The sequence below is a fragment of the Sarcophilus harrisii genome, chromosome X (genome assembly GCF_902635505.1).
Source record: "Sarcophilus harrisii chromosome X, mSarHar1.11, whole genome shotgun sequence".
Classification (NCBI taxonomy): domain Eukaryota; kingdom Metazoa; phylum Chordata; class Mammalia; order Dasyuromorphia; family Dasyuridae; genus Sarcophilus; species Sarcophilus harrisii.
The window spans coordinates 82,110,512-82,241,137 of record NC_045432.1 but is presented as its reverse complement, the minus strand read 5'-3'; the positions used below and the strand labels follow the sequence as shown (position 1 = coordinate 82,241,137).

Here is a 130,626-nt window from a genome sequence, read left to right as displayed (position 1 = left end):
TGAGGTGGCTGGGGGGGGGCTCCACTCCTTGTGCTTCCCCCCAACAGCCCGAGCCCTCGGTAGCTCCCCCAAGTTCTTCTGCCCTCAAGCTGCCCGCCACAGACCTGATCCTGTAGAGCCCTTGTCCCCAAAGCGTCCCCCCCCAAATCTCAACCCTCGGGTTCCAGGGGCCCCGGCAGCCTCGGGGCAGCCAGAGTAGCTCCGGCCATCTCCGGGAGGCGGGCAGGCAGGCCAACGAGCTCCTAGGTTGGGCCCCGGCTGGGGGCCCTTCCTCTCCCGGCCGTTTGCGGTAGGAGAGCGCTGCTGCTGCTCCTGGGGAGCAGCCGGATCCCTTTGGGAGCGCCCTCCCTACTCCCAAGCGCCAGACCTCCAGCCGTCTGGAAAAAACCCAACTGGCCTCTGTCTTCACCCTCATGGCCCGGCGCCCTCCCCCGGGCCCTCTCACTTCCCTGAGCCGCCCCCTCCTCACCACTCGCGGGGTTCCCCTCCTGGGGCTCAGGCCGGGGAGCAGCAGCGCAGGAAGGCTTTCGCCAGAGCCCAGGCCAAGCCCGTAACCTGCTCGTCGGCCGGCCGGGAGGGCGGGGGACAGAGGAAGAGGAGGAGGAGAAAGCCTCCACCTTTTAACCCTTTGCTGGGCGGCCCAGGTCCGAGGGGGTGGGGAAGGGGGAAAGGTAAGGCTGAGGGCGTGGCAGAAGGCAGGCCCACCCCGCCCCCTGCAGGGACCCCCGCCTTCACCCCAGGCAGCAAGCCCACCGCCCGGGGGGGGGGGGGGGCCGGCACGGGCCGGCTCCTTAACCTCCCGACCTCCCCCGCGTCAGGCTGTGGGTCTAGTACGTAAAGGGAGGGGGGGCGGGGGGAGGGGGGCCGGGCCCTGGATTCCAAGAATTCCTGGCCCCAGCCCTGATCGGGCCCCGGGGCCGAGGGGAGAAAAGGCGGGAGGGGGGGCGGGGGTCATCGGTCCTCCGCAACCTCACTTTCTCTTTCCCGGGGCCGAAGATTGAGAAGCTAGATATTGGGGAAACTGATGCTGCGGGGGAGGGGAGATGGGGGAACTCCCAGGGCTAGATTTGGGAAGGGCCTACCCCTGCCAGCTGGCGTCCCCGTCCCCCGGCACCGAGAAGGGGAGCCACCACCGTCCTGTCCTCCTTGACCTCCCCTCGTCAGGGAGAACCGGGGGAGACAGGTGGGGGGTCGGAGCCCCGGGCTCCACGCCCCGGACACCCTCCCCCTCCCCCAGGGGGGGAGGGGATTAGAAGGAGGGAGGGAGGGTCACCCCTCCCACCCCTCCTTCCCCCGCCACCCCTTTGGACCCTCCCTCAGAACGGGGGGGGCGGGCGGGGGAAGGCCCTGCCCCCGGGGGGCCGGCGGGAGGGGGCATCAGGCTGCTTCCTCCCTCTCCCCCCATTCCCAGTCTCCCCCCCTCCCCCCACCGCGCTGGGGGCCGGCCCGAGGGGAAGGAGAGGAGACCCCGGGACTGGAGCAAGGAAAAAGGCGGGCTGATCTGGGGGACCCACCGGAGGCGGGGGGGCAAGCTGGGGGGGGGCACCTTCGTGCCTCTCGGCGCCCCGGCCGCCCGCCCCCGCGGCCTGCTCCCAAATTCTTGGCCAGGGTGCCGGCCGCCCCGGCGCGTCCCGGAACGGGCGGGCAGCTGTTGGGCCTGGAGGGCGGGGACCGGGAAAGGGGCGCCTGCTCCGGCCCCGCCCTCTCCCCTCCCTTTCTTCGACTAGGGGGGTGGGCCTCCTGGCGGATCACATCCGGAACCCTCCCCACCCCCCACTCTGCCCTCCTAACCCCCAACCCCCTTAAGCCTCAAGGAAGCAAAACAAGTCCCAGCTCCCAGATCGTTTCACCTTGGGGGCCCGCAAAAAGGATGCGGGCCCAGTATGTCCCCCAAACAGCTGCGAGGCGGGCCCCCCACCCGACGCCTCCGGTTCCGTAAAGCCCGTCTCCACCTTGACCACCTACCACACGGGGCCGCTCCCAAGGCATTTTCTTGGCCACCTTCCACTCCCGCCACCCCAGCTCGGTCCCAAGCTCTTGGCCTTGGCCATTCCACCCATGTCTAGAAAGTTCCAGCGTCTCGCTTCCCCCCCCCAACCCCCCTGAGCTCAAGCACCTCTTGAACTTTCTGGAATCTCCAAGAGCCAGAGCTTCAGATGAGGTCCCCAACAGCCTCCCAAGCTCGAGCCAAACCAGGGAGGTTCATGGCCACACTTGGGCAAGCAGGTGAAGCTCCCCATGGCCTGGCTGTTAACAAGGGGGCCGTGGGACACTTTACGGGAAAGGCCCCGAGCCAGGGCTGCTAAGTGGGCTAACTGCATCAGTAGCTCAATGAGCACGTGGGGCACAACCCCAGGAGAGGATAAGCTACAACTGAACCTCCAGATATGGTAACCGAGAGCCCGGTACAGGGTGGCCCTGTCTGTGCAACATAATGTTAGACAACATTATGTTGCACAGATAATTCCAGACAACAAGATAATTCCTCGTAGTCAGTTCATTCCTCACTGGCCGTTTGGATACTGAGTTGCTGCTGGGGTGGTGATCTTCCACAGGAGTCCATTCACTCCATCACTCCCACCCCAGATAACCCCGAGGCCCTTTGGTCCATCACTGGTTACAATTTACTCCTTTCTGGTCACAAAGACACTCTTCAAGGCGACTGGGAGCTTCTTGGGGACGGTGAGTGCTGAACAATGTCACCAGACGTGGAGCTTATCTCAGGCCAAAAAGGCCCGGGGACTGATAGGAGGGCTCCAGTCACTTTTCAGTCACGTCCAAATCTTCCTGATCCCATCTGGGAGAGATACTGGTTTGCCATTTACTCCTCCTGCTCATTTTACAGATGAGAAAACTGAGACACGCAGGGGGAGGTTGCCAAGCCCCTGAAGATTGTTTTGGACCAAGAGAAACTAAAGAATTGATCCCTGAGGCCAGCAGGCAGAAGGTTCTGCTAGCCAGCGGTTCAGCTCCGTGTTCCCACAGTTTCAGGAGGCGGGCCAATTGGAAATCCAAGTTAGGTCAAATGCCCGACTCCCACCCCCCCCACCCCCAGTCTCCAGGAGTCTCACTTGGCCATCCTCTGTCAAGAATGCCAGCCACAGCCCCGAGGCTCAATTTCCCCTCCAAAACAGCTCACGGCCCATGATTTTGCCCTCCTTTGGGTCAGTCCCCCATGGGGCCTCTGGTGTCTTTTTCCTTCCTCCCCATGCCACATATTATCTCCCCTAACTCCACTGTGCTTCCCTACCCCACTTCTCCTTACAGCCAACTCTTTTAAGGTGCTTTTAGGGCCCCTTTCAGGATTTAGCCTGCCAGCTGAGGTCATGCCCCAACCCACGGGAGCTCCTTTCTCCTGGGTAATTGGGAGGTCCACTGAGGCACTTGCCTTTCCCATGCACTCCCATTCTGTTTCCTATTTATTGTTCCCGGTGTCTATTGTAGCCCTTCATTTTGTCTAAAACCTCATGCCCTAAATAAATCTGCCTTTTGCCAGAGAACGGCCATCGTGAACTCTTCTTTCGGTGTCGGCCATCGTTTGGTGAAAAATCCCACAGCAGAGATCATATCACTGTGACTTATCCAGAGTCACACAGCTAGGCCAGATTTGAACTCAGGAAGAAGTCTTTCTGATTCCACGGCCAGTGTTCCATCCACTGTGGCACCTCACTGCTCCTTGGAATTAGGTTTCAGATTAGGTTTTGGGGGAAGGAATGACCGTGTGTGTGTGTGTGTGTGTGTGTGTGTGTAAGGTTTGGGGAGGAAAGAATGAACCACTTCCTCTGACCACCCCAGTTTGGGATTAGCCAATCAATCCACTATTCCTTCCTTGCCCCAAAGTTCACATCACATTTCTACATTTCCATGTCCTCACGCCCTTACGGGGTCACATCACGATGGTTCATGGAAGCAGCCCCTTCCGTGAGGCAAAAATGTCCTCAGCAGCTCAGCTTTGGTCAGAGGACTCCAGAAGGTATGCACACAATGAAAAGCCCCTCTGATGATCCCAGTACGACCCCGGGGCCCATTTCTCTCTGGATGATTTAGAGTATATGTCACTTACAACACGGCTTCTGGTTCTGCCTCTTAGCCTTTTCCCCTCAGGTGCTCTCCTCCCATTTCTCCCAGAGTTCTGGGTTTTAATCAAATCTGTGCTTTCACCGAGGTCGGGGACTTTTTGCCAATGCTGATCAGCACCTTCTAAGGACGTTACCTGGGTCACACGGCTGGGCTGTGTTAGGCAGGACTTCTAGGGGGCAGAGCCAAGATGGCGGAGAGGAGAAATTGAGCCTTCTAGACTCCCAGGCTAGTTGACCCCCCCCGCCCCCCGTGCTGTCTTCCAGAATTGTCTTCTTAACCTACCACGAAGCCCATGGCCATCACACTCACTTAGAGTTGATTGTGAATGTAGGATCTACTCATCCCCAGCCTGATTCCACTCATCCCATTCTATCCCCCCAAATCTCAGTGACACCCATGAGATCAGCAGCTTTGCTCTAGGATCTCTAGTTCCCCTCCTTCATTCAAGCCCTACTGTGTGCATTTCTGCATTGACAACCAATACCATGCATTTCATTGCTCATTCATTCATTTGTCGGATTTTGTGTACTGGCTAGGAGGTTTGGGGGTATCCCACTCATTTTTTTTGATATCATGGCTACTCCCTATGGGGGATCTACAGAGGCAGTGTACTTCCTTCTCACTCCTTTTCACTTTAAAGCCTATTTCATTAGCTTTGCCAGTCTCCCTGCAAATCCATTTTAACCCCTGGGACGTGTATTCCACACCCAGCATTCTCTCATTCCTGTATTAGACAGCAGCTGCGATCCCAAAGCGCAGATCCCATTGGATCCTTACTCACTGTCTGTGTCGTCCGCTTCCCAGATCTCCTTTTCTCTCTTGCCTTCAGTGGCAGCATAAAAGGGTAGATGTGAATGGAAAATGCTAAGGACCAAGCAGGGGAAAACAAGTGGTTCGAATATGAGGAAGCGATTCCATCTGTTCCTTCTGAACCCCGTTATCATCAGAGAGGACGAAGGGAATTTAATTAGAGAACCTCTAAGTGGTTTGGGTCTGTTTTGATAATCTTAAAAGACCAGAAAAGGAAACTAATCCCTTACAGGGGAAAAGGTAGAGGAAGGGAAGCAAATATTCTCACCTGATCTGCAGTTCTCCAAAGAAGGAGGATAGAGAAGGAGCAGGGGCCACTTGAACATCTTTCTCATCGGAATTGGTCAAAGGAGGAAGGAAAGCACATACTCACGCGGACACAGAGGTGAGTATTCACTGAACAAGAAATAGGAGATAAAGGGACAAGGTGGTGGGGAGGAATAAGAGAGAGGGATCATCAGCAGAGAAATCTGTCTTTCGGTCACATCTGACACTTCGTCAGCCCATCTGGGGTTTTCTTGGCCAAGATACCCCGAACGGTTTGCCATTTTCTTCTCCAGTGCATTTCACAGGTGAGGAAACTGAGGTAAACGGGGGGAGGGGGGGAAGTGACTTACCCACAAAGGTAGCGTCTGAGGTTGGAATTGAACTCAAGTCCTCCTGACTCCCGGCTTGGCACTCTATCCACTGCACCGCCTAGCACAGTTAGTCCTAGGCAAAACTAAGTAGTTAAAGAGGGCAGGATCACAAAGACGAGTTCAAAAGAAAAGGAAAAAAAGAATATGAATCCGTGATTGGGCTCAGGGTGAGCAAAAGCAGAATGGATTAGAAAGCAAACTGGAACGATATGATGTACACAAAAAACAAACAACAAACCCCACACATTTGAAACAGAAAGATGCACAGAGAGCTCAAATAAGGATCGGGTGCAAGATCTGACAAACTGATAAATTCAGCAACCATAATTTGAGAATGATGATGATGAAGTGCTCCTCACCTCCTAACAGAGGGGTGATGAATTCTGGGTGGGGAACGGCTGACATGAGAATACATTTTGACTACACATATGTGTTATAAGTTTTGTTTTTCTTTTCTTTCCATCGGGGGAAGGAATGGAAAATCAATGTTTTCCAATGATAAAAGAGGAAAATAAAAGTGATATTACAAAGTTTAAAACAAGTTAATACTAGAAGAGAATAGGTCCCTGTGGGACCATATATTCTCTACATCTTTCCGTTAATCATGAAATCATAAACATGTAGTTCATGGGCAAAGATCACTTGTGGAAACATTGTGAGAAATGTTTCTCTTGACTCCCGTGTTCGGACGTCAAAATTTCTACTCAGTTCTGGTCCATTCATCAGGATTTCTTGGAAGTCTTTATTTTCCCTTAAAGTATTAGACTCTGTTAAGCTGGGTAAATGATTTGTGGTCCTGAGTCTGTATCTATTGCCTTCTGGAATTTCATTTCCAGGCTTCCACTGGTTTATAATTATAGTGGTGAGGAACTCATGTGTGCTACAAACGATGGCCTAGCACACAGATTCTCCCTGCCTACTTGCAAGTGCTTTTTTCTTTGACCTAAAGGTTTGAGGTTTGGCTATAACTGGTGGAAGTTTTTATTTTGGGCTATCTAGCAGGAAGTAAATAATGGATTGTTTTCTATTTCTCCTTTGACTTCGGACTCTAAAACATCTGGGCAGTTTTCTTTTAAGATTTCTTGAAATATGATATCTGGGTTCTTTTTTTGGGGGGGGGGAGGGAGAGCAGGTGTGCACAAAGTGTTCAGGAAGTTCGATGATTTTTATATGATCTTGCAATGTATGATGCAGAAGGCTGGACTGATCATAAATTTATCCTCTCCAAGCCAAGTATCCGCATTCAACAAAAGGGATGGCCTCAAGGCATTGGGGGCCAGAATTCATGTCAACAGATTAGAGTGCTTCTTTGAGCAAGCACAATCTGTTGCTGTCTTAGAGGGAAAGTTGACGTGAGTGGAGCACAAAAGGAGTTGACAAGTTTCAGAGATCTGGTGCACAGCACTGCATTTGCTCATCTGGATCGGATGAAATTCAGGATTATGCTGATAGAAGAAAGACAAAGGGTTTTTATGAAGCCCTGAAGGTCACCTATGGGCCAAAGGACCTATGCTGGGTCTCAATTACTCGGTGCTGAGGACCCACATTGATTAGCGCTAAGGACATGATCCTAGAGAGAGGGCAGAACACTTCTATAATGTTCTCAACAGACTATCATTAGGTTCCTTTCATGTGGTAAAGCACCTGGTGCTAATTCTATTCCGGCTGAGATTTACAAGGTGGGGGGGGGGGGGTCCATTGCTCATACAAAAGCTGACTGAAAATTCATATGGCAAGAAGAGGTTATCCTCCAGGAGTTCAAGGACACCGCCAACGTTCAGCTCTATAAAAGTAAAGAATAGATTGCCTGGTGATCATCACAGAGTAGAGGGGTCTCTTTTTTAGTCACTGCTGGCAAGATTCTTGCCAGAGTCCTACTTAATAGGCTGATCCTTTACCTGTCATCTACCTGAGAGCCAGTGTGGCTTCAGAAGGGACGGGGAATGGTTGAAAAGGTGTTTGCTGCTCAAGTCCAGGAGAAGTGCCAGGAGCAGAGAACGTAAGGCTGTATACAACGTTTGTAGATCTGACCAACATCTTTGATACTGTCAGTCATGAGGGCTTGTGGGAAATTATGTCAAGATCTGGCTGCCTAGAAAAATGCATCCGTGTCATACATCAGTTCCACGCTGGCACCTTTGCTTGGGTTATAGCCAACGGATTTTGCGAGGCTCTCGCACTTCCCCAGTCACCAGTGGAGTAAAACAAGACCACATGCTGGCTCCCATGGTTTTTATCCATGATGTTTTCAGCCAGGTTGGCAAACGCCTTCAATGAGGACGAATGTGGCATCCAAGTCGGGGCCGAACCAACGGTAAATTTTTCAATTTGAAGTCTACAAGGCAAAACTAAAGTGGAAGGGGTGTTGGTCCGTGATTTTTTTGTCTGCAGCCTCTGAAATTGAGATGCAACAAAGTATGGATCAGTTCTCTGCTGTTTGTGTTCATTTTGGCCTAAGAATTACCACTGAGAAGGCACAGGTGCTCCATCAGCCAGCACCTTAGCATCCATACCCGGAACCATAAGCTACAGCAAATGCTGTGGATCAGTTCACTTACCTAGGCAGTATACGCTCCAGGGACGTACAGATCGAAAATGAAGTTGACACGCAAATTGCCGGAGTCAGCTCAGTGTCTGGGAGACTCCGAAGTGTGGGAGAGAGAAGTATTAGTCTGCCTCCCAAAGTGAAGATCTTCAGAGCCATACGCTGTTGTATGCTTGTGAAACCTGGACAGCGTACCCGCGCCGTGCCAGAAAACTGAACCGCTTCCATCTGAATTGTCTTAGGAAGGTTCAGAAGATCACCTGGAAAGATAAGATACCAGACACTAGTTCTGGAACTAAACTGCCCAGTATCCCAACTCTTACAGAGAGCCCGACTCCAGTGGGCTGACCACATTGTTTGAATGCCAAACGTATATTTGCTAAAACAACTGTTTTATGGAGGACGCACACAGGGCGTGCGCTCACACGGTGGCTAGGAAAAAAGGGTACAAAGAAACTCTCAAGGTCTCTCCGAAGAACTTTGGGAGATGCTGGCTCGGGACCGCTCAGCATGGTGTGCCCTTATCGGGGAAGGGGTCTTAGCAAAGCAGGATCGAGGAAGCTCAAAAGAAACTTGAGATACACAAAATTAGAAAATCTAACCAAAATGTTCATTGGAATTCTTGTCTCTGACTTGTGGGAGAACATTTTAGTCGGAGCAGCCATAGTCGGATACATTGTAAGTTGACTCGACAAAACTGAAGTCACGTTGGCCCTCTCTGAGAATAAACGATGACAAACTAAGTAACGAGGTCATCTTGCTTTGACCCATTTTCAATTTTGCTGGGAGATACTAAATATTGTTTCCAGTTTTATTACTTTGTTTTAATATCTCTCGTTTTTGTTTTATTCCCTTATCTGGTACACAGAGGAACACAGCAGGGAGGATTCAAAATAAAGCAATACATTTTCATTTCAAGAAAACCTATATGATAAGTCCTAAACATTGTTTTCAAAATTCCCCAGCTTTTCTCCTCCTCCTGTTAGATTTGCTTTTATTCTCGGCTATGCACTTTTAAAGATTTTTTCCCCTTCTTCTCGCTCCTCATCCCCAGCCCTAGAGAAGGCTGCGATTAAACAAAGGTATATACACATACACAGATGTCCAAGACGTTTAAATATAGACACATATACAATCAAGAAAACAAAACAGCACCTTAGGGGCACTTTTAGAAAGCGTCATTCGTTCAGATAGATCAAGACCATTCTCTCCTCTTGAGGATATGGAACCATTGGTTCCATCGGTCAATGGACATGGACATGGAGGTATCACACACAAAGATGTCCATTTGCTGAAGGAATTCTGCATCGTGATGGAAGCAATCCAGTGCCTAGTTCAAACCTAAGGACGGGGAGGTCCTCCAGGTTCTCCTCTCTGTGGACGGCATTGTGCTAACCGCATCGAGCCCCTGGACGCGACTCAGACTCCTAGGAGCACCCTAGGAGTGTGTCCATTTGAGAAAGACCAAGTAAATGAAGAATGTTATCATCCAGATTTCAACATACATCCGCATAGGTATGGCACAGAGCTTGTCTCTTGGTACGAGGGTAACGAAGGACCAATCGGGCCCCGATATTTAGGACGTGCTCGGATTTGTCCTTGGATTATAGAATGCAGGCACAGATATTTCCTGCCTTGCCATAATCCATCATGTGAAACTTAATATTTTAACATTCATTTTTACAATGTTGAGTTCCAGATGACTTCCCTCCCTCCAGTCCCTCCCCTATCAATAGGATACTCATTATGCATGTGAAGTCTTGTAAAAATATTTCCATATTAGCAACCTGTGAAACTTTAAAAACCAGTTTTCAGCCATGGATGACTAAGGGGCTGGTATTATGTGATGATGAAAGGGTTTTTAAGTGGCTGAGGAATGGGAAGAACCAATGACTCAGGAGGTATTGAGCCAGACCTGAATATATGCACAATAGACTTCTTGTTCTATCAGTTTCTCTTCTTTCCTTAGTTGTGAGTCAAGACTGCTGGGAGCTTCTGGGTGGAGGACTGGTAGCAAGCAGTATTGCATCATCCAGCTGCCATGTATCTGGGAGCACACACCAGCTCTTTCTTTTATATTTATTCTTTCCTCATCTGAGGTAAATGAATCTTCTAAGGTATCCAGGTGAGTGTGATATCACATCTCCAACTGGAGTTCGGGGCAATGGCCACCACAGTAGTAGCGGTTGTTCACAGGGGCAGCCCTGCGGTCAAATGGGGAAAGATAATCATTCAACGATGGTGGCGGCTTCAGGGATCGTGGCCTCTGGTGATGGAGAGAAAAGGAATGTATCGAATCTAGAAAGCTATTGATTCTCAGAGCCCCAGAGGGGCTCACTGGGAGTTGAACTTACTCCCCGAGGGGAAAAAAGGACTTCCCAGGCCAGGACTCGGGAGATAGCCTCCGGTCATGTATGTTCTCTTACGCCATTAGACTCTGAAGCTGAACCCACTCTCCTTGGGACCTTGCGTGTGCGCAGGGGAGTGTGTGACCTGGTTTGGAGGACAAGCTTTGTGACAACTCTTCTTGCTGTGCCTTATCTTATCCGTACCTTAGATTCCCTTGTAAAAGGGACACAGGATTGAAAAAAAGAAAAGACTTCAGTGGCTTAAATGGGAGCTCACTACTTGGGGCATGTAAGTGGCAGTATTAAAAGCTACAACTCCTCAGCTACCCATCAGACCCTGAAAGGAGGGGTATTTGCCCTCTGGGACCCAAGTTGCTATTAAGAGTAAGAGTCAGAGCAAGCTCATACGATGTTCTGATGGATGTGGTCTTCTCAGCAATGAGACAATTCAGGCCAGTTCCAATAATCTGGTGGTGGAGAGAGCCATCGGCTCCCAGAGAGGACTGTGGGGACTGAGTGTGAATCACAACTTAGTGTTTTCACTTCTTTTGTTCTTTGCTTGAATTTTATTTTCTGCCATACCCAAGTCCCAAGAAATTAGTTTACAGATCTAGAAAAATAATAACAAGGTTCATCTGGAAGAGCAAAAACATTCAAGGGAATTAATGAAAAAAATGCCAATGAAGGTGGCCTAGCTGTGCCAGATCTAAAACTATATTACAAAGCAGGGGTCACCAAAACCATTTGGTACTGGCTAAGAAATAGAGCAGTCCATCAGTGGAATAGGTCAGATTCACAGGACCAAATAGTCAATGACTATAGCAATCTAGTGTTTGACAAACCCAAAGCCCCCAGCTTTTGGGGTAAGAAATCACCATCTGACAAAAACTGCTGGGAAAAGTGCAAACTGGTATGGCAGAAACTAGGCATTGGCCCACACTTAACACAATACACCAAGATAAGGTTGAAATAGGTCCATGATTTAGACATAAAGAGTGATATGATATATGAAAAGGTGCTCTAAATCACTATATATATATATATATATATATATATTATAGCTTTTTATTTACAAGATATATGCAGGGGTAATTTTACAGCATTGACAATTGCAAGACCTTTTGTTCCAACTTTTCCCCTCCTTCCCCCCACCCCTCCCCCAGATGGCAGGTTGACCCATACATCTTAAATATGTTGAAGTATAAGTTAAATCCAATATAAGTAGACATGTCCAAACAGTTATTTTGCTGTGCACAAAGAATCGGACTCTGAGATATTGTACAATTAGCCTGTGAAGGAAATCAAAAGTGTAGGCGGACATAAATTGAGGGATTGGGAATTCTAGGTAGTGGTTCTTAGTCATCTCCCAGAGTTCTTTTTCTGGGCGTCGCTGGTTCAGTTCATTCCTGCTCCATTGGAGCTGATTTGGTTGATCTCATTGCTGAGGATGGCCTGGTCCATCAGAATTGATCATCATAGAGTATGGTTGTTGAAGTGCATAATGATCTCCTGGTTCTGCTCACTTCCCTCAGCATCAGTTCCTGTCAGTCTCTCTAGGCCTCTCTGAAACCCTCCTGCTGGTCATTTCTTAGAGAACAATAATATTCCATCACATTCATATATCAGGACCCATTCAGCCATTCTCCAATGGATGGGCGTCCACTCAGTTTCCAGTTTCTGGCCACTACAAAGAGACCTGCCACAAACATCCAAATCACTATTGATCAGAGAAATGCAAATTAAGACAACTCTGAGATGCCACTACACACCTGTCACATTGGCTAGAATGCCAGGGAAAGATAATGATGAATGTTGGAGGGGATGTGGAAATACTGGGACACTGCTGCATTATTGGTGGAGTTGTGAATGGAGCCAACCATTCTGGAGAACAATTTGGAATTATGCCCCAAAAGTTATCAAACTGTGCATCCCCTTTGATCCAGCAGTGTTACTACTGGGCTTATACCCCAAAGAGAGCTTAAAGGAGGGAAAGGGACCTGTATGTGCCAGAATGTTTGTGCAGCCCTGTTTGTAGTGGCTAGAAACTGGAAACTGAGTGGACGCCCATCAATTGGAGAATGGCTGAGTAAATCGTGGTATATGAATGTTATGGAATATTATTGCTCTGTAAGAAGTGACCAGCAGGAGGATTTCAGAGAGGCCTGGAGAGACTTACACGAACTGATGCTGAGTGAAACGAGCAGGACCAAGAGATCATCATATAATCCAACAACAACAATACTGTATGATGATCAATTCTGATGGACGTGGCTCTCTTCAACAATGAGATGATTCAAACCAATTCCACTTGTTCAGTGATGTAGAGAGCCATCCACTCCCACAGAGAGGACTATGGGAAATGAGTGCGGACCACAACATAGCATTTACACTCTTTCTATTACTGTTTGCTCGCATTTTTGTTTTCCTTCTCAGGTTTTTTTTTCTTTCTAAATCTGATTTTTCTTGTGCAGCAAGAGAACTGTATTAATATGTACACATAGATTGGATTTAACATTTATTTAAAAATATTTAACATGTATTGGACTACCTGCCATCTAAGGGAGGGGGTGCAGGGAAAGTGGGAAAATTTGGAACAGAAGGTTTTGCAAGGGTCAGTGTTGAAAAATTAGCCATGCAGATGTTTTGTCAATAAAAAGCTATAATAAAATAAATTTAAAAAAAATTTTAAGAGTGATATGATAAGCAAATGAGAAGAACGAAGGATAGTCTACCTCTCAGATCTGTGGAGAAGGAAGGAATTTGTGACCAAAGAGGAACTGGAACTCATTATTGAACACCAGATAGATAATTTTGATTATATTAAGTTAAAAAGCTTCTATAAAAATAAAACTAACATAGACAAGATTAGAAGGGTACCAATAACTTGGGAAAACATTTTTACATTTTTTAAATTATCATAACTTTTTATTGACAGAAGCCATGCCAGGGTAATTTTTTTTTTACAACATTATCCCTTGCACTCACTTCTGTTCCGGTTTTTCCGCTCCCTCCCTCCACCCCCTCCCCCAGATGGCAAGCAGTCCTAGACATGTTAAATATGTCACAGTATAGCCTAGATACAATATAGGTGCGCGAACCGAACAGTTCTCTTGTTGCTCAGGAAGAGTTGGATTCAGAAGGTAAAAATAACCCGGGAAGAAAAACCAAAATACAGACAGTTTACATTCATTTCCCAGTGTTCCTTTTCCGGGTGTAGCTGATTCTGTCCATCCTTGATCAATTGGAACTGAGTTAGATCTTCTCTTTGTCAAAGAAATCCACTTCCATCAGAATCCATCCCCATACAGTATCGTTGTTGAGATTTATAATGATCTCCTGGTCCTGCTCATTTCCCTCAGCATCAGATCATGTAGGTCTCTCCAGGCCTCTCTGAAATCCTCCTGTTGGTCATTTCTTACAGAACAATAATATTCCATAACATTCATATACCACGATTTACCCAAGCATTCTCCAATGGATGGGCATCCACTCAGTTTCCAGCTTCTGGCCACTACAAACAGGGCTGCCACAAACATTTTGGCACATACAGATTCCTTTCGCTTCTTTAGTATCTCTTTGGAGTATAAGCCCAGTAGTAACACAGCTGGATCAAAGGGGATGCACAGTTTGATAACTTTTTGGGCATAATTCCAGATTGCTCTCCAGAATGGTTGGATTCGTTCACAGCTCCACCAACAATGCATCAGTGTCCCAGTTTTCCCACATCCCCTCCAACATTCATCATTATTTTTTCCTGTCATCTTAGCCAATCTGACAGGTGTGTAGTGGTATCTCAGAGTTGTCTTAATTTGCATTTCTCTGATTAATAATGACTTGGAGCACTCTTTCATATGAGTGGAAATAATTTCAATTTCATCATCTGAAAATTGTCTGTTTGTATCCTTTGACCATTTATCAATTGGAGAATGGCTTGATTTCTTATAAATTAGAGTCAATTCTCTCTATATTTTAGAAATGAGGCCTTTATCAGAACCCTTAATTGTAACTCCCAGTTTGTTGCTTCCCTTCTAATCTTGTTTTCATTAATTTTGTTTGTACAGAAGCTTTTTAATTTGATATAATCAAAATTTTCTATTTTGTGATCAATAATGGTCTCTAGTTCTTCTTTGGTCACAAATTCTTTCCTCCTCCATGAGTCTGAGAGGTAAACGATCCTATGTTCCTCTAATTCATTTATAATCTTGTTCTTTATGCCTAAATCATGGGCCCATTTTGATCTTATCTTGGTATGTGGTGTTAAGTGTGGGTCCATGCAACATTTTTACATTTAAGGCTTCTGATAAAGGCCTCATTTCCAAAATATATAAAGAACTGATCATTTATAGGAAACCAAGCCATTCTCCAATTGAAAAATGGTCAAAGAATATGAATAGACAATTTTCAGATGATGAAATTGAAATCATTACCACTCATAGGAAAGAGTGTTCCAAATCATTATTAATCAGAGAAATGCAAATTAAGACAACTCTGAGATACCACTACATATCCCTCAGATGAACTGAGATAACAGGAAAAGATAATGATGAATGTTGGAGGGGAAGTGGGAAAACTGGGACACTGATGCATTGTTGGTGGAGTTATAAACTGACACAATCATTCTAGAGAGCAATTTGGATCTATCCCCAAAGACTGTCAAACTGTGCATCCCCTTTGATCCAGCAGGGTGTCTACCTTTTTATAGTGGCCAGAAACTGGAACCTGAGTGGCTGCCCATCAGTTGGAGATTGGATGAGTAAGTTATGGGATATGAATGTGATGGAATATTACTGTTCTGTAAGAAATGACCAACAGGATGATTTCAGAAAGGCCCGGAGAGACTTACACGAACTGAGGCTGAGGGAAATGACCAGGACCAGGAGATCATTCTATACTTCAACAACAATACTAGATGATGACCAGTTCTGATGGATCAGGCCATCCTCAGCCACGAGATCAACCAAATCAGTTCCAACAGAGCAGGAATGAACTGAACCAGCTATGCCCAGGGAAAGAACTCTGGGAGATGACTAAGAACCATTACATTGAATTCCCAATCCCTATATTTATGCCCACCTGCATTTTGGATTTCCTTCACAGGCTGATTGTACAATATTTCAGAGTCTGATTCTTTGTGTACAGCAAAATAACGGTTTGGACACATATACTTATTTTGTGTTTATACTTTAACATGTTCAACATGTATTGGTCAACCTGCCATCTGGGGGAGGGGGTGGGGGGAAGGAGGGGAAAAAGTGGAACAAAAGGTTTAGCAATTGTGAATGCTGTAAAATTACCCCTGCATATATCTTGTAAATAAAAAGATATTAAAATTTTAAAAAATAAATAAAATAAATAAAGGGAAAGGGACCTGTGTGTGCAAGAATGTTTGTGGCAGGTGTCTTTGTAGTGGCCAGAAACTGGAAAGTGAGTGGACGCCCATCAATTGGAGAATGGCTGAATAAGTTATGGTATATAATGTGATGGAATATTATTGTTTGGTAAGAAATGACCAGCAGGAGGATTTCAGAGAAGCCTGGAGAGACTGACACGAACGGATGCTGAGGGAAGTGAGCAGGACCAGGAGATCACTGTACACGGTAACAAGATTTTATGGTGATCGGTTCTGTGGTCTCTTCAACAATGAGATGATCCAGACCCCTTGCAATTGTCTTGTGATGGAGAGAGCCGTCTGCACCCAGAGAGAGCCCTGTGGGGACTGAGTGTGGACCGTAACAGAGCGTTCTGGCTTTCTGTTGCTGTTTGCTTGCATTTTATTTTCTTTCTCATTTTTGTTCTGGTTTGATTTTTCTCATGCAGTAAGAGAATTGTAGAAATCTGTGTGCATATATTGGGTTTAACATAGATTTCTACCATGTATAACATGTATGGGACTGCCTGCCATCTGGGGGGGGGGGAGGAGGGGAAATTGGAACACAAGGTTTTGCCAGGGTCAAGGGTGAAAGATTAGCCTTGTGTATGTTTTGAAAATAAAAAGCTTCAATGAGAAATTTTTGGTTTTTTATTTTTTTATTTAATAGCCTTTTATTTACAGGATATATGCATGGATAACTTTGCAGCGTTAACAATTGCCAAACCTCTTGTTCCAATTTTTCACCTCTTACCCCCCACCCCCTCCCCTAGATGGCAGGCTGACCAGTAGATGTTAAATATATTAAAATATAAATTAGATACACAATAAGTGTACATGACCAAAACGTTATTTTGCTGTACAAAAAGAATCAGACTCTGAAATATTGTACAATTAGCTTGTGAAGGAAATCAAAAATGCAGGTGGGCAAAAATATAGGGACTGGGAATTCAATGTAATGGTTTTTAGTCATCTCCCAGAGTTCTTTTTCTGGGCGTCGCTGGTTCAGTTCATTCCTGCTCCATTGGAAATGATTTGGTTGATCTCATTGCCGAGGATGGCCTGATCCGTCAGAACTGGTCATCATCTAGTATTGTTGTTGAAGTCTATAATGATCTCCTGGTCCTGCTCATTTCACTCAGCATCAGTTCGTGTCAGTATCTCCAGGCCTTTCTGAAATCATCCTGTTGGTCATTTCTTACAGAACAGTAATATTCCATAATTTTCATATACCACAATTTATTCAGCCATTCTCCAACTGATGGACATCCATTCAGTTTCCAGTTTCTAGCCACTACAAAAAGGGCTGCCACAAACATTCGTGCACATACAGGTCCCTTTCCCTTCTTTATAATCTCTTTGGGATATAATCCCAGTAGTAACACTGCTGGATCAAAGGGTATGCACAGTTTGATAACTTTTTGAGCCTAGTTCCAAACTACTCTCCAGAATGGTTGGATTCGTTCACAACTCCACCAACAATGCATCAATGTCCCAGTTTTCCCGCATCCCCTCCAACAATCATCATTATGTTTTCCTGTCATCTTAGCCAATCTGACAGGTGTGTAGTGGTATCTCAGAGTTGTCTTAATTTGCATTTCTCTGATTAATAACGACTTGGAGCATCTTTTCATATGACTAGAAATAGTTTCAATTTCTTCATCTGGGAATTGTCCGTTTATATCCTTTGACCATTTATCAATTGGAAAATGGCTTGATTTTTTATAAATTAGAGTCAATTCTCTCTATATTTTGGAAATGAGGCCTTTATCAGAACCTTTGACTATAAAAATATTTTCCCAGTTTATTGCTTCCCTTCTAATCTTGTCTGCATTAGTTTTGTTTGTACAAAAACTTTTCAGTTTGGTATAATCGAAATTTTCTATTTTGTGATCAGTGATGATCTCTAGTTCTGCTTTGGTCATAAAGACCTTCCCCTTCCACAGGTCTGAGATGTAAACTATCCTATGTTCCTCTAATTTATTAATGATTTCATTCTTTATGCCTAGGTCATGAACCCATTTTGACCTTATCTTGGTGTACGGCGTTAAGTGCGGATCAATGCCTAGTTTCTGCCATATCAGTTTCCAATTTTCCCAGCAATTTTTATCAAACAGTAAGTTCAATGAGGAATTTTTGGAAAGAATTTCATTTTCTTTCTCCTTTTTCCCTTTTTGATCCGGTTTTTCTGGTGCAGCGTGGTACCTGTATGGATGTGGACACACATATGGGATTTACATCTATTTTTGCCATGTTTAACATATATCGGATCACTTGCCACGTAGGGGCAGGAGGGGAAGGAGGGGAAGTTGGAACACAAGGTTTTGCAAGGGTCAGTGTTGAAAAATGATCCTTTCCTATGCTTCCTATGCTTGAAAATCAAAAGCTTGACTAAAAAAAAAGAGTGGGAGTGGGCAGGCTGGCTCCAGAAGGGGTCCGGCACTTCCAGCCGTATCTGTCCCGGATATCCGCCCCCCCTCCCCCAATCAGTGGTGGGGTTTTGGGGGCCAGGGACTCCCCCGCCTCTTTGTGTATCCCCGGGGCTTAGCACATATTTCTTGACTGATAGACTGTTTGGGACAGCCCCGAGCCACAGTGGGTCAGCTCCAGCACTGAAAAGGGATGTTGCCTGGGTTGTTTTGGCTGTGGAGAAACTCCCAGGCCCTTCTACTGAGCTCCCTGGAAAGCCCAGGCCTGTCTTCTCCACCCTGATATTGAGGATGTACAGCGGGAAGCCCTTGAACGCCACTGCTAAGCGGCAGGAGCTGTGCTCAGTTCTGGGTTAGAAAAAGGAACCCGAGGATGGTCCAGCGGAGCGTCAGGAGCAATGCTGGGCGGCCAGGGTGTGGGCAAGCCGAGCCATATGTACCCACGACGATTAACATTGGCTACAACTTCAAGGTTTGCAAAGCACTCTCCACATCCGACGTGATTCGAGGCTCACAGGTACCCATTTTTCAGATGAGGAAAGTGAGGCCCAAAGAAGCGCACTACCAAAGCTGATTCCTGAGTACTTGGGGCAGGAAGTTTCAAGTGGAGGGAGCAAACGGGCAAGAGACGTTCTCTTGCCCGTTTGCTCCCTCCACTTGAAGGGAGACCTGAGGCCGAGACTTGGGGCGCGGGCCCTCGTTGGAACGAAGCCGCGACCTACCAGGAAGCCAGACGCCCGAAAAACGGGGCACTAGCGGGAAAGACGGCAGGCCACGCAGAGCCCAGGGCTCTGAGTGGAGACAACGGACTGAGAAGCCCGGGGGGTCACGTGGGGGGCGGAGTCGCGAGGTCTTCTCGCGCTATCCCGCGGGAGCTTAGTGTTGGCTAGGGATTTCAGGCTTCCCAGCGAGGGCGGTGCTTGCCCAAAGTCCCGTAAAGCCTACCCCCCCCCCGCCCCCCCCCCAGTGGGAGGTGCTGGTGTGTAGCGCCCCGGGTGACTAGAGGGGAAGAGGGGAGGAGCGGGGCAGGGGCGGGCCCTAAGCGTCTCTCCTGCGCCGGACGGCTCCTTTGGCTCGGGCACGGAGCCCCGCCTCCGAGCCGGGGATGGCGATTGGGGGGCGGGGGGAGAGAGGGTGCTGTGGAGTAGTTCCGCCCCAAATTCTGCATGGGGAGGGGGGAGGCGGTGCCTTTAGGGAGCCCCGCCTTAGGCTTGCGGCCGCATCGAGGGGCGGGGCTGGGGGAGCCTTAGATCTAGGAGAGGAAGGGCGAGGAGGCGGGACCCGGCTCGCCTAGACCCGCCTCCGAGCGCTTGTTGAGGCCAGGGGGCGGGGCGGGCTCGGGTTCCGGAGGCGGAGCTCTCGTTTCGTTAGCGTGCGGTGATTGGCTTCGGAGTCGGCCCGCTCGGGGTTTTTGGTCACTTCCGGAGATGTTTCCCCTCTCCCCCCCCCTCCCGATGCAAAGGGGCGGGACTGGCGGGGAGGGGAGGGGCATCCTGGCGATGAGTCAGGGCCCAGCCCGTGTGGCTGACGCCGGCGCCCGGAGGAGGCCTGAGACCGCCTCCTCCTCTTTCCCCTGGCCGCGTCCGGCTCGGCTCCGCTCGGCTCGGCTGCTGGCCGGCGGGCTGGTGCCGATGGCGGCCGGCGGGTCGTGAGGGAGCGAACGATCCCGCGGCCTCCGGCGCCCGTGTCAACGTCCTCGTCCATGTCGGTGTCCATGTCGGTATCTGGGGCGGAGCCGGGCCGGGACTCAGCGGAGCCCGGGAGCGCCGGGCCTGGAGCGCGGGGGACCGCCGGCGCCCCCGCCGTCTTCGTGCTGCTGGAAGAGCGGCGGCCCGGAGGGCCCTCCGGAAGCGGTGGCGGCGGCGGCGGCAACGGCGGCGGCAGCTCGGGTTCGCTGCTCAGGTCGGAGGGGACCCGGGGCTGAGGTTCCAGCGCCCCGTGTGTCTTCGGGAGGGCGGGGCTGGGCGGGCGTCCCCCCTCCCGTGCGAATGGTCACTTAGCCCACTTGTGATCGGGACCCCCTCGGAGATTGGGATCCCTGGAGGAGGATCATCCAGGCTTTGGGAGAAAGGAGGCGGGGACCAGGAGTCCGGGAGGCCCCTGGCCCCGGGAAGGCAGAAGGGTCTCCCTTTGTATAAAAGGGAACCGGTGGCTCGGGAAAAGGCAAGGACCGATCGAAGGAGGCCCTGGATTAGTCACCCCCTTCCCGTGCTCAGTCGGAACTCCGGGCTTAATCTCTTGGTTGTCAAGGATCGGAACTGCACTCTGCCCTGAGCCCTCTGGTGCCCCCCTCCCCCCCCTCCATTCTCCCCTCTCTCCAGAGTTTGAGTGTTCCCCCTCCGAGGAAACTCCTCCTCCAGGAAATGGACCTGTGGGAGGGAGGGAACCGGCAGCGGAGGGAAGGAAAGAAGGGAGGGCTCGAGTTGGCTCCCTTTGCTTGTTTTTGCTTGTGTTTTTTTGGCTTCGTTCCCCTCTCCCCCCCCCCCCCATCCTGATTGTAAGAGAATTAGGAGGCTTTTTGTGTGTTCTAACCCTCCCACTTCCGATGCTGCCTTTCAATGCTCCTGTGTCTCTTCGTGTCATCTTTATTTGGCTCAATGTCCCCATCCCCATCACCTCATTTTTCCCTTCTCGGGCTCCATCCTGGACAAGAGCAGCTTGACTCCAGTCCCCGACCATTTCTTTTAGCTCTCAGAACCTCTCTTCGGTTTCTTTAAGGACTCACTGAGACCTTTATTGCCCCTTGGCCAGTCCTTCTGGGATGCGCTGAGAAGTTAAGGTGCTCTGACGGTCTCGCCGCTACTTAGAGACGTACAGTTCCTTCTTGCCTCGGGTCCTAAGAGTGTCCTCCTGGCCCTGGCCCCCCTCTCCCCCCCTCCCCCGTGGGAAATCTCTGCTTTACTCTCATTACAATCCCCTCTTCTGTTTCCTCATTGGGCTCCCGGGCCCTCTTTCAAGCCCCAGAGTCTTTGGCTGACATTTTGGCTCAGGTACTTCCTTCCTTATGCCCGGCACTGACCAAGCGGGTCGCGACTCGGGCCTCCCTTTCCTCCTTGAAACACTGAGCGAGTTGGACCTGCTCAGTCCGAAGGTCCCCCTGCCCACGAGTCCCACGATTTCTCAGGCATATTCTGGCGCCCCGAACTTTTGCTCCCTTTGGCTTTTCCACGGTCAGAAATCCTTCTCAGTTCCCAGAAGTCTGACTTTCTTCCGGGCCTCTTTCTTAGGTCAGTCAGTAAACATTAAGTGTCTACTGTGTACTAGGCACCGGGCTGAGCGCTGCAGGCGCCAAAAGAGGTGAAAGTCAGTCCCTGCCCTCAAGGAGCTTCTGTCTTTTAGGGACTCAATCGACATCTTACTGACTCTTGGCCAAGCCCTTGGCCCCGCTTCTTCCCCGATCTCTTCCTACAGGCAGTCACAGAGTAGGGAGAACACTTCAGCTCAGCTCCTCCTCTTTTCGCACCCAGGATTCCAAGGCCTGGAGAGCCTCAGGGATTTCTCCAGAAGGCTGGAAGTCAGCCCCATGACCGAGGGCCTATCCCTGTGTGTCTATGAGAGATCGAGGCTAAGTGGGGAGGGGAGGGCTAGATGAGGATCAAATGACCCCCCTCCCCAAATCCACCTGTTCTCCTTGTAGCCTGAACTCCCTGCTCCCTGAGTCTGGGATCGTGGCCGACATTGAGCTGGAGAACGCCTTATCCCTGACCCCAGATAGCTTCTATGAGCTGAAGAGTCAGCCCCTTCATTCCAGGTACCGAGGGGCCCGCTTCTTAGGCTATGGGACCTCTGGCCCGTTCCTCCCTATCCCCCCTTCCCTGACCCCGAGCTGCCAGGGTCCAGGCTCCCCTTCTTCTGTCTGTCCCTTCCTGGGCACTGAAAAAGAATGTGCTGAGTCATCTGTGTTCTGGGTATGATTGGGAAATCTCTGTCCCTCTTGTCCCTGTGTCTTTCTCGTTGCTCAATTGCACGGCTCCCACGGGGAGTCCCGGATCTTCATGTCTGCCCGCCACTGTGGCCTGTCAGCCTTCTGTCTTTCTCGTTTTCCTTTCTAGCCTCCCTTCCCAGGCAGCTCCAGCAGCATCCTCACAGGCTCCAGCTTCGTCATCTTTAATCATGTCTTCCCGGATCCTCCTTCGCCAGCAGCTGATGAGAGCCCAAGCACAAGAGCAAGAGCAGCGGGAGCGTCGGGAGCGGGCGGCTTCCGGCGCGTTCTCTGGCGGCCCGGCCCCTCCGGCGTCCCCGGCCATCTCGGTGGTAGTTGGGGCTAGCCCTGGTGGCCCTTCTGGTGGGGTGGGGCTTACCCGACCCGCCTCTGCTCAGGTGCCGGTGGAGGTGCTGAAGGTGAGGAGCTCGACATTGTGTCTGCAGGTCCACAGAAGGGAGGTCAGCTCACTGTTCACCCCTGGGCTGCCTCCGTTTCCTCCAGCCGTCCCGCGCGGAGAGGGGTTAGAGCAGGCGTCCTTCCAGAGATCACTTGCAGGGGGGAAGCCGTGAGCTTAGATGAGCAGAGTCCCCTAGACGGTCGCCCATTTTTAACCGAGATCGAGCACGCCCTTCCCTAATTCGGAGAAAGGGGCCGTTTTCCAGAGAAGGTTGAGAATGCCGGGCCTAGACGGCGTCTTCAGGGCCCTTTCACCCGTGACAGGCTGTGCTGGTAGAAAGCTATTTTCTGACAGTTCTGAGCCTGCTCTGGTGGAAAGAACACTGAGATCGTGTCCCGGGGGACTACGAGCCAGCCCCGGCCGTGGCGTTTGCCGGCTTTCTAACTCTGACCCTCGGTTCTCACCTCGAAAGCGAAGGGATGAGAGAAGAGAGCGGAGGTGATGGCTCAAGTCCCTTCCGGGTCTCAGTAGCCGATTCTAGGAAGGCATCAACCTTCTAGGGCCTGGCCTAGGCTCCCGCGGGGGATTCTAGCATCCTGATTGTTTCCTGCCCACTCCATCCCAGGTCCAGACACACCTAGAGAACCCTACCCGCTACCACCTGCAGCAGGCCCGGCGCCAGCAGGTCAAACAATACCTGTCAACTACACTTGGCCCCAAGCTTGCTTCTCAGGCCCTGACACCACCACCTGCTGAGGGTACTTCAGCTGAGAGGTCCCAGCCAGCTGCAGGAAGCGCCCCTAATAGCCCCATGGCCCTTCTCAACATTGGCTCCAGTTCAGAGAAGGAGGTAAGCCCCCAGTGTGACCCTGGGCAGAGTACCAAGCTGAAGTTAAATCTTCTCCTGCCACCTGGTCTCTTCTCTGGTTCTCAGATTGATGATGTGATTGATGAGATCATCAGCTTGGAGTCCAGTTATAATGATGAGATGCTTGGCTACCTGCCTGGAGGCCCTGGGGGACTGCAGCTCCCAAGCACAGTGAGCCTGAGATGTGCCCAGGATATGGGGAGGAGGGCTATGGGGATATTTGCTTTAAGAGCAAAAGCCCCCGCTTTCTTAGGATAAAACGGAGTCAGACGACAGGGGGAATGGAAGCGTGCCCTTCTGAAAACATTCCCCTCTCCCACGGGTGGAGATTGGGACCGAGTAGTTTGGTTTATGAGTGCCCTCCCCTCCCCCTGCCCCTCCCCCCCGGGATGGAGCCCGGGACCCCTGTAATTTGGATTCCGAGATTCCCTTTAAGGGTTCCTTCTGGACGTGGAAAGATTAGGGCATCGAAGAGTTTAGCCAGAGATTTGTGGGGGTAGATAGAGGGTGAACTCGGTGGGGGGGAGACCTGGTAAGTCTCATCCCTACCCCCCCCCCCGAAAAAAAGCTGCCCGTTTCTGGGAACCTGCTGGATGTGTACAGTGGCCCCAGTGCCGTGACCCCAGCTGTCCCTGTCAGCAACTCCTGTCCTGCTGAGCTGACCAGTATCAAGCAGGAGATCTCCGGTGAGCTGTTCTCCTCCCCCAGTCCTCCCTCCCCTCACAGTGGTAGAAAGTCCAGCACTCCAGGATCCATGACCCAAGAAGTGGGAACTCAAGGGCTGGGGTGTAGGGGAGCTCTGGAAACATCTGATGGAGCCTAGAACCGGGTGGCTTTGGGGAAGGGAACTCGAGGACAATGCGGGTGGGTATCGAGGCTGGCAGCTGGGGAGGTAGTGGGGGGATGGGGGGGGGTCAGCTCCCTTCTTGACTTGGCTCCCCTCTGTCCATTCCCTGCAGAGAATGAGGCAAAGGCCCTTCTGAAGGAGCGCCAGAAGAAGGACAATCATAATCTTAGTGAGCCTTGGGGAAGACGGGGGCTAGGGATTTCTGGGGTCTGGGATTCCGGGGCTGGCTCCGTCACAGCCAGGCCACAAGGCTCTGCTTCTAACCCTTTTCCCAGTTGAACGGCGGAGACGCTTTAACATCAATGACCGGATCAAGGAGCTGGGCACCCTGATCCCCAAGTCCAGTGACCCGTGAGTCCTTCTGGGGACAGAAATGGCTCCGCAAGCCTGACTCCTTAGGGTTGGGGAAAGATTTTCTCCTCTTAATCCGGGCCGTGTGTCCCAAGGCAAGGCCCTAAGCCTCCTCGGGCCGGTAATTTTTCTGCATCCATGAAATGAGTGTGGGGACCTGACAATATCTCCTCATTTCAGAGGAGAAAACTAGGGTGCTGAAGGAGAGCAGGAGATTTGGAGGCAAGATCTGGGTTTGAATCCTCACTGCTGCCTGTGACCTTCAGCATGCTCTTCCCTTTCTCTGGGCCTGGGCCTTCTGTAAAAAGAGGGTTTCCTTAGTCAATGTTTGCTGTGTCGGCTCTCCCCAGTCTCCCACTAGCCGGGCCAGGCTTCTCATTGGGCCTCCCAGAGCCTGGGAGCTGGGGGAGGAAAATGGCAGATACTCAGGCGGGCGCCGGTTCTTAGCCTCTTTGTTCCACGGCCCAGGGAAATCCGATTGAATAAGGGAACCATACTCAAGGCCTCAGTGGACTATATCCGAAAACTCCAGAAGGAGCAGCAGAGGGCCAAAGATCTGGAGAGCCGACAACGGGTGCTGGAACAAGCCAACCGAAGCCTGCAGCTCAGGGTCCAGGTGGGCCGCCTGCTTCCCTTCCTTCCCCAGGGGCTTCTGAAGATGGGGGCAAGAAAAGCTTCCAGTCACTGGGGGTGGGGGTGGGGTAGTTTTGACTGGGGAACGCCAGGGTCTGAAAGATGGGAATAGACAGTGGATGGCATAAGGGCTGGCAGCCGGAAAGATCCTCATTTTGTGATCAAGGCCGTGTGGCCCAACCCACTCTCCCCCTCGATTTCCTTATCTGTAAGTTGGGGAGAATTGGGAACAAAGACGCCTCTGTAAAGCAAAGCTCCTTAAACGGGCCGGTCCTAAAATGATGCTTGATGATTTGTACGCCTATTTTACGGATCTTTAAACCCTGGTCGGGGAAAAATTTCTTTGTGGGGAAGGGAGATGGAAAAGTGGGGAAGTTTAAGAAGCCCTGGTGTAAAGCCTTATGCAGACACTTTCCGGGAGGGAGAGGGGCCCAGCTCCTCAGTTTCTTCTACCCCTTCGCAGGAGCTGGAACTCCAAGCACAGATCCATGGCCTGCCCTTGTCCCCCGCCTCCAAGGGAGATCCACTGGAATGCAGTGCCCCGCAGCCCCTGCCCCCTCCTCCTGAAGCTCTCCTGGATCTACACTTTCCCGGGGATCCCCTGGGGGAACTGGGCGAAGATCCCTTCCAGCTCGGCCTAGAGGACATTCTGATGGAGGAGGACGAGGCGGCCACGGCGGCGGGACTCCTAGGCTCAGGGACAGGGCTGTCCCCTCTGCGGGCCGCCACTGACCCCTTGCTTTCCTCTGTCTCCCCGGCCCAGTCCAAGGGGAGCAGCAGCCGGCGGAGCAGTTTCAGCATGGAGGAGGAGTCCTGATGAAGCCCCGCCTCCCGGCAGCCCCTTGGCGCAGACGCATATGTTCCTACCCCTCCCCTTCCCACTTCCCCCTCCCTTTGGCGGAGAGAAGGGGCGGGGCCTAGGCGGGAAAAGGGCTGCCTCCTCCTTCCTTCCCCCCCCCCCCCCCTTCGGCCCCGGACTTATAACCGTGGAAGCCCCGTGTAGATCCTGGAAACTGACAGGCTGCGGGTTGGACTTGGGGGGAGGGGGGAGGGGGGAGGGGGTTGCGGCCCGCGGGCTCCGCTTCTCTTGCAGACACAATAAAACATGGCTCAACTTTGTTAAAGAGCTTTGAAGTCGGTCCGCTCCTTTTCGGAATGGGGGGAGAGGAACTTGCTGGGGAGCGCGGCGAACCGTAGCCGGCCCGGCACCCCGAGTCCGGGCCGGGAAGCACTGGCAGATGCGCCCGCAGGGAGACCTTCCCCCTTCCGGTCTTTTTCCCTCAAGGCATGAAACCAGGGCGGGCATAGAGGGCGGAGCGGGGGGAGGGCTCAACGGGACTTCCGGCGTAAGGAGACGCCTGCCTTCCCAGCACCCTCTCTTCCCGCCGGGCACCACCAAAAGCCGAGTACCCAGGGGGAGAGAGAGAGAGAAACATCGAGTCGGTCTTCTTGGTCCGGGCCGTCCCACCTGGAGACGTCTTTCCCTTTCTCACCCCGTGCCATTGGCAGCGTCCCACTTTCCCGGAGTCGTATCCCTGCTGAGACGGTTGCGCCTGCGCGGACGGCACCGGAGGCGGTTGGGGGGGGGGGCAAGAACATGGCGCAGGCTCTTTCCGAAGAGGAGTTCCAACGGATGCAGGTGGCTGGAAGCGAGGCGCGGGGCCGGGGGAAGGCTGGGCGGGGTTCTGAGGGTATGGACTGAAAGGAGAGCGGGGGTCTTCCTAGTAATTGTGTGGGAGGAGCCCCTAAGGGGCTGGGGGGGAGGGGAAGGGGATCGAATCCTTCTAGAGGAACGTTCTGTGGGCGGGGTTAGCAGGGCCCAGCGAGCGAGGGCCCAATCGGGGTCCGAGGAGGGCGGGCACTGCCGGACTCGGAACGGAAGGACGACCAATAGGAAGCACTGAGAAGGCGGGACGCTCGGTCGGGGTCTGAGGAAGGCAGGGTCCAGGAGAGCACTGAGGAAGGGAAGAACCAATAGATATCCAAGGAGGGCAGTGGAGGGAGGCGGGACTCATGGGACCGGAAGGGACTAAAGAGCAGAGCAAAAAAAAAAAAAAAAAAAGAGGGGGGCCTGTCCCGTTCCGAAGGGAGACTTCCCTGAGGGGAGCTCCCAGTGGTAGAAGAATCCTTCTCTCGGTTCCTGTGACCCTCAGCGAGTCGCCTGCTGTACCATGAGTTGGGGGAGGGGAGCTGATGTACTGATTTCTAAGAGATGGGGGGGGGGTACTGAGGAAAGGAGGGGACTCCTGCCCCACTAGGCCCAGCTCCTGGAGCTTCGGACCCAGAACTACCAGCTGTCAGACGAGCTGAGGAAGAATGGTGTTGGTAAGGCTGCAGGGGAAAGGGGGGGCGGGGGGCTAAATGGAGGCCTGCCCTGGGGATCACTGGTGCCTTCCCTGAGATGGGCTGCTGTGGGGGTGGGGGTGGGGGTGGAAGCTCTTGATCCCTCAGCTGTCAAATGGATGGAGGATCAACAGCAGCCCATCAGCCATAGGAACTGCCGCCCCTGTTTTTCTGTCCTCAGAGCTCACCTCCCTCCGGCAGAGAATCACCTTCCTGGACAAGGAGTTTGCCCGAGCCCAGAAGGTGTCCTGGCTGATCCCCGACTCTCGTCGTCTAGCCACTACTCAGGGGTCTCCCTGCCCCTCTGTCTCTCTCAAGTCGTTCCTTCAGCTGCTCTTCCTCGCCTTTTTGTGGGCTCTCTTGCATTTCCCCCCAGTGCCCCTCAAAGCCGCTCTTCCAAGTTGTTCTCCCTATTGCAGCAGTTTTTCCCTGAGCCTCACTCCCCTCTTCTAACCCCCAGTGGCTCTTCCCTAGTCCCTGCCCTCACTACTTTCTCTATCCATCTCCCCCCTCCCCCCAACTTTTTGCCTCATCTCCCATTCCCTTCGGCTGTCTCCTTCCCCCATTCTTATTAGTGATGTCTCTTGTAACCAATTCTTCTCTTCCTCTGTCTCATCTCACAGGCTCTGAGCAAGAGCAAGAAAGCCCAGGTGAGGAGGACTGGAAGGGGCAGGAATTGGGCACCCCTGGGGACCCCTTAGACAAAGGTGACTTCAGAACGTGTTCGTTATCAGTTCTTGTCTAGAAGAGAAACCTGGGTTCTTGGATTCAATGTGTTAACATTGGTCCAGGCTGCAGCCTCCCTATGGCTTCACTTTCCCTTATTGGTCAATAAAATAGAAGAGGGGAGGGGGTTTGGACAAGGTCCGTTTCTAAACACCCTTCTGGGTTGGAGGCGCCGGAATCTCCTGGGCTCTCCCTCTCTCCTGGATGGAAGGTTTTACACACACACACACACACACACAGAAACACACACACACTCTCTCTCTCTCTCTCTTTCTCTCTCACCCTTGAAAGTCCCTTTAACATTCAAAGGAAACAGGTACTTTTTGAAGAGCTGATGGGAAAAACTAAAGGTTGTCGTAGATGTCAATGGCAGTGGCTCACAGAAAGGACTTTAGTGACTCCGTCCCTTAGGTCTCAGAGAGGGATCAGAGGGATAGCCCTATGGCCGGCTGGCAGTCTTCCCCTCATCCCATGTCTCTTTCCCTCTCCCTCCTCCCTCTTCTTGCCCTTCCTCCACATTTTCTCTTCGCCCCCTGGTGGTGCCTGGCCTTTCCTGGGTTTCACATCTGTGTGTGTCCCGTGTGCTCCTTCCTACGTGTACACACGCCTGTGGATCCCAGGAAGTTGAAGTTCTGCTCAATGAGAACCAGATGCTGCAGGGCAAACTCCACAGTCAGGAAGATGACTTTCGGCTGCAAAACAGCACGCTCCTTCAAGAGCTCAGTAAGGTCTGGAATCCCCAGCGCGAAGGGGGAGCACAGAGGGGCCGCTGATGCTCCAGCCTGGCTTCCGGGATGGGGCCAGAGCTGCCGCTTGTGGGTAAGGAGGAGGGTTCTGACGGGGCCCCTCTCTCCTTCAGCTTTGTGCACAGATCGAGCAGCTGGAGCAAGAGAATCGGCAGCTAAAGGAAGGCTCCTTGGGTCCGGGGCCTCCTAGCACGGGCAGCGGCCCTGTGGATGGGGAGCTTCTGCGCCTGCAGGCGGAGAACACAGCCCTCCAGAGGAATGTCACAGGTAGTAGTCCAGGGTTCCAATAGGTGGTGGTAGGAGGGGGCCTGGGCTCTCTCGAGGAGGTGACAGGACCTCAGCCTCCTGCTTATTCCCAGCCCTGCAGGAACGCTATGAGAAAGAGCAGACGGGTTCTCCAGCCCCGCCAGAGGCTGCTGGAAAGGAGGATGCGGGTGGGTGTGGGGACCATGCGGGAGACCTGGTCGTGCCTCCTCCCTTGGCAGAGGCTGAGCTGAAGTGGGAAGTAGAGAAGGAAGAGAAGAGGCTACTCCAGGAGCGTTTGCAGGGGCTCGAGGTAGGCCATAGGGGTCGGGGGTGGGCGCGGATTTCCTTAGTGCCAGTGCTGACCTCAGGGAGGTCAGGTCACCAGTTATACCCCATACATTTGGTGGGGTCTGCCTACAGAGCTCGAAGCAGGCAGAGACGGCCAAGCTGCAGGAGGAGGTAGCCAAGGTGGGACTTTGCCCGGCACCTTGATGACAAGAGGCTGCAGCTGCTGTCCAACAACACCTCTTCCCCCCCCCCCCCCCCCCCCCCCCCCCCCCCCCCCCCCCCCCCCCCCCGCCTCAGTTTCTCCCGCACTTCACCTCCTCCTTTCTCACCCACTGCCCTTTCCCTTTTCTAGCACCCAACCACTCAGGCTCTGTTGCATTGTCTCTGCCTGGCTCCTTTGGGCTTTAGTGAATCTCGGTCCCCCTCTCCCTGAATCTCCTGCCCCCTCCCCCCCCGCCCACTCTGTTGTAGCTCTCGTCGCTCTCTTGCTGGTCGAGAGGCCGGCGCATGGCAGGTGTCTGTGGCAGCCCCTCCCTGGCCTAGTCCTGACCCAGGTCGCCACCCCTCTTATCTTCCCGTCGCCCTCCTCCGTTCCCTTGTTGTGTCCCCAGGCCAGAGGCCCGGTGCCCTGGGTTCCCATGGCCTTTCTATCCCACAGCTGTCGGAAAAGCTGAAGAAGAAACAGGAGAGGTACATGGGGATCTCTTGCGAGCCAGGGCTTCGGTGGGGGGGATTCAGGGGGAGGGTCCTGCATCTGCCCAGCCCATGTTCCTTCTTCCCTTGCTTAGCTTCTTCCGCCTGCAGACAGAGAAGGAGGCTTTGTACAACGACAGCAGGTACGGGACCGGGGCGGGGGGGGGGGGGGGGGGGGGGGGGGCTGAGACCCGAGGGAGCCGGGACCCCGGATCGCCGGCACACCCGATCCTACCCCCTGGCAGGAACAAGATAGAAGAGCTTCGCCAGCATCAGGAGGCAGATCTCAAAGCTCAGGTAGTCCGGACTCAGAAGCTGCAGCAGGAGCTTCAGGCGGCAAACCAGGTTGGGCACAGATGGAGTGGGGGTGGGGGGTGGCGAGGCAGAGCGCCGAGGACCCTGACTTTGCTCCACCCGCCCCGCACAGAGCCTAGCTGAGCTGAGGGAACAATGCCAGGCCGAGCGCCAGGACCACGCCAGCGCCCTCCGCACCCTCCAGGACCAGGTATGGCTCAAGGCTGCTCTCTCTGTCGGCAAAAAGCAGGTCTTGGGCTGGGCACACGGGCCGTGTGCATTTGCGTGTCTCTTTTTCTCTTTCCCCTCTTTCTGCCCTTTGTGTCCCTTTGCGTCTTTCCCTGGGCTTTGCACTTCGGGCTCCCCAGGCGGCGCGCCAAAGCGCAGACTTACAGGAGCGGGTGCAGGCACTGTTGGCGGAGAGCGATGCTTTGCGGACCAACCTTGCTGCCCTCGAGCAGGTATTGGGACTGGGGAGTGTCCTGTGCATCTGCCCGGCTCTGGCTCCCTCCTTTCCCCTCTCGCTCTTCCTCCCCGGGGCCGTGGGATGTCCCTCTCAGGCCCCTCTGCCTCCTGGGGCCCCCAGATCCAGACAGCCAAGACCCAGGAGTTGTGTGCCTTGCGGGAGCAGACTGCGGGCCTGGCCACTGAGCTGCAGCAGCGCCAGGCTGAGTACGAAGCCCTAGCGGGCCACAGAGATGACCTCAGCTCCCAGCTGCAGGTGAGCACCTGCCTGCCTCCCTCTTCCCCATCACCCCAGGCTCGAGCTGGGGGCCCTCGCTATGGGGGTCCAGCTGGGTGACACCCTGCCCCCCTCAGGAATCGCTTCGGGCGAATGGACGGCTTCTGGAACAGCTTCAGGTCCTGGGGCAAGAGAAGGAAAATCTCAGTAGGGAGCTGGAGGAGGCCCGCAAGGTGCGTGGCTGCTCAGGCTGGGTGGGGGCTCGAGGGGGCAGCCCTTGGAGCTGGAAGCTGCCTTCGAGTCTCTTGGGGGTTTGGGGGCCCCACGGAGATCCTGAGGGTCTGGCTGGGCCTCGACGAAGGCTTGCCAGTTCCCGTGAGACCCTCTGGTCTTAGTCGGAGGAACTCGGGGGGCCATTTGCACGGCCCTAGGGAGGTTGGGCCAGAGGGAACATCTGACTCTCCTGGGAAGCTTTGCCAACCATTCCCTTCCCGCTCTGCTGACCTTTTCTTTACAAGAGGGTGCACAGGGAACAGCTGGACCCCACCAGTTAGTGGGGCAGACACACTGGGCTTCCTTTGTCGGAGGCAGAGTTTGGTCTGTGTGAAGGGCTGAGAGGAGAGGGCAGTTGGCCGTGTTTGGGGGTCCTAGCAAGCTGGGGAGGGGGGTGGGTGTTGGGGTCTCAGGGCCTCGGGAGTCCAGCTCAGCTTTGCCCTACAGAGCGCCGAAAAGAGGAAGGCTCTTCTGGACGAGGTGGCGGCCGAGGCGCTGCAGGAAAAGTCGAGGCACAAGGAGGAGCTGGGCTCGGCCCGACTGCAGGCCGAGAAGGACGTGCTAGCGGTGAGGGCTCGCTACGAGCGGGAGCTCCGGCAGCTCCATGATGGTCGGCGGCGACAGGAGGAAGAGCTCCGGGCCCAGATCCGGGAAGAGAAGGTGGGGGTTGAGGAGGGAAGTTTCCCTTCTAGCTTTCCTCCCGTGAGGGAAACCCCGGGCAAAGGCCCAGCACATGCTGAGACAGAAGTAGCCGGGACTCAGTCGTGACGGCCTCAGGGTGCCAGACTGAAGTTCCATATCCGATACTGGGGAGCCACTGGAGTTCAGTGAGGACTGGAGCGACACGGTCAAACCCGCATGTCAGGAAAAGTCCCTCTGATGGCACGACGGGCCAGGAGGCCCGTTGGGCCCCTAGCAGTAGACCCATCTAGCGAGAGGGGCCTTCCCATCTGGGAGTAGGGTCTTGGTGTTGCCTTCGGTCTGTACTGGGGGAAGGGGGGAGATGCCAGCGGGCCTCCTCTCCCTGCAGGCACGGACCCGGGATCTGGAGAGCCTGCAGCAGATGGTGGAAGAGCTGCGTGCCCAGCTGCAGTCGATGGAGGGAGCCAAGGGCTGGTTCGAGCGGCGACTGAAAGAGGCGGAGGTGCGGCCCCCTGCACGCCCCGGCTTGGTGCGCGGGTCCCAGCAGCCCCGTTGCCTCTAGTCAGCCCCACGCTCTTCCCATGCAGGAGGCCCTAGAGGAGCAGCATCAGGAGCACGAAGAGAGCCTGCACGTGCAGGAGGAGCGCCACAAAGCCGAGCTGCAGGTGGGCCGAGCGCCCCCTTAGGAGGTGGGGGGTGTCCGGGGGTGGCCTGACCCGTCGGGTTCATGATTCCGGTCGTCTCTAGCGGAAAGAAGAGGAGGTCCGGGCCGCGGAGGGCCGGCTGCAGGAGGCCGAGGCGCTGTGTGGCGGCCACCTTGACACCATCGCTCGACTGCAGCAGGAGGTGAAGGACGTGGCGGACGGGCAGCGCATCCTCGAGAAGAAAGGGAGCGCCACGGTGAGCACGCGGCCCGGGACGTCCAGCCCCAGAGCCCTGTGGCCGGCCCCAGCCCCTGCCCTCTGAGCACCCCTTTTTGTCCTTCTTGTGTACCTTCCTAAAGCTGAAGGACCTGAAGCGGCAGCTGCAGTTGGAACGGAAGCGGGCCGACAAGCTGCAGGAGCGGCTCCAGGAGTTCCTGACCAATAGCAAGAGCCGCTCTGGTGAGCGGAAGCCCCTGAACGTGGAAATGGGAACAGGGATGGGAATGGGGAGCGGGCAAGAGGCTGCCCGGTTGCAGGGACGGGAACAGGGAGCGGGCCGGGGAGCCCCCGAGACAGGCTGGGGAGGAGTGTCTGTCTGAGGCCTCTCCCCCTGTGTCCCCCAGGCTTTGAGGAGCTCGTCCTGTCAGAGATGAGCTCCCCCAGCCGGGCCCAAACGGGCGACAGCAGCAGCGTCTCCTCCTTCAGCTACCGGGAGATCCTCCGGGAGAAGGAGGGCTCAGCTGGCCCTGCTCGGGTACAGCGAGTTAGCCGCCACGTCTCCACCCCTCAGCCCTGGGTAGAAGGGAGGGCAGTGGGAGGGCGGGCAGCCCGGTGGGTCTCTCTTGGCCCACTCACACAGGCTGGAGCTTGATCTGGGCTTCACGGAGAAGACCACGGGTGTCCAAAGCTTGCTCGGCAGAGGGAGCGGGTCTGGATGAATCTCAGACGGATGTGGCTGGGTCTGGGATCTGATGGGGAGAGACTGGGGAGGGGAGGGGGGGGCGGACTTGGTAGCCCAAGGTCTTATGGCCCTTTCTAGTCATCCTCAGGGAGCCCCCCAGGCCCGGCTCGACCAGCGGAGCTGTCGGATGAGGAGGTAGCTGAGCTCTTTGAGAGGCTGGCAGAGACGCAGCAAGAGAAGTGGATTAGGAGAAGGGGTGCCCAGACTGGCCTCGAGGGGAGGCGGGGGGGGGGTTTGGCACCGTGACCAGTTTGGACGGGGCCCACAGGCGCACCTGAGGTGAGAGCCCCATGGGGGGGACCGCCGCAAGAGCCATCATTGACTTATGCCCGGGACAGCCGAAGGTAGTTTTCAATCCTGACCAACCCCTTCCTGCCCCTTGTGGGTTGGATCGTGGGAGGGGGAGGGCGGAAATGCCGGGCCGTCTCAGGCCCTCCTTCCCCCTCAGAGGGGGGCCCTCGGGTCACACAGGAGCGGCCTGGGGGTTCCCGGGGACCCGAAGCCAGGGAAGCCTGGGAGAAAAAGAAGCCCGAACATGTGAAGAGGTATAAAAAATACCTACAAGGTGGGGGGAAGTGGGCAGAGCCTTGGGGTGGGGGGAGTTTGGGGGGTGACCCTTTTGCCCCTTTGACATGGGTTTTCCCAAAAGTGGCCAGAAGGAGTGTTGGGGGAAGAGCATCCCCGGCCGGATCCGAGAGGGTTGGGAGGGCGGGGCCCCCCCCCCCCAGTGCCCCCGCCCACCGGGCTGAATGCCCCCTGATGATGTGTGTGACCCGTTTTTTTATGGTTGGCCCAAGGCTGTTGCCCTTTGGGGTAGGGAGGGTTCAGTCCAGAGGGTTTGATGAGGTAGTCCTGGAAAGGGCCAAGGTTGTGGCCCTGACTTGTGTGTCCCTTTTGAAAAAAAATGTCCCATTTTCCTGTGAAAAAGGTGCTTTTTTTGGAATGGGAGGGAGGGGGGGGGGGGTTTTGGGTTTCCCGTTTCTTGGTTTAAAGGGTTTAACCTGCCAAGGAAGAAGCCCATTTAAAAGAGTAGGGAGAAAGTTTAAAGATTTCCGTTTTGGGAACATGCCCGCCCCTGTAGGATGGTCCCTCCCCATGCCCCCTAGTTGTTGAAGGAGACCAGGTTACCCCCTTCCTCCCCCTTAAAGGTTTGTGGTCCCTCCCCTTTCGATCCAGCCTTCCAGTGAGTGTGGAGCCGGACCCCAGAGACCCAGGGAGGGAGGAGGGAGGGAGGAGCCAGAAGAGGGGGAGGGGACTGGGTTGATGAGGGGGGCTTGCCCCCCCGGCCCGGGAGAGGGTTTTTCCCTGAAAGAATGGGTTGGGGTAGGTGAGGGTAAGGGAGGTTTCCCCTTGCTGTAGTGAGGAGGAGTGGGGGCAGTGGGGAGTTGGGGTTTGCCCCGGGAGGGGGGGGGAGGAAGGGAGGAAGGGAGTTTTTCCCCGGTGGGGGGATTTGGTCCCGTTTGGGTGAGGTTTCCCTCCGAGTTCCTTGGAGAGCCCAGGGACAGACTTTGCCCTTGTCCCGGGCCGCTGCCACCTGGACCCCAGAGTCCCTGCCCCTGCCCCCTCGTTTTTGGGCGGCCGGGTGGAGTAAGCCCGGCGTTCGGCCCGGGAGCCCCCGCCCCGCCGCGCCAGTGTCACTTCCCACACGCCGCCCCCTTCTCCGGTCCACCTGGTGTCGGCCCCCCCCCCCGCCTGCCTCGGGCCCGCCCTTTGGCCCCCTGCCCTGTAGTTCAGACCCAAAGGGCCGGGGGCCCCTGCCCGCCCCTCCCTCCCCGCCGGGTCCCCCTGGCTGTGCCACCTGGGCCCGGATCCCGGCTGCTGCTCTCCCACAGCTGCAGCCCGCCCTCTCCCAGGCAGATGCCCGCCTGAGGCGGCCCCGGCGGCCTGGGACTATGGCAGCTGGGGTAGCGACCTGGCTGCCTTTCGCCAGGGCGGCCGCTGTGGGCTGGCCCCCTGGCTCAGCAGCCCCTGCCCGCGGCCCCCCAGGGGTGCGAGGCCCGCAGTGATGAGGTGCTCGTGGTGAATGTCAGCGGGCGCCGCTTCCAGACGTGGAAGAACACGCTGGCCCGCTACCCGGACACCCTGCTGGGCAGTTCGGAGAAGGAGTTCTTCTTCGACCCAGACTCGGGGAGACTTTGACGGGACCCGCCTTCGGCACGCCCTAATTTTACCGGACCGGCCGGCTGCATTGTCCCAGGCAGGAGTGCATCCAGGGAGCTTTGGGCCTGCCTGGGGGGGAGAAGCAATTTATCTCAGAGAGGGAGTTGGCCGGGGGGGGGAGGGGGTCTCTCCTTTTCTGTCTGGGGACTCAGGCAGGACTCTGACACAGAGAATGGGTCCCCCGCAGATGGGTGGCCGGCAGCTTTCATAGGAAAGGCTCAAAAAGATTTTCTGGGCTGGGGGGGGAGGGGAGAAGGAATCTGGGTGGAGCCCCAAACCCCTATCCTAGAGAAATAAGCCTCTCCCAGGGCAGCCGGGGGTTTCCCCAGTCTCAGGCTCTCACCTCTGGGCAGTTAAGGGAATCCCAGGCTGGCTGGCTGCCAGGGCCCACCCCAACCCCCAAGGAGAGAAAATGGCTGGGGGCCAAGGAGGAGATTGGGAGTCTTCCTCCCTGCTGGGATGGGGGAGGGGGCACACTGAGGGGGGAGCACCGTCCCCTTCCCTCCTCCCCCCTTCTCTTAGTCCTTCCCATCCCTCAGGCTTTCGACGAGGAGTTGGCCTTCTACGGCATCGTGCCGGAGCTCATCGGTGACTGTTGTCTGGAAGAGTACCGAGACCGCAAGAAAGAGAACGCCGAACGCCTGGCTGAGGACGAGGAAGCCGAGCTGGGGGGTCCCGGAGGGGCCGGGGCCGACTGGGCCCTGCCTCCCGGCAGCCCCTTTCGCCAGCGCTTGTGGAGAGCCTTTGAGAATCCCCACACGAGCACCATGGCGCTGGTGTTCTACTACGTGACAGGCTTCTTCATCGCGGTCTCTGTCATCGCCAACGTGGTAGAGACCATCCCTTGTCGGGGTGGAAGCGGTGGAGCCGGCGGCCGGGCTGGTTGGCGGGAAGAACCCTGCGGGGATCGCTTCCCCCTGGCCTTCTTCTGCATGGATACGGCCTGTGTGCTCATCTTCACGGGGGAGTACCTCCTGCGGCTGTTTGCGGCCCCCAGTCGGGGCCGCTTTCTCCGCAGCGTCATGAGTCTCATCGACGCCGTGGCCATCTTGCCGTATTACATCGGGCTCTTCATGCCCAAGAACGACGACGTGTCCGGGGCTTTCGTGACCTTGCGTGTCTTCCGAGTGTTCCGGATCTTCAAGTTCTCTAGACACTCACAGGGCCTTCGGATTCTGGGCTACACGCTTAAGAGCTGCGCTTCCGAACTGGGCTTTCTCCTCTTCTCCCTCACCATGGCCATCATCATCTTCGCCACCGTCATGTTCTATGCCGAGAAGGGCACCAGCAAGACCAACTTCACCAGCATCCCGGCCGCCTTCTGGTACACTATCGTTACTATGACCACTCTCGGGTAAGTGACTCGACCCAGAGGATGACGCCACCGACGTCGATAGGTGTGATTAGCGTTCCCGTGTCACAGAGGGGGGCTCGGAGAGGCCGAGGGGCTTGGCCAGTCGGAACCCACGTCTCCCGACTCTGAGGCCAACGCGGTACGTCCGATATCCCGTTGTGTCTCTTTTTGTCAGAAGGATGGAGGCCAGGGAAGAAAGATCGAGGCTGGAATCACCCAGTATGTCAAGGTTCTGAATTTGGGGTTGGGGTTCTGGAGTCTGAGGGCCATTTCTCCATGGGAGTAATGGTGGGTAAGACGTTTGATTTGTTGAGTCCCCAGACCTGAAAGGGATTTTGAGATGTTCTTAGGGCCCAGTCCCCTTTTTGTTAAAGGATAAGAGAGGAGGGATTCATCCTGGGGCATGGAGAAATAGTGGGGGGGGGCGAGGGGAGGAAGAGGGGCAGCAGTCAGCTGTCATCGCAACAAAAATCCAACTCAAAGGTCAGAAGGGGGCTCGGGAGCCACTTAACCCAGCTCCCTCATTTCTCAGGGATTAAAGGGGCTCTGAGGGCTCTGCTCTGGGTCACACAAGGAGTTAAGGGGATCCCGATGTCATCCTGCTTCTCAATCCAAAATGGCCAAACGACGGACTTCCAGCATCTTAAGAAGAGATCAAGGCTCTCTTGATTTCTTTTTTTTTTTTTCTTCCCTTCAGATTAATTTTATTCTCTTTCGACTAAGAAGTGGGGTTGGGTTTTCCCCCCCTCCTTCTTCCTCCCCCCCGGCAAGGAAAGCTTCCGTGACAGACACACGTAGTCACAAGAGGCAGATTCCCCATGTTGGTCACGTCCAAAAACGTACGTCTTGCTCTGTGTCCTGAGCCTTCTTGAGTTTCGTGCCCTCGGGAACTGGGTGCGCTCACTCGCTGCCCCGCTTGGGTCTCCAAGGTCTTTCTAGCAGTTCGTCTCGATGCCGGGCTTGATGCTCTCATGGTTCTCTGTGTCAGTTCCTCCCTACCTTCGCAGTTTTCTCTTTTTTCAGGGAGCCTCACGGTAGCAGGTCCAAAGTGGGGGTTCCAGAAGTAGAGAGGAAATTGAAGACTGAGGCACAGAGAGGGCAAGAGCACTTAGCCCGGGTCACTCGGAGGGATGCCCACCACTGACACTGAGGTTTTCTGCCCTGGGTGGTCGTAGAGGAGACAGCAAGGGGCCTGAGGATACCCAAGCGACGGGGTGGATCCAGAAGTCTGGGGGCCACCGGCTGTTCCCCCACAGTGGTTTGGCGGGGATCTAGCCAGACTCACCAGCCCTTCAGAGGCGGCCGGGAGCCGGCTTAGAGTTAGGAAGTATATCCTGCACAGCGTTCATTAGAAAGAGGAGAAAGCCGAGGCTCAGGGGGAGTTTGAAAACCTGGTTCTGTTGCCTCCCATGTGCCCTCGAGGAAGCCTTGTCTCTGTAAGGGCTTCAGTTTCCCTCTCTGTAAAATGTCTGGGTTGGACCTGGAGAACACGCATGGCTTTTCCCTTTCCTATCCTCATCCCAAGAGCTTCCTAGGAAAGATTTCCAGAGAGGGTTAAACAGAGGGGGCACCGGGTCCCCTATCTCCTCCCCCCCCCAATCTGTGCCTGCCCCGTGGGCATGGATAGAAATGGGCAGTCCCATCGTAGGCCTCTGAGGCTCTGCCCTGAGCAGTCTTTACTGAGGGCTGAGCTTCAGTGCTCCTTCCACATGGGCCAGAGGTTCTCGAGGTTCCCTTCCGTGGCCTCCTTGGTCAGAGTGAGGCTGAGGGAGAACCAGAATCCGGCATTGGGTGTGTGCCCGCAGGTACGGGGACATGGTGCCCAGCACAATTGCAGGAAAGATCTTTGGCTCCATCTGCTCACTCAGCGGGGTGCTGGTCATCGCCCTGCCGGTGCCCGTCATCGTGTCCAACTTCAGCCGGATCTACCATCAGAACCAGCGAGCTGACAAGCGCCGGGCCCAGCAGAAGGTGCGCTTGGCGAGGATCCGAATGGCTAAGAGCGGGACCACGACAGCCTTCCTTCAATACAAGCGCAACAGGGACCTGGAGGTGAGTCTCCACTCTGGCCGGGAGGACACTTCCCCAGCACTACAGCCCCTCCTCACCAGTTGAGCGAGACGGGGGTTCTGAAAGCTGGGAATGGGGGGAGGTGAGGCTGAGGGTGTGTTGCTAGGGTGGTCCATCTGATGTTCTACCCGTGGCACTTTAGGACCAAGATGGTGCCGAAAGACCGGCCCTGAGCACACGGAACCGCTCGGCTTTTGAACAGCAGCACCATCACCTTCTGCACTGTCTGGAGAAGACCACGGTGAGACCCTTCCCTGGCGTTCTCTCTGCTCCCACCCCCCCCACCCCCCCCCCCCGCCTTGAGTGCCCCAGTGCTGCCTCAGGGAACCATAGCCTTCTCCTTCTGCTCGAATGGAGCTTCCAATGTGCAGTCTCTCGGGCTCTTGGACCCCTGGGAGGCCTCCCTCCCTGTGTCTTCCTTGGGTCTTCCCGGCCCCCACGTCGCTCCCATATGCTGACCCTCCTCTCTCTTTCTTCCCCCTCCCCCCAGTCTCATGAGTTCACAGATGAATCTGCCTTCAGCGAGGCATTGGGAGTTGTTTCCCTAGGTGGCCACACCAGCCGCAGCACCTCCGTGTCTTCCCAAGCTGTCATGGGAAGTGGCACCCGGGCTAGCGGTCTGATTTCCTCCTGCTGCCCTCGGCGGACCAAGCAGCGCCGGGCCATCCGCCTGGCCAACTCCACGGCCTCCGTCAGCCGAGGCAGCATGCAGGAGCTGGACACTCTTGCTGGGCACCACAGCCCGGGACCCCAGAGGTAATGTGGCCCCTAGTCCCTGGGGCTGAGGAAGTGAAACTTGGGGGGGGGGGAGCGGGGCCCAGGGGCTGCTGGGACAAACGAGGCTTTATAGACTTAATGAAAACGGAGGCACAAAGGAGCTCCGGGACCACTGGGCCCACCCAGCCAATCCCTCCCACTAAGATGAGAATTCAGTGCAAAACACATCCTTGTGGACCGTGAAGTGTCCTCACTTGCCGAGCCTTTCCTGGCTCGGGGACTCGAGACATTTACCCCCAAAAGGATTGTCATTAGCACTTATGGGAAAGGTATCTGAGGCGCAGGAATCACTCCCACTTACCTGAGGCGGCCACCGCAGGGGCTGTGGATCTTGCAGCCGAGCCCTGGACCGCAGCAGTCCTGAAGGGTTGGGGGATAATCCCTGTCCTTCTGCTTCCCTCCACCAGCCGGGCCAGCCTCAACGCCAAGACTCGGGACAACCTGACTCTAAATTGCGACAGTCAGGACCTGGTGGCGGCCATCATCAGCATCCCCACCCCCCCAGCCAACACCCCAGATGAGAGCCTGCCACATTCGCCCACCAGCGCCAACGGAGAGGGGCCGGGAAGACCCTCTGGGGGCAGTGGTGGGGAGGCCCTCCGGAACTCCAGTCTGGGTCCTTCTTATCTTCTCCACAACACTGTCAAAATCTCCTCCCTATGATTGGGGTGCTTCCCCCTCCTTTGGGGTGTCGCTTCCCTGCCGCATTTGAAAGGGGCAGAGGGTGAGGCGGATGAGGGGCCCACGACCCTTCTCTTCCCACCGAAAGCTATGCAATGAGATATTTTAGTATTGGGGGTGGGGCCCTGTCGCTGCCCTGAATGGGACAGTTTGGGGGTGCGACAGATTGGAGGTCGGTGGGGTCAGGAACTGATCTGATGGAAGGATCAACTGTGGGGGGGTTGAGTCCAATCTCCCCTCTTCTCTGTCCCCCAGAGACATAAACATCAGCAGCTGGGATGGCCAAGGATGAGACTTGGGGAGGGGGGGGGTCACCGTCTGGGCCTGGCTGTCGGGGCCAAGGCCGCTCTGGCCTGGATCTTTCGCCTCTGAGACGGGAAGCTGGCCCCGGGGGATGTTGCAGGGGTCAGTGTGCTCGCTCGGTACCTCTCCCGGATGTGTTAGCACCTGTCCCGGCAGAGGCTGCCCTCGAGATGGCGGTGACAGCAGAGGGATCGACCCCTCTGCTTGTCTCTGTGTGGCTCCCACCTAGGAAATGTTTAATTAGACTGCTGTCTCCTTAGTGAATGGCTAGCTCTCTCCTTGGACTTCCCTTCTTTATCTGGAGGACAGATGACTAAGTGGCCCAGTGAAGGGGGAGCCTTCCCCCATCCCCTCCCATCTGCCTCAGGCATGGAGATCAGCAGGGACAGAACTGCGAGAGTGATCCACTGTCTTGTGAAGAGAAGCAGAGTTCCGGCCCTGCTGAGCACAAGCTCAGCTCCCCAGGGAGGGAGGCCCAGTGTCCTGCCTTCAAGTCCCGCTCCCACCCCCTGACATATGAAGCAATATCTCCCAACTCGGCTATCTGATGCAAAGAGCTCCTGGCTATTCCTCCGATTTGTCCTTGAGATCCAAGTGAATTATTGGTGAGGCAACTAAGGGCAGCGGGCCAGGAGGAGGAGGTGCTTTAAGGTCTCTCCTCAGTATCTCCAGAGCTCTTAGAGCCTGCCTCAGTTTCCCTTCTGTGTCCTAGATCCCCTCCATCAAGCTGCCTGCTTGCCTGCCTCCTGGCACGTCTCAGGTTTCCCCACCTGCCCCATGCTTGAAGCCAGTGGATGCAGTTTAAACCAATAAAAAGAAACACAAACCAAAGGTGACCTTGGCCCACCAGTAGGGATGGGGGGGTGGGGTATTTGGGGGGGGGCGGACTGGAGGTGACATCTGAAAGGGCTCCAGTTGGGTTCTATCAGCCACTGTCTTTCCCAAGCTGGATCTCAGCTTGCTTATCTAGAAAATGGGTCTGGTCCTTGATTCCCTGGCCAGTGGGGTTCCTGTCAAGGCTAGCTAACCTGCCCCAAGGGATGGCAAAAGCTCGATCCACCCAGAGAGAGGGTTGTGGGGGGCTTTGGATAGCCCAGTGCTGCTGCCCACTTGAGATCCTTCAGCCAGGTATCAAGGATGGTTTCCGGGACTCTTCCCGGAAGAGTTAGGGAGCTTTGAAAGGGGGACTGAGAGGGAAGGCTGGCCGGTCCCTGGCGCCCAGGCGGGAATCAAAATCGAGGTCACCCAGCCAGCATTTCGGATGGCCTATTTTACGTGCAGGCTCGGGGCGAAACATGAAAACCCCTCTACCTCTCCTCCCCACTCTGGGTACGAAGTGCTGAGATGAGGGGCCAGGAAAGGAGGGGGAACATAGGAGAGCCGGGCTTCGTGACAGAGAGGCCTCGGCTACCAGTAGGGGGCGGCATGGACCGCCGAAATGCCGAAAGCGGGGGAGGGGAAACGAATCTGCCGAAGTGGCGGGCGGGACCAAAAGGGGGAGGCGTGGGCGGAGCGAGCCTCCCGCTTGACTGACAAACGAGGGCAAGCAATTAGAAGAGAGCGTAAACTTTGGCCGGTTCTCGGCAGCCTGACCAGTGATGGAGCGAGGGGAGGAAATGACGTTGCGGCGGCGCGTGGAAGACGCACTGTGACAACTCGCCAGGCCGGGAGGGGGCAGGGTCGGGCGCCCGTGGTCGGGTTCTCCTCTCTTTCCACGGCGTTTTCCCTCAACCCCCCCCCCCCCTCCCCGGCCGGGGAAGTCGTAAAGACTTACGTGCCCCCCCCCCCTCCCCGGCCGGGGAAGTCGTAAAGACTTACGTGCCCTCCACCGCTGGCCGAGACAGGGCTCGGGCCCTGACTTACCGCGCCCCGCCCCGCCCTTCGCCCCGCCCCGTACACATCCCTCGATCTGCGACAGGGGCGGGACAGAGAATGAAAAGAGGAGGCGGGGCTTGACTCCTAGCCAACGCGCCTGCGTGCGCCGCGGAGGCTGGTCTGTCCTGTCCGGGTGTTTGTTTTTGTCAGTCACCTGGTGGAGTGGGGCGGGGCCTCCAGACGCCGGAATCAGGAGGCAGAGAGGAGGAGGAGGAGGAAAAGGAAAAGGAAAAGCTAGCTGCGGCCGTGGGGCCTACGCCCCGCCCCCCGCCCCCCCTTCTTGACTTTTGCATCCGGGCCGTCCCTCACCGCTCGCAGCCTACGCAGTCGGGGCCTACGCAAGTCTCAGTCTCGGGCCGGTACTTTTCCCAGGCCCGTTTTCTGAGGGGCCGCGGGAAGCCCTTCCCCCACGCCCTGCCTTGACTCCTTCCCCTCCCCTCCTTGCCCCCTCCCAATCCGGGGCCTTGGCCTGGCCCCGCCCCTGCTCATCCGGGGCCTCGGCCTCTCGCCCCGCCCCTTCTGCCTTCAGTTTCCCGGGGTCCGCCGGCTCCTTTCCGGCCTCCCTTCGCCTGGTCTGGCGTTGCCCTTCCTTCTCTCTCGTCCTTCCTTTCTTCCTTTCCCTTCTCTTCTCTTCCCTTCCCGCCGCCGCCACCTCCCGCTCTTCCTGCGTCTGGCCCGGGCGGCGGCGGCGGCGGCGGTGAAGGCGATTCTCGGCATTGCGGCTACGCGGGGCCTGGCGGCTCCGGCCTCTCTTGGTCTCCGGCCCTACCCCTCCCCCAGTCCCCGCCCCGAGCCTCGCTCGGTTGCGACCCTTATTCCCTCTCGTCGGCCGGAGCTTCGGAGGCCCGGCCGGCCTGGCTCCGCCCCGGCCCCGGCCCCGGCGACCCTGAGGGGGCGTCGGAGCCGGAGCCGCTGAGCCCGAGCCCGAGCTCGAGGCCGAGGCCGAGCTCACCGGCTGAGGGCCAGGAGCACCATGACCATCCTGCCCAAGAAGAAACCTCCACCACCGCCGCCCGGGCCTCCGCCCGCCGGCTCGGACGCTGATTCGGGCCCGGACGGCGAGCCTGGCGGCGGGCCCGGCGTCCCGGGGGGCGGCGGGGCCGGCGTCCCGGGCGGCGGCGACGGCGTCCCGGGCGCCGGACCGTCGTCCGGCGGCCGCCCTCGGGCCTCGCCGCCACCGCTGGCGCGTTGGGCCTCAGGGCGCAGGCTCCGCGGCTTCCCGGCCGCAGGCCTCGCCGCCGCCTCCGGGCCCCAGGGGTCCAGCCTCCGGCAGGGCCGCCGACGCACTCGGCCTGGGCCTGGGCCTGGGCCTGGGCGCTGGCAGGCGGTCCCGGCGGCGGCCCCAGGGGCGGCTGCTGCTCTGGGCCGGGCCACAGCAAGAGGCGTCGGCAGCAGGCGGGCCCCGGCGGCAATCCCGGCGGGCCTCCGGGAGGCGGCGTCGGCGGTGTAGGCCCCGGCGCGGGAGGCAGCCCGGAGCGCGACGAAGGTGGCGCCGGCTACAACAGCGAGGACGAGGTACGCACGGCGGCTGCCAGGAGTCGAGAGCCATGGACCCGGCCACCGTGGAACAGGTACGGGCGGCGGCGGGGTGTGTGGGGGTGCTGCTAGGGGCCGCTGCCGCCGCGGGGCCCCTGCCGCGCCTCCCCATCGCGCCCCCAATCGCGCCCCCACCGCGCCCCGCCAGCTTTTCGACTTTGCTTACTCCAGCGGCCCTCTGCCCACCCCCATCTTTGTCCCTTTCTTAAGTCCCTAGAGCCCCTCATCTTTGTTCCCTTCCCGAGCCCTGATTTTCTTACCCCGTGGCCTCCCCCTTCCCTCGGGCCCCCATCTTTGTCCCTCTCCCAGCTTCGTGTACTCCAAGTCACCCCGTTGGTCTGTAGGTTCCCCTTGTCCTCCACTTTTCTTGCTGTAGCCTCCCGTCCCCCAAAGCTTCTCTGTTCCTCCCTTACTCCCTGCTTACCCCCCTTCTTACCTTGGTCCTCGGAGTGTCCTTTTTTTTTTCTTGTGCCCTCCTAGTCCCCAGAAGGCCCCCCCTCCAGTCCATCGGGTCCTTCCTGCTTTCCTTACCCTTGTCCCAGCATTCCCCTTTCCCTCTCCCCCCTCGACTCCCCCCTTTTTCTTATTTTATCCTTAGTCCTCAGGACCCCCTTTTCTTACCCATTGTTTCTCCCATGGCTCCTAGAGAACCCCTCCCCCTATTTTTTTATTCCTTCCCCCCACCCCTGCCCTTGAGCCCCATGGCTTATCCCGTCTTATGTCCCCAGAGCCCCCTCCCTTGTTCTCCCTTTGGTTCCTGTATCCCCTCTCCTTGTCCCCCCCATCTTATACCTCGTGTTCTCCCCGTTCCGAGACTCCTGGGCCTCCCTGCTTTTCTTACCCCATTCTGGTCCCCAGCCCCCCCCTTACCTCTTCCAGGTCCCTAGTGCCTGCCCCTTTTCTTACTCCATCTTTCTCAGCCTCGTTACTCAGTGGGGGTCCCCCCAAGCCTTTTCTTCTGCTGTCTCTTGTAACTCTTCTCCTAAAGAGCCTTTCCTTTCTTCTTCTATTGGGGTTCTTTTCTTACCAGGCTGCAGCCTGCCTCCCCGCCCTCCCCTGGTTCTCCTGCCCCCCCTTCCCGTGGCTCTTCAGGCAGAGCAGGAGAGGGGAGGACAGTGGGATCTGTTTGCTTCTGTATGTGATTGTGGGAGGCCGTGAATGGGTGAGCCTTCTGGCAGGGAGGGCCTCGGGCTGACCACAGAGGTCCCTCGCAGCCCCCTGCCTCGTGCTCCCCAGCCCACATTGGGAGGCCTTGGCGCTTCCTGAGCCTTATCTTCTCCCCGTGGCCCACGGGACTCTTCCACCTCCGCCGAGGTCTGCGGGAACCGCCTGGCAGCTTGTCCCCTAAGTCCTTGTCCCAGAGCGCAGGCCGGAGGAAACGTCTGGACCGGCTGGCCGCCGTGCTCAGGACTCCTCTGTGCTCTCAGCCCCCTCCTTAAAGCAAGGGGAGGGGGGGGTCTGCGATCTGCAGGCGGCCAGGCTCCGGCTCTAGTTCTTGTCTGGTGCTCCCGGACCAACCTTCCGGCTTTAAGTTCCTCTTGCCCCAAACCCAGCATTAAGGGAGGCCGGGCTTGTGCAGGGACAGAGGACAAACACACTGGGATGAATGTTTGCATGCTGGGGGTGGGGGTGGGGGGGCTGCTGCTCTTGGGGGTGCAGAGTCCCAGCCTCTCTTGCTAGCCAGCAGGCCCAGACACCTTGGGAGAGGACAGGTTTCTCTCCTCTCCTTGTACCTTCTTGAGAACTGAGGAGTGAGGGGAGCCCTCAGAGGTCCAGGATCCCTGCTCCATTTGAGGAGGTCTTTCCTGAACCACTTCCTCTGGGAGGGGTTGGGCCCCTTCCAAAACTAAGTTTAGTCCCAGAGGGCTCAGTCCAGAGAGCTCTGGATCTGGAATCGGGAAGCTCTGAATTCGAATTCAGCATTAGATTCTTCCTAGCTGACTGACCCTGGGCAAGTGCCAGATCTTTGCTCAGTCTCCTCCTCCGTAAAACGGGGGTCACTGCTGCTGTTTTGCCTTTGAGTGTAGGGCGACGGTGGGGGGGCGATGAGGACAGGGTAAGGAATGGTGCTCTGGGGACCAAGAGGAGCTGTTTGCCTCGGCGGGGCACCCTGCTGGGCACACCTCAACTTGGATTCTCTTTTCCAAGTTCTCCCTCTTAGCAAGTTTGAGCCCTCCTTAGTCAGGGATGCTTCAGGGTTCCAGAGGAGAGGCTGGACTGAGAGGGAGGGGGTGATGAGCCGGTCCCCCACTGCCTGTGAGGCCATAGAAGCAAGCACCCCAAATGAATATGGTTGCCCTCAGTGCTCTTCCCCTACTTCCAGGACCGGACCAGAGCCCGACCATTGATATCCCAGGGATATTGGGTTGTGGGTTGTTTTTTTTTTATTCCCCTCCTGCCAAGACACCGGGTGTCAGCGGCCTATGGAGGGCGATGCTTTTGCACCGGCCGGTGACTGTGTCTGTGCCCCCTGCCCTCTCGCCATCAAGGTGAGGGGGCTGACCCGTGGACCCGAGGCCCGCTCATCACCGTTACTTATTTTCCTTCAGCAGCCACATGGGGCCAAGGCGCTCACCTGTGGCCGTGGCCACCTTAGGGTTCTCTCAGTGACTTTAGAGAAAAGGGGGGCGGCGGTCAGGGCCTCCCGGGAGTTGGGGCGTTTCCCGGTTTTGGCCAGGGCGTGGGGGGAGCCAGGGCTAGGACCCTTCTCCTTTGCACTAACGGCAGCCACATCCACCTGCCTCAGACCCCACTCTGCTGGGATAGGGGAGTTCCCTGGACTCGGAGACGGCTAGAAGTGTGAAGAAACCGAACTCTCTTGTCAGCTCTCTCCCCGAGCTGTGGCTCCCGCTCTCTCTTCCTTTAGGTGGCTTATCTCTCATGAGCTCAGTTGCGCTAGGGCGGGGCACTGGCCCGCAGAGAGTGTCCTCCCACCGAGCCGCCGTGCCAGAGAAGAAGGCCACAAGATGGCCGCTGGTCAGCTCGGCCCGCAGAGGTCTCCCCTGGGCCTTTGAGCTGCCTGGGTGTTCGTGGCTGTTTGTGCCCCCCCGGGGCGGCCCACATGGCTCCGGCTACTGGTCTTTGAGCTTTGCCATGTCTTCTCTTCAGCAGGAGCACTGGTTTGAGAAGGCCCTTCGGGACAAGAAGGGGTTCATTATCAAACAGATGAAGGAGGATGGGGCCTGCTTGTTCCGGGCAGTGGGTGAGTTGCCTCTGCCACCCCTGCCACAGCCACCCGCTGCTGCTGCTGCTGCTGCTGCTGCTCCTGTTTGGGGGGAGGGAGGGGGAGCCTCTCGGGAGCAGCGTCCGGTCCCCCCACACGCCCCTAGAAAGCTAAGATGGTTGTAGTGAGCTACCTGCAGCTCCTCGGGTGCGTGCCACTTCGCGTGCTTGCTGGCCGCCAGTCTGCCGTGGCCCATCCTGTTCGCCGGTGGTGTGGCGGTTAGGGTTCCGGACTCGCAAATGCAACGTCAGCCGATTCTCGTGCATCACCCTTGAGTGCCTCGGTCTCCTCCGTGCTAAAAAGTGGGGGTGGACGGCCCTTTCCTTTCACGCAAAGGAGACAGCTTTCTGAAGCGCTTTAGCTCAGTCCCTGGCATCTCAAAAGGGTGATCAGTACTGAGGGGCTCTCCCTTTGCTCTTTCGTGCCCATCAGTGGGTCTTAGAATTTGTTCTCCACTGGCCCCGTCTACTCCTCATTGGAGGCAGTTCCCTGGTGGCTGATGGAGCGGGGCGAGCCTTTGGTGTGGCCGGCAGAGCCTCTTCCCCATTGGGGTTCCTTTAGGAACCCCAAATCTATAAAGCAGCTGCTGGTGAGGGGCATGTGGCCACAGGCATCTGCTGGGGGGGGGGGGCGTGAAATGGGATGGCTGCTACAAGTGGAAGCTGAAATGCCTGATTGGAGAAGAGTGAGGAGGGCAGGGGGGAGTGGGGTTATTTATCGGCCCTAACAGGGTCTGGCTTGGAGATCCCATGGGGCAGAGTCGGGAGCTGCTTTAGACATGGTCAGACCCCTAGGGCTGGAGAACTTCCTGTAGGCCCAGCCCCCTCCCCTTTAGAGCCAAGAAAAACGGCCCAGAGAGGGAGCTCCCCATGCCATTACTCTTGCTATGCTCGCCTGCGGCCCAGCCTGGAACCGGAGGCCTCTCCTGGGGGCTGGCAGGGTGTCTTACTTGCAACTGTGCCCTGGGAGAGTGGGCGAGCGAGCACCCCCCCCCCCTTGCCAGTGTTTGGGGCTCGCCCTGTAGGCCATCCCCGGGCCCATCCCTTTCCCCCAACTAGGCCCCAGCTCAGCTCTAAATTGAATCCTTTGGGGGGGAGGGGGGAGAGAGTGGGCCTGGCTTGAAATCCTAGCTGCCTCCCCTTGGGTGGGCCTCCCTTTCTCCCTCCAAGGGGCTGGCCTCCACGCGGCTGAGGGCACTTTGTAACCCTCGAAGTGTGGGAGGGAACGGGATCTGGAATGCTTGTGGCTTGCTGGGGTTGGGGGGGTGGAAATCTCCGCGCCAGGCCTGTCTAGAGAGGAAGGGACATTCCCTCAGCTTTCTGGCAGCCCACAGTCTAGGATCTGAGCTGGGACAGCTAGGGGGCGCCACAAGGAGGAGTCAGGAAGCGAGTTCCAATATGGCCTTGGACCCTTCCTACAGTATTGGCTGTGTGACCAGAACTAGAGGCTTCAACTCCCTGTGCCTTGGTTTCTTCAGCTATAAAATGGGGCTAATGTAAGTCTTTACCTTCCAGGATTGTGAGGATCAAACGAGGGTAATGTTCCTAGATTGATTTGCAGACCTTAAGATAACTCAATGGGGAGCTCACTACTGTGAGCTGGGAGGCATGGGGCCCCAGTGGGCAAAGGGAACCCAGCCCCGTCCCCATGGAGCCCGGATTCGAATGAGAGCCGAGTGGAGACGGGGATAGACAGAAGGTAGCCTGGGCAGCAGGGAGAGGGGGCGCCCACGGAGAAGACGCGGATTGATTCGAAACGTAGAGGAGAGGGGTGGGAAGGAGACCACGCAGGCTGAAAAGGGCTTTGAAGGCCAGGGAAGTTGGCGTGGGACTTGGGGCAGTCCGAGGAGCGCTTGAGGAAGGTCACTTTGATGGCCAAGTGTTGGCGGGGAGAGATTTGAGGCAAGCGCCGGCCTCCCCACAGGATGACTTGGGGGGAGAAGGGGGCGCGAGCTGGGCGAGGGTGACGACTCGGCGCCAAAGGCGGCAGATCCGGGGGGAGGCGGGCTTAGAGGGAAGGCTGAACCCTGTTTTGGCCGTGTTGTGGGCGGGGGGGGGGGAGGGGGGGGAAGATCCCTGTGCCGGGAGGGGGCAGTGATGTCCCAGGCACTTGGGGTGCTGCCAGAGGGAGGAGGGAACAGCCTGGGAAGTGGGGCCGGGGCAGTCCGGGCTCCTCCTTTCTCGGAGGCCCCGAGGGGCAGGATCTTGCTGTTCTTTCCACACGCCCTTGGCCGGCCACGCTCTCCGTGTGTGGGACGGAAGTAGCTCCTGCCCGTGTGTAGGAGGTTGCTGGCCGTGACCCTGGGGGAGAGTGGAGGATGGCGTCGTCTGCCAAGGCCAAGGTCCCAGATGGAGCAGGGAGGCCAGCTTGGCAGAGCCGGGCAGAAGAAAGTCCCGGCGGCCCCTTCTTCCCCCACAGGAGCCCACCCCTTGAGTCCGGCCTCCTCCCTATGGGGACACAAAGCTTCGGCCCCCTCCCGTCGTTTCCCACGGAGCCTCGTTTCATAGCCAAAAAAACTGAGGGAAAGTAGCAGCCCACCCATACTCCCCGGACCTTTCCCACTAAGGGTGGGCAGGGTAGAGGTGCCTCCTGGCCTCCTCTCTCCACTTGAGCCGGCTGCCCCGCGGCCCAAGCAGTCACAGACCAAGGGGCGGCCCAGGCTGTTCGCAGAGAGCCGATGTCCAAGTTGGGCTGGGGGCCCTTAGCAGAGGCTGGGTCCAGCCACGCCCATCAGGGCCCTGTCATCTTGTCTGATTGCCTTCCCTCCCCAGGCCAAAGAGACAGAAGACAGTGTAGCCTCAGGCTCCCGTAGCAGCCTTAAGGTTTAGGATAGGAAGACCAGTGTCTGTCCCCTTTGGAAGTGGCACAGAGAGGGAGGTGCCGTGTCCCCCGAGTGTGGTTCTTGATCTGCCCCCTCTGCTGCCAGGAGGGGGGAGAGGGACAAGGGCACGAACTCCACCTGAGCAAGGCCCTTGCCGGGGTAGCAACAAGTTTGGGTGAAGGGCTGCGTAGCGAGGGGGCTTGCCACCAGGCTGCCCGCCCCTCCGTCCCAGGCGCCGCTCCCTCCCGCAGGCCGGTGCCGCTCCCTCACGGGCAACAGCATGAGGGGGGGGCCGGGAGCTGCTCCCTTCCTCCTTAGGGCTGCACCCCCTAGATGGCAGGCCCTGCCTCGGTGCCCCCCTCCCTTGAAGTTTGTTGGCTGCTAGCGCAGCATGGCCCTTTCCTGGGCAGGACTCGTTGGGGGGTGGGGGGGAGGAGGCCTCCGTGATGCACTGCCCACTTGGTGGGGACTTTAAATTGCCCCCGGGAAAGTGGCAGCTCCGAGTGGGCCCAGAAAGGATAGGGAGGGTGCTCCTACAACTGGGGACTGAGCGGAAAAACAGGTTGGGTGGATGGTGAGAATCTGCTCCGGCCCTGCTGTGCTGTCAGACCTTGAACCCTTGAATCTGCCCCCAGCCACCCCCTCCCCCGGGGCCAGTGCCCCTCCCCTGCCCCCTGCCTCGCCTCACCCTTCCCAAAACCCTGACTTTGTACCACTCTCCTGCAGCGGACCAAGTATACGGCGACCAGGACATGCACGAGGTTGTCCGGAAGCACTGCATGGACTACCTGGTGAGACGGGGACCGCCGGGGGGCCCGACGCTCCCCCCTCAGCCCCCCCACTGAGTCGCTCCCCCCCCACCTTCCACCCCAGATGAAGAACGCGGACTATTTCTCCAATTACGTCACCGAAGACTTCACTACGTACATCAACAGGAAGAGGAAGAACAACTGCCACGGGAACCACATCGAGATGCAGGCCATGGCCGAGATGTATAACCGGCCCGTGGAGGTGTACCAGTACAGCACAGGTAGCGCCGCTGAGGGCCGCCGGGGCGGGAGGTGGCAGGGGGAGCCGGCCCGGGCCCTGGCCCCACCCCGTCCGTCACAGCACAAGTATCCCCATCCCCCCAGAGCCCATCAACACGTTTCATGGCATTCAGCAGAACGAGGACGAGCCCATCCGGGTCAGCTACCATCGCAACGTCCACTACAACTCAGTGGTGAACCCCAACAAGGCCACCATTGGTGTGGGGCTGGGGCTCCCCTCCTTCAAGCCAGGGGTGAGTGAGCAGCTGGAGAGCCGGCCTGGCCACTGTGCCGGCTGCTGTCCGCCCTCCTCTCCCTTCCTTTTCAGGGCCCGCCTTTTGGCCCAGGAGCGTGCGGGCACAGTCATTCGCCCACACAAACACACACATGCGCTTCCACACGCTCGGAACCTCACTGGGCCTCCAGAAGCCGGCCGGGCCTCCCTCTGGGCCTCTCCCCTGCACCTCCCTCGATTCATTCCTTGTTTCCTTGAGGCGGGGAGTCTCTCCTTTTGGCCCTTTTGACCTTCGGGAGGAGGTAGACCCTTGGGGGACGAGTCGGGGGCGGGTGGTTCGGAGAGGCCCCTGAAAACGCCTTCTCGTCCCCGGCCGGCCTCGGAGTCTCTAGCGCCACGAGGGCAGGAGGCGGTAGGTGGGTAGGGAGAGAGCCGGGACCCAGCCCGGGTCCCGACGGAGATGCCGCTCCCCTCTTGGCTCCCTTTGCAGCCCGGGACCACCCTGAAATGGCCGGGTGGGGCTTGGCGGTCTTGGGGTTTTCCCCTCCTTTTGGGCTCTTCTTCCCAGGCCCCTCCCCTCATGCTGAGAAGCCGATCCTTCTGGCCAGAGGCTCCCCCTCCTCTCCTGCCCTCTTCTCTCCCCTCCCTCCTTCCTCCCTCAGGGCTGGGCAGCCTTATTTCTGCCCTGACCCAGACCCTGAAACACCCCAAAATGCCACTTCCTTCTGTGTCCCCCTAGTTCGCCGACCAGTCCCTGATGAAGAATGCCATCAAGACGTCCGAGGAGTCGTGGATCGAGCAGCAGATGCTGGAGGATAAGAAGCGAGCCACGGACTGGGAGGCCACGAACGAGGCCATCGAGGAGCAGGTAGCCCGAGAGTCCTACCTGCAGTGGCTTCGGGACCAGGAGAAGCAAGCCCGCCAGGTCAGGGGCCAAGCGCAGGTAGGTGGGCCCGTCTGTGGAGGTGGGGGGGGATGTGGGGGGAGGGGGGGACAGAGACCATCCGGGCTCCTTCTGGGCCTCCGAGCGTCGGGCCTGGCCCGCTTCTCTGGCCCAGCTTTAACCCTGTGGGTATCTATACTACCCTCCCTCCCAGCCCCGGAAAGCTAGTGCCACTTGCAGCTCTGCCACAGCGGCAGCCTCAAGTGGTCTGGAAGAGTGGAGCGGCCGGTCCCCCCGGCAGCGGAGCACCGCGCCCTCCCCAGAACAGCAGGACCTTCACCCAGAGCTGGGCCCCAAGCCGCCCTCACCGGGCCACGCCCTCACTCTCGCCAAACCCCCCTCACCCTGCGCACCAGGTCAGTGTTGCCGGGAGACCCCTGGGGGGGGAGGTCATGTCTCCTGGGGGGGGGGGGGGGGGGCCTCCCTCCTGCCACCCTTCCCTGCTGTATCTTAGGTCCAAGCAGCCAGTTAGTAACAGGAGGAGACCGAGCCACCTCCCCCCTCGTGTCCCTGTACCCCGCTCTGGAGTGCCGGGCCCTCATCCAGCAGATGTCACCTAGCGCCTTTGGTAAGGCCCTTCTGGGTCCGGTACCCCCTGGCCCCTGGTGGGCCGCCCGGGCTCTCCCTTCCCCGCCGGGCCTCACGCCTGCCCTTCTCCCCTTCCCCCAGGTCTGAACGACTGGGACGACGATGAAATCCTGGCCTCCGTCCTGGCCGTCTCTCAGCAGGAATATTTGGACAGTATGAAGAAAAACACAGTACACAGAGACCCCCCGCCAGACAAGAGTTGATAACCAGGGACTGGAGCCCCCTGCCCGCCCTTGCCCCTTCTGCTTTCCGCCACTCTGCCCTCCCCTGGCTAATCCTTGGGAGATTCCAGCACTAGGGTCCAGCCTTGGCCCCACCTTGGATCTCGTGCCTCCCTCCACCTACCTCCTCCCGACCCCTAAGTCACGCCTTCTTGAGCTCCTCTTCACCTAAACTCCATGGATTCAGTGGTGGGATGACCGTGGGCGGGCCCGGGCCACGCTGGACACCCCCTCTTCCCCCTCTTCCTTCCCCCCCCCCCCCCCATTGTGCCCACCATCTCTGTCGCCCCCTCTCAGAGGGGAGCGGCGGGTGGGGGAATCCATAGAGAAGCCTCGCCTCCTCCCCTCCCCCCCAGCCTGGAGGACACCACAGCAGCGTTTGGGTGTCTGACCCCTTTCCCTTTATTAAAATCTAATTTTATCTTCTACAACGTTCGGGTCCTGGCCCCCCATGCGTCACAAGGGCCCCGTTACCCTGGGGCACCCGCTGCCCCTCCGGGCTTCTCCTACCCTCTTCGTTGGAGGGCTGGGAGGGAGGAAGAAGGGTGGGCAGCAGGCTGGGGATGCTGGGGATGCTCCCTCCCTTCAAGCCAGATTGTGGGGCTAGGAAACAGAGCTGTGTTCAAAGCGACCCCCCCCCCCAACCACCGCTGCTTACGCCCGCGACCCCCGCCCCCCACCAGAATTGTTTAGTTGCAAAAGGGACTTGCTGCCGAGCATTGGGATCCCGTCCCCCTCCCCCACCTTGGCAGAATAAATCCACTGTGCCCCTGTGTTGGGCTGAGCTGTGTTGTGTGCTGGGGCTCCCTCCGCCCTCTTCATCCTCGGCCCTTGACCTTTGCTCCCAGGAAAGGGGGGTGGTCTCCTTTTGGGGAGCCCGCCGCCGCCGAGCTGGCCAGATTTGCTCTCTTTACACAAACACGCCCCACCCCCCGTGCACAAAGCCTTGGTCTTTTTCTTGCTTCTTGGAGTGAATAGTGTGGGGGGAGGAGGGGGGCCGAGGGGCCGGGCTCGACGTTTGGGTGGGGGGGGGCCCCCAGTCCCCCAACGAGGTCGGGGTCCCCGCAGCATAATTGGGCGTTCCTAGCCTCGCCCCCGGTCCATTCGCGCGTTGTCATCGGGCCCCCTCCCCCCCCAACCACCCCACCACCTCCTGGAGTGCCGATCCCGGAAAAGCCCCTCCTTAGCCCACTCCTCATTTGCATTCAGGCCCCTGCTCGGCGAGTGAGCAAGCTGGGGGGGCGGGACTGGCGAGCGAGCGGGTGGCTGCGGATTGGCCCAGCGCGGGAGGGCGGGGCGTTTGGGGCTGACCTCTCGGCTAGCTCAGCCGCCCTCCGGCCAGTGGAGTGCAAGCCTCCGTCCCGGGCGGAGCCGGGCGAGTGGAAGCAGCGGGCAGCCCCCCAGGCCAGCCGGGACATGCTGACCAAGGGCCCCGAGGCGCTGCCGCAGCTCCCGGCCCCGGAATCCCCGGGCCGGCCAGACAAGGGCCAGGAGGCCCTGGAGGCTGCCTACCGCCTGGGGCCCCTACTGGGCAAGGGTGGTTTCGGCTCGGTCTTCTCTGCGCACCGCTTGGCCGACCGCCTGCAGGTGACTGCACCCCACCTGCCGCCTTCCGCGGGGCTCCCCCTACAATCCCCCACCCCGAGCCGTCCCTCCCTTCGGCTTTCCCCCGCCCCAACCTCCCCGGGCGTACCCTCGCCCGGCCGCACCTCCCCTCGAGATCCATCCTTCTCCTCAAATGTCCCCCCCCTTCCCCCCGCCCCTCCCCTCAGATCCCCCTCGGATCTCCCCGCCCCGCCCCTCCCCTCAGATCCCCGCCTTAGATCTCGCCCGTCCGCCCCTCCCCTCAGGTTTCCCTCGGATCTCGTGGACCCGCCCCTCCTCTCTGGATTCCCCGGTCCACCCCTCCCCTCAGATTTCCCTCGGGTCTCCCCCGCCCGCCCCTCCGCTGGAGTCGACTCCCCTCTGGCTTCTCCATCAACTCCCTGGACTCCTGGTCTTCCCTCAGGTTGCCGTGAAGCTGATTCCCCGGAGCCGCGTCCTGGGCTGGGCCCCCCTGGTGTGTATGTCCCCTACCTCCTTCCCCTATGGGTGACTCATCTCTTTTAAGGGGCTCTCTCCCAAAGGTGGGCCAGGTCTGCAGATCCGAAGGGGAGGAGTCCCTAGGCCAGCTGGGGGAGTTCGTTGCCCTGGCTGGCGCCAGATCTCTCCTCCCCATTGGGGCACGTTCTCCCTGGGACTGCTCTGGGCACGCAACGTCCCCACTTCCCACCCCGGGACACGTCCTTGTGCATGCGGGGAAGGGGCACGAGTCCCGTCGAAGACGTTCTTTTGTGGGAAGACCCCTCTTTCTCCCTTGGGCGCGACATCTTGGGCTACTGAGAGACGAATGGGGAGGGGGCGATGAGGGGATTCAGAACCCTCAGCCGCCGCCGGGGGAACTAAGTGGCCTGTGGTCCCACAGGTAGAAAGTAGCCGAGCTGAAATTTCAAGCCACTCTCTTTGAGGTTCAATTCCTACTGCTGACTCGAGTGGGAGATGGGGCTGCCCTTCCCATCCCCCCACATATGGGTATATGGGAGGGAGTGGGGAGGCTCCTCTGGGTCATATTTGGCATCCGAGTCAGAGTGACTGCAGCCCCTCCTTGTGCCTTCTGCCTTCCTGCAGTCTGACTCAGGCCCATGCCCACTGGAGGTGGCCCTGCTGAGGAAGGTTGGGGCTGGGGGTGGTCATCGGGGTGTGATCCAACTGCTGGATTGGTTTGAGACCCCTGAAAACTTCCTGCTGGTGCTTGAGCGGCCAGAGCCTGGCCAGGATTTGTTTGATTATATCACTGAGCGGGGACCCCTGGGAGATGGCCGCTGCCGCCACTTCTTCAGCCAGGTGGTGGCTGCCGTCCGTCACTGCCACGCCCGTGGCGTAGTCCACCGGGACATCAAGGACGAGAACATTCTCGTGGACTTGAGGCGAGGAGAAGTGAAGCTCATTGATTTTGGCTCCGGTGCCCTGCTCCGGGATGAACCTTACACCGACTTTGACGGTGAGAACCCAGGCCAGTGGCGTTTGGGGACCGCCGCAGCGGATGACGGAAAGGGGCCCGTGGCCTAGGGCTTGCCGAGACTTCAACGGCGGGCCTTCTGGCTTTGTAGGAACGAGGGTGTACAGCCCGCCAGAGTGGATCTCTCAGCAGCAGTACCACGCCCTCCCGGCAACCGTGTGGTCCCTGGGCATCCTTCTCTACGACATGGCCTGTGGCGACATCCCCTTTGAGCACGACCGAGAGATCCTGGGTGCCCACCTCCGCTTCCACTGCCGAGTCTCTCCAGGTAAGATCCAGTCCCCGCCACGAGTCCCATGCCTTCGCCCGCCCCTCTGAGCCACAGACTCGCTGCCCCGTTCTGCAGGTTGCGAAGCCCTGATCCGCCGTTGCCTGGCCCCCGACCCCGCCAACCGGCCCTCGCTGGAACAGATCCTTCGTGACCCCTGGATGCAGGATGGGGAGGACCACTTGGCCCTGGCTTCAGAGCTCCTGCCCCCTGGGTCTTGCGAGGCCCCGGCCTCCTGTGACGCCAGTACCTCGGAGTGGCAGGCTTTCTAAGCAGCAGAGGGGTGCGCACCTGTGTTTCCCCCCTCCCCCCACGGGACCGGTTGGTGAAGGCTTCGGTGTTGACCTGGTTTTACAGGTTGCTTAGAGATGCTCCTCGGGACCTTACCCAGCGAACGGGGAAAGAACTGCAGCCGGCTCCTAGGCCGGCCCGTTCTCCACCTGCTCTCGGGGATGGATGGAGACTTTTCCAGACACTAGACACGCCCCCCTTCCCCCCCTTCCCTCCGTAGGTTGTTTAGAGATCCTAAAGCGGTGGGAAAGAAACCTGGGAGGTTGAGGTTGAGGTTGAAGCCCTTCCTTCAAACTAAGAAGTTTTCTGGAGCCAGCTGCCCTCCCCCACCCCCCTCCCTTCCCCGGGGCTGGAAAGCCTGTCACCCATTGCCCAATGAGGTCCACTTCTTCACATTCCCCTTATGATGGCGGCCGCTGCCTCGGAGCCTGGGCCAGCGCTTTGGGCGGATTGGCCACGGGCCGGCCCAGAGGACGCCGAGAGGGGGAAGGGAGGGCGGCGGGTGGCCAACGGACTCTCAGCCCCTCGGACCCGTGTGTGACATTAAAGCGAGCCCTCGAGGCCCTTTGCAACCCCAGGTCTGGCCTCGGCTCTGCCATCCATCTCTCCCAGACTGGGGCCTCCGCGTTTGGGAGCTAGGCGCTCCTGCCGCGGCTTGGGAAGGGGGGGAGGGGGTGGTCCGTGGGAGGGTCGGGGCGGGGGGGGGGGGTGGGGGTGTGTGTGTGTGTGGTGGGCGACCGCCAACCTGTGAATGGTTTAAAAGACTGGGGTGGGGCGAGGGGAGGGTCCCGTGGTGCCTAACCAATGAGGACGCGAGGAGCCCGAGAAGGGCGGGGCGGGGAGGAGGGCTGGGTGGGGCCGTGGAGCCGCGGGGATGGGAGGTTGGGGGACCCGGGGAGGAAGGGAGGTGAGGGAGGGGCGGGCCTCCCAGGGGCGCGGCCAATAAGCCCCCGGGTTGGGAGGGGAGCCGGCCCGAGTCCCCGGGAAGCGGAAATGACGGGTTTTGGGGAAGGAAAGGGGCCCCGGGCCGTTGCCGAGGGACGGGACGGGCAGGTGCCCAACATGGCGCGGCGGGCCGGGGGAGGGGACGCGGGGTGGGGGGGCTGAGCGCGGCCCCGCGGGCACCACCAGCCTGGGCTGTCCGGCGCAAGTAAGGGGGAGGGCAGGGCGTGCGGGCGCGTTCGCGAGAGCGGCCGGGCGTGTGCCCGCCACTGTGGCCATGGGTGTGTCCGGGCGGGGGGTGGGGGTGGGGGGGGGGGGGTTGCTGCGGGACCGGCCAACCGTCAGTGCGCGTGTCTGGCCGGGGCGGGAGGCTGTGGCCGGGAGTGGGTCTGAACACGTATGTGCGTGCGACACACGTGTGCGCCCCGAGCTCTCGGAAGGCCACTTGGGATGGCCCCTTTGTGGGCTTTGGGGCGCCCGTCTCCCCTAGCCGGCCGCCCCCTGCTCCCTTTGGCCCTCGGGCCTTTCCAAAATCCGGGGCTTGTCCCGGTGTGGCGTTTGTTCCTCCCATCAGAGTCGGGGCGCACCGGTCCCCCAAAGTCGAGGCCTCTGGGGAGGCCGCCCTGGCAGCCGGTCGGGCCCCCTCCGATCGAGAGGGGCCGAATGAAAGAGGCGGTGGGGTGGGCGGGCCGAAGGGCCCGGGCCGCAGGCCTCAGCCCCGGGCTCTCCCACAGGTCACCACCGCTGGTTGAAGCAGGCCTCACTGGCTGTGCTGGTGGTGCAGAACGCCTCGCTGATCCTCAGCATCCGCTACGCCCGGACCCTCCCCGGGGACCGCTTCTTCGCCACCACGGCCGTGGTCATGGCGGAAGTGCTGAAGGGAGCCGCCTGCCTTCTGCTGCTGTTTGCCCAGAAGAGGGGTACAGAGCCGGGGAGAGGGTGCGAGGAGGGGGGCGGGGGAAGGAGGAAGAGGGGCCTCCGGGGGTGGGGAGCCGCTTTCCGGTCCTCCCCTGAGGAAGTGAAGCACTTTGTGCTCTTCCTGCATGAGGCGGTCCTGGTCCAGTACGTGGACACGCTGAAGCTGGCCGTGCCCTCCCTCATCTACACCCTCCAGAACAATTTGAGTCGTGGCATCTTACCTGGCCCACCTTGGTCACAAAGGGAGAGAGGGGGGGCGGGGAGAGGAGGAAGAAAGGAGGGCTGGTTTTGGGCCAGATTGGCGGGTGTGTTTGTATACGGTGGGGGGAGGTGGTTGGACTGTTCTGGGGGGGGGGGTCCTGGCCCTCGCCCCGCCTTGCCCCCAAGGTCACCCGGCTGAAAATCTCCCACGGCCCTGTTTCTCAGTTCTGCCCGGAAACCGTCCAGGCTGCGGGGGCCCTCCCTGCTCCGTTTCCTGGGTGTGGCCCTGGTCCAGGTCCAGCAGGCAGGTGGTGCAAAGGCCCCCGCCCGGGGGTCAGAACCCCCGGGGCGGCCGGGTGGCCGTTTGCGTCGGGTTCCCGGGTGTCCGGAAGATCCAAATGGTGGGTGGGTGGCTGGAACTGGAGCTGGGCCTCTTCGGGACTCTGCTGGGCCTGGCAGGGCTGTGGTGGGCCGAGGGCGGGGCCGTGGCCAGTCGAGGCTTCTTCTTCGGCTACACACCGGCCGTGTGGGGGGTGGTGCTGAACCAGGCCTTCGGCGGCCTGCTCGTGGCCGTGGTGGTCAAGTACGCGGACAACATCCTCAAAGGCTTCGCCACCTCCCTCTCCATTGTCGTTTCCACAGCAGCCTCCGTCCGCCTGTTTGGCTTCCAGGTGGATCCGCTCTTTGCACTGGGGGCCGGCCTGGTCATCGGGGCCGTCTACCTCTACAGCTTGCCCCGAACTGCTGCCGTGGTCACCCCTCCCCCTCTGAACACAGCGCCGCTGGCCAGTGGCCGCCATGCGGACCCTGAGGAGGAGCCCTTCCTGCCCAAGTCAGTACTGGGGAAGTGACATCTGGGAGCAGAGCTGGAGTTTGGGGAGACACCAGGGAGTCCACATCTTCCCAGCCCTTCCCCTTAGTTCTCCACTGCCACACGCCCCAACAGAGTCCGTCTCCCTCCCTGCCTCCCTTGGCCCAGGGCCTCTCGGGGTACCCTGACTCTCGCTGGCCCCCGTGGCGGGGTCTACGTAGAGACCGTTCTGAAAGATGCTCTAAGATCCTAGCGGGGCGAGAGTGGCTAATTACTTTTCTTCCCTTCCTGTGCTTTGCCACATCTGACTTGATTTCCCAGATCCTGGGCCCCTCCTTCGGGGCCTTACCCAGCTCTCTGGGGGTCAGTTATTTGCTCTTCCTTTCTCCACATTCTATGCCCTGGCTTCCACCTGTCCCCAGCCTCATCCTCAGGTCTACACCATGCTAGAGGGGGCATCGGGACGTGCTTCCCAGCACCCATTTCCTGTAATCCACTGTCTTCTCCGTTTCCACAGTTGGGCTTCCTTCTCCCCGTCCCTTTCCAAAGGAGCGTTTTGCTTCTTTTCACGTCACTCGAAGTCTTCCTCTCAAATCCCTGTTCTAGTCTCATCTCAGGCTCCGAGCTAGCCAGGGAAAAGTTCCCTTACTGACCTTTTCCAGCATTTGACGTCTCGCCACAGAAGAATGGCCTAACCTCCGTTTCCTTTTGTCCAGGGCTAGCTTCTAGGGGGGAGGGGAAGGAGAGGGAGCTTTCTGGTTCCCTGCCCCATTTCCAATCCCCAAAGGGGAAGTGATCCAGGAGGGGTGTCCCATTGGATACCTGATCCAGGAGGGGTGTCCCATTGGATACCTTATGGGCTTGGGGATAGATGGTGGAATAAGACTAAGGGAGATCGGGCTAGATGGGAAATGGGCATTAGCTGATCTCTCAAAAGAGTCCTGGGTAACAAATTCGGTCAGAACGTGAACTGGAGAAGTTGGGGTACAGAGGAGTTTGGAGGACAAGAGAAAAAAAGGCCCATCTGAAACCAAAGATGATTACTGGTTTTGGGGGGGGGGAAGAGATGGGGTTCGAGCTTCAGATTCTAAAGGTGTCCGATCATGGGTCAGAAAGTAATTTCGTCCCCTTCCCTCCCCCTCACTGTGATTAACCTGTTAACCTGCGGTTCCCTAAAGGCCAGGGGGGTGGGGGGGGGCTCCTCCCACTGTTTGGCCAGGTTTTCTGAAGGGAGAGGGAGGGAAGGGGAGTGATCACCAGTTCTAATTTTTTAAAGACAGGAAAACGATCCATCTCTTCATTGGCCGGGTGATGCTGGGCAGGATCAAGTGTACAAATGCCAAAATAAAGAAATTATATTTATGTAGTTGATGTGCAACTTACTGAGTAGGAGGAGATGGGACTATCTTGGGCTGTATTTAACCCAATTAACACTGGGGTTTATCTAAAGAAAAGGAAGTGGTACCTCTTGTAATCCCCCCAACCTTCCAACCCAAGGAGGTTCATGGCAAGATCTGAAAGAAAGCCACCTGGGCTCTCTCTCTCTTTCCCCTGCAGGCTGCTGGCCAAGGAGAAGGGGTCGTAGCTACCCTATGGTCTGATGGGGGGGCCGAAGATTCCCAGCACCTCCCATGTCTGCTTTGAGGATACCCTGGTCCTGTCTCTTCCATGTGGAACTGGAGGCAGCTTCTTCAGTATTAAGGAGTTAAACACTGTGTCTCCCCCACCCACCCCCCTCAAGGCCCACCTCTGCCAAGTTTGGGCTGATGGGAACTTCAAGGTCTTCCTCTCTAACTCCTTAGGCTTAAGACTACTGACTTCTGATCCGGCTCCCTTCATTGGCTGAGACTTCTACAAAGTATTGATTGAGCCAAGTTCTGTAGGGAATATTTCCTCTGAAAATAAATTTGTAACAGCTTCTTCCTCTATGCCCCCACCCCTCCCCTCCCCAGGAGTTCCACTGGCAAAGCTCGAGAGGAAACGCTTTATTAAGAACACAAGGGTTGGGGAGGTCTGGGGGAAGCCGGTGGCAGGCTCTCAGTCCTGCTGTTTGGCCCGGGAGGCCTCGGCATTGGCCCGAAGCACTGCCCCTGGAGAGGGGTATGGCCGTTGCTGGAACAGGGGCCCGGCCGCTGTCGTGTCGGCGCCCGTCTTCGCCTCGTTCCGTTTGGGGAGACCCGTAGACCACGTACCCCTGGAGATGAGAGGAACGGACAGGATGGCAGTTGGTAGCGAGACGCTCGGCATTGTTGTCCTACCTCCACCCTGTGACTCATTTGATGCGATATGGCGGTGGTCAGAAGGGCAGAGACCCCGTGGGCCTCCCAAAGTACTCACCGAGGTGCATCAGAATAGGCACTAGGGTCCATAGGATCCAATTCTTCATCCTTCCGGCTGGCTGTGGGGAGAGCAAAGGTGATAGAACCCCCTTTGAGCTCACCACTTGCAACACGTTACTGATGGAAAGGGTCCCTAGAGACCACCAGTCCACTTCTCAACCAGAATGGGGGAAATCAAGGGCCAGAGAGAGCCACTTCTGCTACAATTTGCAACACTACATGTCTTAATGCTGACCAAGTAGCTCTCCTGGGCTCTGGTTCCTTTGACTATTGAGGGGTACCCCAAAATTCTGTGCAGGCTGCTTTTCTCTCCTAAAGCCCCTCGTGGAAGCCTGATCTGAACACTAGGATCACGGCACCAGCTGCCTGGTAAATGATACCCGGTTATCCCCTGGCCATCCCAAATTAATTTCCTCTTTCCGATCAGGACGAGCAAGCATTTATTAAGCTCTTAAGGTGTGCCTTTAAAGAGCTTATGCTCTACAGCGGGGGTGATTTGCTCACAGGTCTAAATCGTAAACCTGAGCAACTCGGGACTCTGATAGTAGTCTCTTCCCATCTGTGAATAGATCGGCTCCTGCTGTTGGTTCAATCACTTCTCCAAAATCTACAAACCCAGTCATAGAAACTCTCCCTATATTTGGGCCCCTGCCTCCGCTCACCTGCAGGATGTTTCCAATTCAAAATGTCCAAGATGGTCCTAAGTGTTTCCCTTCCTCAGATCTGCCCTGCCAGTGGCAGCCTTCCTTCACACATCTGATCGCCTGCTAAGGCTCTGCCCTATTTCTCACTTAAGCACAACCACACCACTTAAGATTACCTCTCCACCAGTCTAATTGACTCCTACTGCCCGCCCCCCCCCCCCCCCCCCCCCCCCCCCCCCCCCCCCCCCAACTCCTCTTTCCAATCCTTTATTAAATAGCTTTCCTAAGGTACAGATTTAACCATGTCATTCTCCTTTTAAAGAAACGTTCAGAGAAAAAGAGTCATACTGACATTGGAACAAACCCCATTCTTCAGCCTGGCCTTAAAGGTCCTCCACTATCGGCCTCCCTGAGCCCCACGTTCTTTTTTGGACGTTCCTATCAAATCTCTTCCTGAGCTTCCCATACCTTTGCAGATGCTGTCGTTTTCCCTGGGCCTGGAACGCCCTCCGCCCTCCCCCCTCCCTCCTGTCTCTCAGCTTGTCTTTGTGGCTTGGCTCCCATCTTGCCTTTTCTGGGAAGTTATTGCTCGTCAGCAGGTGCTAAATGCTCCCTCTAGCTTTCTCCGGTAACTAGCTGTCTCTACGTATCCTATCGTCACAGTTGACTACGAGTAACTTGAGAACCCTGACCATTGGGGGTTTTGTGTCTCCACGCCTAAAGCGCCGATTGATCAGAGAAAGGCCACACGCTGCCAGCCTGGCAAGGCTAGAACACGGCCCAGAGAACACCTCTAGAGCTCTAGCGTTGGGGGGGGGGGGGTCTGGGGACGTTCCAGTGCGGGGCCGCATTCACGCCGACACCCACCTTTCTTGCCCTTGGGGTAGGGGGCCAACTCCTCCCTTCGGTGGTACCGCCGTTCCTTCATCTCTTCCCTTTCCAACTTGTCATAGCCACGGTCCATCTTATCTTCTAGATCTGAGACACCAAAGCCAAGAATCGATAGGATCAAGAAGACGTCCTCTCCCTTACCAAAAGCCGGGCCTGGGGAGGGGCAAGGGGCTTACCCAAGTTGCTTCTGAGTTTCTTGGCTGCCTTGGTGATGACACAGCTGGGATCGTGGGGGTTCAGCCAAGACACGAGATCGGTCTCCACGTTCCAGTAGTAAGGAAGGCCACTGAAAGGTTGGGCAAGAAGCCTTGAAAGTGAGCCCCGGGCCTCTGGGAGAGGACTCCCTCAAAGCCTCCCCCCCCCTTCTACTGGTAATCTCCTCAGCACCCTTTCGAGGCCCGACCACCCAACTGCCCTTATGGACGCCTCTTGTCTCTCAGAGTGGGGCTCACCAGACTGGGTCGAACACCTTGTACCAGTTGGGAGGCAGGCCCTCAATCCTGGTCCCCTCGTAGTCCACGGGGTCATCGTCGTAGTCCTCGGCGATGATCTCTTCCTCTGGCTCTGCAGGGATCCGATTTGAGGTCAGGAGAGGGTTGGCAGTGCCCTCCGTCACCCTCCCCCACCACCCCGGGAACAGGAGGATTGGGGGGGAGGGGTTGCCGCTGATGCCCGCGGGGCGCCGCCTCACCGGGCTCCATGTGTTTGAGGATGCCGCGCTTGGCCAGGCGAGACTGAAGGGCCACCGGAAGCGGCATGGCTAGGCCTCGCGACTGCGGTTCGTTCGTTCGGGGGCGATCGGGGAGCTCGGCGGGTCCGCCCACTCAAGCCCGGTAGAACAGAGGTAGCGCAGAGCAACCGGCCTTTCTCTTCTGCGTTCTAGAGGGGGAAGCTACCGGGTCCAGTCGCCGAGGTGACGTCACTTCCACCTCGGCCTTTCCCCCACCCCCCACCGTGGCTCGCGGACTGTTAGCTAGGACCTTCCAAGTCCAGCCGGCCCCTCGCCCTACCACTTGTGCGCATGTGCGTGCTCGTCAGCCAATGAGAGAGTGTAGCGGTTACGCACACTCCTTTTCCCCTCCCCCCCGCTTTTATCCTCGCTTCCGGGAGGTTTCTTCGCCCGCACCTGTGCGGACTCGGCCTTCCCCTCGGCGCTCTCGTCACGTGTCACGGGCAGGTAGCCTGTGAGAGCGCGCGGAAGGCTCTCCTTTCTTCTTTGGTTCTTAAGACGACCTATGAGTAAACGCGCAGAGGAACATTGGGGAGGGGCCAAGGGAAGAAGCAGCCAATGAACGCGCGCGACAGTTGCCCCGGCAACCCTTTAGTACACAGGGGAGGGTGATAGATTGCGCAAGCGTCCAGCAACATCGGCGTCCCTTCTCTTGGTCCTAGGGGTGGAGTGCAGAAAGAGGCGGGAAGGGGGGAGGAGTCGGAGAGAGGGGCGAGTTGCGAGGCTTCTGGGTGGGACGGTCGCCTTCGGAGTGGGCCGCCCGAATCCTGACGGAGGCGCTTGAGCTAGGGGGCAATGGAGGAGTACGCGCGTGAGCCCTGGTACGCGGTAGGGTGAGGGAGAGGCAGAGACGGGGCCGACATTTGAAGCCCCGAAGTAGGGGGAGTCTGGCCTTCATCGCTAGCCCCTCCCCCCGTCGGCGGCGCCACATTTGGTCTGTCCCGGGCCTGGGCCCGAGACCTTTCTATTAGAGGCGGAGAGGGGGAGGGCTCGTGCCTGCTCTGGGCGCTTGACCTCTCCTGCTCCCCCACGGCTGCTTCGTCCCGTTCTGTGTGTGTGTGGGGGGGGGGCAGAGGGAGCTGGGACCCCTCCAAGTGGGAAGGGGAAGGAGGGGCCGTGGCTAGGCAGCTGACAGGCCCGACTAGGGGGAACCCCTCCCTCTTGGCTCTGCCCCTCCCCTCGCTTCTCCTCCCCTCCCACTGCTGGGGATGCTCCCAGAGGCCTTCAGGGATGAGAGCAAGGGGAGGGAGACCCTTCCAGCGCACCTCAGACTTCTCTCACCCCCTGTCCGAACCTCTGCAGCCCCTGGAGGATTGTGGACGACTGCGGTGGGGCCTTCACCATGGGAGTCATCGGGGGAGGTGTCTTCCAGGCTGTCAAAGGCTTCCGCAATGCCCCAGTAGTGAGTCCCCTAAGCCTCAGTTTCCCCTTTCCTGTGAAATGCCAATGAGTTGGGAAGGAAAGCCAATAAATTACTCCAAAGGGCCCGTCTGGCATGATCCCCTAGTTGTCCTCCTACTTTCTCCCCACCCACACATAAGCTGGGGGTGGGAGGGGACCCTTGCCACTGCTCGGAGGGGCCCTCGGTCACTTTCCTGTCCATGACCCGTCTCTGTTCCCTCCCAAGGGCATCCGGCACCGCTTCCGAGGGAGTATCAATGCAGTGAGAATCCGGGCTCCCCAAATTGGAGGTAAGGGGGGCCCTGATGGAGTGCAGTGCAGAGACCTCAGACTGGAAATGCCAAAAGCGGGACTGCACTTGGGGACAGTTGCTCAGGCTTGGAGCGCAGTGAGGGAAGTGCCAAATGCCAAGCCCGCCATCTCTCTACCACCTCAAAACTCCTCTTCCAGGTAGCTTTGCTGTCTGGGGTGGCCTGTTCTCTACCATTGATTGTGGGCTCGTCCGGCTCCGTGGGAAGGAGGACCCGTGGAATTCTATCACTAGTGGGGCTCTCACTGGTGCTGTGCTGGCGGCTCGGAGTGAGTGACTTGAACCCCCCTCCCTCCCTCTCTCTCCCCAACTTCCAGCTCTTCTTTCTCTCTTCGGCCTTAGAACTGTGGGGAGGCGGGGAGGGCAAGAGGCCCCGAGGGAATCGGGCCGGTCACACACTCGCTTCCCGTTGTTGTCCAGGTGGGCCCCTGGCCATGGTTGGGTCGGCCATGATGGGAGGAATCCTGCTGGCTCTGATCGAAGGTGTGGGCATCCTCCTCACCCGCTACACAGCCCAGCAGTTCCGGAACAGTGAGTCACTCTCCTGCAGCCCCTTCACTCTCCTTCCTCCGCTCGGCCTTCTCTGACATCCGTCTCTTAGCTTGCCATCTCCCCAAAGGGCTCCCCTTCGGCCTTCCTCCCCTCCCGTATTTGTCCCGGGGCCATCGCTCCTCCCTTTCTCCCGCTGGTCCTGCTTTGGGCCTTAGTCTCTGCTTCCTGAATTTCTCTTTTTTGGCTTCACATCTCTCCCTTTTTCTCTGTCTCAGCTCTACCATTCTCCCCTCTTTTGTCTTTTTCCAGCACCCCCCTTCCTGGAAGATCCTGGACAGCTGCCCCCCAAGGAAGGTTCTGCCCCACCCCCCAGTTACCCAGGCTACGGACAGTACCAGTGAAGCCATCAGGCCATAGGGGGTGGGGAGGGGAGAATATGGGGAGAAAAGGGGGACTCTTGGATCCTTGTGTTGGGGGGAATGAACTGGACTCTGACTTTCACTACCTCTCTGAGCTGGTGCTTCAAGGCAGGGGAGCCCTCAATGCCCCCCCACCCCCCAGCTTTGCTCTCGAGATTGGGGCTGGCTAGTCGGGGGTTCACATCATCTCAGGGAGTGTGACATACCTCAGGGAAGGGATTGCCGTTCCTAGAGATGAGGGTTGGATTGGAGGGCGGGATCGACCCCTTCTGATTTCCCAAGAAATTAGTTCATTGAGACCAAGTCATTGTTGGCTTCCAGTTCACGTACAACACCCCCCCCCCCAATAAAAAACAACCTGGCCCTTTTTCTCCCGATTTTTCGTCACCAGATTTCTCCCTCTTCATTTAAAGCTGTTTCTGAAAGCTATGTGTGTCTTTTTTTCTGTCGTCACGGCCAAAAGAGAGAGTCACGTATTGCCGATGAATCCCTGGGGGGGGGGGGGGGGGGGGGGGGGGGGGGGGGGAAGGGAGATGGGAGGGAAAATGTTACTGGACACTGGAAAGAGGAGGACGCTTGGGACAGGCCCTGCCTCACACTGGCAGCCTCAGTGTTGTCACCTACTTCCTGTGCCAGAGCCAGGAGATAATGGCCATAGGTTGTGATTTCAGGTTAGGGTTATGGGAATAACCCTATTTTTAAAATATAATATATTAATATAATGATATACATTTACACATAATATTCAATATAACGTAATAACCCCATCTTTATGGGAATAAAGACCTGAAAGTTTGTTGCCCTCTTGAGCCAAAGTGGAGTGAATTCTCACTGAGTCATCTTGGAGTCAAGTCTCTCTAAACACTGGCTGCAACCCTGCTGTGGACACCGGGATATTGAGCTCATGAAGCTCTTGTCACCTCGACTTTAGTAACCCTTCTGGGCCCTGAGAAGTCATGGTGACGCAAGCCAGCGGTTGCTCGGGGGGGGGGTGATGGCTCTCGAGGGGGCACTGAGGCTACATACAGACTCGTTAGAGCTTGAGAGGCCCAGTGGCTTTGGAGCAAGAAGGCCTAGCTTCCACTCAACACCTTTGTAACCTGGGGCACAAGCTTTCCCACCTGGGCTCTGCTGACCTTCTTCCTGCCAAGCAAACTGCTTAGACTTCATCTCCAGAGTTCCTTCCAGCTCCACAAACCTGTGTTTTGTTTCTTAAAGCCCAGTGGCGTCCATAAGCCATTAGCTAAATCAAGCCCGAGAACAGAATTTTGTCAAAGAAAGCGAAGACGATGTCCCCGGACATAGGAGATGAAGCTGTTGCGGGCCAGTTCTCGGGCCAGCACCTGCTAGTTTAGGTCTGATGATGGAAAACTAAAAGTAAAAAGGTACTCGTTCACCAAGGGAGATTTGTGCCGCCACAAGAGGCCATTCCCTGGAGCAGTGCGTTGACTTGGAACTGAGTGAAGCTTCTTTGCCCGTGATGACCCTTCTTGGGGCTGCTCTGTATTCGGGGAATGAGGAAATGGGGGCGGTGGGCTCAGCTCTTGGACCCCTCTGCTAACCAGGCCTAGAGGATGTTTCAGTACCATTTAAGGGCAAGCTGGCTGGCCCTGCCTGCGAAGAGGGGCTGGGATGTTACTCCTGGCCCTTCCGCCTCGGAAAGGTGAGTTCCTCAAGGTCTCTTAGAAGAACGGTATCCAAGTCGAGTAGGAGTAGGTTACCTAGCACACTTAGAAAGCCACCCGGTAACAGCCACGTTGGATTTGGGTGGATCTCGTTCCATGTTTCCCAGTGACATTTGAATCTGTTTGGGGCAGAGCTTGAGAGGAGGTTGCAGGACACCCATCAAATGCCCCTGTTGGAAGGGACCTGAGGGCTTCTCAGATCCTCTCGCCTCCTGCCCGTTGCCACGCCTTGGTGGTCTTTGTGGAGAAGGGTCGGCCGGTTTGACATCATAGTGAGCGGTGAGCTAGAACAGGCCTGCCTTTGCCGTTCCGCTTTCCAGGGCTCTCTTTTCTCTAACTGGCCTCCTAGGAGCTGGCATCTCTCCCTACTCTTCAGCCCCCATCAGTGGGCTCCAGAAGTATACCCCCTGTGCCAGGACAGAAGGACTCGAACTCTCCTGCCCTTTAGCAGACCTGCTCTGAGCACTGCTGTGGCCCAACTTGGCCCTGCTCTGCAGGAGGCCTCCGGGGTCTGCACAGCTACAGCCCTCCCCGCCGCTGGAGTGCTTTGGGCCCCGAGTCGGTCCCACTGTGCTGGAGCAAGGACACGATATACAAACAGTAACTGTTTGGATTTCTGTATTGGAAGTACGTGCACTTGTTAAAAAAAAAAAAACCAACAACAACAACAAAAAAAAAAAAAAGTGTCCTCGAAGCCTTTGAGTAGTTTAGATAATTCTATGAGAATTGAGCACAGCCCGTTCTGGGCACCGTGCTGGGGCACGGAGTATCGTCCACGGGCCAAGTTTCCAAACGAGGTGTGCTCCCACCCTGGGCCTCAGCAACAAGAGCCCGGCCTCCCACAAGGCATCTCAAGGAGGGCGACACCAAAGGCGACGCGGTGGAAGGCAAAGAGCACTCCAACACCGTGGACAATTAAGAAAAACAGAGTGGTGGCACTGCCGAGATCCCGAGGGACGATCAGAGAGTGAGATCCGGCCTCAGCAGCTGACCTTCACCTGGTACACCCGAGAAAGACACGGTGCAGCCGAAATCCAGAAGAGCACGCGGGAAGGTGCGGAGCACTGGGAATGGCCGAGCCAGGCCGGCACGGGGCACCTTGTCATGGCGCTGCTTTGGTCCAGAGCTTCACTAGCAAACAGATCCTTCACATGACAAGTGAAAAGCAAATCAATCCCGTAAGAAACTAGAGACAAAGCAGAGGCTTTTGTTTTATTTGAACCATTTCACAACACTGAGCTAGAGTTCAAAAAGATAGGATAATTCCAGGCTGACGCGAAGCCCCCCTCTCTCCCTTTCTCAGCGGCACCACTCCCACCTCACGCGGGCCCCAACCAGGAGAAAGCCCACTTCACTGGTTTACCCTCAGTTGCCCGAAGGGCCTGTGCCGCCTAAGCCATAGAGCCATAGAGTCAGCGTGATAACTAGGGCAGCCTCTGGGTCTTTTTGTGGTCAGTAACTTTCCTTGGGGGGGGGGGGGTGTTGGCACTAGAATCAGCCCCATCCCAAGCAGTGCTGACAACCTTGACCTTTTCTCCATCACTTTCTTAAGTCTAGGCAAACCTCAAATCAGTCAATCCTCGATCTGTTTTTTGTCTCATTGTTGTGTTAGGGCTTTCTTGCCATTTCTTCCTCTAACTCATTTTACAGATGAGGAAACTGAGGCACACAGGCCCATGTGATTTGCTTTAGGGTGACATAGCCAGTAAGTGAAGTCATATTTGGACTCGGGAAGATCACTCTCCCTGACTCCAGGGCCAGCACCTCCCTATCAGCTGCAGCGCCTCCCAACTGCCACAAATGCCCTCATTTCTGAGGTTATAGTAAATCATCACACTGAAAACAATGGGGGGACTCTGCCGGAACTGGCTCCGGCACACTCCTGACCTTAATCCAGCTCTTTCATTGATGGACATATGCCATTCACACCTGAAGGCAAAATGAGAGACTGAGGAAAGAAAGGTCGGGCTGTGGAAGGGCCCAGGGTGGCAGTTAGGATGTGATAGACAAGGGAGATGGCGAAAGGTTAAAAGGGGGCAAAAGTGCCTTCAAGCGCTCTGTTTTTGTAGGGGATCTTGACCTTTTGTATGATTACATTTTCTTTTCTTTTCCTGAGGCAACTGGAGTTGAGACTTGCCTGGGGTCACACAGCTAGGAAGTATTAAATGTCTGAGGGCGGATTTGAACTCGGGTCCTCCTGACTTCAGGGCTGGGGCTCTATCCACTGCACCACCCAGCTGTCCCTCCATTTTCTTTTCCAACAAATAGCCTTCTCCCCATGGCACTTTCCTTTCCCTCCACTGAAAAAGCCAGAAAAACAAGCCCCCGTTAGGTTGGAGAGTCACATAAAACAATTTCTCAGTAGCCAGGTCTAAAAGCAGTATGTCTCACTTTGCGCCCAGAGCCCTTCAGTCGGGGCAGGGGGTGGCAGCAGGTGCCATCAGAGGCCTCTGGAATCCTGCTTGGTCATTCTGTGGATCAGTCTCCCCAACTTTTAAAAACCTGACTTTAATGCCTTCTCCCTGCTCCCACTTTGGCTCTCGTGGTCTGTCTCCACGACTGGTGAGAGCACGGACGGGCTGGACCGAATCCACTGGAGCCCACTGGCTGTGCCCATTCTGCTTTGAGGGCCTTTGGCTCTCCAGCAAGAGGGGAGAAGCAGGTTCCGTCCGAGTCCTCTGCGATCACAGCTGGTCGCTACGCCGAGAAGAGTTCCGTGCGATGATGTTCCATCACAGTTGGGGGGGGGAGGTGTACGGGGTGTTCAGGAGGACAAACCCTCTGTTGGGAAGGCTTTTGGGAGTTGCTCAGCCTCCTTAATGTCCACCTCTCCCATGTCTCACCTGTGGCTCCAGGAAGCTGTAAGGTGTGTTGTAGCCACACCCTAGTAAAAAAAAAAAAATTTTTTTTTTTTTGGCAAACAAGCTAAACCTGGGTGAGTGAGGGTAGGTGACAGTCCTCAAACCCATTGGGGGATTGTGGGAAATGTCTCCCCCAATCCCATAAAGACTTTGCCGGCGGAACGGGCAGATGTGAACGTCTGGTGGTTTCCACGGCCACGGAGGCAGCCGAAGCAGGTGCCCTGGAGGACAATGAAGACACCGAGGTGGCCGCATCCTAGGCCTTGCCAGGCAGTTCGATGGCTCTGCCTCGCCACTGGACCCTGAAGACAGGAACAGAAAGTGAGGCCGATGACTTGGTGCAAGTCTGCCTCGCTTAAATCGTTTTCGTGCTGGTCAAAAGATAGCACCCGTACCGTTTTCACACTTTTACCCACCTCAACGTCCCGTGGCGACGGTGAGCGAGGAAGCGGCAGGAGCACTGGGAGTCACAATCCGACAGATGGGTGGCCGAGACCATGGGGTCACCTTCTGACTGGAAGTGAAGCGGCGATGGGGTGTGGCTTTGCCTGAGCGAGCAGCCCGATTTAAGGGCCCCGTTGCTTACCTGGCAAGTGTGATTCCTCTCAGATTCCCAGTCCCTCCTGGCTGAGGCATATCCTCCCCGGACAAGTCGTCTTTCCAGGACCAGCCCCCACTGGATCTGAGCCAGCTTAGGCTCTTGCAGCCCCCACTGAAGCCCTCCCTTCTTCCTAATTTGCCTATTACTGTGGAGGGCACCACTATCCTTGTCCTTACCCAGGCTTGCAAGGTAATGTTATCTTCAACGCCTCATTTTTGGCAGTTTGTACCTTTATCATCCATATGCATCATGAAGAAAGGATTTGGGAAATTCTTATGGGATCCCCACAATCCCCTTTTTCATGTGGTGGAAAGGAAAAGATCGTCCTTGGCACCCGTCCCTGGCAGGGGCTCCTAAAGGGATGTTGGCCCCTGGGGACCCAGTCCCCCAATTTTTCCGAGACCCAGCAGTAAATGGGCTGGGAATGCATCATCTCCCTTTGTTGTCATTGATAGGGCTGTTTTAAAGGTTGGTCACTAACATGTCAGGATCATTGAGCCTGGCAGTGATTATTCTATGGAGCAGAAGTGTCCAAAAAAAATCAATCAATAAATAAAAATGCAATTGGGAGCCCCAGCCCTGAAGTCGGGAGGACCCGAGTTCTAATGCAGCATCAGACACTTAACAGTTCCTGGCTGTGTGACCCTGGGCAAGTCACTGAACCCCAACTGCCTCAGCCAAAAAAAAAAAGCATTCGGGGGGGGGGGGGAAGTGCAATTGGGAACTATTTCACCAAAATCAATAAGAATGTGCTAGAACAAGAACGGAACCTTGACGTCCGGATTTCTAAGTCAACGTGCAGCCCCCTCTTCTTTGCGTCTGACATGGGACCCCACTGCTCGCACGCTTCACTTCCCATGTAGTCCCCGGGAACCGAGGCCCAATAAATATGTGCCAGGAACAGGATGGAAACCTCATGGACCCAAATGAGATTCCTGGGACCTCTGATTCTAAACTCCAGGTGAGGGACAAGTCTCGGCCTTCGTTTTCAACGGAATCTGACACAACCGCAGGATACCCAGCTCCAGGCCGGCTGCACCCAAGGTCGGCGGCTGGTTCTCGGGGCGGAAGGCTCACCCCCTCGGGATCGCGCCTCCATTGGGGCCTTTGAGCCACTTCTGCCACTCGGGCCTGGCTCCCGAGAGTGCCAGGTGGCCGGCTGGGTGGGAGGGATGTCCAGAAAACACAGAACTGGTCAGGGAAGAGAGGAAGTGGCCGCGCCGGGAGCCGCTGCTCTGTGAGAGGGAACGGACAGCGGCGGGCTGGGCCCGGCTACTTAAAGGCACCAGATGGGGTAGGAGCTCTATTCCCCTCCCTGCCCCACCGGCGGCAGGGGGAGAGGAAAGGCAGAGACCGGACACAAAAAGGGCTGAAGACAAAAGCCCAGTTCCCGCCCTGCCCCGCGGGGCGGAGCTCTAAGGAACACGTGACGGGGCACTGCCCTTCTAGATCTGCCCGGGCCCGGGCGGGCCCGGACCTCGAGGACCACGTGATGGCGCATTGGGCCCGCCCCTCTCCAGGCTCCGGCCTGACTTCGGCAGGCCCCGCCCTTCCAGGCCGTGTCACCTGACCGAGCCGCCCGGGCTCGCCACCTTGAGGGGTCCGAGTGCGCCTGCGCTGAATCGTTGCTAAGGAAGCTGCCTGCGGGACACCGGGCTGCTGGGAGGAGGTTGGAGGTGGCTCGGGCCGGGCCGGGGCGGCCAGGCGGGGCCGGCCGGGCCGGGCCGGGAGGGAGGGGAACACGGGGGGAGGGGGGGGGGGGGGAGGAGGTGGGCGGGCCTCTTCCCTTTGGGGTGCACATCCGGGCCCGTCCGGGAGGCTCGCCGGAGTCTTTTGGGGTGCCTTGGGCCCGGGGCCGCGGGTGGCGGACCTTCCGGGAGGGGAGGATCCCGGGAGGAGGCTCGGGATCCGCACCAACCCGAGAGAAGAGGGAGCCCCCAGCCCACGGAGGAGCCCCCGGACGCAGCCATAACGCCTGCCTGGGGAGCTGAGCCCAGGGGGGGCTCTTAGGGCTGGGGGCTCCAGCGCTTCCCAAACTGACGGAGGAGAGGGCATGTGGCGGTCCCGGATCGGAGCCTGGGATGGTACTTGCCGAGGCCAAGAGGGCTTCCCCGAAGAGGTGGCGTGAGCTCTCGCCTTTGAGGGGAAAGCCCCAAGGGGTGCGGGCGCCGAGCCATCTGTCGGGCTGGAGGAGGGGACTCACGTCCCCGAGGGCTCCCTGGAAAAGGCTGTCCAAGCTCACGGTGAAACGGGGCCTGGTGAGAAGCGGCTCTGGGGGTGGGAGGGCACATTTGGGAAGGGCGGGGCCTTCAGCGCTTTGCAGCTGGTAAAGGGTCCCTGTGAAGGCTAAGTTAGCAAGGGCTGCCCCAGCAGACGGACAAGGGGGGGGGGAAAGGCTGAGGGACTAGGGGGCTCCAAGCCCAGCTGGGGGGTGGGGGGGCTTTGGGCCAGAGAAGGAGAGACCCCCCACAAGGGGAAGGAAGGAAGCCCAGGGTCACTAGGGCTCGCCTCCCTTATTCCACGTTGGACCATGGACCGACAGCATCCCTTGGGCCGGATAGGTGAAGGGGCCCATGGCATCGTGTTCAAGGCCAAGCATGTGGAGGTGAGTGGGGACCAGGCTGACGCAGGAGGCAAGCAGCTGTCCTTGTAAAGAGATCCCTCGGTGTGCCCCCACACCGTTCCCCCTTGTGCACTCCCTGTAAGCGATCAGCCTCTTGGGGCTCATCTTCGTCCTCTGGTGTCCTTTCCTCGCCTCCTTCGTGCTCCCCCTCTTTCCAGTCCTTTGCTCTCTGTTCCTCGCTCTCTGGGCAGCATCTCACTCTCATTTCCTCCCTTGGGTATTTCCTGCCCGTCTCTTTTGGAGCGCTTCCCTCCCTTCCCCTGCCTTTCCATCACCTTCTCTCCCTTGCCCACGGCTCCCTGTTCTCCGCGGGTCACCTGGGCCCTCTCCTTCTCTCTGGGCTGGTGCCCCGTGCGGCTGACTCGGTGCCACCTCCGGCTGCCGTCACTATCTCGGACAGTAGATCTGCACCCTTCAACCGCTACTGGATTCCCTCCGGGCCTCCAAAGGGCCTCCAAAGTGCCTCCCCGGGCAGAAAACGGACACTGGGAGCTTCCCAGCTCTCCCTGCCCTCCGTTCTTTTGAACATCTTGATTGCTGGATGGCCTCCAGTCACTTGCCCGATCTTGTCGGGTCCGCCTGACGGCATCTCTCCTCTCCCACTGCCCCCCACTGGTGCAGGCGCCCGGGCTTTCCCTCCTCCCCTGGGCCATCCTCCCTTCACCCCGCAGAGCAGGTCTGACCACATCGCCCGCCCTCCTGGCCCACGTGGTTTCCCCTTACCTCCGGGATCAAATCTGAAACCCTCGGGCATTCCAAGCCTTTCCCACAGCCCATCCCTCCCTCCTTCCTCTGGGGCCCAGTAAGAGCTCGGCTTTGTTGGTCTGTGAGCCACGCCCGGCCTCCTCTGCTTCGGTGCAACTCTGGCTCTCCCTCCCTCCTTCCTCCCCGGGGGCCTCTCCTGAGCCCTCCAGGTGGCTCTCTACCCTTGAGGTGACCCCAGGCTCACTTTGTAGACATTTGCCAGCCACAAAATGCCCGTCTCTCTAGAGAACGTAATCTTGGAGAGGCCAGGGGTGAATCTGGTTTTATCTGAGTTGTGCTGGGGGCAGGCATGACCCCATAATATGGGGTCATACATGAAGCCCTCAGCAAATGCTTATTGAATGTCCAGAGATCTGGTTCCTTGACTGAATGTGGCTGAATCTGGAGTCAGAAAGACCCATCTTGCTGAGTCCTAATTTCATCTCAGACATATGACCCTGGCCAAGTCTCTTCACCCTGTCTGCCTCAGTTTCCTCACCTGTCAAATGAGCTGGAGAAGGAAATGGCAATCCACTCCAGAGTCTCTGCCAGGAAAACCCCCAATGGGGTCGTGAAGATTAGAACATGACTGAAGCACGGCCACCCGGTTTCTCGGCCTTTCCTTTGCCCTACCTGCCTGCCTCAGGCTCTGTGTCTGGGGGTGTCTTTCTCTCCTAGACCGGGGAGACGGTGGCTCTGAAGAAGGTTGCCTTACGACGGCTGGAGGACGGCATTCCCAACCAAGCCCTGCGGGAGATCAAGGCCCTCCAGGAGATCGAGGACAGCCAGTATGTAAGTCACCTCCTCCACCTCCCTTCTGGTCCCATTCACTCTTCTGGAAACTGGGGGCAAGCCTTAAATTCATTCCGGGGCTAAGTCTGGGCTCCTGGAATCACGGAGCTCAAGAGAAAACTTAGGTGGCTGCAAAGTGCCCTCAGGCCTCAGCTTCCTGGGCCCCAAGGATGAGCCCCAAGCAGCATTGGCTCTTGGGGTTCCCTGTTCAGTAACATCAAGAGGGGGTTCACAGGAGTCAGGAGAGCTTGGGTTTCATGTCTTGCTAAGTGCCCAGGAACCTGGATCCTCATTTTGGAACCAAAGGGGAAAAAAGGGGGAAGGGGAAAAGCACATTCTGGGCCTTTTTTTTTTTAAAAAAAAATGGGGGGGAAAAGGGGGTTTTTGGGCCCCGGGGGCCCTTTTTTCCCCCCCCCCTTTCCCCAATCTTCCCGGGCCCGGGATTTCCCCCTTTTCCTTTTTTTTTTTTTTTTTTTTTTCCCCCCTTTTTTCTTCTTTTTTTTTTTTTGTCTCTTCCTTTCCTTTTTTCTTTTTTTTTTCCCTTTTTCCTTTTTTTTTTTCTTTTTTTAAAAAACCCCCCCTTTTTTTTTTCCCCCCTTTTTTTTTAAAATTTTTTTTTTTTTTTTGGTTTTTTTTCCCCCCCCCAAATTTTTTTTTTTCCCCCCCTTTGGGCCCCCTTTTTTTCCTTTCCCCCCTTTTCCCCTTCCCTTTTTTTTTCCCTTTTTTTCCCTTCCCTTTTTCTTTTTTTTCCCTTTCCTTTCCCCCCCTTTTCCCCTTCTTTTTTTTCCCTTTTTTTTTTTTTTTTCCCTTTTTCCCCCCCCCAATTCCCTTTCCTTTTTCCTTTCCCCTTTTTTTTTTTTTTTTATTTTTTTAATTTTTTTTTTCCCCCCTTTTTCCCCCCCCCCCCTTTTCCTTTTTTTTTCCCTTTTTTTTTTTTTTTTTTCCCCCCCAATTTTTTTTTTCCCCCCTTTCCCCCCCCTTTTTTCCTTTTCCCCCTTTTCCTTTTATTTGGAACTTTTTCTTTCCCCAATTTTTTTTCCCCAATTTTTTTTTTCCCCCTTTTTTCCCTTTTTTTTTTTTTTTTCCTTTTTTCCCCTTTTTAATTTTTTTTTTTCCCTTTTTAATCTCTTTCCCCTTTTCCCTTTTTTCCCCCAAATTTTTTCTTTTTTTTTTTTTCCTTTTTTTTTTTTTTTTTTTCCCCTTTCCCCTTTTTTTTTTCCTTTTTTCCCCCTTTTTTTTTTTTTTTTTCCCCCTTTTTTTTCCCTTTTTTTTTTTGGTTTTTTTTTTCCTTTCCCTTCCCTTTGGGTTTTTCCCCCCTTTTTTGGGCCTTTTTTTTTTCCCCCTTTATTTTATTTTTTTTTCCCCTTCCCTTTTTTTTTTTCCTTTCGGGGTTTTTTAAATTTTTTCCCCCTTTTTTTTTTAAATTTTAAAATTCCCCCTTTTTTGTTTTTTTTAATTTCTTTTTTAAAAATTTCCCGGGGTTTTTTTTTAAAAATTTTCCCCCTTTTTAAATTTTTTTGGGTTTTTCTTTTTTTTTTTTCTTTCCCGGAAATTTTCCAAGGGCCCCTTTTTGGGCCCCGGGTTTTTAAATTTTTTCCTTTTGGTTTTTTTCCCGAATTTTTTTTTTAATTTTCTTAACCTTTTTAAAAAATGTTTTTTCCCCTTTTAATTTTTAAAATTTTTTTTTTCGGTTTTTTGGTTTTTTTCCCCCCCTTTTTTTCCCTTTCCTTTCCCTTTTTTTCCCCTTTTTTTTTTTTTTCCTTTTTTTTTTTTTTTCCCCCCTTTTTTTCCCCTTTCCCCCCCCCCATTCCCCCTTTTCCCTTTTTTCCCCCTTTTTTTTTTTCCCTTTTCCCTTTTTTTATTTTTTGGTTTCTTTTCATTTTTTTCTTTTTTCCCCCCTTTTTTCCCCCCCCCCCCCTTTTTTTCCCTTTCCTTCCTATTTCCCTTTTTTTTTTTTTCCATTTTTCCCCTTTCATTTTTTTTCCCTTTTCCCTTTTTAAATTTTTTTTTTCCATTTTTTTTTTTCCCCCCCCCCCCTTTTCCCCCCCCCCTTTTTTTTTAAATTTTTTTTTAAAATTTCTTTTTTTTTTTTCCCCCTTTCTTCCTTCCCTTCCCTTTTTTTTTTTCCCCCCTTTTTTTTTTTTTTCTTTTTTCCCCCTTTTTTTCCCCTTTTCCCCTTTTCCCTTTTTCCTTTTTCCCCTTTCCCCCCCCTTTTTCCCCCCTTTCGATTTTCCTTTTTTTTCCTTTTTCCCCTTTCCTTCTTTTTTTTTTTCCCTTTTCCTTTTTTTTTCCCCCTTTTTTTTTTTTTTTCCCCCTTTTTTTTTTCTTTTTTTTTAATTTTTTTCCCCTTTTTTTTTTTTTCCCCTTTTCTTTTTCCTTTTTCTTTTTTTTTTTCCCCCGGTTGGCCCCCTTTTTTTGGTTTTTTTTTTTAAAAACTATGCCCTTTTTTGTTTTTCCCTTTCCCCTTCCCCCCCCCTTTTTCCCTTTTTTTATTTTTTTTTTTTTTTCCTTTTCCTTTCTTTTTTCCCCCCTTTTTCCCCCCATTTTTAATTTCCTTTTTTTTTTTTTTTTTTTTCCCCCAAAACCCTCCTCCCTTTTTCCCCCCCCCCTTAAATTTTTTTTTTCCCTCCCTTTTTTTTTTTTTTCCTTCCCCATTTTTTTTTTCCCTTTTTCCTCCCTTTTTTTTCCCCCCCTTTTTTTTCCCCCTTTTTTTTTTTAAATTTTTTTTTTTTAATTCCCTTTTCCCCCTTTTCCTTCCCCCCCCCCCCCTTTTTTTCCCCTTTTCCTTTCCCCCTTTTTTTTTTCCCCTTTTTCCCAAATTTTTTCCCTTTCCCTTTCTTTTTTTTTTTTTTCCTTTCCCTTTGGTTTTTTCCTTTCCTTTTCCCCCCCTTTTTCCGGTTTTTTCCCCTTTTTCTGGTTTTTTTTTCCCTTTTCCCCCTTTTTCCCCCCCTTCCCCTTTTTCCCCCTTTTTTTTTTTTCTTCCTTTCTTTTTCCCTTTTTTTCCTTTTTTTTTCTTTTTTCCTTCCCCCCTTTTTTTTCCCCCTTTCCCCCTTTCTTTTTCCCCCCTTTTTTTTTTCTTTCCCTTTCCTTTTTTTTTTTTTTTATTTTTTCCTTTTCCTTTTTTTCCTTTTGTTTTCCCTTTTCCAAATTTTTTTTTTTTTCCCCTTTTTCCCCCCTTTTTTTCCTTTCCATTTTTTTTTTCCCCCTTTTTTTTTTTTTTAAAATTTTTTTCCCCCCCTTTTTTAAATTTTTTCCCCCATTTTATTTCCAATTTTTTCCCTTTTTTTTTTTTTTCCCAAAACCCTTTTTTCCTTTTTTTTTTCCCCTTTTTCCCCTTGGGTTTTTTTTTTCTTTTTTTTTTTCCCCCCCGGGTTTTTTTTTTTTTCCCCTTTTTTTTTTTTTCCCCAAAAAACCCCAAATACCCCCTTTTTCTTGGTTTTTTCCCCCTTTTTTTTTTTCCCCCCCCCTTTATCTTTTTTTCCTTTCCCCCTTTTCCTTTTTCCTTTTTTTTTTTTTTTTCCTTTTTTTAAATTCCTTTTTTTTTAAAATTTTTTTTTTTTTGGGTTTTTTTTAAATTCCCTTTTCCCCCCTTTTTTTTCCCCCCCCCCTTTTTTTTTTTCCCCCCCTTTTCCTTTTTTAATTTCCCCTTTTCCCCTTTTTTTTCCCTTTTTTCCCCCCTTTTTTTTTTTCCTTTTTCTTTCCTTTTTCCCCTTTTCCCTTTTTCCCTTTTCCCCCTTTTTTTAATTTTTTTTTTTTTGGTTCCTTTCCCTTTTTCCCAATTTTTTTTTTCCCTTCCCCAAATTCCTTTCCCCCCTTTTTTTTTTTTTTTCCCGGCCCTTTCCTTTGTTCCCCCTTTCTTTTTCCCCTTTCCCTTTTTTCCCCCTTTTTTTTTTTCCCTTTTTCTTTCCCCTTATTTTTCCCCTTTCCTTTTTTTTCCCAAATCCCCCCTTTGGGTTTCCCCCCCTTTTTCCCCTTTTTTTTTTTAAAACCCTTTTTTGGGGTTTTTTTTTTTTCCATTTCCAACCCCTTTTTTCCTTCCCCCTTTCCCTTTTAATTTTTTTTTTTATCCCCCTTTTTTTCCTTTCCTTTCCCTTTTTTTCCCCCCGTTTTTCCCTTTTTTTTTCCTTTTTTCCCTTTTTTATTTCCTTTCTTTTTCCTTTTCCTTTCCTTTTTCCCCCCCTTTTTTCCCCCCCCCTTTTTCCCTTTTCCCCCCTTTTCCCCTTCCTTTTCCCCTTTTTCCCATTCCTTTTCCCCTTCCCTCTTTTTCCCCTTTCCCCCTTTTTTTCCCCTTTTTTTTTTTTTTTTTTCCCCTTTTTTATTTTTTTTTCCCCTTTTTAAATTTTTTTTCCCCCTTCCCTTTTTTTTTTTTTTTGTTTCCTTTCCCCTTTCCTTCTTTTTCCTTTCCTTTTTTCCCCTTTTATTTTTTTTTTTTTGTTTTTTTTTTTTTTTTTCATTTTTCCCTTTTTTTTTTTTTTCCCTTTTCCCTTTTTTTTTTTCTTTTTCTTTTAATTTTTCCTTTTTTTCCTTCTTTTCCCTTTTTTTTTCCCCCTTTTTTTGCCCTTTTTTTTTTTTTTTCCTTTTTTTTTCCCCCCTTTTTTTTTTTCTTTTTTTAATTTTTTTTTTTTCCCCCCTTTTTTCCTTTTTTTTCCTTTTTTTTTTTTTCCTTTCCTTTTTTAATCCTTCCTTTTCCCTTTTTTTTTTTCCCCCCCCTTTTTTTTTTTTTTTTTCCGCCCCTTTTTTAATCTTTTTTTTTCCTTCCCTTTTAAATTTTTTTTTTTCCCCCCTTCCTTTTTTTTTTTCCCCCTTTTTTTCCTTCCTTTTTTTTTTTTCCCCTTTTTTAAAATTTTTTTTTTCCCCCCTTTTTTTTTTTTTTTAAATTTCCTTTCCCCTTTTTCCCTTCCCCCTTTTTTTTTTCCCCCCCCCCTTTTCCTTTTTTTTTTTTCCCCCCCGGTTTTTTTCCCCCTTTTTTTTCCCCCCTTTTCCCCTTTTTTTTTCCCCCCTTTTTATTTCCAAATTTCCCTTTTTTTCCCCCTTTTTTTTTTGTTTAAATTTAAACCCTTTCTTTTTCTTTTTTTTTTCCCCTTCTTTTTCCTTTTCCCCCTTTTTCCCCCCCCTTTTTTTTTTTTTTCCCTTTTTTTTTCCTTTCCTTTTTCCCCTTTTTCCCCCTTTTTCTTTTTTTCCCTTTTTTTTTTTTTTTCCCCCTTTTTTTTTTGGAATCTTTCCCTTTTTTCCCTTTTTTTTTTTTTTTTTCCCCTTTTTTTTTTTTTTTTTCCCTTTTTACCCTTTTCCTTTTCCTTTCCCAATTTTTTCCTTTTTGGGGTTTTTTTTTTTTCCCTTTTTTTTTTTTTCCCCCCTTTTCCCCCCTTTTCCCCCCCCCTTTTTTTTTTTTTTTCCCCCCTTTTTTCTTTCCCTTTTCCTTTCCCTTTTTAAATTTTTTCCCCCTTTTCCCCTTTTTTTTTCCCCCCCTTTTTTCCTTTTTTTCCCTTTCATTCCCTTTTTTTTTTTTTTTTTCCCTTTAATTTTTTATTAAATTTTCCGGTTTTTTTTTTTTAAAAATTTTTTTTTTAAAAAACCCCTTTTAACCCTTTTTTTTGCCCCCCTTTTTTTTTTTATTTTCCTTTTTTTCCCTTCCCCCTTTTTTTTTTTTTTCCCTGGCCCGAACCCAAATTTTTTTTTTTTCCTCCCTTTTTTTTCCCCTTTTCCCTTTCCCCTTTATTTTCCCCCTTTTTTTTCCCTTTTTCCCCCCTTTTTCCCCTTTTTTTTTTCCTTATTTTTTTTTATTTTTCCCTTTATTCCCCTTTTTCCAATTTTTTTTTTTTTTTTTTTTCCCTTTTTCCCTTTTTTTCTTTTTTTTTTCTTTTTTTAACCCCCTTTTTTCCTTTTTTTCCTTTCCTTTTTTTTTCCTTTTTTTTTCCCCTTTTTTTTTTTCCCTTTTCCTTATTTTTCCCCCCCCCCTTTTTTTTTTTTTTTTCCCTTTTCCCCTTTTTTTTTTTTTTTTCCAATTTTTCCCCCCCCCTTTTTTTTTTCCCCCCCGGGGCCCCTTTTTTTTCCCCCCCTTTTTTTTCCCCTTTTTCCCTTTTTTTTCCCTTTTCCCTTTTTTTTTCCCTTCTTTCCCCCCTTTTTTCCCCCCCCTTTTTCTTTTTTCCTTTCCCCTTTTTTTTCCTTTTTTTCCAATCTTTTTTTTTTTTTTTTTTTTTGATTTTTCCCTTTCCTTTTTCCCCCCCTTTCCCCCCCAAAATTTTCTTTCCTTTTCCCCCTTTTTTTTCCCCTTTCCCCCCTCCATTTTTTTTTTTTTTTTTCCTTTTTCCCTTTTTCCCCTTTTGGGTTTTTTTCTTCCTTTTTTTTTTTTTTTCCCCTTTTTCATTTTTCCCCCCCTTTTTTTTATTTTTCTTTTTCCCCCTTTTTTTTTTTTTTTTTTTTTTTTCCTTTCCTTTTCCCTCTTTTTTTTTTAACCAATTTTATTTTCCCTTTTTTTTTGGTTTTTTTCTTCCCCCCCCTTTTTTTTTTTCCCATCTTTGGGCCCAATTCCCCCCTTTTTTTTTCCCCCTTTCCCCCTTTTCCCTTTTCCCCTTTTTCCCTTTTTTTTTCTTTTTTTTTTTTCTTTTCCCCTTTTCCATTCCCTTTTTTTTTTTTTTTCCCTTTTTTCCCCCATTTCCCTTTTTTTTTTCCCCCATTTTTTCCCCCTTTTTTTTTTTTTTTTTTTCCTTTCCCCTTTCCTTTTTTTTTCCCCTTTTTTTTTTCCCCTTTTTCCTTTTTTTTTTCCCCTTTAATTTTTTTTTTTCCTTTTTTTCCTTTTCCTTTTTAATCCCTTTTTTTTCCCCCTTTTTTCCCTTTTTTTCCTTTTTTTTCCTTTCCCCCTTTTTTTCCCTTTTTTTTCTTTTTCCCTTTCCCCCAATTTTCCCCTTTTTTTTTCCCCCCCTTTTTTTTCCTTTTCCCTTTTTTCTTTCTTTTTCCCTTTTTTTTTTTTTTTCCCCTTTTTCCCCCCCTTTTTTTTTTCCCCTTCTTTTTTTTCCCCCTTTTTTTTTCCCTTTTTCCCCTTTTTTTTTTTTTCCCCCCTTTCCCCTTTTCCCTTTTTTTTTTTCCTTTTCCTTTCCCAATCCTTTTCCGGGCCCCCCCCCCTTCCCTTTTTTTCTTTTTTTTTTTCCCCCCTTTCCTTTTTTTTTTTTTTTCCCCTTTTACCCCCCCCTTTTTTTTTTCCCTTTTTTTCTTTTTTTTTTTTTTTCCCCCCTTTTCCCTGGTTTTTTTTTTTTCCCCCAATTTTTTTTTTTCTTAAATTCCCTTTTAATTTTTTTTTTAATTCCCAAATTTTGTTTCCCTTTTTTTTTTTCCCTTTCCCCTTTTTCCCATTCCCCTTTCCCCCTTTTCCCTTTCCCCTTTTTTTTTAATTTCCCTTTTCCTTTCCCCTTTTTCCTTTTTTTTTTTTTTATTTTTTTTTCCCCTTTTCCTTTTTTTTTCCCCCCTTTTTTTTTCCCTTTTAATTTTTTTTTTTTTTTTTCCCTTTTTTCCTTCCCCTTTTTCCCCTTTTCCCCCCCCCCCTTTTTTTCCTTTTCCCCTTTTTTCCTTTTTTTCCTTTCCCTTCTTTTTTTTCCCCTTTTTCCCTAATTTCCCCCCTTTTTTTTTTTCCTTTTCCCCTTTTTTTTTTTTTTTCCTTTTTTTTTAACCCCCCTTTTTTTTTTTTTAATTTTTCCCCGGCCCTTTTTCCCTTTTCCCCCTTTTTTCCCCCTTTTTTTCCCTTTTTTTTTTTTTTTTTTTTTTTTTTTTCCCTTTTCTTTTTTAATCTTTTTTTTTTTCCCTTTTTCCTTTTCCCTTTTTCCCTTTTTTTTTTTTTTTTTTTTTAAATTCTTTAAATTTCCTTTTTTTCCTTCCTGCCTTTTTTTTTTTTTTCTTTTCCTTTTTTTTTTTTTCTTTTTCCTTCCCCCTTTTTTCCAAATTTTTCCCCTTTTTCTTTTTTCTTTTTTTATTTTTTTAATTTAAATTTTTTTCCCCCTTTTTTTTTATTCCCCCCCCTTTTTTTTTTTCCTTTTTCCTTTCCCCTTTTTTTTTCCCTTTTTTTTTTTTTCCCCCTTTTTTTTATCTTTTCCCTTTTCCCTTTCCATTTTCCATTTTCCCTTTCCTTTTTTTTTTTTTTTTCTTTTCTTTTCCTTTTTTTTTTTTTTTCCCCTTTTCCTTTCCCCTTTTTTCCTTTTTTTCCCTTTTTTTTCCTTTTTTTCCCCTTCCCCAATTTCCCCCCCCCCCCTTTCCCTTTCCTTTTCCTTAACCTTTTTTTCCCCTTTTTCCTTTTTTTCCCTTTCCTTTTTCCTTTTTTTAAAATTTTTCCCCCTTTTAAAATTTTTTCCCCCCTTTTTTCCCCTTTTTTTTTTTCCTTTTCCCCCCCCTTTTTTCCCCCCTCCTTTTTTTTCCCCCTTTTTTTTTTTCCCTTTTTTCCACCCCCTTTTTTTTTTTTTCCCCTTTTTTCCCCCCCCCCTTTTTGCCTCCCTTTCCCCCTTTCCTTTTTTTTCCCCCCCTTTTTTCCCTCCCCAACCTTTTTCCCCTTTTCCCCCCCTTCCTCCTTTCCCTTTTTCCTTTTCCTTTTCCCCCCCCCCCCTTCCCCCCCTTTTTTTTCCCCTTGGGTTTTCCCCCCCTTTTTTTTTTCCCCCTTTCCCTTTTTTCCTTTCCCTTTCCCCCCTTTCCTTTCCCCCCCTTTTTTCCCCTGTTTCCCCTTTCCCTTTTTTTTTTTTCCCTTTCCCCCTTTTCCCTTTTCCTTTTTTTTTCCCCCTTTCCCCCCTTTTTTTTTTTTTCATTTTTTTTTTTTCTTTTCCCTTTTTTTTCCCCCTTAATTTTTTTTTTCCCCCCAAAAACCCCTTTTCCCCTTCCTTCCCCCCCCCCTTTTTTTTCCCCCCACCCCTTTTCCTCCCCCCCTTTTTCCTTGGTCTTTCCCCCCTTTTTCCCCCCCCCTTTTTTTTTTTTTTTCCCCCCCCCCCTTTTTTTTCCCCCCCCCTTTTTTTTCCTTCCTTTCCTTCCCCTTTTTTTTTCCCCCCCCCCCCCCCTTTCCCTTTTTTTTCCTTTCCCTTTTTTCCCTTTTTTTTTTTTTTGGGGCCCCTGGTTTTTTTTTTCCCCCCCCCTTTTTTTTCCCTTAGGCTCCCCTTTTCCCCCAAACCAATTCCCCCTTTTTTTCCCCCCTTTTTTTCCCCCCTTTTTTTAAAATTTGCACTCATTGGTTCAGCGCACATCTCTTGGCGAACCATTGTCCGGCCAGCCTTGCCCTCTCTCCTCGGCCATTGGCAGCCATCACCTAGGGGCTTCTGGACGTCTCCAGCCCAGACTGACCTCATTGCCCCACTGGGCCTCTGGGCTTCCCCGAAATGGAGTCTTCTGGTTGGCATTTATGCTGTTCCGTGGCCTCCAGGCTTTGGGCCTTTGCCACTAAGAGCAGGAGAGGCCTTTCCTTGCCCACCTCCTTTTCCTTCCTTGCCTGCCACCTCCCCTGTGTTTCTTCCTTCGCATCAAGGGCAGGGGCTTTGGTCTGCCTTTCTTTGTATCCCCAGCACCTGGCACACAGTAGGTCCTTAAGAAATGTTTGTTGACTGACTGGCCGCCTTTTGCTTTGCTCTGGTTTCTTCTGGTCTATAAATCGAATCGATGTTTCCGTGCTGGCGCTGGGCGGAGGTGGACAGGGGCAGAGAACAACCATTTATTAAGAGCCTGCGAGTACCAGGCACTAGGTGCTAGGCACTGTGCTAAGTAACCGTGTCCCAATCACGCGATCCTCCCGAGCATCCTCGGAGGTCGGACCGGTCTCGTCCAGCGCCTTGCCAGCCTCACCCAGCCAGTAGGTGCCTGAGGCTGGTGCTCTGCGTACAGCGGGGCCCGGCTGCAGAGGGCTTCAATGCGCCCGTCTGTAAGTGGCTTTGCCTTAGTTGCCCTGAGTAGGTCGGTCTGTCCCTGGGCACCCGAGGAGCTCCCTTGCTTTCATCCCATGAAGCCTGGGGCATTTGATGCCTTTGCTTCTCGGCCCTTGAGATGATTCTGCGGACGCTGAGCCGCGAGCGCCCTTTGATGGAGGCCCAGGCCAGGCGGTCTTGAAGCACCTTTAGGCCTCGCACTTTCCTCAAGCCCAGGAAACAAGTCTGGGCTCGGGTCTGGCTGGATGATCCGGCAACACCTTGGGCCTCGATTTCCCAAAGATAATAAGAGAAGTCTGGTGGCAGGCGGGCTCGGGTGTAGCGATCCCTTCGGCCTTGATTTCCTGCCTTCTGTAAAACTCTCTAAGTGCCCTTATCAGGTGTCCCTGGCACCCACAGGTGGTGAAGTTGAAGGCTGTGTTCCCGCATGGAGCAGGCTTCGTCCTGGCTTTTGAGTTCATGCTCTCTGACCTGTCTGAGGTCATCCGGCATGGGAAGCGGCCTCTGGCCCCAGCTCAGGTTAAAGCGTACATGCAAATGCTGCTCAAGGGTGTAGCCTTCTGCCACGCCAACAACATTGTACACCGGGTATGGATACCCAGAGGGCCAGTGCCCAAGCTTTTTTGGGGGGATGCTGGGGTGGGGATGGGTGGGGCCGGGGGCAGGGAGCTCAGTTGAGCCTTGGCAAGGGGACCAGATGTTGGGCCTTAGACTTCTTTCTTCCTTTTTTCCTTCCTCCTCCCTTCTTCCTTGCTTCCTCTCTTTCCCTCCCCCCCCCCCCTCCTTTCCTCTCTTTCTTTCCTTCTTCCTTCCCCAGGACCTGAAGCCAGCCAACCTGCTCATCAGCTCCTCGGGCCAGCTGAAGATCGCCGACTTCGGCCTTGCTCGCGTTTTCTCTCACAAGGGTGACCGACTTTATAGCCACCAGGTGGCCACGAGGTACATGCCCAAGCCTGGTGATAGGGGCAAGTGTGAGCGAGTCGGGGGGGGGGGGCGGGGGGAGCAGCATCAGTTGCGGACTTGGGGTACGAGGCATTTGTCGGCGCGCTTCTTTAGCCCCATCGGGGCCGCCACCTTACCCCCCTCTCGAGCGCTAATGACGTTTCCTCCCTCGGCTGCAGGTGGTATCGGGCTCCAGAACTTCTGTATGGAGCCAGGCAGTATGATGAGGGTGTGGACCTATGGTAAGGCATTGGGCGAGAGGAAGAGGCCTCGAGCAGGGCCAAGCGGGGGCCCAGGAGGTGGCGGCTGGCTGGTGGGCCACAGTCGCCCGATCCGCATCTGCTCTCGCCCGCAGGGCCGTGGGCTGCATCTTTGGGGAGCTCCTGAACAACTCCCCTCTTTTCCCCGGGGAGAATGACATCGAACAGCTGTGCTGTGTCCTGCGGGTCCTCGGGACCCCCAGCCCTCGGGTGTGGCCAGTGAGTAGCAGGGGGGTGGGAGGGGGCTTCCACCAGGCCATCGCCAAAGCCCCATAATTCCCGTGTCCCTCCGGTCCTTCCCCAGGAGATCACTGAGCTCCCAGATTACAACAAGATCTCATTCAAGGAGCAGCTGCCCTTGCCCCTGCGCGAGGTGCTGCCCGAAGCCTCCTATGAAGCCCTCCTGCTCCTGAGTCGCTTTCTCGTCTACCCCCCTCGAAGTCGGATCCGGGCCAAACAGGTATCCCCCTCCCCTCTCCCAGGTGCACCTCCACAGGCTAAGAGGAAGCGGACCCGACTTCCCCCTCCTCGGGGAGCCCCCTCCCATCTCCAGCCAGATAGTGACCGTGCCTCCCGGGACTGTCCTGGGGACACAGATGAGAGAAGCCGTCAGGGAGCTGACTCCCCCTTCTCTCCCCACCCCCACTCCCCCACCCCCGGTACACAACCCGCACAGGGCGGTTGTTGTGCAGTCATTTTTCAGTCACGTTTCATGGCCCATTGGGGGTTTTCTCAGCAGAGATCTCGAAGCGGTCGACCGTTTCCTTCTCCGGCTCCTTTTACAGACGAGGGTACTGAGGCAAATAGGGTGAAGTGACTTGCCTAGGGTCACACGGATAGTAAGGGTCCAAGGTTGGATTTGAACTCACCACGATGAGTCTTGCAGATCCCCAGGCTGCTGTTCTAGCCGTTCTAGTGCCACCTAGTGGCCCACGTAGATCAATAAGTACAAAGAACTCGGGCTCCTGGCAGCTCTGAGGGAGCCTCGGTAGGGAGCAGTGCCCGGACCTGCATGACCGGCCTCGGGGGTCTGCAGCACCCCAAAGGCCAGTCTCAGTGACGCGGGCTGAGCGGAAAGACTAGAGGAAGGGAGCTCCCTGCGGAGCCAAGGCTTAGCTAACCGGCCAGTGGCCACGGCCCAAGAGAACCCAGGGGCGGAACTTTGCACCCCACTGGCCGGGGCCGGGGGGGACTGAGCCTTCTCCGCCGGGACTTTGAGATGCACAAGGGACACCTAGGAGGAGATAGCCAGCCGACAGCTGGTGGTGTGCCATCTGACTGGAGGCCCAGAGAGGCCAGGGATTTGGAAATCACCTGTGTCCAAATGGCCAAGAAGCTCCTACTCTGTGCGAGGCCCCATCCCACGGGAGCACCCACGCTTGGGGGGCAGAAAAGGAGCGAGAGAAGGCTACTGCGAGTCTGATTGTGAGGGACTAAAACCGGGTGGGGCCAGAGCTCGTGACCTTTGGAGATGTACAAAAAGAGAGATGGGGGGGGACCAAAGGGGGGGGGGCCGGAAGGAGTGATTCCATGGGACTTCCTGGAGCGGAGCGGGAGAGGAGAAAGTAGGGCAGGCTTGGCAAGGAGACGTGGAGAAACGTGGGAACTCCCCAAAGACGGCCTTGAGTTTCCTCAGCCAAGAAGGGAGTGAGAGAAGGGAGTGGCCGCTAGCTGTGGCGAAGGCCCAACGGGGGCGGGAGAACGGGTCCTTGGGGCGGCCCCCACGGGCACGGCTGGGCCAGGGGAGAGCAGAGAGCTCAGAGGGCTTGGAGGCCAAACGGCGGCAGGCACCACACTCGAGAACTCGGGGCTGAAAAGAGGCACGGGAGGGGCCCCAGTGTGAACGGGGCAAGGAGTGAAGGGCCTGGAGATCAGTGGGCAGGCGGGACCTAGAGAGCTGCTGATGGGGCCACCCAAGGCCAGGGCCAGGGGAGGGCCCACAGAGCTGCCTTATGGGAACACTGTGATTGGCTGGCATAGGATACTTTCTGTTACTACTGCTGGTATGTGAAAGGAAGCCGAGCACAACTGGGGGGGGGGAGATAAGGAACAGAACTGTTACAGAAGGACCCCCGCCCAGCTCCGGCCCGGGGTGGGCTCCGCCCAGGCCTCCCGCTTCTTCCCGTGTGACAGAGATGCCTGTTCTCCTCTCCCCCGCCACCCACACCAGCCCCAAACCTCCTTTAGAAAGCTACTTTGCTGGGGAGTGAGTTGCTAGTGATGGGAAGGCAAGGCAGGGGGAAGGCGGGAAGGGGGAAGGCGAGGCAGGGGGAAGGCGGGCAGGGGGAAGGCGGGCAGGGGGAAGGCGAGGCAGGGGGAAGGTGGGCAGGGGGAAGGCGAGGCAGGCGGCCTGGTCGGCCCTCTGGAGTTAAGGATTCCCCTTCCCCTGGCCAAGGAACGTGATCCGAGGCCCCAGCAGGTTGGCACATCACATCTGGAAAGAGGAGGTCACAGGTGCTTTGAGATCAGAAGAGGAAGAGTATGCTTCTGGCTTTAGGGTGAGGAAATAGCATCTTAGCAGAGGCTCAGAACTGACAGACGACCCCATGAGAGACCCGAGTGGATCTGCTTTGATACATGGAAGGGTTCTCGGCTTTACGGTCCGAAGCCCTGGGTTCAAATCCTGCCTCTTGTTAGGACCAGCTGGGTGCCCTGAGGCAAGTCCCTCAGTCTCAGAGGCTGCTGGCCGCTCTAGAGGGCTGGCTCGCCTCCGTGTACTTAAACAAGGTAACTCAGAGCAGACCACCAGAGGCTCGCCAAGCTTGGGGGCCTTAGTGGACCTGTTTTACCAAACAGCTAGGAGTGGGTTTCAGCTGTCCTTGACTAAGGTCCCGGTTGATGTCCGATCGGATCCTGTTTCGTGCCCTTGGGGGGCCTGCTTTAACAAACAGATAAAAATTGCTTACTGTCCAAACGTTTGCACGTCTCCTTCACTTAAGTCAGCAGGGGGCCCGCTTTAATGGACACCTCGGAGGAACAGTCCCCTTGTTTCTCTTTAACTGAGCCCGGGGCTTGATAAAAATCTGCCGGCTTGCCACAGCGCTCAAAGGGGAACCGTTTCTCCCCCCTGTCGCCACCCCCACTCCCAGTTTTTTGTGTCGGGTGAATTCGGCCAGCCTTTTCTCTGAAGGTGGAGGAAGCGGCGCCCACTGGGGAACTCACGAGGGAAGAAGCCGGGGACACGGGGTGAGGCAGGACTGGGCTGGGCCGGGCCACCCCTTCTCACTCCCCCCACGTCCCCACAGGCCCTGCTACATGAGTACTTCTTCCGAGCCCCGCTGCCAGCCCACCCCTCAGAGCTGCCCATTCCACAGCGTGGGGGGGGGCCCGGCCCCAAGGCCCGACCAGGCCCTCCTCATGTCCACGACTTCAGGGTAGAGCAGCCCCTGGCTGAGTCGTTGCCAGATCCGGAGCTGATTCGGCCCTACCTCCCCGAGGGATGAGCCTCCCACTGCCCTGGCCTCCACCCAGCTCTGCCTGGCCCCGAGAGATTGCCTTATCTGGGCACTCCCAGCTGCTCCCCCTGGCTTTCCTGCGGCCAGGGTGGGAGGGGACTCAGGCGTCCGGCTTCCCTCCCTCTGGAGGTTCAGGAGAACAGACTTCTAACCTTGGCTGTGCCTCAGTTTCCCTAATAACAATAAACACTACATTGGACTCCAAAGGCAGGGTCAGTGGGAATATTCAGAGTGACTGGCAAATGGGAAGAAGGCCTCAGTTTTCCCAGATGTGACTTGGCCTTGATTCCCACCTGTCCTGTTCTCTGCCCCCGGAGCAGGGGGACCGAGGTGCCACTATTTGGGGGGGAGGGGGAGAGAGCAAGACGAACGACTTTCCCTGTCACACGGGCCGAAAGCAGGGGGTGAGGGGTGTAGACGGGGCCGGGGAGGCCCCAGTATCCGCTCTCTTTCCCCCAACCTCCTGTGGGGCTGCTAGTTGCCTCAACCCCAACAGCCGAGGTCCGGCCCTCCATCTGATAAGACTTATCAGCAGGCCCCAGCCTTGGCCCAGCGGGGAGCTGGTGTAAGTGGGGGGGAGGGGGGAAGGGGAAGGGTGTCCCTCATCCTCCCCAACATCTTAGTTTGGGCATCTGCCCCGGTATATCATAGGCCTTCTTGCCAGGACCTAATCTGACCCCCACACACTGAATAACCTAAGGGAGAGCAGGAGTGACAGAGGGAGAAATGGAGGCACACGTGAGCTCCGGGACTACGATGAACTAGAGACCAGCCGCCCCCCCCCCCCTCCGGGGCTGAGAGGAGAGGAAGGCGCCGGGTCCAGGCCGTTCTGGAGCGCTGGCGACTGAGGCTCTGAGAGACCCGCACGGAAAGGTGGGGCAGAGCTCGGGGAGCAGGAGACGAGCAGTCGGAGAAGCCTATGGGCTGGTGGGGGGGGTCCGTGACGGGCGGGTGACGAGGGTGCCCCTGGCCATCTAAGCCACACTCAGGCGCTGGTGCCAGCAGGGGGCGGTCCCAAGGCTGGGCCCCTTCTCCCCCCCCCCACCCCCTGGCCCCGCCTGTAGCCACAGCAGGAGGGGGGTGTGAGGGAGGGAGACACTGTTGTCTTGGTCGCAGCCTGGACCCTGAGGAGATCCAAGAGAGACTGCCCCCCCTCCCTCGGCCTAAACACCTGCTCAGGTCAGTGCCCCCGAGCCCCGTCTCATCCTCCCAAAGCCCTGACGCTGTACCTTTGAGTTCCCCCCCCCCCAGCCATATTTGAGGGGCTTGAACTCCAACCTGGGTTCCTCCTCCAACTCTTGCTTCTCTCCCTTAATTCTATCTCCGGGCCTTCCGATCCCCTCTCATCCCTCCTCGGGCTCCGTACCTCGTCCCCTCCAAATTGCATCATTGAGGGGCCTGATCTGACCGACCCCCAGAGGCCCCCGAACCCAGTCTCCAAACCTGCCCTGCCCGAGGGTCCTCGGCTCTTATTTCCTCGCAAAAAATCAAGCCTGTATCTGACCCCCCCCCCAATCTTCCAAGTTAAAAGCCATTCTGTCGGGGTGGACCATACCTGGCTGCACTGGGCCAAGCTGGGCCGGGAGCCGGCTGCCCGGCTGGGAGCTGGCTGCCTGGAGTCCCCCGAGCCTGCTGGGAACACACTAGCCCCGAGCTGCTGATAAGAGGCTTTCATATCCCCCAGTTCTGAGATAAGGGTTATCTCTGCTTTGGGGTGATAACTGGGGGAGGGCCGGCCGGAGGGTACAGAAGGAGCTCCCACTCTGGGCCTGGAGGGTCCAAGAGGGAGATGAGAAAAGAAAAATGGCTGGGGGGGGGGGGAGTGGGGAGGGCTGGAGAAGAAGGAGCCTCTTTCCCTGTCCACCCCCCCTTCTATTCTCGGTCTCCCCGGGGCCAAGAGTGCCCCCCCTCTTTGGCCCCCCCTCTGCCCAAGCGTGTGTGTGTATCTATGTGTGTTACCTGTGTAATGTACATATGTGACCTAACTTGTGTATGTGTGTATCTAAAGCGTCCGTATCCCAATGTGTGTCTATGTGTGTGTGGCCGTGCCCGGACCCCGCAGGCAAGCACGTCCCGTGTGTGAAGCCCAAGGCTCTGGGCCCACGGAGGCCCACTTAGTTGGGGTAGGGCCCGGACCGTGGCTGGGAGAGGACCCGAGGACCGCGCTTAGGAAGGTCTCTCGGGACTGACGATCCTGCCCCCCCCCCCCCCAGGGAGGACACTGCTTCTGCCGCAACCGTCGGGGAGCCCCATGGATTTCCCGCCCGGCCTGGGGGAGCCAGAGGCCCTGGCCTCTTTCGCCGAGCCTACCTTGCTGTCCCCGTCGGCCTCCGTCAGCGCCACTGAAGAGCCGGGAATCTTCTTCTCAGGGCCCGAGGGGGCCGATGCCGGCGATGCCGCCACCGCGCTGCCCTACTACCATCGGGGGCCGGCTGCTGATGCTTACAGACACTCACCAGGTATCCTGGGGGGGGGGCAGGGAGGGCTTTGGGCTGCCATCTTCTCTGATCCTGTGGTTGAAGGGTGATACTGGTGATGCCAGCTGACGGATCACATCGTGTGATCACAGCACGAGCACTCGATGCCATGCCTGGTGCACAGTAGGTGCCATAGAAACGCTCCTTCCCTTCCCCGTCAGCAGTCGGCCCCGATCTTCCATATATGGCGTGGAGCACCCTTCCTCTTCCTCCCCAACCAGGTCAGCTCGGTATTAGGCAAGCTTTCGTTCAGTGGGCAAGGATGTTCCCGAGCCGAGCCCGGGGTCAGTGCCAAGCAAGATAGTGGTGTGCCCTTACGGCAGCTCTGGGAAGAGGGGGTCGCATTAAAAATAAACAGAAAAGCCCGGTGCAGGCGGGCAGGATTTTAAGGCCCGCCTTAGGAATTTACATCTTTGTCTCTGGAACAGGGAGCCGCAAGGTCAGGCCGGCAGGGAGGGCCGGAAAAAGGCCAGGGGGAGGCAGGGAGACCCGTGAGAAGGCTGTGGGGGTCAGGGTCCTGAGTGAAAAGTGTTAGTGGGAGTGAAATCAAAGTGCTGGCTATGTGGACATGGGGTAAAGGTCCAGATCTGCCTGGCACCTGCCTGGTTCCGAGAGGAAGGCCAGAGAAATCGGTGTGGGGGAGGAGGCAGACACCCGGGACCTTCCTTGGCTTTGGCGAGATGAGAGTGCCTTCGGGGGCAGACAAAAGCTTGCAGGGCAGAAGCCCCTGAGTGCTGTTTTGCCCACACTGACGCTGAGGAGATGTGCAAGTGGGGAGAGGCTGCCGGCACGTGATTGGAAGGATGGGACCAGGAGAACGGTTCTGACTGGAGGGCTGCATCTGGGGGGCATCTGCTCACGGGTTAATATACCCAGGAAGCAAACCTTCTGGCGGGGGGGGGGGGCAAGCCAGGAGAGAAAAGGGTCTGGGACTAGGGCTTTTGGGGGAAGGAGGCGGGCAGGAGATGGAGAGCGATCAGTCTCAGGAGACTGAGAAGGAAATCAGATAGCGAGAACATCGATGAGTGAGGGCCAGGAGATAATTTCCAAAAACTGCCAAAAGATCACGAGGCCTGAGAAAGAGCAGTTAGGGTATACTGATCGTCGAGCACAGGGAGCCAGCGTCAAGCCTTTGGGATGCCACGCACTCTTAAAAATAACTGGGGCTGTGCCAAGGATGGGCTTTGATACAGGCTCCGTTGATAATTCCGTTCTTAGATCCAAAAATGTCTCGGTATTCTCGTAGACTTGTTTTGCCTTGTTGGACCCCCCTGAAAAGGGGCTCTGGGACCCCGAGGAACTGGAGAACTAGTGACGGCTAGCAGTTGGACTGGCAAGCAGATGGCAGGGGCTAAGGGGTCGGAACGGAATGGAAGCAGCAAGTGTTTGGTGGGGATTTTGTGACTACGTTGTGTTTTGTTTTTTTCCCAGTTAACAAGTCTTTATTTTCTCTCCCCTCCTCCCCCCCATGGGAAAAGGAAACTCCAAACAAAAAGCTTGGAATGGTTCTGACACTGGCCACAGGTTCTGTAGCTTCAGGTCTTGGTACCTAATCCTAACCCTAACCCTAACCCTACTGCAGCTTCTTCTCCCAGATCAAAGGGGTGATTAGAAAGCTCAGTAAAGTGGGACAGGAAAGCCTCCATCGGGGCGAGGGCTGAGGCTGGATCTCAAGGGAGCTGCTTGAGCAGAAAGGATGTGTGGAGGAGCTGCTGAAGGGAGTTGGGATCAGGGAACGGGCAGTTTGGGGCACCGGGCCAAGGCGTGCCATCGCTTAGCCGCCAAGCGTTTCTCGAGGGTTGGCCGAGATCACGTGCCCCCTGCGTGTCTGCCCTTACTGCCTTTTCCCCAGAGGCTTTCCACATGCCAGGCAGTGTGCATGTTGGATCTCTCTGTCCCTACTCTGACTGGCAGCCATGCTGGGAGTCACAAGTAATATCGGGGTCCAACTAGCCCAGCAGAGGACTCCCTAGAGACACTGAATGGGGAGAGAGCCCTGAGGTCAGGAGTCCCCGGTTTCCAGTGCTCTGGCTCTCACCCGCTGGCGACGAGACATTAGGGACCCGGGGCCTGACCGTCACGCCCTTCCGTTACCTCTCCTTGCAGTATGCCAAGTGTACCCAATTCTCAACTGGATGGATGGAGGGCTCGGGGGAGCCCCCTACGCGGCCACAGGTTGGGCCTATGGGAAGGCAGGGTTGTACCCGGCCTCTGCCCTGGCCCCGGCTGTTCGAGAGGCCTCTCCACAGCCACCTCCTGAGGGCTCTGATGTGAAAGGGAGCCCAAGGGGCTTCCTGGAGACCTTGAAGACAGAGCGAATGAGTCCAGACCTGCTCACCCTGGGTGTCCCAGCAGCCGTGGGGCCCTCCCACTATGTGGCAGCCAGTCCTCCTGACTTCACCACTGCTGCCTTCTTCTCACCTGCCGGAAGCCCCCTCTCAGTGGCAGGTGGAGGTAACGCCTACTCTCCGAAGCTCCGTGGGGCGCTTCCCCTGTCTCCCTGTGGTGAGGACCCAGACTCGGGTCGGGAGGGACGCTCAAGGGGAAGAAAACGGTCCAGGGGCTTAGCTGGGTCAGCTTTCACTTTCTGTCCAATTTCTTGCCTTTCCTCCCAAGCAGAGGCCAGAGAGTGCGTGAACTGTGGAGCCACGGCTACCCCGTTGTGGCGTCGAGACGGTACCGGGCACTACCTGTGCAACGCTTGCGGCCTGTACCACAAGATGAATGGACAGAACCGTCCCCTCATAAGGCCCAAGAAGCGCCTGGTGAGGAGGGCGGGCCTCGGGGCCGGGGAGGTGAGCAGAGGGCAGCGGGGCAGCAGGGACCTCACCCAGCCCCTGGGCTCTTTCCAGATTGTCAGTAAGCGAGCAGGTACCCAGTGCACCAACTGCCAGACGACGACGACGACGCTGTGGCGGCGCAATGCCAGCGGGGAGCCCGTGTGTAACGCTTGTGGTCTCTACTACAAGCTGCACAACGTAAGCCTTCCCCCTCCCCGCCCCCCCCCACCCCTCCTCCCAGGCCGAGGACCTTCCGGGTTTGGGTCCATGAGAGAGGGCTCCGGCCTTAGGGCTTGCCCTTTTGCAGGATAGTTGGGCTGGGGGGCCTGGCTGACTTGGGGGGGGAGGGCTGGGCCGGGGAATTTCCAAAACCTCGGCCTTTCCTCCTGGATCGCTGAGCTGGGGGGAGGGGAACGAGAGGAGAAAACCCATTCTCCGGGGGTGTCTCTTTTCCGGGTACCAGAGCCTCTGGGTTTGTCTCGCCCCCAGGTGAACCGGCCGCTGACCATGCGCAAAGATGGCATCCAGACCCGGAACCGCAAGGTGTCGGGCAAAGCCAAGAAGAAGGCCCGGGTGGGCCAGGCCCTGATGGCCGCCGGGCAGGGGACTGCGGCGGCGGCGGCGGCTGCGGTGGCGGCGGCCGGCCCCGGGGACCTGGCGGCTGAACCAATCTACCCGAGCCTCGGGCCCGTGGTGCTCTCAGGCCACATGGCCTCAGTAGGGCACCTGGTCCCCTTCCCCGGGCCTGCGGCCCCCCTGCTCGGGGGCACGGGCGTCCCCTTTTCTGGGGCCGCGGGGGTGGTCTCGGCCCTGGGCTCTTGAAGAAGGCGAAGGCGGCAGGCACGCCCCGCCTTTGGCTTTGGCCTAGGCCGAGGCTGCTGCTGCGGTAGACCACGCTAGGCCCCGCCCCTCCGGCCCTAAGCCCTTTCTGATTGGGCCTACTCGCTCCCTATCCTGTGGCTTGACGACAATAAACTTGTTGCTCCCCCACCCGGGCTGGCTTTTTATGCGTGCGTGCGTGCGTCAACTGAGCGGGGGCGGGGCCTGGGCGGCCAGCACGTTACGTGGTGCCATCGCGGCGTGTGACGAGGCGAGCAGCACGTGACCTGAGCTCGGCGCGCTGCTCGTGCTCCGCGCGGATTCGGGCTGAAGCTACCGACCACCTGAGGCGGGGGGGGGCGGAGGGGGGGCCTCGGGCCTTTTCCCCCTCGTCCGGTCCGAATTTGGGGAGGGGGGGTCCCCAAGAGTGAAGAAGGGCCGAGGAGGCGGGTTCGGCGGCCGCCTGGAGCCCAGTGAGAAGGGCGGGGAAAGGGAGGGGGCGGGGCTGATTCGGCGGCCGAGGGCCCACCCCCGGGGGAGGGGGGAGATGGACTGAGCAGACCCGTGGCCCCCGACGACGACGAGGGGAGGAGGGGGACGTGACGGAACTGCGCTTGGATTGTTGGGAGGGCGGGGCGGGGGCGCTATCGGCCTGAGAATCAAACCTCTCGCAGGTCAGGTCGCCCGGTGGGCCTGAGCCGGTCTCCCATGGCATCCCAGCCCGAGAAGCCAGGCCTGAATCCTTCACCCTCAGGCACCCGGATGACGGTCAGTTCTGTCGGTTTAAGTCCCTTCTGCTGGATGAGGGAGGGGGCTTCTGGGAGGCTCCCCAACGTGAGGAGAAGAGAAGGGCAGGGCTCAGGGTCTTGGGGGGAGGGGGCGGCGCAGGGGAGTGCCCCCACCGAAGAACCATTGTCCCCCGCCGTCTGAATTGACTCGTCTATGGCGTCCTCAGGGGCAAAAGAGGGGCGGCCGGAAGGGGTCGCCTGCCCCGCGGCCGAGCCCGGGTTTGGCTGAGGCCCGACGCAGAGGGCGAGCAAAGAAATTGAGTCAAGTGTCTGAGCAAGAGCTGGTGACCAACCTGCAGGACCTAGTGAGTGTGGGCCCCTCCCTTCCCGTTCTGCATCTGATTCCCGTGGGCCTGGGGGCGGAGGACCCATGCCCAACCCCCACCCCCATTTGGGCTTTGAGGCCTTGACTGCGACTGAATAAAAATCGCGTCATTTCTGCTGCGGCAGAAACCCCGAGGGGAAGCCCCTCCCAGATCCATCCCTTCTTTTACTTATTCCTTTAGATCTTTCTGGATCTAGCTAGTGAGGGGAGGGGATCGGCCTTCATTTCTGAATGGGCGTGGCCTCAGGCAAACAGACCTGTGGAAGGCCGAGGCCTCCCACTACATCCGGGGCCATCTCAGCCATCCCATCTCTTTCTGACCACGGCACCCAGATGGCTCTGGAGGGGGCAAAGTGAGCCAGGTGTCCTCGCTGGCCCTCCCTCCCTCAGATGCAATGCCCTTCCATGCCATGGCCTCCCCTCCCTGATGTCCCGGGCCAAACAACAATAATCTCTTTCCCTTCCCTCCACGATTTCAATCTGGGGCCCTAGGTCACCTTAGTCCTCTTTCTCATTCCCCACTTAAGCCTTCTGGACTTTAACCTGGGGATCTCTTGAACCTCTTCAAACTGTGCTTTTTTCTTCCTCCTGGAGGCAAGAGGGTCTCCTTGGGCGCCTCCCTCCTTTTCCATTTCTTCTAAATTTTTTTTTTAATCATTCTCTTCTAGGACCTCGAGACCGAGTCAGAAATACCCTCTGGGACAGGCCTAGTGCTGGATGAGAGAATGGGCAGCTTCCGCTGCCCCTGGGATGACAGGTGAGCCTGGAAAAGCCCCTGAGGAAAGAGTGCAGGCTTAGCCAGGAGCCAAAGGCAGACTCAGTTTTTTTCCCTTTTCTTTTTCCTTAGTTTCCCTGAACGTCCAGAACGCCTTCAGGCCGTGCAGCAACAGCTGTCCCGGGACTGTCTGCTTGAGCGCTGTATCCCCATCGAGGTGAGCACAGCCTCTTGGTGAGGAAACTCTCACCGCTTCCCTCTCCATCTGGCCAGGTTTGTCTCCCCTTCCAAATCATCAGGAAACCCGAGGTGCTCGGGCTCTGTTCCAGACCCAATTTCCCTCTGGCCTGAGTCCCCCAAAGCTCAAGAGGGCTTTCCATAAAGGTCTTCTCCCCCATATTTGCTCCTTGCTTCTGTATCCTCCCACAGGCCCAGCCAGCCACTCCCCAGGAGCTGCAGCTTGTTCACAGGTGAGCAGAAAAGCTTGAGTACTGAGCCCCCTTCTTTCCCTTGGGGAGTTTCCTTTTTGGGAAGCAAACCCCCACCCCCACCCCTCCAAGACTCTGGAGAATCCTTTATCCATCTTTCTGTGGAATCACAGCCAGGAATACGTGGACCTAATGTCATCCACCCCAGACATGACTCAGATGGAGCGTCGGGCCCTCTCGGACACCTATGATTCTGTGTACCTACACCCGGTGAGCCACCAGCTTTAGACCACGGTGCTTCTGGGAGATTGGCAGGGATAGAATAATGCAGACCCCCAAAACTGATTACCTTTTCTCTCTCTTTCCTCCCACCTTCTCTTTGTGTCTTTCTCCCCCTCTATCTTTTCATTTGTTCTCCCTTCCTTTTATCTTGTTTCGGTTGTCTCTCTTCTTTTCTTTTCTCCATCTTCCTGTCTCCCTCATCACCATCCCTACCCCACCCCCCACCTTGTCTCTCCTCTGCTTCTCATACTTTGTTCTTCCTCATTCACGCTGGTCCCTTGTTTCTCCTTCACCCCCCGATCTTGGAACAGAACTCGTTCCCTTGTGCCCTCCTGGCTACCGGGGCACTGCTTCGGCTGGTGGACGCCCTCATGGGAGGCGATATCCGAAATGGACTAGCTCTTGTCAGGTAGGTGCCGGGGAGGGGAGGCGGAAGGCACAATGAGCCTGATCTCTCCTCATCCCATCCCTCTGTTCCTCATCTGAGGGAATCTGGCTCCGTGCCCATTTCTGGAAAGCGGACGTCGGTCCGGTTCATTTGTGAGACGCATCCCCGCTCCGCTGGCCCTGACCCTCCCGCTACTATCACATTTGTGCCACGGCACTGATGTCCACGTAGGGGTTCATCGTTGCCTCTTTTTTTTTTTTTTAAAGCAGTTTGTTCTGAGCTCTGCTTTCCATCAGCGCCTTCACTGATTCATTCAATCATTTGTTCAGTCAGTCCCCCTCTGATCCTGTGTTTGGTCCTCTGGTCCTAGGCCTCCTGGCCATCATGCCCAACGTGACAGCATGAACGGCTACTGCATGTTCAACAACGTGGCCATTGCCGCCCGTTACGCCCAGAAAAAGCACCATGTCCCACGGTGAGGCTGGGGGTGCGGCTGGGGGCGGTACGGGCTTTCTGAGGAGTCTGCCCACCAAGGCTTGGCCCGGTGATAAACCCCCACTTCTCCAAGTAGCAGATGAGTTCTCAGGGCACACTTAACCTTTTGCAGGGTACTCATTGTGGATTGGGATGTCCACCACGGGCAAGGCACACAGTTCATCTTCGAGCAGGACCCCAGGTATATTCAGAGTGGGCCTTCCCCTTAGTATATTAGAGGGCTGGGGATCCCTTCCCCTCCCCCCCCCCCCCCGCCCCCTACTCTTCAGTACTCCTTTTCCTCCTCCAGCGTCCTCTACTTCTCTGTTCACCGCTACGAACAGGGCCGATTCTGGCCCCACCTAAAAGCTTCTGACTGGCGGGCAACGGGCAATGGCAAGGGTCAGGGATACACAGTCAACGTGCCTTGGAACCAGGTCAGGCCCCTGGCACTTGGAGAAGGCCCTGGCCTAATAGGCCTTCCCACGTGCACATGCTCACTCTGTCTTTCTCTGTCTGGCTGTTTCCCTCCCAGGTGGGGATGAGGGATGGGGATTACATCAGCTCCTTCTTACATGTGCTGCTGCCCATCGCTCTGGAGGTAATGGAACCTGTGGGGGACCCCTTAAACAGGAGAGTATTGGGAGGGCTGGAAGGCAGACGCTGAGGGACTGAGCCAGAGTGGTGAGGTCTGGAATGGAGCCGGAGTTGGGGCTCCCAGGCTTGACACATACAAGACCTGAGTTTGTTGGGGAGAGCAAAGATGGTAGTGGGAAGAAGATAAGTGGCTCAGGCCGGAGGGGAGGTGGGGGGGAGTCCAAGGAAAGCCCACGGGGCTTAGAGTCGGGAGGCAGCTTTCCAACGGACCTCAGGATCTGGCATGGGGCCGGGTGGAGCAGGACACGCTTTGGCTCACGTTCTCTTTCTCCCACTCTGTCGTCTTCAGTTTCAGCCCGAGATCGTCCTGGTGGCCGCTGGCTTTGATGCTGTTCTGGAGGACCCCAAGGTAGGCCCTTTGGCGAGGGGGGACGAGATCGGACACAGAAGGAGAGCAGGATCTCGGTCTGGGTCGCTGTCACTCACCCTGGTGAGGGGGAAGAGGCAAGATGCAGGGAGACCTCAGCACGGCGGTGAGCTCCTCCTTTTTTCTTTCCCCAGGGAGAGATGGCAGTCACTCCAGGGGGGTTTGCCCACCTCACTCACTTGCTCATGAGTCTGGCTAAGGGAAGGCTGATTCTGTCTCTTGAGGTGAAGGATCGTTTCGATGTCTGTCCACAGCTTTCTCCTCTCCATCTCGTCATCACATTTCCTCCCGTGACGGCCTTCAGGGCCTCGCTTATGGGATCTGGGCAGGGGATGAGGTCTAATCAGGGTGAAGGCATTATGGGGTGGAGGCTGAGATGCTGTGCTTCCCCCGCCCCTTCCCCTCTGCCTTTTTCCATCCTATTGCACAGACTCTTCTGTTGCCCCCTTGTTCTCCATGTACTCCCCCTCATCGAATCCTAAACTTTGGTTTACCTGGAGGGCGCCCGATTCCCTCCGATTGGCTTTCCCTCTAGTCCGTCTCCTTTCCCCAGGGTGGCTCCTTGGTTCCTTCTCGGGTCGTCCCTCTCCAGACCCTCCTGGGAGACCCATGTCCCTTGCTGGAAACACCTTGCATCCCCTGCTTCAGGTGAGAGATGGAGTCCCCACCCCTGACCCCTCCAGCCCCCCAGAGACCCCCCCGGCTGGCTGTGGCTCGGGGCCACGTCGCTCTACCGCTTTGGGGACCACTATAGGTGACCCGTAGGGGCTCGGCCTTTCTCAGCTCTTGAGTCCCCGCTTTTCCCATCTCCATCCCAGGCATCAGACTAACCCCTCGCATCCTTTCAGCTCTCCATTTCTGTTTCCTGTGATTGCTCTTGTTCTCCCCAACTGGCGTCCCCTGGTCCATTCCCTCTGGTGCTCAAGCCTTTCTGGAAGGGGCATCCCGGTTTCCAATAAGGAGGCAACTGATGGGGTCGAGGGGCCACAGGAGGGCTAGCGGTCTGAAAGGACTGTTCCCCCACTTCCTTTGCCCATTCCTATCTGAAGGTTCCTGACCTCAGCCCTCTCTCAACAGGAAGGGCCTTGGTAGGTGCGAGAAATGAGGGGATGGGCCGGGGAGGAACCAAGCAAATCCACTGGTCAAAATGGGTGAACCCCGGCAAAACGACTCTTCCCCCACACCCTATAAGGGCCCTTGTTTGAAAACCTAGCTATAAATGGTAGCCCCTTGGAATAAAATCCCCCCTCCAAATAAACACTCTTGAAACTTTAAATCTGTGATCCTTTGACCCCACCCCCACTCATAACAGAACCTGCCCCTGATGACCTAAAGGAAGATTACCGGGACATGAACATAGGCCCCATGCCTGATCTCGAGATGCTGGGGAAGCCCCTGGACCAGGGCCTGCCCATGGCCATGAACCGAACGGGCCTGGTGTATGACGCCAGGATGATGGAGCATTTCAACATGTGGGACAGGTACCGGGGTCGGCTTGGTGGCTGAGGGGGCCGTCTGCTGGGGGGCCCGTGCCCTGCCTTCTCTTGGGTGACCCCTCCCAACCCTTCCCCAGCCACCACCCGGAGCGGCCCGAACGCATCGCCCACATAGCTCAGCGCCACCTGGAGCTCGGCCTGACGCCTCGCTGTGTTCCCCGCCCCCCCGCGCCCACCCGGCGCCAACTCCACAGGTGGGCCACCTGGTCCGCCCCTCCCCGTCGGCTTTCTTTGCGCCTCTGCCGGCGCTCGCCCGCCGACTTCCCGTCCCGTCTCTCTCCTCCCTCTGCAGCGAGGAGTACATCGACCGGATTCGGGCCACGAGCCGCCTGAAGCCCCGTGACCTGCACCGGGAGGGCGAGAATTACAACTCCATCTACCTGTCCTCCCAGTCCTTCGCCTGTGCCCAGCTGGCTGCTGGAGCCGCTTGCCGTTTAGTGGAGGCCATCTTGACCGGGGAGGCATGTAGGGGAAGAGAGGGGGCTCAGGGGCAGAAGGGGCAGAGGAAAGAGATGAGAAGTGAGGCGATCCTTTGGTCTTCGGCTTTCACGCAGGTGCACAACGGGTTGGCCATTGTCCGCCCACCGGGCCACCACGCTGAGAGAGATGCCGCCTGTGGTTTCTGCTTCTTCAATTCCGTGGCCGTGGCCGCTCGCCACGCCCAGGACATGGTTGGCCGAGCCCTTCGGTGAGTACGACTGAGGTGGGGAGGTGAGGAGGACCCGGGATGGGGGGAGCCAGAGCGGGCGAGAGGTGTGCTTTCGGCCTTCGCCCTCGAAGGCAGGGCGCCCGTGACCGGCTCGGTTGGGTTTCCATCGGGAGAGAAGCGGGGTCCTCGGCGGTCCCGTGATGTCACCAACCTGACCGCCCAGGGGGCCGGGCCGCAAAAAAGCCGCCGAGGGTAGGGGGGGCCCGGGAAGACCCGAAAAACCAGCTCCTTGCACCCCCTCCTTCCAGAATCCTGATTGTGGACTGGGACATTCATCACGGCAATGGGACACAGCACATATTTGAGGAGGACCCGAGGTGAGGCCCCAGGAGAGCTGGGGAGCCTGGGCCAGGGTGCCCGAGGAGCCCAGCTCTGCCTCCTGACCAGCTTTTCCCCACCTAGCGTGCTCTACGTGTCCCTGCACCGCTATGACCACGGCACCTTCTTTCCCATGGCCGAGGATGCTGCTAGCAAATGTGTGGGCCGGGGCCGGGGCGAGGGCTTCACCGTCAACGTGGCGTGGAACGGGCCCCGGCTCGGAGACTCCGACTACCTCAGTGCCATGCACCATATCGTGATGCCCATCGCCTACGAGGTGAGGCCAGTGACTGGGGGAGCCAGGCGGGGTGACGGCCACGCCTCTGCTGGACCGCCGCCCATGCCTCTCTTTGCATTTGTCTCCCAGTTCAACCCGGAGCTGGTGCTGGTGTCTGCCGGTTTCGATGCTGCTCGCGGGGACCCCCTGGGAGGCTGCCTGGTCTCCCCGGAGGGCTATGCACACATGACTCACCTGCTGATGGGGCTGGCCGGAGGCCACGTGGCTCTGGTCCTCGAGGTACGATCCGCGGGCCTGGGCCGCCTCCCTTTGCCACAGCCTTCCTTGCCGTGGGGGGGTGGGGGAGCAGTCCTCACTCAGACTCTGGATCCACCTGCCCATCTTCCCCTAACTCTAGGGTGGCTACAACCTAAGCTCCATCTCAGACTCCATGGCTGCTTGTACTCGGACCCTTCTGGGCGACCCGCCCCCGCTGTTCCCTTGGCTCCGGCCCCCGTTGCCCGGGACCTTCGTCACGCTGGCCGAGGTCGCCCAGGTCCACCAGAAGTACTGGCAGTGCCTTCGGCTTACTGGTGAGCCCAGCTTCGGTAGGGGCTGTGGGGGAGTTGGCGGGATAGGGTCTGATCGCCTCGTCCCCTGTCCCCCCTGGCAGTTGACACAGAGGAAGAAGAAGAGGAAGAGGAGACCTCCTTACAGCCGGCTGAGGAGGAGAGCGCCCTGAGGCAGAGGCCTCCCGAAGAGAGCCCCCCAGTGGTGTTGACCATAGGACCAAAGCTAGAGGAACAGCCTCCGTCCCCCACGTCCGAGGAGACCCTGGGCCTGGAGTCCCTGCGGCTCGGGACCCACGTTTCTGGGGAGCCGGAGGCCGAGCCCACCGTTTCCAAAGAAGAGGACCATGAGGATCCTGGCCTGCTCGGGGAGGCGGCTGGGGGAGGGACCCCAATGGTGGGGGATGAATTTGCTGCTGAGGGGGTGAGTCTCTCTGTCCCCTCCCCAAGTGATGGAGGTGGGGGGGATCACACCCCTCGCTGGACTTCCGGTTCATCGCCATCTGGCACGACCTTTCAGACCGTGTTCTATGCTGTGACCCCATTGGCCTGGTGTCCACACCTGATGACCGTGCGCTCGGTGCCCGAGGGGGGCCTGGACGCGACCCAGGCGTGCCAAGATTGCGGCACCCACATGGAGAACTGGCTCTGTCTGTCTTGCTATCAGGTGGGCCTGGGGAGATGGGCGGAGGTGAGGGGCGGGGCTGGCAGATGGCGTGTGGAAGGACCCGGACGTAGGGAAGAGAGGTGTGACGTTGGGAGTCCCGGGCAGCCGAAGGGCTTGCCCTCATCCTTGGGGGCCCCCCGGTGCCCGGAGGCCTGGGATTCCTAGCGACTGCCTTCACTTCTGCCCACCACGATTTGCCCCCCCTCCCGGGTGGTCACAAAAAGAAAACGCAGCGTAAAGGGTTTCAGAAAAGGCATATGATAGGCCCCCGACTAAATGATCGCTCCCTCCTCCTCGGCTTCTTTTAGGTTCATTGTGGACGCTACATTCAGGCTCACATGCTCCAACACCACGAGGCCTCGGGCCACCCAGTGGTCCTCAGCTACGCCGACCTGTCGGTCTGGTGTTACGCTTGCCAGGCCTATGTGAACCATGAGGTGGGTAGTGGCTGTTGGGTCCCAGGGGCCGGGTGTTGAGAAGGGCTCCCTGACCCTTATGCTGGGACCAGGTATCAAGAAGGGGCTCCCTGACCCTTGTTCCTTTGTCTAGGTTCTGACGGAAGCCAAGAACACCGCGTACCTGTCCAAATTTGGGGAGGAGATGCCAGGGGTGCTGTGATGGCCCATTGCCCCACCACCTCCCTTAAGCTGTCATCCCTCTGAATTGTTGTTGTGATTCCCGTGGCTCTCTAGCCAACACACTGGCCTCCCAAAATAAAATAAAGCAGAACCCTAAAAGCACCGGCATCCCCGCCTGCCTGTTTTGTACTCCGTCGGAGGGGTCTTTGAAGGAGGGGGGTGGGTTCAAAGGTACCGCCGTGGGGAGGTGGCGCCGAGCAGGCCGCCGGCCTCGCTGCCCCAGGGAACTGGTGGGAAGAGATTGGGAATGAGAGTGACGGGTGGCCCCCAAAGGAGGCTTGGCAAGGTGGGGGGGGGGGGGGGGAACAGATACCAGACACGAGACAGACTCTGCTTTGCTTGCTTTATTAAGCTTGGATGCTGAGGTGGGGGGAACATGCGTGACTAGGGGAGAGAGGGGAAGCCAGGAGCCTTAAGGGAACGGAGACCCCATTATTCTGGCCAGTAGTGGGTGGGGGCAAGTGGCAGCCCCCGACGGCCCTGAGCCCTGCCCTTGGCTCCCAAGGCCTCCAGGCGGCTCAGGTGGAGTGGTGCGGTCCCCTGTGGCTTGGAAGCGGGACCCGGCCCTAGATCCCGGCGCAGGCGACGGCGTTGCACAGGCCACGGTTCCCCCCGGACCAGGGTGGAAGCCATTTGGGCCTCTGATATCTTGGCCAAGAGCCGGCTTATCAGGGACCTGCGGATGGAAAGATCCCGAAGTCCTTAGTGCTGGCCCTCGTGCACCCACATACACACCTCGCCCCCCATCCTCCTCCCCCTCGGTGATACCTGAGCAGTGCCTGGTTGGAGTCGGCCGCCTCATCCTGGGTCTGGGTCTTGGGATCGAGCGCCGGCGGCTCCTCCATGTTGACTTCAGGCTCAAGATGGGAGCTGCCCCACAGGCGCAAGAGGAACTGGGCCAGGGCCGCAGATTTGGCCTTGTTTTCCCGTTCCCACTCCTGCCGCCCAGCCTCTGCCTCCAGAAGCTGCTCCAGGGTCTGGCCCAGCAGGGCCGCTTTAGGGGAACCTGGAGGCCACTCCGACTGCAGGACCCTCACTATTTGCGCCAGGTTCCAAGAGATAGGCTGGGCCCGGGGCTGTGGGACCCAGAAAGAGATGTTCAGGGCACACGAAGCAAGAACGGCCATGTTATCCCCAAGACCCGCCTCCTCTACTCGGTCCCTGCATCAGAAACCCTCAGTTTACCATGCGCCTGACCGCTGAGCGTTGACCATTTGCCGGGCTACTGGCAAAAAAAGTGACTGCCATGCTTTGGGGTGGCCCGTTCCATTTAGGGAGAGAGGGGGTGGAAGCTCTTCTTGACATCTGCAAGCCTAGATGTGCCTCTGTCCCACCACCTGTGGCCTCCCATCCCCGTGGCCCCCATCCCTGTCTTTGGACAGGCACCAAACCCTCTTGTCCACGACTGCCCTTCGGATGAACGAGGGCAGCTCGGCAAGTGGCCCCCCCTTCAGTTTTCCCTTTTCCATCTGTTCTTCCAACTCATCTACAATCTTTGGCTTAGAGGTCAGGACCCCCTTCCCCCTTCCCCCCTCCCCCCTCCCCCCAGTGTCATGTCAATGGCCTGCTGAGTTCTGTCTGGCTTTCGAATGCCCTTCTTAAAGTGTAGCGCCCCCTTCACCGTCCCCGGTGATCTAAAACTGAGGGTGTTTTCACATCACTGGAAACCTGCAAGCGTCTGACCATCGAGGCCTCTGGAGACAGGAGACAGCTTGAAAAGCTCTGACCATGTCTGATTTGGGCGTGAACTCGAGGTGTTCCCTTGTCTTCCCCTAAACTAAGAACAAATGCCCGGCTTGAGACTCCCCCAAAGAGCAGGGCCAGTGACAGCTCTTTGCCAGCTTTCTGGTACTGGGCAATGGCCATGTGGCCATGATGTATATAATATATAATGATATATTTATGGTCTTTCCATCCAGAAAAGTCCTTCCGGACCACATGGTACAACTAATTCCTTGCTCACAAGGTGAAGAAAGGAAGGGGGGAGGCGGGGGTGGGGGGGGGGGAGGCAAATGGAGGGAAAGTGGCTCAACCAACGTCATAAAGATAAAACTGGGTCAGGATCCAAATCCTCGGGTCCCAGTCGGGAATCTTGCCATGGCTCCCCTCCTGCTCCAGCAATCTGGTCTCGGATCACTTCTGCAAGGACTGGCAGAAGCTCTGCAAAGAAATCTACACCCCCACGGAGAGAATCCCCCACACTTGTCAAGTGCCTCGGGGCGGGGGTGGGGGTGGGGCTTTTGTTAAAAGTCATTTGTGTCATCCGGGCTCTTCAGAGCCTCCCTCTAAGGAGAGGGAGAGGGCCCCCAGGCCAATATGGAAGCCTGGGCTGTGGCAGGAGCTGCCTTTTCACAGGCAAGAAAAGAAATGATACTCGTGCCCGAGAAGAAGGGAAAGATTGGGAAACGAGTGTGACGTCAAAGTGGCCGGCATGAGCATCTTAACGAAAAACGCCATCGGGAAGGAGCTGCTCGGCCCCACCACCTCCAAGCCCCTCACCAGAGCAGACCCCAGGGAGCCATGACCCCGGCCTTCAAATTTACCGTCCCCCTTTCCCCATCCCCAAGACACACCAGCTTGGAGGAGCTCAGAGAGATAGCGGGAAGGGGGGGATGGGGCAAAAACTGGGGGGGTTGGAGGATATGCTTTGCCCCCCCCCCAAAAAAAAATAAATAAATAAACCAAGCAGATGCGGGCAGTCACACGCAGGCACGTCATCTGACATATCCTGACCGGACAAAGCTCATGCAGCCCCGGCTGGGATCCAGCTGCTCAACCAGTGACCGTGACGTAAGGGACAGAAACGGTCACATCCACCCGCCAGCCCACACCCTCCCCAAGGCCCAAGAATCCCGGGCCAGACGCTTGCCCTTTCCCGCAGGTGTGGCCCCAAGCCCCAAGCCCTTCCCCTGGCGGCCTTGCCCTTTCTCCAGAACCTCGGACAGCTCCGAGCTCCCCGGGCTCCTCCCTCCGCCGCTCGGGCACATGCGGTAACCCGGACAAGGCGCTCTCCTCCCAGGGTCATTGGCCGGCCGGGCCGGCCCTGGCAGCCCGGTCCTTCCCTCGCTCGGCCAGAGCTGGGCCCGGGGACCTCCGGGTCCCGGCAATACCTGGGCAACGGCCGCGCCATGGGTCGCCGTTGGGAGAGACAGGACCCCGATCCAAAGCAAGGTGACCAGCGGTGGCGGCAGAGCTGCCATCCTCCTCCTCCTTCAGCCTGGGGCTCGCTCCTCCCTCCCTTCTGCCTCTCCTGTCAGCGCAAGCGTGGTGCCTCTTCCCCGCAGTCCTACGCCAGCTCCTAATGATGCTCTAGCCCTTCCCTCCCTGCAGAAGGGGGGGGGGGGCTAGGACACAGAAGGTCAGGGCCGCCAGAGGCTTTGGCGACCACCCAGTCCAACCTTCCTGGGGCAGAGCGGCCCCTCAAGAAGGGGCTCGGGACACTCCCGACGACTGAGAGTGTCCGAGCTTTGGTTTCCAGTGTGACTCGCCTATTTCTCCCCCCACTCCCAACATCCAATGCTTCTTATCCCTCAGAATATGGCGCTGAACCTCTCTACCCCACCCCCCAACCTTCCCCACTGCAGCCCGGAAACACTGGGGCAAAAACGGAGCACTTGGACAGCAAACAACAAATATTACATCCCAAGGGCTGGGAGTGACAGTGACAGGGGGGCAGGACCGGGAGAAATCAAAGAATATGAGATGATCCTCTCTAAAATCGGGGGGGTGGGGGGGTGGGGCACAGAAACACTTATTTTGCCAACCTTCTCTGAATTCCCGTCCTACCGGAGACAAACATCCGGGAATCTCACTGCAGCTCAAGGCCCTGCAGGTGCCTAGACCTGGGCTTCTGGCTTCATGTTTACCACCATGGAGAAATGGCTGAGAGTGGAGAGCACCATGGCGGGGTGGGGGGTGGGGGTGGGGGGCTGAATTGGATAGGAAGTGCTTGATCACTGACCTCTGGAAGGAATAATCAGAATACACTGGCAACTATGGCTTCTGTCACAGTTTGATGGCCGTCAGATAAGTGTTCCACCACTTTTTTTCTTTAATCTAAGTTTTTTCCTTTCTTTTTCTTTTTCTTTTTCTGAGACAATTGGGGCTAAGTGACTTGCCCAGGGTCACACAGCTAGGAAGTGTTAAGTGCCTGAGACCACATGTGAACCCGGGTCCTCCTGGCTTCAGGGCCGGTGCTCTATCCACCGTGCTACCTAGCTGCCCCGAGTATTTTCAAAACACATGCAAGGACAATTTTTTCAACACCGACCCTTGCAAAACCTTGTGCTCCAATTTTTCCCCCCTTGCCCCCACCCCCTAGATGACAAGTAATCTAATATACGTTAAAGATGGAAGAAATATGTTAAATCCAATCTATGCACACATATTTATACAGTTATCTTGCCACACAAGAAAAAGCAGATAAAAAAACTGAGAAAGAAAACAAAATGCAAGCAAACCACAACAAAAAGAGTGAGAATGCTGTGTTGTGGTCCACCCTCAGTTCCCACAGGCCTCTTTCTAGGTGTACCTGGCTCTCATCATGACAAGATCATTCATTCTACCACTTGTTAACCGACTTTCTGAAGCCACAAGCTATCCAACCAATTTGTCTTTACAGATCAAAGTAGTTTTGGACCCTGGATTTCAGAGATTCCTACTGCCAACTGCCAGCTGACCCAAATGTACATCCTGTAAAGTGACAGGAAAACAAAAGCTGCACAAGATCCCTTAGACCAGGGCTTCTTCAACTTTGTCCACTCTTGACCTCTTTTTGCCCAAGAGATTTTTTTCATGACCCTCTGTGTGCGGGTTTAGAAAATAAAATCAAACATTTACTGATGGTAAATAATTTCATGGACCCACATTTAACACCATATACCAAGATAAGATCAAAATGGGTCCATGATCTAGACATAAAGAACGAGATCATAAACAAATTGGAGGAACATAGGATAGTTTGTCTCTCAGACTTGTGGAGGAGGAAGAAATTTGTGACCAAAGACGAACTAGAGACCATTACTGATCACAAAATAGGAAATTTTGAATACATCAAATTAAAAAGCTTCTGTACAAACAAAACTAATGCAAACAAGATTAGAAGGGAAGCAACAAACTGGGAAAACATTTTCACAGTTAAAGGTTCTGATAAAGGCCTCATTTCCAAAATATAGAGAGAGCTGACTCTAATTTATAAGAAACCAAGCCATTCTCCAATTGACAAGTGGTCAAAGGATATGAACAGACAATTTTCAGATGATGAAATTGAAATCATTACCACTCATATGAAAGAGTGTTCCAAATCACTATTGATCAAAGAAATGCAATTAAGACAACTCTGAGATACCACTACACACCTGTCAGTTTGGCTAAGATGACAGGAAAAAATAATGATGAGTGTTGGAGGGGATGCGGGAAAACTGGGACACTGATGCATTGTTGGTGGAGTCGTGAACGGATCCAACCATTAATGGAGAGCAATCTGGAATTATGCCCCAAAAGTAATCAAACTGTGCATCCCCTTTGATCCAGCAGTGCTACTACTGGGCTAGGAGATACTAAAGAAGGCAAAGGGACCTGTATGTGCCAAAATGTTTGTGGCAGCCCTGTTTGTAGTGGCTAGAAACTGGAAAATGAAGGGATGCCCATCCATTGGAGAATGGTTGGGTAAATTGTATATATGAATGTTATGGAGTATCATTGTTCTGTAAGAAATGACCAGCAGGATGTATACAGAGAGGCTTGGAGAGAATTACATGAACTGATGCTGAGCGAAATGAGCAGAACCAAGAGATCATTATATACTTCAACAACGATACTGTACGAGAATGTAATCTGATGGAAGTGGATTTCTTTGACAAAGAGACCTAACTCAGTTTCAATTGATCAGTGATGAACAGAAGCAGCTACACCCAAAGAAAAAACACTGGGAAATGAATCTAAACTGTTGGCATTTTTGTTTTTTTACCTTCTGAATCCAATTCTCCCTGAGCAACAAGAGAACTGTTTGGTTCTGCACACATACATTGTATCTAGGATATACTAGGACATATTCAACATGTATAGGACTGCTTGCCATCTAGGGGAGGGGGTGGAGGGTGGGAGGGAAAAATCGGAACAGAAGTGAGTGCAAGGGATAATGTTGTAAAAAAAATTACCCTGGCATGGCTTCTGTCAATAAAAAGTTATTATGATTAAAAAAAAAAGAAAAGAAAGAAGGAAAGAAAATAATAATAATTTCATGACTCTCACCTTCAGTTATGTGACCCTATATGGGGTCACAACCCATAGTTTAAGAAGCTGGGGGCCTTTAGAGAAAAGGGAAATGTATAAAAGGTTTTTCCACTGGAGGAGTCAAAGCACTTTTCTTTTTTTTTTTTTTTTTTTAATTTAATAGCCTTTTATTTACAGGATATATACATGGGTAACTTTACAGCATTAACAATTGCCAAACCTCTTGTTCCAATTTTTCACCTCTTACCCCCCCCACCCCCTCCCCTAAATGGCAGGATGACCAGTAGATGTTAAATATATTAAAATATAACTTAGATACATAATAAGTATACATGACCAAAACATTATTTTGCTGTACAAAAAGAATCAGACTCTGAATTATTGTACAATTAGCTTGTGAAGGAAATCAAAAATGCAGGTGTGCATAAATATAGGGATTGGGAATTCAATGTAATGGTTTTTAGTCATCTCCCAGAGTTCTTTTTCTGGGTATAGCTAGTTCAGTTCATTACTGCTCCATTAGAAATGATTTGGTTGATCTTGTTGCTGAGGATGGCCTGATCCATCAGAACAAAGCACTTTTCTTATAGCTTTCATTGACTAGTCCGCCATTGAAAATCGAGGCTCAGTCTTTCTAGGTGCTTCTCTGAATCCACTGTTTGACTGAATAAAGAGGTCGAAACCGGGGTCCAGCAGCAAGACAGGGGCCCGGCCAGCACAGAGTCCCCAGCCCTCAGCCCCCAGCATCCCTCACGTCAGGCTACCAAAGTCCTAGACAATCCCAGCCTCCCTATGTCATCATCCCAACCTCTGCCCCTCCTTCCCTCTCCTTGTGTAAACTGGTTTTTTATTATTCTTTTTATTAAAGATTTTTATTTCCAAAACATTTGCATGGATAATTCTTCAACAACGACCTCTGCAAAACCTTGTGTTCCAATGTTTCCCCCTCCCTTAGATGGCAAGTAATCCAATATAGGTTAAACATGTGCCATTCTACTATACCTATCTCCACATTTATCATGTTGCACAAGAAAAATCAGATCCAAAAGAAAAAAAATTAGAAAGAAAACAAAATGCAAGCAAACAACAACAAAAAAGTGAAAATGCCCTTGGGTGTTGCGATCCACACTCAGTCCTCTCTCTGAGTGCAAATGGCTCTCTTCATCACAAGATCATTGGAACTAGTCTGAATCATCTCATTGGTGAAGAGAGCCACGTCCATCAGAATTGATCATCTATAATCTTGTTGCCATGTACAGTGATCTCCTGGTACTGCTCATTTCACTCAGCATCAGTTGGCACTTCTTACAGAACAATATGTGTGAACTGGTTTTTAAAAAATATTTTGTCAATTGCTACTTTTTAAAATTTGAAAACAAGATTTTATTTAAAATTTTTTTCTCAATAGGATTTTATTTTTCTAAATACATGTAAAGGTAGTTTTCAACATTCATTTTTGTTAAGACCGTGTTCCAGATTTTTTCTCCCTCCCTTACCTCCCCCCCCCAAGACAGCAAACTATCTAATATAGGTTAAACATGTGCAATCCTTTTAAGCATGTTTCCATATTTACCATGTTATGAAAGAAAAATCATACCAGAAGGGAAAAAAAAAAGCAAGAAAGAAAAAGCAAATAAAGAAAAGATGAAAATACTTTGCTTTCATGCACATTCAGTCTCTATAGTTCTCTCTCTAGAGTCTACTGGAATTTTCTTGGATCACTGACTTGCTCCAAAGAGCCACTAACTTCAAGTCCAAAATCAAAAAGTAAGCTGGAAAAAGTGAGCAAGCAAAAAGATAATATGTTGACAGGGAAACTCAAGACACACACACACACACACACACACACACACACACACACACACAAAGACACTGACTTGAAAATGTCTATTATCAAAGCTTGGAAGGAAAAAAAATGCAGATTAGATACAAACCTAACAAGAATTTCTGGAAGTCTTAAAGAATAAGTCTCTAAAAAAAGAAAAAAAAATGAATATTTAAAAAACCAAATCAGAATAGTAGAGCAGAAAAATAAAGAAATGAGAACAATGGAATAAATTTATGAAAAGAGAATTGTTATTTTTTTGCCCTTCATTCTCGAAGAGAATCAATGATATCGGGGATGTGAAGTCTTGATTTGCAAGTGAACTGGATTTAATTGAAGCAGAATTGACCAAAATTATTAGCCTCGCTGTCTCCTCCAGAGTCATCAGGGTCCAATGGCAAGACAGGTAAAAATGATTGGCAATGGCCCCCCAAAAGAGAATTAACAGCTTGGTTAAAAAAAAGTATAAAAGACATAAATAAAGGAGAAAATAATTCCTTGAAATTTAGAATTGACCAAATGGAAATTACTAACTCTATTAGACATCAATAAATAATAAAACAAAGCTTTAAAAAATTTTAATGGAAGAAAATGTGAAGTATTTCAGGAAAAAGAACCGATCTAAAAAATAGAATAGAGATCATTTGAGAATCACTCCATGAGAACTCCATGAAAACCATGAACAATATATATATATATATATATATATATATATATATATATATATATATATATAAACATACAGAAAACTGCCCAAATATTTTAGAACTGGAGAGCAAAGTGGAAATTGAAAAGAACTCACCAGTTATCTTCTGAAAGAAACTCCAAAAGGAAAACTCCAGGAAAACTGAATGGTTCCATCAGTTGGGAGAATGCTAATAAATTGTGTATATAATATTATGGAAATTTACTGTTCTTAAAGAAATGACCAACAGGATGATTTCAGAAAGGCCTGGAAACTTAGAACATGCTGGTGAAAACAGACCAGGAATATTATATACTTCTACAACAATACAGATAGACCAATTCTGATGGAAGGCCATCTCAGCAACAGATCAACCAAATCATTTCCAATGGGCAGTATGAACTGAACCACTACCCAGAAAAAGAACTCTGGGAGTGACTAAAAAACCATTGCATTAATTCCCCAATCCCTGTATTTAGCCCACCTGCATTTTGATTTCCTTCCCAAGCTAATTGTCAGTATTTCAAGTCTATTCTTTTTGTACACAAAATAATTTTGTCCTAAGACTTATTGTGTATCTAATTTATATTTTGGTATATTTAACATCACGGTCATCCCCACAAGGGAGGGGGTGGGGGGTAAGAGGTGAAAAATTGGAAAAGAGGTTTGGAATTTTAATGCTGAAAGTTACCCATGAATATCCCAAATAAAGGCTATTAAATTAAAAAAAAAAAAAAAAAAAAAAAAAAGAAAACTCCAGGAATATTAGAGTCAAAATCCATAAATCCCAGGTCAAGGAGAAAATGCTTCAAGTAGCCAAAAAGAAAGAATTCAAGAACCTGGGCCCGGATTTCAGTTATAAAAAAAAAAACTTAAAAATATGATATTCCTGAAGGCAAAGGACCTAGGATTACAGCCAAGAAAAAAAACTGAATTCCCCCCTACAGGGGAAAATGGAGTTGAAATGAAATAGAAAACTTTCAAGTATTCCTGATGAAAAGATCAGGCTAAGTAGAAAATTTGACGTTCAAACACAAGACATTCTCATCTGAACTATTTAGAGGAGGAAGGAAGAATATACACATACACAGAGTTGGGTACAGAAATTAATCTGTTTAATTATTATCACATTATATATATATATGAATTATGATTAAAAGGTAACAGGAAGAAAATGTCTTAGGGAAAAATGGGGGAGGTATAAAGGGAGAATAGATTGCGACAGGCAGTAGTCGAATAGAAACAGATTCAAGGTGCATTCAGGGAAAAAAAAGATGGGGAAAGTATAAAAGAAGAAAATGAGGGATAATAGACAGTTAATATAATTGTGAACGTAAATGGGATAAACTCATCCATAAAACAGAAGCTGATAGAAGACTGACTTAGAAACCAGAATCCAATAATATGTTGTCTAGAATATATTTTAACAAGTTTAACATATACTGGGTTGCCTGCCATCTAAGGGAGGGGGTAGGGGGAAAGAGGAGAAAATCTGAAACACAAGGCTATGCAAGGGTTAATGTTGTCAAATTTTCAGTGCATATGTTTTGAAAATAAAAAGCTTTATTAAAAAATAAAAAAATATGTTGTTTATAAGAAACAAACATGAAACAGAAAGCTATATACAGAGTTAAAATAAGGGGCTGGAAAAGAATTATATTTCAGCTGAGGTAAAAAAAGGCAAGGGTAGTAATTATGACCTCAAAAGCAAAAATACACTCAATTAGATGAGATAAAAGGGTAAATTACATTTTGTTAAAAGGTACTATAGAAATATATATGTGCCAAATGGCATAGAATCTAAATTCTGTTTTAAACTTTTATGACAGCTTTTTATTTTGAAAACATATGTATGGATAAATTTCCAACAATGTATTAGTCATACCTCAGAGTTGTTTTAATTTGCATTTCTCTGATCAATAGTGATTTAGAGCACCTTTTCATGACTAGAAATGGTTTCAATTTCTTTACCTTCAAACTGTCTGTTCATATCCTTTGACCATTTATCAATTGGAGAATGGTTTAAATTCTTATAAATTTGAATCAATTCTTTATATATTTTAGAAATGAGGCCTTTATCAGAACCTTGAATGTAAATTTCCCCCCCAGTTTATGGCTTCCCTTCCAATCTTGTCTGCATTGGTTTTGTCTGTACGAAAACTTTTTAACTTAATATAATCAAAATTATCTATTTTGTGTTCAAGAATGAACTCCAGTTCTTCTTTGGCCACAAGTTCCTTCCTTTTCCACAGGTCTGGGAGGTAAACTATACTTTGTTCTTCTAATTTTCTTATTAATAGCACTGTGTCTAAATCATGAACCCATTTCTACCTTATCTTGGTATACGGTGTTAGGTGTGGGTCCGTGCCTAATTTCTGCCATACTAGTTTCCAATTTTCCCAGCAGTTTTTGTCAAAGAGTGAATTCTTATCCTAAAAGCTGGGGTCTTTAGGTTTGTCACACACTAGATTATTAAAGTTATTGACTATTTTATCCTGTGAACCTAACCTGTTCCATTAATTGACATTCTCTTTCTTAGCCAGTACCAAATGGTTTTGGTGACCACTGCTTCATAATATAGTTTTAGGTCTGGCACAGCTAGGCTACCTTCATTTGTTTTGTTTTGTTTTGTTTTGTTTTGTTTTGTTTTTTTTCATTAATTTCCTTGAAATTCTTGACCTTTTGTCCTTCCAGATAAACTTTGTTAGTATTTTTTCAAGATCTGTGAAATAGCTTTTTGGGAGTTTGATTGGTATGGCACTAAATAAGTAGATTAGTTTAGGTAGTGTTGCCATTGTTATTATATTCGCTCCACCTACCCATGAGCACATGATATTTTTCCAACTGATTAGATCTGACTTTATTTGCATGGCAAGTGTCGTGTAATTGCATTTGTGTACTTCCTGACTATTCCCAAATATTTTATACTATCGACATGATTTTGAATGGAATTTCTCTTTGTATCTCTGGCTGCTAGACTTTGTGGGTAATATATAAAAATGATTTCTGTGGATTTATTTTGTATTCTACAACTTTGCTAAAGTTGTGGATTGTTTCTAATGGGTTTTTTTCAGTTGATTCTCTAGGGTTCTCTAAGTATACCTTCATGTCATCTGCAAAGAGTGATCATTTGTTTTCCTCATTCCCTACTCTAATTCCTTTAATCTCTTTCTTCTCTTATTGCCAAAGCTAGCATTTCTAATACAATGTTGAATAGCAGTGGTGATAGTAATGGCGGTCTTGTTTCCCTCCGGATCTTATTGGGAATGATTCTAGTTTGTTCCCATTATATATGATGCTTGCTGATGGTTTTAAATAGAGCATCCAAATTCTCAGAGAAAAGGTTACAGGAGTAAAATAGTAAGGCATAGTGGGAGACCTCAATTTACCCCGTCAGACTTTTCTAAGTCTGAAAATAAAATCAACAAGATAGAAGTTAAGGAGATGAAAAGAATTTCAGAAAAGTTAGCCACGCTAAGTCTCTAGAAAGTATTGAATGAAAATAGGGTTATACCCATTTCTCATCACCATCACAGAAATTGGCACAAAAACTTCATACAGAAAAGCAGACATTAAATGCATCTTTTTCTGACCATAGAGCAATAAAAATTACATTAAAAACAAGCCTCTTAAAGCAGCGAGGTGGTGCATATATTATATCTAGGATGTACTGCGACATATTTAACATATATAGGACTGCTTGCCATCTGGGGGAGTGGGTGGAGGGAGAGAGGGGAAAAATCGAATATTTGGGAATTGAGTAAAAAAAAAAAGAATAAAAAAAAAAAATAAAAAAAAAATAAAAAAAAAAAAAAAAAAAAAAAGGCAGCTAGGTGGTGCAGTGAATAGAGCACCAGCCCTGAAGTCAGGAGGCCCTGACTTCAAATGTGACCTCAGACATTTAACACTTCCTGGCTGTGTGTCCCTGGGTAAGCCACTTAATCCCAATTGCCTCATCAAAAAAACAAAACGAAACAAAACAAGAACAAAAACAAACCTCATGATTCAGGCCAGTTCCAATGCTCTTTTGATGAAGAGAGCCATCTGCACCCAGAAAAAGACTCTGGGAACTGAGTGTGGATCACAACATAACATTTTCACTCTTTTTGTTGTTGTTTGCTTGCATTTTATTTTCTTCATTATTTTTTTCTGCTTTGACTTCATTTTTCTTGGGTAGCAAGATAATTGTATAAACATATATATATATAGGATATACATATATTTTAACATGTTTAACATATATTGGATTACTTGCCATGTAGGAGAGGGGGTGGCCGGAAGGGGGGAAATTTGGAGTAAAAGGTTTTGCAAGGGTCAAAGTTGAAAAATTACCCATGCATATGTTTTGTAAATAAAAGCTGTAATAAAAAAAAAAAAACCCTCATAAATAAAGCTTAAAAATTAACTGAAAACTAATTTATTCCTAAACAATGGGTAGGTCAAAGAGAAAATCATAGAAATTATCAGTTCATTAAAGATAATAGTAATAATAGCTATTATTAAAATAGCTACAGACAGTATAAAATACTTGACAGGGCCAAGACACAGACACAGGGCCTACATGAACAGAATCACAAAACAGTCTTCACACAAGTACAGATCTAAATAATTGAAGAAATTATTGGGTAAGCCAAGTCAATATAATAAAAATCACAAAGCTACCTAAATTAATTTACTTATTTGGTGCCATATCAATTAAACTATCAGGAATTACTTTATAGAGCTAGGAAACAAATTAAAAATTCATTCTTAGGAACAAAAAGTCAAGAAAATATCAAGGGAATCAATGAAAAAAAAAGGAAGGAAGACAGCCTAGCAGCCAGATTTTCAATGGGACTGTTATTATTATCCCTATTTTACAGATTGAAAACTGAGGCAAACAGAGGTTAAGTGACTTTTTTGGGGTCACACAGCTAGTTAGTGTTTGAGGTTGAATTTGAACCCAGATAATGACACAGAGAAGCAACATCCCAAAAGCTGTGGAACAGAGCCGAAAGAGCAGGTAGGGGGAAATTTATACCTCTGGCTACTTATAAGAAAGAAATAACAGATGAATGAATTGGGCATGCAATTAAAAAACAACTAGAAAATCAACAAATTAAAGATCCTCAATTAAACACCAAAATAGAAATCCTTAAAATCCAAAAAGAGATGATCAAACTTTAAAATTAAAAAAACTCAACTAAAAATAAAAGTAGGAGCTGGTTAAGAAACAACTAAAAAAAAAAATAGTTGTCATTGGCTAATTGGATTTTTTTTTTAAGAAAAAATCCCAAATTACCAATATCAAAAATGAAAAAGTTGAATTCACAAATAATCATGAAATAAAAGCACTTATTGGAGTTGTTTCACACAACTATATGCTACTAAAATTGACACTATAAATGAAATGAATGAATAATTAGAAAAAGTATAAATTGACTAGATAACCAGAATGGAAATAGAAAATTTAAATAACTATGTCTTATAAAAAAGAAATTGAGTATTCCATAAATAAATTCCCCAAGGGAAAAAAAGGACCAGATGGGTTTACAGGCAAATTCTATCAAATATTTAAAGAACAATTAATTCTAACACTATTATATAAACTAAAAAAAATAAAATAAAATTAGGTCAAGAAGGAGGGCTATCAAATTCCTATGACAAAAATATGTTCTTGTCACCGAAGCCAGAGAGTCAAAACTCAAAAGAAATTATAGACCAATTTCTCTAATGAATTTTAATGAGAATATATAAATAAAATACTAGTAAAATATCACAAACATTATTGCAAAAATATGTGTATATATCTATGTATTTTCTCTCTGTGTGTGTTTGTGTGTGTGTGTGTGTAGGCACGGTGCATAGAACACTGGGCTAGAAATCAGGAAGGCTCATCTTCATGAGTTCAAATCTGACCTTAGACACTACCTATGTGACCCTAGGCAAGTCACTTAGCTGGGTTAGCTACATTTATAAAATGAGATGGAAAAGGAAATGGCAAAGCTCTCCTGTATCTTTGCCAAGAATACCCCATCCAAATGGGCTCATAAAGAGTCAAAAATAACTGAAAACAGAGGAACAACAATATATGAAAGATGCAGCAAAAGCTTTTGAAAAATGCACTATCCCTCCCAAAGAAAGAACACTGGGAAATGAGTGTAAATTGCTTGCATTTTTGTCTTTCTTCCCAGGTTATTTTTACCCTCTGAATCCAATTCTTCCTGTGTGACAAGAGAACTGTTTGGTTCTGCACACATATATTGTATCTAGGATACACCGTGACATATTTAACTTGTATAAGACTGCCTGCTATCTGGGGGAGGGGGTGGAGGGAAGGAGGGGAAAAGTTGGAACAGAAGTGAGTGCAAGGGATAATGTAAAAAAATTACCCAGCCATGGGCTCTGCCAATAAAAGTTATAATAATAAAAAAACAAAGTAAAATGCACCATCCATTTCTGTTTAAAATTGTAGAAAGAATAGTAATAAATGGAACTTTCATTAAAATGATTAGTATTCAAAACTAAGAGCAAGCATTATTTGTAACGTGGCCAAGCTAGAAGCCTTTCCAGTAAGATGAGGAGTGAACCAAGGATGTCTATTATCACCTTTATCTATATTAATATTGGACTGAAAATACTAGCTCTCGACTCTATATCAATAAGAGAAAAAGAAGAAATTCAAGGAATAAGCATAAAGGAAAAACAAAACTATCACTCCTTGCAAATGATAGAATAATTTACTTAGAGAACCCTAGAGACTCAACTAAAAATCTAATCAAAACAGTTATCAACTTCAGCCAAGTTACAGTATATCAAATAACTGTCCATAAATTATCTGCATTATATGTGTTATCAACAAAACTCAGCAAATAAAAGAATAAAGAAGAATTCTATTTAAAATAACTACAGACAGTATAAAGTACTTGAGAGTCTACCGGCCAAGACGCATACACAGGGCCTACATGAACAGAATCTCAAAGCAGTCTTCACACAAATACAGATCTAAATAACTGAAGAAATATAAATTGCTCATGGGTAAGCCAAGTCAACATAATAAAAACCACAAAGCTACCTAAATTAATTTACTTATTTGGTGTCATATCAATTCAACTATCAGGAATTACTTTATAGAGCTAGGAAACAATTTAAAAATTCATTCTTAGGAACAAAAGGTCAAGAATATCAAGGGAATCAATGAAAAAAAAAAAAAAAAAAAAAAAAAAAGGAGGGAAGGCAGCCCTAGAAGCCAGATTTTCAACAGTAATGCAAAGTTGTCATCATCAAAACAATTTGATAAGAGAATAGTCACTGGAATAGATTAGGTACACAATACAGTGAAGCAAATGAGCACAGCAACTTAGCAAGTACTCACTATTCAACAAAAACCGTTGGGAAAACTAGGAAGAAGTCTGGCAGAAACCAGGCATATTTTCTTACACCATATATCAAGGTAAGCTCAAAATGGGTAGATGATTTGGATATAAAGGCTGAGATAAGCACAAGCAAGTTAGTAGAATATGGGAGAATTCATGGTCAATTCTATGAAGATCTGGGCAGGTAGTTATGGAAAGCAAGAGTTCACAGCTGAACAAGACATAGAGAGGTTCAAAGGAGGTAAAAGGAATAATTTTGATTATGTGAAATTAACATTTTTCCAACAAAGAAATCCAAATGTGGCTAAAATTAGAAGCAGGAAATTGGGGGGGGGGGAAATCATTGGTACAAGTTTCTTTGATAAAGATTTCATTTCTAAGCAACATGGGGGAATGAGTCAAGTTTACAAGAACTTGAGTTATTCCCTAATTAATAAATGATTAAAGAAAACGAACAAGAAGTTTTCAAAGGAAGAAATCCCTACCTAAATTAATTTTCTTATTCAATGCCATACCAATCAAACTACCAAAAACTATGTTAGAGAACTGAAATAATCATTTTAAAATACATCAGGAAGAATAAAAAGTTGAGAATATCAAGGAAAGGGGCAGCTGCACAGGTGATGCAGTGGTTAGAGCACCAGCCCTGAAGTCAGGAGGACCTGAGTTCAAATGTGATCTCAGAAATTTAACACTGCCTAGCTGTGGGACCTTGGGTAATTCATTTAACCCCAATTGCCTCGGTTAAAAAAAAAAATCAAGAGAATTAATGGAAAAAATGCAAAGGAAGATGGCCTAGCCATACCATATCTCAAGTGACAATTGTCAAAACTATGTTGTACTGGCTAAAAAATAGAGGGATGGATCAATGTCATGGATTAGGTTCACAAGACAAAGTAAAAAATGACCACAGCAATCTAATGTTTGAGAAACCCCAATATCCCAGCTGCTGAGATAAGAACTCACTATCTGACAAAAACTGCTAGGAAAAGTAGAAAACAGCATTGCAGAAACTCTGTATAAGCTCAATCTCTTACACAGTATATACCAGGATCAGATCAAAAGGGGTATATGATTTAGACATAAAGGGTGATACCATAAACAAATGAGGAAAGGAAGTTTATCTGTCAGATCTATGGAGAAGGAAAGAATTGTTGATTAAACAAGAAATAGAAAGCATTATGGGATGGAAAATGGGTACTTTTGATATTAAATTTAAAAGTTTCTGCACACAAGAATGTTTGGGGCAGCCCTCTTTGTAGTGGCCAGAAACTGGAAACTGAGTGTCTGCACATCAGTGGGGGAATGGCTGAATAAATTGTGGTATATGAATGTTATGGAATATTATTGTTCTGTCAGTGGGATGATTTCAGAAAGGCCTGGAGAGCCTTACATGAACTGATGCTGAGTAAAATGAGCAGGACCAGGAGATCATTATATACGTCAACAATACTGTATGATGATCAGTTCTGACGGATGTGGCCTCTTCAACAATGAGATGAACCAGATCAGTTCCAATAGAGCAGGAATGAACTGAACCAGCTGCACCCAGCGAAAGAACTCTGGGAAATGTGTGTGAAGCACTACATAGAATTCCCAATCCCTCTATTTTTGTCCACCTGCATTTTTGATTTCCTTCACAGGCTAATTGTACACTATTTCTTTTTTTTTTTTTTAATAGCCTTTTATTTACAGGTTATATGTATGGGTAACTTTACAGCCTCGACAATTGCCAAACCTCTTGTTCCAATTTTTCCCCTCCTTCACCCCACGGCCTCCCCCAGATGGCAGGATGACCAGTAGCTTGTACACTATTTCAAAGTCTGATTCTTTTTATACAGCAAAATAACTGGACATGTAGACATATATTGTATTTAATTTATACTTCAACATATTTAACATATATTGGTCGACCTGCCATCTGGGGGAAGGGGTGGGGGGAAGGAGGAGAAAAGTTGGGACAAAAGGATTTGCAATTGTCATTGCTGAAAAATTACCCCTGCATATATCTTGTAAATAAAAAGCTATAATATAATAAAAAAAGTTTCTGCACAAACCAATGCAACCAGGATTAGCTGGAAAACAGAAAGCTGAGAAACAATTTTTACAGCAAGTATCTCTGACAAAGACCTCATTTCTCAAACATATAGAGAAGCGAGTGAAATTTATAAAAATACAAATCATTCCCCAATTGCTAAATGGTCAAAGGATATGAACAGGCAGTGTTCGGATGAAGAAACTAAAGGTCTTATGAAAAAATGCTCAAAATCACTATTGATTAGAGAAATGAAAGTAACTAAAATAAACGTTCCCGTTTGAGGGAAAGGGGAAGAGAAAAGAGAAAAAAATTGGAACTCAATTTTTTTTTTTAAATGAATGTTAAAATGAGATGATTCAAACCAGTTCCAATTGTTCAGTAACAAAGAGAGTCAGTAACACCCAGAGAGAGGACTATGGGAAATGAGTGTGGAGCACAACAGAGCATTTCCACTCTCTCTGTTATTATTTGCTTGCATTTTTGGTTTCCTTCTCAGGTTTTTTCCTTTCTTTCTAGATCCGATTTTTCTTGTAGCAAGATAACCACATAAATATGCATGCATATATTGGATTTAACATAGATTTTTGACATATTTAACATGTGTTGGTCTACCTGCCATCTAGGGGAGAGGGTGGGGGGAAGGAGGGGAAAAGTTGGAACAGAAGGTTTTGCAAGGGTCAGTGTTGGAAAATTACCCATGCATATGTTTTGTCAATAAAAAGGTATAATAATAAAAAAAAAATAAATGAATGTTAAAATTGTCTTGAAAGGTAACTAGAAAAAAATAAAATGCTATATTTAAAAAGAATAAATGCTCTAAATCACTAATTATTAGAAGCAAATTAAAACAACTCTAAAGTCCTACCTCACATCCATCAGCTTGAGATAGAAAGGAAAAAAATGAAAAGCTGTAGGGACTGAGAGAAAAGAAGTACTCTGATGTACTGTAGGTGGAGCTGTGAACTAATCCAACTGGTCTGAGAGGCAATTTGGAACTACACCTAAAAAGGTATTAAGCCGCGTGAATCCTTTGAGCCAGCAATATGACAAGCCATCTACCCCGTTCGGTTACCTCGGAGAGATCTAAGGGAGGAAGAGCACCTATCTGTACAAACAATATTTAAAGCAGCTCTTTGCACGGTGGCAGAAAATCGGGATCAGAGGGAGACGGAGGAAGTGATAAAGGGGGCGATGCCAGAGAAATCTGGGCACACCTGCGTGACCCACGCCCAGGCAAGCGAGGAAAACAATTGCTATAAAACCAGCAATATCGTAAAGGTACTCAGCCGTGAAAGACTAGGGACTCTGGTTACCATAGCGACCGGCTACAATTCCAAAGGACTCAACACGTGATCCGCCCCGGAACAGAAAACTGATGCACTGAGAGCTGACTGAGGCAGTTTTAGAGGACATGACCAACATTTTATTTCACTATATACGTCTGTACCTGGGGACGTGCTTTTCTTCTTTTCTCAGTGGGTGTAGGAAGGGGAGGAGGGAAGTCGAGAAATTCCAAAGTGAAAACAAAATGTAAATTTAAAAAGAAAAGGAATCTCAGGAGGACCCAAAGCGGGGGCTCCGCCTTCCGGAGCCCCCTGACGTGAGCTTAATAGCACTGACAGAGCCATTGGCTGCCCTAATTAATGCGAACTTCGGGCTCCGCCTTCCGGAGCCCGTGACGTCACGTCAGGCCGCGGCCCGCTCGGGCGTCGGACCAGCACTCCTGCGATGCTTACTCCGTTCCTCGCCACCCGATCTCACCGCTAGGCTGGAGCGGGCCTCGCTGGCTCTCCGGCTCCGTAGCTTTAGGCCTCGGCCGCGACCTAAGTCCGGTCTCCAACCCAGCCCTGGTCCTTGAAACCCATCGTGTTCCCGGAGGGGGCGACGCTCGACGTCGGGTCAGGGCTGAGGTCGGAGGGGAGAACGTGTGCGAGCAGGCCCAGACCCTCTGCCCGGAAGTAGCCGCCATCTGCTACCAGGTCGAGACATCGTGGACCCGGTTTCGGGGTTTATGCGACAGAGTTAAGGCCCAGGCCGAGGCGCACGCTCGCAGCTCCTGAGCGGTGATGGCGCTATCGAGCCAATCCGAGCCTCCCTCCCAAACTCCTCTTCATCCCTAATTCCCAACCGCCCCGCCCCGCCCCGCCCCTTAGAGAAGAGTCGCGTCCACCTGGCAAATCGGCCAGAAGGCAAAAAGAAGGGGAGCGAGTCTTCTCCGCTCCTGCCGCCGATTCCTCGTCAAGCGAGAGACGGCACCTGGTGTTTTCCTACGTGGCTTAGCTCCATCTCAGGGTACTAGGCAGCTACGCTCAGCGGAAGGGGAAATGGGAGGGACTACAAGTCCCAGAGAGTAGTGCGCGCGCACCTGCGCGGATCGCACAACAGCGAGTTGGGGCTTGGGCGCCTGCGCTTTCAGTCGGTTCCCTGCCCCTTCGTTTTCCTCTCGACACCCGGGGAGGAGGGGAGGTAGGCAGGGCCGGGGGCGGGACTCTGGGCCACGTTGTTTCTTCTCTCCAGACTAACGGGCCGCACGGCCCCGGGACCTACAGGGATGCGTGTACCGGCTGGCGGGCCCGCAGCGCCTTCCGGCTGGGGAAGAAGCCCTCGCTTCCCCAGGTCCCCGGGCCGGATGGGACAGTATCTGTGCATCTGTGTGTCCATCACGGGAAGGAGGGGGGACTTTTCTGGCGACTTGATGATTTTGGGGTGGGGTGGGGGACGCCCAGGAAATGGTACCCCACTGACTCCCCCAGAGCTACCTGACAGGGATGAGCTGGGCTTTGGACTGCTTCACTGCCCCCAGGAGCCTGAACCAGAAACCAGGGTAAGGCTGCGCCCAGCTGCCTTTGTGTCTGCTTTTGCCTGCCTCTGTGCATCCCGGTTGTGTTGGAGCCCTGGGGATCCGGGAAGAGGAAGCTGGCACCTGGAAAGCCCTTTCCCCACTAACTTTCATTAAGATTACCGTCCCGGCCCAGCTTGCGTTCCTGGGCCGGGCTGTAGCATGGCCACGGCCTGCTTACCTGGTATGGTCCAGCCCCAGGTAGAAGGGAACTCATAGGCCCCATCCATCCCTCCCGGGTGACCACCGCTTGAGCATTTCCAACCGTTCAATCTCGGGGACCAGAAATTTCCCAGGGCCAGGGCTTGGGACTAGAGCCCCTGGCAAGCGTTCAAGGGGCTCCACAAGGGCCACTTCTCTCACCTTGTGCCTTTGTCATTTTGGTTTCCGGTTTATTTTCCCCCAGTTTTTTTTTGGGACCTTTTCCCCTCGGGTCCTTTCGGGCCTTGCCCTTGTACCTTTAAAACCCCTCCCCCCTCCCTTTCTTGGTCCCCGGGCCTTCCCTATAGAAATGTCCCACCCCACTGCCCCAGCCTGAAGCCTGGAAAGCCCTTGCAAATGGCAAACCCTGGGGAAAGGCTTGCCCTTCTTTCCACCCCTTTACCCTCCCTCTCGGTCTTCGGGCCGGCCTAATGCTTGCTTCTCCCACTGGGTGCCCGGCTTGGGAGCAGCCCCAAGTCCAGCAGGGGGTGGGGCTGAAGACATCCGGGGGTAACTGGGAGAAGGGGTCGCTCCTAAATGGTCCCCTCCCCAGTCCCTCCCAAGAATGATTTTCCCAGGTCTTAACCTGTTCCCCCCTCTTCCCTCTTGGCTAGGTTCTCTTTTCAAGTCAACCTGCAAACCCATCCCATTTTCCCTTCTTCATAGGCATAGTCTGGCTCTAGAACCCATAATCCTTTGTGGGCAGGTCCTGGCATTCACAGACTGAAGAGCATCAAATCCAGCCCCAGCCCTCTGCGACTTAAGGGTCTTGTCAGCTCAGGAGGGCAGGGACACCCAAGCACACCCTCTGGGAGAATGTGGTCAGGACAATTAGGATCCAGACCAGGGGCTGTCGGGGAGAGCCGCCAGCTGAGAGGGAACTGGCTGTCAGTAGGGCTGGATTCGCTCCTCTAGACCACAAGAAGCTGTCCAAGCTGAGGAAGAACTGGGTTGGGTCTGGGCTTTGGAAAAGTGAGTCTGTAATGGAGGCAGGGCGACACAGGAAGAAGGGGTTATGGCCCACGAGAAGGGGATTGGGGGAAGGGTTCCGACTGGAAAGCAGCAGCAGTGGGTTCTCATTGAATAGGCCACAGGATGAGGGGGAGTCTCCTGGCTGACTACCTGGGAGGCCCTTCTCTAGGCACCACCCTCGGTTTCCTTACTTGGAAAATAAGGATCGGGGTTGGGACACTCTCTTCCTGCTGTCCTATCTCTGCTCCAGAGGCCAGAGTTTGCAGCTCCTTTCTAGACCGATAAGTGGCCCCCAGTGCACAGCCAACCTTTCCTTTCCCACCATTCCCCCCCCCACCCACCCACCCACCTCAGTCACGTGTGGGATGCTCTTGTCCCCAATGTGCCGAGCCGCCCACTAGATCACGGCTGGAGTCAGTAAGGGGCTCTCTCTGTTGATTTCCGGGCTATTTTCACAGCCCTTTTTAGTCTGATTTCCCCCCTTTCCGCCCAAGCCCTGGACGCCATCCAGCTGTCTCCACTGGTCGTCCCTTCCTGATCCCTTTGTTCCTTCGAGAACAGCCTGCAGGAGGCCCCGGGTGCTGCTCCAGACCTCCCCCCCCCATCTGCTTGTCTTGGTGAGAGGCCTACATCCTCAAAGAACACCGGGCACCTGAGTTGGGCATCTGGGAGCCCTTCCGGGACAACAGCACAAGCAAGTGGGCTAGGCCCGGAGTCCCGGCTCCCCCACGGGAGCCTGGAGCAAGGCGCCAATAAAAGGCCCTCGGGATTCCATTGGCCCTCTGTCTCCTGCCTCTTGATTGCTGGGAGGGCTCCGAGTTAGGGAAAGAGCTCACACACACAGCCAGGCCACGTGTGCCTTACCTAGTTTTATCTGACAATAACAAACCATTTATAAAAAAGGGGAATTTTCTAGCAGAATGTAGGAGTGGAAGACATGGTCTCGGGGTCCTGCCCGCCAATGAGCCCTTCCCCCCCCCCGAATCCCTAGAGCCCCTTTGGGGGAGGGGGGGCCGCAGTGGCCAGGACTCCACCTTATGCCCAGGGCAGGTGTTGAGGACCCACAAGGGGGAAGAAAGAGAAGGAGAGGTGGGAGAGGCCCTCAGCTGATGAGGCGATAGAAGATCCAGCAGCTGAAAGTCAGCCAATGACTGGCCCAGCCGAGCTCAGACCACTTGCGGACGGTGTGGGACATGCCGTAGCCCTGGGAAGGGGATGATGGGAAGGGGATGAGCACGGCAGTGGCAGAGAGGCCTGGTCCACCCCGCCCGGAGGGTGTCGAGGGTGGGCGTTAGCGAGGGCCACCCGGAAGGACAGCCGATGGATGGCCAAGTGACACCCTGGGCCCCCGGCCTCTTCCAGGCCCTACACCGGTTCGCGGGAGGCTCGTCAGACCCTACCTGCTCCTCAGTAGCGTCGTCAGTGTCGACGTCAAAGAGGGAGCCCAGATAGGCCAAGTGAAAGACAGCCAGGGCCCTGAAGAACAGGTTCAGTGCTTGCACGCCCAGACCCTGGAGAGGACATGGGAATGGGGGGAGTGTTGTTTGGAGTGGTGTGAGGGAGAGGGGAGGGCGGGCCCCAAAGGGAGGGCCCTGAGGCCCCTTCAGGCTACATGGGATCCGAGGAAGGGGAAGGAAGGCCATCTTACCGTGCGGTGTCGGTGTGCACAGTCTGGGGGGCAGCGCTTAGAGAGCACACAAGCGTTGAAGATGGTCGCTAGCCGCTTCCGGAGCACTGAGGACCAGGACAGGAGAGTTGACAGGTTTGGGGAGGCAGGGGCACCAAAGGAAGGAAGAGAGGGAGCTTGCCGGGCCCGGAGAAGGAGCCAGGCCGGGAGCCGGTCGAGTGGGGGGGTCGAGGAAAGGACACAACAGGGATGGCGATTTGAGCAAAGGGGTGGGGAGGGAAGGAGGCTTCTCACCGTGTTCCACATACGTGATGAAGGCCAGGGTGAGCAGCACGGCCCCCAAGTGGAAACTGAAGCCCTGGGGGGTGGAGAGAAGGCCAGGCCATGGGGCAGAGGCGGGGCAAGAAGGGCCAGCCCCGAACCTCCACCTTGCCCGCTCCTTACGTGCAGGAGGGCACTGGCCGCATAGGTCACCAGGAGAGCTGAGAGCTTGCCCAGGCGCAGGGAGTTCTTAAAAACATCTGGAGAAGGCCAGGGAACTAGCCTCACTCTTCTCGATTTGGGTTTGGTGAGGAGGAGGAGGGA

The 130,626-nt window shown here is 53.8% G+C and overlaps 13 protein-coding genes across 29 annotated transcripts in view; 10 read left to right on the top strand and 3 right to left on the bottom strand.

Annotated features, from left to right (window-relative positions):
• The first annotated feature begins 19,699 nt into the window (after window positions 1-19,699).
• Window positions 19,700-26,365, top strand: TFE3 (transcription factor binding to IGHM enhancer 3). 3 transcript variants are annotated; one of them, XM_012553435.3, is made up of 10 exons: window positions 19,701-20,120; window positions 21,856-21,969; window positions 22,271-22,559; window positions 23,166-23,390; window positions 23,475-23,579; window positions 23,977-24,094; window positions 24,368-24,424; window positions 24,531-24,606; window positions 25,075-25,222; window positions 25,703-26,365. In XM_012553435.3, exons 1-10 carry the CDS (start codon window positions 19,921-19,923, stop codon window positions 26,054-26,056), a joined length of 1,686 nt encoding a protein of 561 aa, XP_012408889.2. In that variant the 5' UTR covers window positions 19,701-19,920; the 3' UTR covers window positions 26,057-26,365. The 3 variants fall into 3 exon arrangements, with proteins under 3 accessions (XP_012408890.2, XP_012408888.2, XP_012408889.2); XM_012553436.3 differs by having other exon boundaries at window positions 19,700-20,120; window positions 23,166-23,579; XM_012553434.3 differs by lacking the exon at window positions 21,856-21,969 and having other exon boundaries at window positions 19,700-20,120; window positions 23,166-23,579.
• A 203-nt stretch (window positions 26,366-26,568) lies between these two features.
• GRIPAP1 (GRIP1 associated protein 1) lies at window positions 26,569-35,646 on the top strand. The gene is made up of 24 exons (XM_031945099.1): window positions 26,569-26,878; window positions 27,498-27,564; window positions 27,764-27,825; window positions 28,206-28,232; window positions 28,929-29,036; window positions 29,168-29,321; window positions 29,414-29,610; window positions 29,721-29,768; window positions 30,247-30,278; window positions 30,377-30,424; window positions 30,527-30,626; window positions 30,709-30,786; window positions 30,944-31,036; window positions 31,162-31,296; window positions 31,395-31,490; window positions 31,978-32,190; window positions 32,561-32,674; window positions 32,760-32,837; window positions 32,920-33,072; window positions 33,176-33,275; window positions 33,440-33,570; window positions 33,856-33,973; window positions 34,226-34,342; window positions 35,507-35,646. The coding sequence occupies exons 1-24, from the start codon at window positions 26,837-26,839 to the stop codon at window positions 35,644-35,646; spliced, it is 2,451 nt and encodes an 816-aa protein (XP_031800959.1). The 5' UTR covers window positions 26,569-26,836.
• On the top strand, window positions 35,568-40,821 carry KCND1 (potassium voltage-gated channel subfamily D member 1). The gene is given in 8 exon segments (XM_031945021.1): window positions 35,568-35,725; window positions 35,727-35,938; window positions 35,941-35,990; window positions 36,477-37,291; window positions 39,097-39,343; window positions 39,504-39,602; window positions 39,852-40,117; window positions 40,546-40,821. Coding segments are annotated over 8 exon segments (2,001 nt in total). The 5' UTR covers window positions 35,568-35,669; the 3' UTR covers window positions 40,802-40,821.
• A 3,619-nt stretch (window positions 40,822-44,440) lies between these two features.
• OTUD5 (OTU deubiquitinase 5) lies at window positions 44,441-53,851 on the top strand. Of its 2 annotated transcripts, none has more exons than XM_031945024.1 (9): window positions 44,441-44,568; window positions 47,645-47,735; window positions 51,304-51,368; window positions 51,451-51,607; window positions 51,711-51,859; window positions 52,580-52,783; window positions 52,938-53,139; window positions 53,238-53,351; window positions 53,453-53,851. In XM_031945024.1, exons 1-9 carry the CDS (start codon window positions 44,545-44,547, stop codon window positions 53,572-53,574), a joined length of 1,128 nt encoding a protein of 375 aa, XP_031800884.1. In that variant the 5' UTR covers window positions 44,441-44,544; the 3' UTR covers window positions 53,575-53,851. The 2 variants fall into 2 exon arrangements, with proteins under 2 accessions (XP_031800884.1, XP_031800883.1); XM_031945023.1 differs by having other exon boundaries at window positions 47,642-47,735.
• A 10-nt stretch (window positions 53,852-53,861) lies between these two features.
• On the top strand, window positions 53,862-57,838 carry PIM2 (Pim-2 proto-oncogene, serine/threonine kinase). Its single transcript, XM_031945025.1, has 5 exons — window positions 53,862-55,179; window positions 55,601-55,651; window positions 56,260-56,632; window positions 56,742-56,918; window positions 56,997-57,838. Exons 1-5 carry the CDS (start codon window positions 55,009-55,011, stop codon window positions 57,188-57,190), a joined length of 966 nt encoding a protein of 321 aa, XP_031800885.1. The 5' UTR covers window positions 53,862-55,008; the 3' UTR covers window positions 57,191-57,838.
• On the top strand, window positions 57,616-62,001 carry SLC35A2 (solute carrier family 35 member A2). Its single transcript, XM_031945098.1, is given in 7 exon segments — window positions 57,616-57,742; window positions 58,318-58,359; window positions 58,886-59,071; window positions 59,171-59,303; window positions 59,496-59,586; window positions 59,588-60,102; window positions 61,639-62,001. Coding segments are annotated over 7 exon segments (1,122 nt in total). The 3' UTR covers window positions 61,667-62,001.
• Window positions 62,002-62,051: 50 nt separating this feature from the next.
• Window positions 62,052-65,079, bottom strand: PQBP1 (polyglutamine binding protein 1). The gene is made up of 6 exons (XM_012553430.3): window positions 64,647-65,079; window positions 64,408-64,519; window positions 64,132-64,241; window positions 63,932-64,042; window positions 62,419-62,479; window positions 62,052-62,275 (listed from the first exon to the last, which is right to left on the bottom strand). Exons 1-6 carry the CDS (start codon window positions 64,711-64,713, stop codon window positions 62,119-62,121), a joined length of 618 nt encoding a protein of 205 aa, XP_012408884.1. The 5' UTR covers window positions 64,714-65,079; the 3' UTR covers window positions 62,052-62,118.
• Window positions 65,080-65,305: 226 nt separating this feature from the next.
• Window positions 65,306-67,732, top strand: TIMM17B (translocase of inner mitochondrial membrane 17B). Its single transcript, XM_003774987.3, has 6 exons — window positions 65,306-65,506; window positions 65,988-66,087; window positions 66,313-66,376; window positions 66,537-66,665; window positions 66,817-66,927; window positions 67,198-67,732. Exons 1-6 carry the CDS (start codon window positions 65,481-65,483, stop codon window positions 67,287-67,289), a joined length of 522 nt encoding a protein of 173 aa, XP_003775035.1. The 5' UTR covers window positions 65,306-65,480; the 3' UTR covers window positions 67,290-67,732.
• A 7,252-nt stretch (window positions 67,733-74,984) lies between these two features.
• Window positions 74,985-91,944, top strand: CDK20 (cyclin dependent kinase 20). 6 transcript variants are annotated; one of them, XM_031944778.1, is made up of 9 exons: window positions 74,985-75,059; window positions 76,500-76,613; window positions 86,894-87,082; window positions 87,312-87,433; window positions 87,616-87,678; window positions 87,792-87,915; window positions 88,001-88,156; window positions 90,092-90,194; window positions 90,942-91,057. In XM_031944778.1, the coding sequence occupies exons 1-8, from the start codon at window positions 74,985-74,987 to the stop codon at window positions 90,191-90,193; spliced, it is 945 nt and encodes a 314-aa protein (XP_031800638.1). In that variant the 3' UTR covers window position 90,194; window positions 90,942-91,057. The 6 variants fall into 6 exon arrangements, with proteins under 6 accessions (XP_031800638.1, XP_031800635.1, XP_031800637.1 ...); XM_031944775.1 differs by lacking the exon at window positions 90,092-90,194 and having other exon boundaries at window positions 90,942-91,944; XM_031944777.1 differs by lacking the exon at window positions 90,942-91,057 and having other exon boundaries at window positions 90,092-90,614.
• GATA1 (GATA binding protein 1) lies at window positions 91,625-97,400 on the top strand. 7 transcript variants are annotated; one of them, XM_031944766.1, is made up of 8 exons: window positions 91,625-91,716; window positions 91,803-92,024; window positions 92,268-92,330; window positions 93,365-93,610; window positions 95,735-96,133; window positions 96,245-96,393; window positions 96,481-96,606; window positions 96,898-97,400. In XM_031944766.1, exons 4-8 carry the CDS (start codon window positions 93,403-93,405, stop codon window positions 97,228-97,230), a joined length of 1,215 nt encoding a protein of 404 aa, XP_031800626.1. In that variant the 5' UTR covers window positions 91,625-91,716; window positions 91,803-92,024; window positions 92,268-92,330; window positions 93,365-93,402; the 3' UTR covers window positions 97,231-97,400. The 7 variants fall into 7 exon arrangements, with proteins under 7 accessions (XP_031800626.1, XP_031800630.1, XP_031800627.1 ...); XM_031944770.1 differs by lacking the exon at window positions 91,625-91,716 and having other exon boundaries at window positions 91,769-92,024; window positions 95,735-96,082; XM_031944771.1 differs by lacking the exon at window positions 91,625-91,716 and having other exon boundaries at window positions 91,770-92,024; window positions 95,735-96,082; window positions 96,248-96,393.
• A 171-nt stretch (window positions 97,401-97,571) lies between these two features.
• HDAC6 (histone deacetylase 6) lies at window positions 97,572-106,373 on the top strand. The gene is made up of 27 exons (XM_031945097.1): window positions 97,572-97,700; window positions 97,902-97,995; window positions 98,183-98,320; window positions 99,009-99,097; window positions 99,188-99,272; window positions 99,485-99,525; window positions 99,657-99,753; window positions 100,077-100,174; window positions 100,524-100,628; window positions 100,761-100,829; window positions 100,938-101,064; window positions 101,163-101,228; window positions 101,574-101,633; window positions 101,786-101,875; window positions 102,205-102,299; window positions 102,926-103,132; window positions 103,225-103,341; window positions 103,440-103,608; window positions 103,702-103,835; window positions 104,105-104,173; window positions 104,259-104,451; window positions 104,542-104,691; window positions 104,810-104,984; window positions 105,065-105,384; window positions 105,481-105,627; window positions 105,936-106,064; window positions 106,177-106,373. The coding sequence occupies exons 2-27, from the start codon at window positions 97,936-97,938 to the stop codon at window positions 106,243-106,245; spliced, it is 3,099 nt and encodes a 1,032-aa protein (XP_031800957.1). The 5' UTR covers window positions 97,572-97,700; window positions 97,902-97,935; the 3' UTR covers window positions 106,246-106,373.
• Window positions 106,374-106,594: 221 nt separating this feature from the next.
• Window positions 106,595-109,797, bottom strand: LOC111721658. Of its 3 annotated transcripts, none has more exons than XM_031944781.1 (4): window positions 109,376-109,797; window positions 107,934-108,042; window positions 107,034-107,341; window positions 106,595-106,941 (listed from the first exon to the last, which is right to left on the bottom strand). In XM_031944781.1, exons 1-4 carry the CDS (start codon window positions 109,393-109,395, stop codon window positions 106,698-106,700), a joined length of 681 nt encoding a protein of 226 aa, XP_031800641.1. In that variant the 5' UTR covers window positions 109,396-109,797; the 3' UTR covers window positions 106,595-106,697. The 3 variants fall into 3 exon arrangements, with proteins under 3 accessions (XP_031800641.1, XP_031800642.1, XP_023363019.1); XM_031944782.1 differs by having other exon boundaries at window positions 107,949-108,042; XM_023507251.2 differs by lacking the exon at window positions 107,934-108,042 and having other exon boundaries at window positions 109,376-109,794.
• Window positions 109,798-129,264: 19,467 nt separating this feature from the next.
• PORCN (porcupine O-acyltransferase) overlaps window positions 129,265-130,626 on the bottom strand; it is a gene marked incomplete in the record, with an annotated part of 1,909 nt that continues 547 nt past the window's right edge. Inside the window, 5 exon segments of the mRNA XM_031944765.1 lie at window positions 129,265-129,618; window positions 129,815-129,925; window positions 130,063-130,148; window positions 130,336-130,399; window positions 130,486-130,562. Of these exon segments, the coding sequence (XP_031800625.1) occupies window positions 129,517-129,618; window positions 129,815-129,925; window positions 130,063-130,148; window positions 130,336-130,399; window positions 130,486-130,562 (440 nt within the window).

Excerpts from the sequence above, each read along its gene's own strand:
- CDK20 (XM_031944774.1), top strand. The coding sequence starts at position 74,985 with ATGGACCGACAGCATCCCTTGGGCCGGATAGGTGAAGGGGCCCATGGC. Across the intron at positions 75,060-76,499 it reads TCAAGGCCAAGCATGTGGAG|ACCGGGGAGACGGTGGCTCT; the intron begins GTGAGTGGGGAC and ends TTTCTCTCCTAG. Across the intron at positions 76,614-86,893 it reads AGATCGAGGACAGCCAGTAT|GTGGTGAAGTTGAAGGCTGT; the intron begins GTAAGTCACCTC and ends TGGCACCCACAG.
- GRIPAP1 (XM_031945099.1), top strand. The coding sequence starts at position 26,837 with ATGGCGCAGGCTCTTTCCGAAGAGGAGTTCCAACGGATGCAG. Across the intron at positions 29,037-29,167 it reads TCCTTCAAGAGCTCAGTAAG|CTTTGTGCACAGATCGAGCA; the intron begins GTCTGGAATCCC and ends TCTCTCCTTCAG. Across the intron at positions 30,425-30,526 it reads GCTTTGTACAACGACAGCAG|GAACAAGATAGAAGAGCTTC; the intron begins GTACGGGACCGG and ends ACCCCCTGGCAG.
- TIMM17B (XM_003774987.3), top strand. The coding sequence starts at position 65,481 with ATGGAGGAGTACGCGCGTGAGCCCTG. Across the intron at positions 65,507-65,987 it reads GAGTACGCGCGTGAGCCCTG|CCCCTGGAGGATTGTGGACG; the intron begins GTACGCGGTAGG and ends GAACCTCTGCAG. Across the intron at positions 66,088-66,312 it reads GCTTCCGCAATGCCCCAGTA|GGCATCCGGCACCGCTTCCG; the intron begins GTGAGTCCCCTA and ends TTCCCTCCCAAG.
- PQBP1 (XM_012553430.3), bottom strand. The coding sequence starts at position 64,713 with ATGCCGCTTCCGGTGGCCCTTCAGTCTCGCCTGGCCAAGCGCGGCATC. Across the intron at positions 64,520-64,646 it reads CCTCAAACACATGGAGCCCG|AGCCAGAGGAAGAGATCATC; the intron begins GTGAGGCGGCGC and ends GGATCCCTGCAG. Across the intron at positions 62,480-63,931 it reads CTACCCCAAGGGCAAGAAAG|CCAGCCGGAAGGATGAAGAA; the intron begins GTGGGTGTCGGC and ends CTCTCCCCACAG.
- OTUD5 (XM_031945023.1), top strand. The coding sequence starts at position 44,545 with ATGGACCCGGCCACCGTGGAACAG. Across the intron at positions 47,736-51,303 it reads CTGCTTGTTCCGGGCAGTGG|CGGACCAAGTATACGGCGAC; the intron begins GTGAGTTGCCTC and ends ACTCTCCTGCAG. Across the intron at positions 52,784-52,937 it reads AGGTCAGGGGCCAAGCGCAG|CCCCGGAAAGCTAGTGCCAC; the intron begins GTAGGTGGGCCC and ends CCTCCCTCCCAG.
- TFE3 (XM_012553436.3), top strand. The coding sequence starts at position 19,921 with ATGTCGGTGTCCATGTCGGTATCTGGGGCGGAGCCGGGCCGGGACTCA. Across the intron at positions 20,121-21,855 it reads AGCTCGGGTTCGCTGCTCAG|CCTGAACTCCCTGCTCCCTG; the intron begins GTCGGAGGGGAC and ends TTCTCCTTGTAG. Across the intron at positions 24,425-24,530 it reads GAAGGACAATCATAATCTTA|TTGAACGGCGGAGACGCTTT; the intron begins GTGAGCCTTGGG and ends CCCTTTTCCCAG.
- LOC111721658 (XM_031944781.1), bottom strand. The coding sequence starts at position 109,395 with ATGGCGCGGCCGTTGCCCAG. Across the intron at positions 108,043-109,375 it reads ATGGCGCGGCCGTTGCCCAG|TTTAGGGGAAGACAAGGGAA; the intron begins GTATTGCCGGGA and ends ATTTGTTCTTAG. Across the intron at positions 107,342-107,933 it reads CGATGGTCAGACGCTTGCAG|CCCCGGGCCCAGCCTATCTC; the intron begins GTTTCCAGTGAT and ends TGGGTCCCACAG.
- PIM2 (XM_031945025.1), top strand. The coding sequence starts at position 55,009 with ATGCTGACCAAGGGCCCCGAGGCGCTGCCGCAGCTCCCGGCCCCGGAA. Across the intron at positions 55,652-56,259 it reads TCCTGGGCTGGGCCCCCCTG|TCTGACTCAGGCCCATGCCC; the intron begins GTGTGTATGTCC and ends GCCTTCCTGCAG. Across the intron at positions 56,633-56,741 it reads ACCTTACACCGACTTTGACG|GAACGAGGGTGTACAGCCCG; the intron begins GTGAGAACCCAG and ends CTGGCTTTGTAG.
- HDAC6 (XM_031945097.1), top strand. The coding sequence starts at position 97,936 with ATGGCATCCCAGCCCGAGAAGCCAGGCCTGAATCCTTCACCCTCAGGC. Across the intron at positions 99,273-99,484 it reads AGCGCTGTATCCCCATCGAG|GCCCAGCCAGCCACTCCCCA; the intron begins GTGAGCACAGCC and ends ATCCTCCCACAG. Across the intron at positions 99,526-99,656 it reads GAGCTGCAGCTTGTTCACAG|CCAGGAATACGTGGACCTAA; the intron begins GTGAGCAGAAAA and ends GTGGAATCACAG.
- GATA1 (XM_031944766.1), top strand. The coding sequence starts at position 93,403 with ATGGATTTCCCGCCCGGCCTGGGGGAGCCAGAGGCCCTGGCCTCTTTC. Across the intron at positions 93,611-95,734 it reads TGCTTACAGACACTCACCAG|TATGCCAAGTGTACCCAATT; the intron begins GTATCCTGGGGG and ends CTCTCCTTGCAG. Across the intron at positions 96,607-96,897 it reads TCTACTACAAGCTGCACAAC|GTGAACCGGCCGCTGACCAT; the intron begins GTAAGCCTTCCC and ends TCTCGCCCCCAG.